Source organism: Strix aluco, chromosome 3, assembly GCF_031877795.1.
Source record: "Strix aluco isolate bStrAlu1 chromosome 3, bStrAlu1.hap1, whole genome shotgun sequence".
In the NCBI taxonomy this organism is placed as follows: domain Eukaryota; kingdom Metazoa; phylum Chordata; class Aves; order Strigiformes; family Strigidae; genus Strix; species Strix aluco.
Window position 1 is genome coordinate 110,361,209 of NC_133933.1, and position 134,702 is coordinate 110,495,910.

Genomic DNA, 134,702 nt, shown 5'->3' on the forward strand with positions numbered 1-134,702 from the left:
TTTGTCTTGATTTGGTAAGTTCTTCTTTTAACACCTTGGCATAGACAACAATATTACTACTAATACTGGTGGGACTTTACCCTACAGAAATGTGAAATTCCGATCCCATTAAGTCATTAGGAATATTACCACCAATTCAGCAAATCTTAGATTCAACTGTTAGGTTTTACATGTTACACAGATTCTCCTCAACACCTCCGTCAAAAGCAGTCAATGCTTGCTGTTTGTTAAATCCTTGTTTAAAGCACTTATGACTTCACTCTAAGTGTAACTTCAACTTGTATCAGAAGTTTAAACTCATTTCAGAGGGACTAGAAATTCTAAAAAGTTAACAAAGAGGTATGCCCTATGCTGTTCTAGTGCAAACTATGTATGTGTAACTAAATGCAAATAGCACTTTATAGTACTAAAATGAAAAGCTAAAAATAATGTAAAATAGAATCAACGATTTTATTTGGCAGTCCTAGTTTTTACTTTGTGTGTAACTGAACAATAGCATAATAAATGCATTCTTTAATTTAGGAATATTATGTCAGATCACATAGAGTCTGACTACAGCACTCAGAATTAAATCTCCAATGCATAACATTGTAATTCATGAAACTATTAAACATCATCTCAGTCCATTTTAACCACATACCAGACATCTTGAAAAGCATGCAAAATTATGGGGGGGTGAAACCTTTCAAATATAAATAATAACGTCTGGGTAGCATTGTAAAAAGAGCTACATGCAGTAAAACTAAAACTTGTAATTCTGAAAGAAAGTGTTTTGTGCAAACCATCTGGAAATCACTTGAAGGTGTAATTCCTGTATTGGTGAAAGCACAGAAGTATAGAACTTCTACTCTTCCTATTTTACTTGTTTTCCACATAAAACACAAAGACGGAAATGACACTAATCGCAGATGCGAAAGGCTGATACTTCAAATACATTTCCATTATAAAATAGTACTATACCCTACTCTAGTAGTCCAGTACCACTAATAGGCTCCCCTGACATATCCCAAGCTGCGGTACAAAGCATTCAGCTACTAAGACCCCCAGTTATCTGCACTCAGGTCTGCACCGGGTCACACTGAGGTGACCCTTCCCCCTAGCAGGATGCCTGCTTGCAGCCATCTACTACCTGACTCAAACCCTGCTAGTGCTCCGCTTGTGATGTTACTCCGAAGCACGCAGAAATACACACAAAACACTCCAGCACTGAGAAGAGCACTCGAGTTTCGCAGCCTTGTTCTTGGGCTCACACCACCTTGAGCGCCTGGAGCACTCGATCTCGTTATAAGTGCTTTAATTTGGAAGAGATTCAAACATCACCTGCTCCCAACACACGGTAAACCGGTGTAAGCCCGTGCCGTAAAGAAGCACAAACGGAAACAACCAACAAAAGGTTCGTCGCTGAAGATGAGAAACCGTTGGAAGTTTCAGGGAAGTTGAGGCCGAAGCCTCGGCTGAGGAATACGCATCCCTGGCTGAACGCCAAGCGGCACGGCACCGGCAGCGCTCCGGGAGCTGGGCACCAGCAGGGCAAGAATTAGGTTACGAAAGCGGGGCCGTAGGAGCGAGCCCCTCCGGCACTCTCCGCCGGCTGGAGGACTCCCCCGGCCCCCGCCCCGTCCCCCTCGCACCGCACCGGGCCGGGGGTCCGCCCGCCTCTCACCCGCCCCGAGGTGGCGGCCGCCGGGCGCTTTGCCGGCTCCGCTCCGGGAGGCGACACGGGCCGGAGCGCGCTGGTTCATTATTGTATTTCTCCGGCAGACGGTGTTTCAAACCATCGCGGAGGCGCTCGGCCAAGCCGGCTGACAAACACCACCCTCCCCGCGGGGAGAGACACCGGGGATCACCCCGGCGACCGGGGGCAGCGCAGCAGATGCGTCCGGCCCCCGGCGCCCGCCTCCGCGCTCCAGCTGCGCGCCCGCGGACTTCTTCAACGGCGCCGAGCCCTGCGCGCCCGCGACGGGGCAGATGCGCGGAGCCGGCGCGGTAACGCGCGGGACGCACCCGCCGCCCGCCCCTCCTCGGATGCCGGTCTGCGGCCCCACCGCCCCTCGGGGCCGGGCCGCCCCTCCGCGGGGGCTGTCAGAGGCCGGGCGGGAGCTGCGCGGCCCCTCCGACGTACCCGCGCCACCCGCAGCACGGCGCGGTGGCCGGGCAGGGGAAGGGGGGACGCGGTGCAGGCGGCGGCGCGGCCGCGGCTCCCCCGGCCCCTCTTCGCGGGGCAGCCCCGAGGGTCACGCGCTCCCCAAGCCCGAATCGCCGCTGGTACTGCGGCTCCGCGCGCAGCATCCCCCGCCCCGCCGCTCCCTCCGCCCAAACCGGCCGCACGGAGGGTCCGTCCGCCTCCCGTGTGCCCCCCCCCCCCCTCCCTGCCGCCTCTCCCCGCGCTCCCCGGCCGGTACCAGCCCGCAGCCGCCCCGTGCCGGCACAGGGCGCCCCGCCGCGCAACCGTCCTGCCCGGGCTGCGCCCAGGCGAGACCCCCGCCACGGCGAGACCCCGCCGCGGCCAGCGCGGCGCCGGGACGCGCTGGTGATGGGGGAGGAGACCACGACCGACGGCGCGGCTGACGCGCCCTCGCCCCCGCTGCCCGGGCACCCGTCCCCGACGACGGCGGTACCCGCACGCAGCGGCTGGACAGCGGTACCGACAACCCCGGTCCCTCCGCTGCCCGGGCGGGGGCATCCCGAGCGGAGCGCGGCGCGCCCGCCGCCCCGACGGCGGCCCCCTCCCCTCCCCTTCCCCCCCCTCCCTCCCCCCCTACCTTTTTCAGCGCTGACATTCTAGTGCATTATTTACGCGGCGGGTGCGGGCTGCGCGCGGGGCTGCCGGGTCAGGTGAAGGAGACGCCCGGCCGGGAGCGGGAGCAGCGCCGCGCGCCCAGCATCACCCCGCCGCGACTCCCTCACCCCGGCGCGACTCTCCCCGCCGGGGCGCCGCCGCCGCCCGCTCCCCGCGCGCCGCCGGGGCCGCCCGCCGCGCGCCGCCCGCCCCCCCCCTCCCTCCCTCCCGCCCGCCCTCTCCGCGCGCTCCCCCGCCCTCGCTCCCGCGCGCGCGGCAGCGGCGCCCGCCGGCTCTGTGCAGCCGCGCTCCCCCTGCCGGAGCCCGCGGGCACCGCGCCGGCCGGGCGGGCGGGCGGGTGGGAGGGAGGGAGGGGCGAGCCCCCGCGGCCCCCAGCCGGCGGCGCGGGCACGCCCCTGCCGCCGTCTCCGCCAATGGCGCGCCTCCAGTCCCGTGACGGACGGGCGCGGCGGTGAGCAGGAAGGAGGGCGAGCGCGGGGCTGCCGGCCGCGCGGGGCAGGTCGGGCTCCTCGGAGGGGCCTGCCCGCGCGCCCGGGGCCATGGCCCTGAGCAGGAAGGAAGGTAAGGCCAGGCCAGGCCAGGCCAGGCCGTGCCGGGTGAGGGGGCATCGAGCGCGGGCGTCTCTGCTGCCGTGCCCGCTCCTTGAGGCTGGGGCCAGAGGGAGCCTGGGGGGCGGCGGTCAGCGGCCCCAGCCGCGGCCGCCCTCAGCTGAGCGCGGTCCCGTCCGGGCGGCCGCGCCGCGGGACTCGCGTGTCCCTGCCCTCGGCGCCTTTCCCCCGGGTCAGGGCGGTGGGAAGCCGGGGGTGGGCGAGGAGCAGGGCCTGGCAGCGCGGGAGCGGCGGCCTGGGCCCGCCCTGGGGGCTCCCTCCGCGCGGGAGGGGCCCCGAGCGCGGGGTGAGCGCGGCCGCGGCCGTGCGGCCTCACGGTCGGAGCCCTTCTCGGAGCTCCTGTCCTGTACCTCCGGCTCGGAGGCGCCAGGGAGGGTTCCTGCCGCGGCGTGTTCCTGCCTGGGGGCGGGGAGAGGGGAGTAAATAAAACTACTTCTTTAATCACAAAGTGTTTAAGATTAATGCATTTTTTCCCAGTGTGTATAGGCATGTGCAGTCGTTAGTGACCACAAAGCTTGGCTTGTTTAAAGCGGGTTAGGGCTGAGCTATAAGAGAGCTGAACGCTTGCCTACTGTAGTGACTTTGTGGCTGGCTCCTGAGTTTTCAAACAGTTCTAGCATCCTGAAACTCGAATCCTTCCTGCAATGATAACAACGTGAGAGTGAGACTGAACAGCAGGATGACTGTTTAAATTATTTGCTGGATGACTGCAACTGGTGATAGTTTTAGAGGAAGTATAAAACCAGAGTAGTATTCTCTGTGGTTTAGATACAGCTTCGGTGTGTGAAATGGATAAGGTGGATGGAGTAACTGTTTGGCTTCTTTTGAGGAAAACCAGAGAACTAAAAATTGATGTTGTTTGGGAGAACCTTAGAGAGTTGGGAAGAGTGAGTTCATTCACTTGCAGACGAGCTTCTGACTCTAGAGCTGAGAATGGAGGAAAAAAATTTAGAAGCAGTCATGTTTAAAACCAAAGAACTACTTGTTTCAATAGGGTGGAAGAGAGGTCTAAAACGATCATGCTGAGTGACTGTCTTTACTGTGTAAAGTTAGAAATCATTCATGTTTCCTTCAGCCACTCTAAGGAATGGTGATTTAAGGTTGTGAAGAAAATCCACTGAGGAATACGAGAGTGGCAGATTGCCACTTGATCACCCAGGATGAAATAACAAAATTGGAAGAGTTTACAACTTCATCTGATGAGCCTCTGTGGCCGATAGCATATATGGAAATTGTTGACTTTCTATTGTGTAAAACTATATACGTTTTTAGAAAGACAGGTGTCTCAGAAAAGAGCTTAAAAAGAACGTTTAGATGCTTCTCTCTTTAAGGTTGTTTTTGCTCCTGTCAGAGGAGTAGATGCTGAAGACAGACTTTTGTCTGCATTACAAATGAACACTGAAGCTTTTTATCTTGTACTGAACTGGGCCATAACAGAATAAATGGGGTGGTCAACAGCTTGTAGGTCGTGGATCTAACTGTCAATGAAGAGAATCTAAATAACGGAAAGACAGGAGGCAGCAGTGCAGGTAAGTGAAGTGCACTTCACTTTGCGAGGAAAGGGTTGGGCAGGTGTAGCTGAGAAAGTGCAAGGTTTTTTGAGTTTTGTGGGGCATTTTGTTTTTCAGTTACTCATGTACCAATGATTCGTAACAGGGCTTGAGGTACTAGCAATTGTTGTTATATGTATTGACAGGACGATTATCCTCTCTGGGACAGCTGTATTCATAATTCATAGCTGTTAAACATCACCGATGGCATCTTCAAAGCTGTAGTCATCATTCTTCAAAGTTTGTGCAGCCCCAAGGTAACACTCTAATAAAGGGTTAGAGAGTGGCATAGAGCTGCTGAAGGGTGGAGTTAAGATACTGATGTAGTGTAATATACATTATTGACCTTAACTGCTAATAAGAAGTGATACAAAAGTTAGTATGCTGTACAAAGGGTGATCTAGTGGTACTACAGGAGACTTCCTATTTGAGAGATTAAACTGGAAATCAAATGCAGCCAATTGATAGTTATCGGTAACAACAGTAACAAAAGGTTCTAAACGGTGAGAGTATTGCATCTAGGAGTGCTATTTTCATCTCTTTGTGATGAATCAAATGACTTGGGCTTGAAGCAGGAAGCTTCTACTTGTAATAGGGATTGAAATTAGATTGCAGTTCCTTACTTTTAGGGGTTTATTGGTTTACTGTATGGGGTTTTTTTTAAATGGCTGTATCAGATATTGAATAGCTTAGGTCTTGCAGAAAAGCACACCCTTTTTTTCCTTTTTATGATTAAGAACATCCTTGCTTCTTACAGATCTTGATTTATTTTGGTTTTTTTAAACATTATAATTTTTTGAAAACACTGAGGCTCTTTCTGCAAGGAAAAAAAGGATAAAAACCATTTTTTTTTTTTAGGGTGGATGTCATTTCTTTCATTAAGATATGTTTATCAGTGAGGGAAATATTGTTCAGAAATGGAGTTTGATGCCTGACACTACTTTCTTTTGCTTGGGAGCCGTATCTTGTTTGTCCCCACTCCCAAGCAATTAACAATGCATGTTGCTTTCAGTGACTGAAGATTTATTACAGTTTACCAAGATCTTAATTTTATTTGACTTGTAGTTGAATAAATCACAAATATCTGTTTTTTGTGATTAAAGGTAGAAGTTGTACTACAGCAAGTGTAATTGGCTCTGCCATTAAAACCTTGCGGGGAGGGGGAATCTTGGGCCTTTTTTGTTGCTGACTTCAGCGTTGTGCCTGGATGAGAAATCTAGCCAGGGAGAAAAGCCAACATGCCAATTAAAGAAAAGGCAGAAATGATAGATCCGATGGCTTTGTATTTAGAAAGTCTGTGAGCGTAGCTCGGATATGTAGAGCCTGACATAATGTGGTCTTCGGGGTTCTGTGTTTTTTGTGGGTGGCTTGGTTTTTGGGCCAGTGGAGTGGTGGTTTTAGATTGGCTTCTTTTTAGAAATTATACTTTGGAGCAATTCTCACCTGCTTTGCGGTGAGATAAGATGATCCACAAGAGATAGATGGGACTGATCAAATAGACTAGGGTATTTTTAGGAACAGGTGTATGTACTTGTGTTATTTAGTAAGAGTGGTAAGTGGGAGACAAAGTGATGTGTGCCATTTTGGTGTGTTTGTTTGGGGTTATTTTACCTTTTTAAACATTCAGTGTGTGTTGCTTTTCACTCAGTGCTAGTTTTGAGCTTGTTATCAATAGATTTCTGGAACGTATGTGCTATCTCAGAGCAATACATAAAAGGTTATGGTTCTACCATGGTTTAAGCCCAGCCGGCAACTAAGCACCTGCAGCTGCTCGCTCGCTTGCTCTGTGTGCTGCCCCCCCACCCCACCCCCCAGTGGGATAGGGAATAGAATCAGAAGAGTAAAAGTGAGAAAACTAGTGGGTTGAGATAAAGACAGTTGAAGAAGTAAAGCAAAGCTCTGCACACGGGCAAAGCAAAACAAGGAATTCATTCACTGCTTCCCATCGGCAGGCAGGTGTTCAACCATCTCCAGGACAGCAGGGCTCCATCACACATAATGGTTGGGAAGACAAAACACCATCGCTCCAAATGTCCCCCCCTTTCCTCCTTCTCCCAGCTTTATATGCTGAGCATGACAACATATGGTCTGGGACATCCCTTTGGTCAGCTGGGGTCAGCTGTCCTGGCTGTGTCCCCTCCCAACTCATTGTGCACCCCCAGCCCACTCATTGGTGAAGTGAGAAGCAGAAAAGGCCCAGAGGCTGCCTAAGCACTGCTCAACAATAACAAAAACATCCCTGTATTATCAACAGTTTTCACCACAAATCCAAAACATAGCCCCATATTAGCTACTGTGAAGAAAATTAACTCTATCCCAGCCAAAACCAGCACAGATTGTTATTTTCAGTAGGCAATATGTGGTGTCTTATGTTTTCAGTTGTCTTTAGTTCTAAAGGTTGAAAACTGTTCTCTAGAAGTTTGCATTTCTATTAAGGGTTGCCTAATGGCTTAAATTAAAATTTCCCCTATGACTAGAAAGAAAAATCCTCTCTCATTGAAACTTCCAGTACTTTGTAATGATGGGATATTTTGTATAATACTTATTTCTGTTATATGTATATGTGGGGCTGTCTGCAGAAATTGCTGGATATTATGTTACAATCAAATACTCAAGTCACAGCAAAGTGTGATATATTTACTCCCTGAAGAAGGCTGTGTAGATACTGAATTATATTTATATTTTATATAATATGAACTTATGAAGATTCCTTTTAAATAAAACTTAAATGATGCACAGTCTTGCTGAACTTTTGCCTGTGCTAAGTGATATTACCCCTGCCAGTTTCATGGTTTGTTTTGTAAATACTAGTATATTGAGCTTCATTTTAGTTTCATATGAGCAGAGGGAGCAAGCTGTCTCTGTAAAATTTCCAGATTTCTTTTCAAACTGTTTTCAGCTATTCTTATGGCGGTGCTTTAGGCCATTATAGTACTGTCTGTTTTCCATGTTACCCCCAGCATCTACCATAACATTTAACTTCAGCCCACATGTGTGGTAGGGTTTGATGTTCACTTCGAGGCATATGCTGTTTTCATCCAGATAAGAGTTCTTTAGGTTGAAGTAAGGTTTAAACATCCTGAAATTTAGAAAATTTACACCTGTGCTGGCAGAGGACTGCCAGTTATGTTATAAGCACACAGCCTTTCCCCTTCCCGCCCCCAAATCTGTCTCAGGAGAGAGAGGGAAAAAGAGACTTTTGCTGCTTTTTTTTACAGTTGGCCAAACTTTTGAGTAGCCAGAATTGCTCTTATTAATCATAATATTCAGCAAAGTTGAGCTTTTTTAGTAAGGGTGGGTGAGAGATACCTTCAGATGTTTTGAATAAGGTCAGTTTGATTATGCCAGGTAAGATCAAGATAATGGTGCAGTATGAGAAGTGTATTGTTAAGTATTGTGAAAGATGCTTAGAAAAATGGATAGCGTGCACAGATTGAAATAATGGCGATGATGCTGTTTTCCCAGGATTGTAGTAGGAGTATGCATCTTATAAGTTTTCACTATGAGGCAGACAGGGTTCTTACAAACAGCTGGAACAAAATCTGATGTTCTCATTGTCTTGGTTATGTAGCTTTTTATCATCTGTGTCATGCCAAGTTTATTAGATGTCTAGGAACTTGTGGCTTCAATTAAGGTGGCCTGCTGAGAGATCTCTAAAGCCTTTCTTGAGACAGGATGGCACAATCTATTAGTCAGGATGTTATTGTACTACACAGCCATGCAGAATTTGCTGACAGATTTCCTGATTTGAAACTGCAGTGTGACACAAAGACCATGCTTGGTGAAGCTGAATCAGTTTCGTCTAAGCTGAGAAAACAAATGTCTGATTTTTGTAGTGACTAATTTACTGGTTTGTACCTGCAATTGCTCTGAACTGTGTTGGCCTGGCTGCACACAGGTCAATCTCTGAGTGGTAAATCACTCTCCCGTGTGACTCTCTTCTTAATTTACGTGAATATGTAAATGTGGGGTATGTAGTCACTATATTCTTTTCCTTCCTTTCTTTCTACCCTTCTGATGTGTGCTACATACTTAAATAAGTCGCTTGTGTTCAGAAGTTGTCTCAAAGATTGGAGAATGGTATATTACTGAGTTTTAGATAACAAAGTGGTTTTCCATATATTATAAAAATTAGTGCTAGGGGAAAAGGTAAATGGAGCTGTTTTATGAACTACTATATTAGAGCACAAACTGGAAGTTTCTTACACTATGCAGTTCCTGAACTGTAATAAAGAATAAGACAAGAGTAAAATCTGGGCAATTAGCATCTGATTTTAATGTCTAATGGCATGTAGAACACTTAATAGATGCTGTTTCAGTGAAAATAACATCAGAGGTCTTGAGATGAACCTTGATATCATAAAGTTAGTATTACACACTACATTTAAAACAGCAGTATCTGAGCTTCTTGTGCAGCTCCAAGTGACTTTTTGGTTAGCGGCCGTACTGAGATGCAGATGGCTGCTATCTAGTAGTTCAAGCGCAGAATTCATGTGACCTTGAATACAAGTAAGTCCTTCTGTTATTTGATTCCCAAACAGTACATGTGGGTTTTCCTTTTTTCCACTAAATATATAATAATAGCTTTAGCAGTTAAGAGAAAATTGATCTATGTTACATGGAATGTCAGTGAGATCAATTGTAACACTGGGAAAGAGGACCGTTCCCACCTTACGTGAAGACATTCTGTCAAAAACTACACATTTTCCCCTTTAAGCTTTCATTCAAGTTTTATGAGGTTAGTAGAACTAAAAGATCCTGTAAGGAGCTAGTCAAGTTAAAAACAATCTGTTTGTGATATCAGCATTTCACCATGGTGTTCCTACTTGGTCTTAATTCCAGAGTTTTGTAGTTCCAAAAAAACCAAAGCCAAGCAACCCACCCTCCTTGACATATGCTGACCCAGATGGTAATAGCTTGCGGGGGAAATGGGGTGAACAGCCTTTGTTCAAAAAAAGTGCTTTCTTTGCGAAGGCAGATAGTTAAAAGTAAGGTATATGAGGCTGAGAGGCTGTCTTCCAGACCAAAAGACTCTTCAGAGTCCAGGTTTCTAACCTGTAGGGAGATCTTCACAAGAAACAAATTACTATATTAAGGGATCCTATATTACATAGTAAGGAGAGGCAGAAAAAGGACCAAGGCCAAAAATACTCAAGCTTTTCAAATGTAAGTAACAAACATGGTGTGTGAGTTTTATGCCAAAGGTGATTAATCACTGGAAGAAAACTAATGTGAACTATTTAGTTCCATCTCTTCTTGAAGAGCCTCCAGAGTCTTTTGAAATATGTTAAAAGTATTCAGATACAAGTTGTCAGGTTTCCATGTGTAAGATTACTTCTTCCAGTCATTCAGACAAGATAGCCTAGTGCATTTTCTGGCCTTAAGGTGCAAGTGAATTCCACCCTCAAATTTGAAGCTGAAAAATTACTTGGTATCTTCCTCAAGAAAGAATTTCAGGGAATAACAATGCTGTTTGGAAACAAGGACTATAAATTTATAGATAGATGCGGTTAAGTCTGAAGTATGAAAACTGAAAAAGTGGTAGATAATCTGCAGAACGGCATCCTCTTTGATCAAACACAAGATCTTGTAAGATGTTAGCTTCTGTGTTTGTCTACAAGTGCCTCTTTAAAGAGATAGTCAGCTTCAGCCTGAATTTTCTGCAGCAGACCTTTTTTTCAGTCCTTACTTTTATCTTGTTTTGTCCTTTAGCTTGTAAGAGCCTGTTACCATAGCTTCACGTGCAGGATGAGGACTGCTTGCAGACTGTGAACACAAACCAAAATACTGTAAAATTGGAGGCTTCCGGTTCCTATGTACATAAAACTGTACTTTGACCACAGCTAAAATTCTGCATATTTCACACTTTTTTTTCCCCCTTTGGAAAGATTAATTTTGTTATTCCCATGACAGTGCTTTGCTTTGGTTTGCACACACTCTATCTATGGTGGAATGGCAGTATGTCACTCTTAGAAAAGCTGATCTTCCTGGTAGTAGGAAAATCACATTGTCCTTTTCTTCCTCATGACTTGAAGAGGAGCATCTCTTCTTAAATATAAGATACACCCTTATGATGATCTGAACTGTCAGGCTATACAGAATGTAATTGCACATCACTGCATTGTTGTCCTTTTCCTCATATCTCTGTGCAGCTTGAACGTTTTTGGAAATGGGAAGGTCCTATAAAAACAAGGAGTGGGAGAATGATACCCTGTTCAGCTGCCATGGAATGTTTTGTTCTAGTTAATTCCTACCTTTCCTCATTTTGACTTTAATCTGTTGATAGTTGCTGAACTGGTATCCGAAGTCTGGGAATCTTTGCAGCTGAGTGATCTCTACTCAAAGATTTTTTTTTTTTAAGTTTATGTTTAAATAGATAGTCATTGCCCTCCGGGCTAGAACATGTGTGCGCATGTGCACACACACGCTCTCTTGACTTAATCCAAGCCTCTGTCTCTGCCATTTCTAGCAATGGTTATGGGGTCTTTGATCTTTCAGCTGTGTCCCTTTTGTTTTGCTTGTGGGGTTTTGGCTGCAGGGGTTGATGATTGGGGATTTTGTTCTTTGGGAGCACTGCTTATGTGGTTTTTCTTGTATTGTGAAATTCAGGTCAAGATTAATAAATTTAATTATCCTCAGAGATTCTGTGTATTGATTTCCATTGACAGAGGCTTGTACTCGGTGTGGTATCATTTGTACTGAGTACATCTTGGACACCCAGTGGATGGCTGGCAGAATTGGTGTCTTGTATATACTAGGTCTCTGGAGGGGTGTCTAATGTGTAAACAGAGTGTGACACCTTGCATGTGTCTGCCATTAGGCAGCATAAATGCAAACTGAATTTTGCCCCTAGTGTCTGAAATATAAACTAGGTGTCTTTGTCTTTTTGAGACTTACAGAGCCCTGACCCAAGAATCACTGAGTGTTAGGCCAAACAAATACAGAGTCAGGACTTTTGTTCATTGGTTTGGCCAGTTGAGCAACTTCTTCAGAAAGAATCCAGAAGACCTAAAACATGAAACTCCATCCTGTATGGTTAAAGGGCAAATGAGCTTTGTGAGGAACGGTTTAAGGGAATGGATGGTAGCTCCTAGTCAGAAGTTATCATCAGTCCTCCACCTGCTAGCTGATAAGAATGGCAATCTGGCTAACGTTTTCTGTATGTAGCAGTCTGTTAAAATTAAAATGCTTTTACACCCTGTTGCTTTGGGTCCTAATGAAACCCAGATATCTCTCTTTGTCACGGAGTTGCTCAAAATAGATGAGGCAGATACTTGAAATGAAATTTATTCTGATCAAAATTGTTTAGCACTCCAACAAACATTAGTAAACTGAAGGTTTGGATATCTGTAAAACAGAACTAATACTACACAGCCAACTTAAGGTTTTGGGGTGACGACCCGAAATGTGCATATCAATTACCCAACAAGGCGAGGGCTCTCAACCTCGAGGAGTTACCTTGGGTGGCATCCCAATGCAAGAGGAGAGTCCCTGACTGCAGACCTGAGGAGGACTGGCTCAATTTGCCCTCCAGGGCTCCATTTATAGCCTAGTTGAATCTGATCTGTGATCACATAGGATCAGCAGTCTAGAAACTTCTCTTGACTGAGGCATTTCATTGGCTGAGGGCCTTGTCTGTTGACCTTAAGGCCTTGACTTTTCTATCCCTGGACCAAGGTGTGTGCTTGATCACAGTCACCATGACGCAGCTGGGCAGCTTGACCCTCAAACCGTGGCTTCTAGTTTTAACTCTTTTTCCTTCCAGCAGTCAAGAGGTTTTGGTCTTTATCGGGGCAGGTGCATCTGCCATACTCTTTCAAGAGTCACTCTTTTTCAAGGGGTCCCCTTGAGCATCTCCGGCCAAGAGTTGACTATCTAACCATTATTAGGGAAGAGGAGATTATCCAGGCAATGGGATTGTTGTACCCAGCTAGGCAAGGCTTTAAGCAATCTGCTCTAGTTGATTGTACTCTGAGCGTTAGGAGTAGACTAGATGATGTCCGGAGGTTCCTTCCAACTTTAATGGTTCTGTGATTTTTATGACCATGCTGCAAAGTAACTGTCCTGTCATGGCCTTCACAAGAGATGTGATACTTGCATAATAAAAGAGACTTCAAGGATTTAAATCCTTTTGAATATCAGAGAGTAATTCTGCACTGAGATGAACTGAACATTTTAATGAGGCCTTGTCCATATGTTCTGCATGTGGATTATCATTCTGTCCGCCCTTTCCATCCTCTTCTGTTCTGCTGTACTATCTTCTCTCCTGCTTTAGCTGAAATAGCATGTTAACACATCTTACACATGGGAGGTTTCAGAAGAAATTCCTGACTCTTCCGTTTTTGGAAAACTTCTGTTTGTAGGAGCGAGAGACCAAGTAGGGCAACTTGCAAGCTTCACAGAGTTCGAATGTGTTCAGCGCTCTTGATGCCACTTGTTTTATTCTTGCTGCCCAAGTTGCATTTGAGTAGGCAGAAGGCAACCAATTGAGAAACATGGTGGGGGTGCTTACAGTATGTGTGGCAAGTAGCCAAAAGTATGTGGCAAGCATTCTCCACAGAATTATTTTTGAGGACACTTGCCTCCTACACTCAGCTGGACAGGAACACTTCTGATGTTGTTCAGAACTTTATTTGTTTAGTTATTCAGCATGCTTCTGTTACAGTCTGTAGTCTTAACTGAGTTTTAAGTCATGCTGTCAACCCCAGGAGAACCTTTATAAATCCGCAGTGCTATTCCAGCATTGGCATGTTTGTGTTTGTGGGTAGTCTGCTTATGTACATAAGAAACTTAAGTGATTTAATACACAGATGCCAAACAATGCATTTATTTGAAGGAGGCTTTTTACTCTTCTCACAAAATTGTATTAGATCCTGGATGTTCACAATTTGTATCACTAGCCAGCAAGTGTTCTGCACACTATTTCTTGGAATTATACTTTTCTTTGTTTATGTTATGTCAAACTGTAGAGTCCTGGTGCTTTTTCAGTTTTCCAATTTATTTGTACATCGCTATATCCACACATAAGTTGTCAAGAATTAGCCATGGAACTAGTTTGGTACCTATTGCAACTTGTTCTCATTTCTGAAAATACTGGCTCCTTTTTGTCACTGAGGAATTCCTGGAAAGATATGTCGTCTGGTGTTGCTTCAGCTCATGGCACAGTAGGAACATTCGGTGCTTTCCATTACAGGCTGGGTATTTTGATAGTGTTGAATGTTTTCAGCTGGGAAGTGAATTCATTTCACTTTTGAATAGAAACCTTACTTGGAAGACAAGACTAGAGTATGTAAGCTTTTCACATTTGTAAGTCTATTAGAATTGAAGTTTTCTACTGAAAACTTCCAGGCAGTTGGACTTGATGATTGTTGTAGGTCCCTTCCAACTGAAATGTGCTATTCTAACTGCAGAAATATACAAATTGGTCTCTTCATCTTGTGTTTACAGCTTTCTACGTCTTGGAGACAAGACCTCATTGCTTTTTGAAGCTATAGAAGTACACAGAAGCTACGTACTTCACTGTAAAATGGCATAGGCTCTTAATAACGCTGTGAGGAAAGTTCATGTGTTTAAATATAATTGTATTTTAAATGAAAGTGCAGTGGCTCTACAAATTAAGATCTTCCACTTCTGGCTTTTTAAACTGTGTTATTTGCCACCACTATAAGCCAAATTACACTTCCTTTTCTTTAAGTGGAAGACTTGATGTCAGTGGGGTTTCTGTGAGGAGGCTGAGAAAAATCTTATCCTAATGCTCTAAATGAGTCGTGTATATTTAGCTACTGCCCTTAAATGTGTCTGTGCCTTAGGTACTGCTGAACTAGTAAGCAAAGTTTAGGATCTTGGTTACTACATTAAGATGTTACGTGGTTTTTACCCCTTTGAAAAAGCAGTAGCCATGCGGAGGGTGTAACTAGCAACTTCTTCTTTATGAACATCTGTCGTCTATGCCATTAGTGTACCTGATGAAAGGCACCTTATCTCGTATTGTTTGACATGTGATGACTCCCTTTTGCTAGCTTTAACTCCAGAGACCTGGTTTAGACCTCTCTTGGTCTCAATCTATCATACATATAATGAATCCAAAATCTGTTTCGTGTAATAGATCCATCATTACGTTAGGAAAACTTTTCTTTCCCTGGTGACCTTCGTAATGACTAAGATAAATTTTGTCTCCTTTCTTTCAACAAATAAAAGGATTCAGTGTGATCATATACACCTGCTCTCTAGTTTGCATACATGTCAGTAAACAAATGTAAGGCACCCTGGAGTGATCTATGAAGAATATAGTATTAACAGCAGTCTTCCCTGCAGTTGGTTGCAGTCCTTTCTGGTTTCAGTCAGCCCTTCAGTAAGTAGCATTTATAGGAGTTAGACCTCAACATTAGAGACTTCCCTAACTACATTGTTTTATTTTCTCCTGAACTAGAGGAATGTTTCAATACTTCTAGATGCTCATCAGTGCACTGAGATTGGCAATTATCATTCATCATTAGTCTAATATTTTTGTGGCACAATGTAATGAAATCTTATTCTTGAGTTACATAGTACTTCTCACTGCTTGCTTAAAATTCTTTTGGCATTTGTTTGCTTATGCTAAACAGCCCAAGCTCTCCTTGTTCTTCCCTGTCATGTTGGTTATTGTAAAATCTCTTCTCTGTCTGCTCAGGTTTGAGTTCAGCTGGTTTGTACACAGCAGAATTAAGGCTGTACAAAGTGTTCGGTGAGACTTCTCTAGATTCACATATTAATGTAGTTCATTTTCCTGTCTCAGATTTAAAAATACTTGGCCCAGTAGGGTCTTGGATCACATTGTCAGAGTACATGACCTTCATCACAGTAGTGGCTTAGTCTCTCTCGCAATTGATTAAACATACAGGTTTTCATCTGTACTCATTTCCAGCTTAGTAATCTCCATTTAGGAATGTTTGCTTGTCCCTGTAAGTGTGGAGCCCCCCCCAACCCCAGGGGGGGAAAAGGCTGTACAGTTTTATTTCTCTCTTTAATCTTTATAACCTTGTTAGCAGATGCAGTGTCAGTGTAGCCTGGTCTTCCCCTACAGCTAAAGAGCAAAGAATTTCTTTAAACCTTTAGAACTTGGGCCAGGTATTTCTGTTAATATTATTACTGTGCAGTACCTCCTTTTGGCAATATGCCTAGCTCTAACATTGTGAAGTTTCCTTTGTATAATATTGAACTGTGTTCAGTGTATTGCACAAAACTGGTGTGGCACACGCAACTCTTACTGCCCCCCCTCCCCTCCTGCCACGTGTGCACACACAGAGTCTGATGCCTAGTAAATCCAGGTAGATTCAGAACACTAAGTCATCTTCTGTCGATGATTATAAAAAGTCTAATGCTTCATTCACTTTCAGTGTCTTGTTTTCAATGCTATACATTTCACAGCATAAAGAATCTCTCCATTGTAGTGTTAAAGTCCTGCTAGATTCCTGGAGGTGAAAGAGCACACAATATGGAAAGCACTTCACAGTTTTGTTTGTGCTTCTGTATGGACTCTGGAGTCATCACCAATGGAAATAATGTTTCCACATGCTACTCTGGACTAAAATGGCAACTAAAAGTATGGTGGTCCCTTGGCTATGCTCATCTAACCTAGAGGCTTAGAGCTTCCTCCCAGTTGTCCTCTGTGACCAGGTATTCAGAGCTATGTCTTCAGTAATGTATAGCTATGGGGAAATTTTCCTTCATGCTGCAGAAAATATTCCCTGTAGAACTCAGAAAGCATCTTTAGTCTTCAGTAGGTTGGGAGTAATGAGCTATCAATTACACATCAGAGAAATAGAGCCATTGTAAGCTACTGTGGTAGTTTTTAAACACTTACCATGGATTGGATGAAGTCTTCCTTTCATTAATTCTTGCCTGGTCTATGCCCTATAAAACATTTTGGATTACTATCTGCTGTCCCAGATTTTGTAGGGAGGTAGGGACAGCTGAAAGCAATGCAGAGCTAATGATTACAAACATTCTGTGTTGCTTTCAGCTGCATCCACACCACGGCCATTCCTGGCCCGTAAACCTCTTAGCTTGTCTGCTTTCCTCTCTCACTTCCAGTTTCTCATTTGTTAGTCCTGGAGACTGCTTTGTTCTAAGAGGAGAGATGTATTTGCAGTAGTCTGTGCAACAAGGCTTCCCTTTTTTACCTTGTAATTGGCTTCTTATTGCTGTTCACGTTATTTTCCTGTTCAATTACAGGCTCAGTTCCAGAGATAATTCCCCCCAAACTATTCTTTCTTTTCCAGACTGGAACACCAGGTTTTGTAATATGCAAATACAACTTTCAAGACTGTTCTCAAAAACATACCCAGTAGAATATATTAAATTCACCCTTGTACCTTGCGCATTAATGCTGTATGTAAATGTGGCAATTTCCATTGATTCTGACTCCAGATAGTGTATCCCTCACTTTTCTGTGGTCTCCCCTGTCTTTTCTTGAGGTCTTTTTTAAAAGCACATCTCAAGATTGTATATGCTTGTTTACAGACATCAGTCTGCTATGAAAAGTGGAAAAGTGTTCCCAGATTAGTCTATTGAAAGACCACGTGAATCTGTACAGATCCTCTATCAGTTATGTTGACTGGAAAACGACAGCAACAAATAACTGGATGTACTTGGCTATGCTATGGATATGGTGAGAGCAAGCCTTATTCCACATTGGAACTCTGATAGGTTAGATACATCTTTGGTAGTAGATATTTTTCCTTGAATTTTCTTTATTGCTAATCTCCTGTTAAGAGGTAGTTATTTTTAAGGGTTTGAGCAGTTCTTACCAGATAGACTGATCTCTGATGCTGCATAGTGCCAAAGCCATCAGGTTAAGGAGAATTTTGAATAGGGTAGAAAAACTGCTCTGTAGCATCAGACAAGACCAACCTCCTGCGGTTAAGCCAATGCTCATGGATATCACAGGATAACTTTTTTAAGTAATTGCAGCAATAAAACCCTGAGAAAAGAGCATCCTGTCATCTGAAAAATGTTTTGATAGCTCAGCTCAGAGTTCTAACTGCAAAGCAGAGTGCTTCTCTGGAGCATGTAAAGCTGCTGAGTATGGCAGGATAGATATTCCTCAGTGCCTAATTTCCTTGTTCATTGATACGTGGGACAAACTTGTTCAAAAAGTTTTGGGCTGCAGGCAGATTTTATTTTTTTTCTTCAGGCTAGAATATAATTAGGATTCCAAATAGTTCAGACTAAATCAGTCAGTTTTTTCAGCAGCTCTCTAGTGATAACTACCTTCTTCATTCTCTTGAGGAGAGTGTACTGCTGGGAGACACTGCTTCCTGCTGTCTTCAGAAGGCTTGAAATACATCAGGTTCCAGACAGGGACCTTGACATGCCTAGGTGTCACCACTGCTCATTTCCATTCTGTTGTGGTTATTGAGAATTACTAATTGTCTTGAGAGGACTCTGCAGTGCTGAGATGCGCTGACACAGGTGTGAAAGCTTTTCAGGCAACAAGGAACTAACTCCCCCACTCTGCACCCAGCTGCTTCTTCCTGTGTCTGCTGAAAACCCCAGCCTGTAAGATTGGATGGTGCTTTGGTGTTGACAGCTAAACCACATCTTTGCTGAAGTATATCACTGCTGCTGAGCTAGATATTTCTTTCTAAGCAAGAGAGATTTTTGTTAAAGAATACTTTCTTCAGTATTCACACCCTCCCAAGGCAGGCATTGTTCTGGCTTGCTTTCTCAAGTGTAGTATTGGAGATGGGGTGAGCCCCATGTGAATGAGAAGGAATGAATGTATCAAAACTGGTCTCGTATTGCTTTCTGAAGCAATGCTAGTGTGAATATAGTCCCTATATTTTAAAAAGGAAAGGAAGAGTGAAGTCATTTTTTTTGTGGCGGTAACTGAACGGATGACTAGAGAAACCAGATTTCAAGATGGGGAGCATAAAATCCACTGCAGCTATGAGGAGGCTGACTTTCCTCAGCAGATTTGGAGAAAATGTATTTCCATATATAGATTCATCAGTATCTCAATGATCATTTCCTTCGGAAGAATAGTTTCCTCAATGCAAGTTCTTGAATGTTATTTTGTGTACTGCTTTTGGCTGTGCTAGAGTTAATTTTCTTTATAACAGCTCCTGTGGTGCTGTGTTTTTTGGATTTGTGGTGAAAACAATGTTGGTAACACACCAATGTCTTGGTTATTGTTGAGTGGTGCTTACACAGAGTCAAGGTCTTTTCTGCTTCTCACCCCACCAGTGAGTAGGCTGGGGGTGCACAAGAAATTGGGAGGGGACACAGCCAGGACAGCTGACCCCAGCTGACCAAAGGGATGTCTCACACCATATGATGTCATGCTCAGCATATAAAGCTGGGGGAAGGAGGAGGAAGGCGGGACATTTGGAGTGATGGTGTTTTGTCTCCCCAAGTAACCATTATGCATGATGGAGCCCTGCTGTCCTGGAGATGGCTGAACACCTGCCTGCAGATGGGAAGCAGTGAATGAATTCCTTGTTTTGTTTGCTCGCTTTACTTATTAAACTGTCTTCATCTCAACACACAAGTTGTCTCAATTTTACCTTTCCTACTCCATTTCCTATCCCACGCAGTGGGGAGTGAGCGAGCAGCTGTGTGGGACTTAGCTGCCTACTGGGGTTAAACCATGACATTTAGTAACAGCTCTACTGGAGTTCATTAAAATGCTGCAGCATTAGTAGCAGTACTTAGGGAAAGGATCCAGGATAAACTACTTGGATAACTTGCTTTAGAGTCAGAGATCTGCAAAGGGCAGTTAACTTTGTCTTATTACAGTGCCTATTTCTGTCTGCTTTCTCTAGTTGTTTTCTGAGGAGAGTAATTGTGGATTTTGTCTTTCTAGCTGTAGAATATCCTGGCAAAGGAACCTTAAGAAAAGAAAATACACAATCACTTGTTGATATCTGTCATTCTGCAAACGGTAGTCTTAACACATAACTTGCAAAATGGATTGTGCTTGATGGGGACATTGCTAGCAGTTTGTCACAGTTTTTTTCATGTCACTGAATGATAGATAAGCATAGAAAAAGTAAAATTTGGGCTTCGTAAGCAAAGCCTTCTGCAGAAGTTTCTCTTTAGGCTTACATCTTGTTATAGGCCTTTCATAAGGTCACCAATTATTTGAGAGATTGGGCACAAGCAAAGAGTAAGTGATCACATATAAACTAATAGCTCAAAAAAAGTCTGAGACATACTCCCCCATAGTTAGTCATTTACATGACAATTGAAGCATATCACCAAGGTACACGTGGAGGTAAAGTTTGTCTATGGAGAACTAGTGGTTCAAGGATTTCCCAGCTCAGTGAAGGTGATTTTTTTCAGTTATGAAGGAAAGTAACGTATTGAAGAGTTATGTGATGATAGTATGTTGTTCTGTTAAGCTGCAGTAGGAGCTGTTCTTGTAACAATGTAAGTCCTCTCTTAGCAGAATTGTTTAAGAGAGTCTGCACCAGGTTGCTTGTATAGTGTCCATACACTGTGTATTAAATTTGAAATTGGAGTTTAGATAACATGTTTTTCTCCAAATCTCACTCTTCCCTCCTCCCCCCATACCGCAATATCTGCTTGACCACATAGAATTCATGAAACTGGGGATGTTCTTTTGCAATAGAGAAAAACTTCTAGTATTAATTTATATTTTAATATAATATGTAATTTCAAGTGATTGAAATATGCATGCATCCATATAAAGATGATCGTGTTGCTGATGAGTAGATTATTTGCATATATTCCTTTTCTTTAATCAAATGATGCTTGCATTTGAGTAACTAGTAGCAGATTGCCAGTGTCGTCAGAAAGGGGCCCATAAGAGGAAGAGGCGTATAAGAATACTGCTAATTCTGTAGAAATAATTGGGTTACCATGTGTTTCTGCTGCTGTCTACTTCTAGTTTTTCTATGTGATTAAATAGCTGTAGCTTACCGATTTTAATGAGTGATTTGATTGTGATGCCTTTGTGCCAGAAGAGACCTGCATTTTGAGCAGCCTTGTAACACTTGTGTAGGAAGATACTTGTTTTAAAAGAAATTTTAAAAATTAATGTGTGTTTAGTCTGTAAATGTACTGTATTAATTTTTGCCAAAATGTAGTCAAACAGAGACTTTAAATGTAACCTTGCTAGTGAACTCTGGGATTTTAAAGCTGCTTTTCTGACTCAAGTTTAAGACTCTAATATATTAATTTTCAACTTTACCTGTGAGAGGTGAGGGCTACTGAAGACAGACTTGCATGGAATATGAGAGAAACTATCTTGTATCAATTTGTTGGTGGTATTTTAAAATACCTTTAAAGCATTTCTTTCTGTTTAAGAAAGTCTTCTTACCCCACAGTGTTCATAGGGAAAGTACTGAAACGACTCTATGCTGAGACTTCATCATCTTCTCTTGTGCATACTTCGAATAGAGAAGAGGAGGCAGTTCTCAGAAATGCGGGCTCAAAATCCGAAGAAAAGAATTTGGATAATGTTCAGAATTCTTCAGCAGTTGCTAGCACGTCAACTGATTCACCCTGCGAATCATTGCAAGGTGAGACTGCATAGTCCCTTTTCTGATAATATGCTTTTAAATATAGTTACTTTAATTGAGAACAGTATAGTATCTACTTTTTTCATCTATTGATACCAACAGTCAAATCTGAATACAAGTGGTACTTAATACTAGAACACTTGAGGTCAGTGCATAAGTCATGTGGAAGCCAAGAAATGGTCTTGATGTATATGCGTGAATGCAGCATTTAGCAGTGGCTAACATGAAAATTCAGTGTAAGCCATAACTGTCTTTGGTGTAATGTCTGTTGAACAGTGAGAAAATGACTTATACTGGTACAACTCTGCTCAGCTATTGGAGATACACAAAGATTGGTGGGAATACAGGATCCAGCACTTCCTCCTGCCCTTGTGTTGCAACAGAAACCCTGTGGGGAACATAAACCCAACAGAAGGCAGATTCAGGCACTATGTTAGTACCCTGCTAAAGAGCATTATTTTGTGTGTGTTTATGCAATGAAAGTGGTGTATGAATTTTTTGACAGGTAAGTAAAAGTCCTTTTTCAAGTGGGTTATAAAATGTGGATGATATGCCAAAATATGAAGGAGTTGCAATGTGAGGTAGCTGTGCTATTACCTGTAAGTGAAAGGCTCTGTGTGTAACTATAGAAGTGTGAATTGCTTTGTGTTTTAGCTTATCTAAAACCAAATTTTGCCATCACTGAAAGGATGGATAAACTGACTTGAAATAAAAAGCCATGTTTCCTGAGAGTATAAACAGCTTTCTGTAGGGGAGGTGCTCAGCTAGACCTGTTACACTCAAACAGGGAAGAACTGATTGTGGATGTGATCTGGGGCAGGAGACTAAAGTCCTGAAAGAAGTGAGCAAAATGAGTAGTAGGATTAGAACCCTGTGCTACAGAAGAACAGATGTTAGTCCTGTTCAGGGCTCTGCTTGGTAGGAGCAAATGGAATACTGGTCTGAATTCCAAAGGAGCTCTGGAGAGCTGGCAGATCTTCAAGAATAACCTCAAAGCACAAGAATGGCTAATTTTGACATGCAGAAAACTAAGCAAGTGTGGCAGGATACCTGACTGAGCTTGGATGTGTCAGGGAGCAGCAAGGGGAAGGTGAGGTAAGGCTAGGAGGAACAAGCATGTCTGGTAACAGTTACTAGGTTCAGCCCACAGTCCAGTGACACCAGGCAAATCAGCAGTGACAAGGCAGGTCTGAGGTCAAGACAGTATGTGTCTTAACATAAAAAAAAAAGCCTTGAAGAGGGTTGCAGTGATAAACTCATAGGAAAAAGATGAACCAGTTACCCATCTGTGAAACCAACAGATAACCATTCCTAACCATAACTAACCATTCTAAATTTAAGGAGCTTTTGCATGAATAATCATTTACATATTGTGATTTTTATGACATTGGACACTGAAAGTATGTGTTTAGTGATAGGCTGTAAGATTTGGAGCTATAAACTGTGTGGCCTTGGAAGAAGAAAAGCATAAAGGCAACGATTGAAATTTCTGATCATATACTATTTTAAATAACTTCTTTCTTGTAGACCAAATGTTATGGGCATAACTGTAAAACAACTGATCACTTAATTAGCAGTAGTCTAAGATGTACAATGGAAAATGAGAGGGTGTTTTTTGTGTAGATACACAGTCCTTCCTAGTTTGAAAGTAATTATTTCAGTCCTATAAAATCTACTGAAAATTTTAATTTAGTGTCAGTCAATAAGAAACAAGGATTTATTTAAAAAGAAGCTGACTTAAAGTCTAAGTATTTTCTAGCATTAAATAACTTTTACAGTAAAACTCACCACAACGTTCTACTTGCCTTTAACAGTTATTTTCAAATTGTGAAAATGCCATTACTGATATGCATAAACTAGCCCCCCCTAGATTCTTATATTTATTGGAGTGCAGTTTGCAGCATTGCCTTAAATGTCTGCATCTTGAAGTGTAACAGTGAATTATGCCCATAAAATTTAAAGATCACTTTTATATCCTGTAAATATTTGCATTTATACGCCCCTTTTGAGATCAAGTTGAAGTTGAGATGCTTAAGTATATAGAAGATCAGGATCCATGTTAATGAGTGGTTCTCACTTAATTTTGGAAGATTAATAATTTAATATCAAAAGGTTGTCCCATAAGGCTCCCCACATAGTTCTGAAACTAAAGCTTACGATAAGACACAGAATAACTAGAGATTGAAGGAAATTTGAGGGACACTGTCCTTTTTTACTTTAGAGTGATCTTCTGAATGGTATTTGCATTTTCTTTAAGAAGGTGGTAGTTCTGTTAGGGAAGGAGAAAACATGTGGAGGTGCCACGCTTCTTCTGAACCCAGAGAAAGAGAATAGTCACTTATAAAAAAAAAAAAAAAAACACAAAAAAAAAAAAAAAACACAAAAAAAACCACCCTTCTCTTTTCAAGAGATAAGATATTTTTTAAAAAGTGACTTAAACCCAAACACCTGCCTGTACCCAAAATTTCCATTCAAGTACATACTAAGTTGTACCTTCCCTTTGGATTCTAGTTGTCATAAATCAGATTTTTTCACCTATTCAACCAAAATACTCAGTGAGAAAACAAATGTAACCAAAATAGGAGTTCCTACCTACCTCCTGGACAATTAGATTAAGACTTTCTAAGCATTTATCACCTGATTCTTCCATTGCAAGACCTATAGTTCTTAATTTCAGAAGATATAGGAAAACAGTTTTTTCTTGCTTCACCATAAAATTAAGGAGGGTCTAGATAACTTTAATATTAAGGTAATAAAGCTGGTTATGCATACGTGTAATAAACCTGAGCCTTCTTGGCAGGCAAAGTATTAAAGAGCGAATCGAAAACTGAAAGCTCCTACAAATAATTTATTTTTCCCTAAGCTTGTGAATATGCTTCCAAGTACAGTATTATAAATGCTTAAAAACTTGCTGTACCACAAAAAAAAAGTGTCTGGCAAAAGACTGAGCAAACATTTCTAAGTACAAATTACTTGCTTGGATATGGGTTTTGACTAAATTTTGTTCTGAGGATTGGTTTTGTTTGTTTCTGACCCTTGTTAGGGCAGGATCTACTTGCAACAAGGATTAATTTCGTGGAGAATGTTTGTCTTGAGGTCTGCAGTTGTCTGATTTCTTTACTACTTGTTGATACTTTAAAACCTCACTAATTTTTTTAATACCTTTATAGTATATATTCAAAGCAGACCTGCATGCTTCTGACTAGAGACTTGCTAATTGTAGAATTGGCTCTTTTTATGGCCTCCTTAGTCTTGGACCTTTTTCTTGGTCAGAATTACAACCACTTTTTAAAGGATTTAGGATTTACTGATCAATGTTTAGCATCTTCATTATAAAAATTAAAATTTAAGAGATGCTGAAGAAGCATGATTGTGTACAAGTGAAATGTATAGTATTCCATTTTTCTGTTTAAAGCATCCTGTTCTACTTTTGGTTTTTCTGTTTTCCCTAATTCTGTAAAAGGAAATTGAAATGCAGAAAGCCTAGGCAGAGTCTCAGATCTTATGGAGACAACCTATTTGATCTTCGTCTCCTTCATATATTTAAGAAAGAGGTAATGAAGAAAAATACTAAGCTATTGTTACTCATAAATTCTAGATGTTTTAAAAAAGAGAATTCATATTATGCTACATAAATAGACAAAAAGCATTTTACTCCATTAAATAAAAATGTGAATGTCTATCAACTGTGAAGTATCCCAGCATTGTTATCCTATATAAGGAATTCCTGTCAAAATTCAGTACAGCTGTGTGATATTTTTGTGTGTGTGTGTAATTACTTTTTCCATTAAAGCTATTAATGTTGACAGTATACTGCATTTAAGAAGTCATCACTGGGACACATGGACTGTGTCCTTACTTATCCTAATCCTGTCTTCCTGCAGTTGTTCTCTTATAGAAAACTTAAGTTTGTGACGGAAGTGCCTAGAAGACAAAACTTGTCTAAAAAATACACCTGGACAGCCCTGGCTTTTAGATAATCAAATTGATGAAGTGCATATGCTTGAGAAATTAAACTCCAGCAGTACCCAATGCAGTAAACAGCTTTAGAGACTTGTTAAACAATTCAGCTTCGTTTCAGTTAATTAATCTGAAAAGCTGTCTATTGTGAATAAGCTAAAGAGCAATGGAGATTATAATTATTATACAACAAAGTGTTGTCACACACTCTTGTATTCTTCTCTCAAGGGTTTAAAAATTCTCTCATTACATGCTGTTACAGTGGCATTATACTGTGAAAATGGGACAGACGTATCCAGAAGCAAGTAAGAGTATCTGACTGAAGACACCAACCGCTGGTGGCTATGGTAGAAATGGTGCCCAACCAGATTTACAAGCTGGTAGCTATATGCTTGGGGAGAATATAGAGATCTGAGGTTTGGGGGAGGAGCAGGGAGAAAACAAACCAAAACAAAAACCCAACCACAAACAAATCTCTCTATTCAGACTGAGTGGGCTGCATGTATAATATCTGTAACTTCTGTTGTGACAGAAACAGCGTTGTAGCTCAGTCTCCAGTTGCCCTAGCAATACTCTTCTTTTTTTTTTTTTTTGCTGCTGACTAGCAGATTCCTTCCTTTTCCAGTGTTCTTCTGTGTATACATTCACTCATTCTTCTCATGTTGGAAATGAAGATGTAGAAGACATCTTAGCTGTCATAAAGAAATCTGTGGGCCTCTGTGACAACTGAAAGCAATTTAACAAGTAGCTTATCTAACAGTATGTAGCAGTTGCCTAATTGGAGTAGAAAATGCCAGCTTTAGCTGTAAGTGTAAACAAGCTCTAAACCTAAATGTAGCCAGCTGCAGGAAAACTAATTATATGAAGAAAGGAAACAGAAAAATGGCTTGTGTAAGAATTTGATAAAAAAAACTTGTTTCAGCCAGAGAAGCACTGATAGACAGTCCTGAGGCAAATCTAACTGCAGCATAGTAATTGTGTGTATTGGCGTTCTCACTGTCCACCTTGTCTCCCTATTTGACATTACTTTTGATGTATTGATGAGAAAATAGGTTGTGTGAGATGCCTCTTCTGCTCCCATTTACTGGACAGTTTATTACTTAAGTTGCCATTGTCAAAATCATAGTTATCAGGAGTCAAATTTCATGGTTTTTGCTGTTACACATGCTTACTCCCTGTTTGTCTTTCCTACCAATTGTACCCTCTAACCATTATTTGAAAAGTGGAAATGCTTATAGTGTGAACTTGATACTGAAGTAAGTTCAGGACAAATGATTTTCCATAATTTTTTTGTGCTTCTGTGGTTTGCATTATTTTTGTACACAAACAGGAATAGACTCTTACTGATGACTTCCAATTATGGAATAAAAAAATGTATGTTTTGGGGGGAAAAAAAAAAAAGAGTTTAAAACCTTGAACTTTGTTTACTTTTAATCTGATGAGCATGTCTGTCTATTTCCTGGTCAAGCTTCAGGTAAGTCCCAGTAATGACATAGTCACTTAATCAGTGAGCATAATAATTGCAACGTAGGCATGGCCTTTTAGATTCAGTGTTGTTGCATTTATGAGTTGATTGACAGGGATGTATTTGGCTTTTGAAGTGTGTTGAACAAATAAGATCTGCAGCACGAGGATGAACAATTGACCTGAGTACTAACTTAACATTAAGGTAGTTTTATTCTCCTGTTTATACAGCTAGAATTCCTAGACATCTAATCAGATTATTGCCTATAATCATATACCAGGACATGAGACACTGAAGCTTTTAAGTTAATACTTAACTATATCTTTTGTTTCATCATTACTTCATATATTCAACTTAAAGAAAAAAAAAAATAGCTTGTACCACTTTTTACATTAGCTATCTCGTAATTTTAAAACTGCCATCTGCCTGTAGTGTTCTGTTTCTTGGTTTCCTTGATCAAGGCTTTTTTCCTACTTCACTCTCACGTTGTATTATGCTTTATTTTCATTATTTTTTCCAAGTGAATGTAGATGTTTTAATGGTTCGTAGGTAAAAATTCAGTGAGTGAGAACAGAGTGAGTGAGAACACAGTGAGTGAGAACAAGAGGAAGAAGGATTTCTACTTTTTTAATCTGTTTTTTCTGTGACAGAGAATGTCTGCCACTTCTAGTGTAATGAAATGGACACTGAGTTATATTGGAAAGTCCCGACTCCAATAAAATGGTCTATAATACAGCCTTTCTAGGTGTCTAAAAAAAAAAAAGTCTAAGAGTTAGTGTACATGTGGGAGGTGGTGAGGGAAATAAATTTGAGCTCTCTTGTTCCTTGTTTTTTACAAAGTTCCCATCCCAACTTTGGGCCTTATAAAATGAGTATATCTTTATTGACCTCAATTTCCTTCTGAAGTTTTTGGTTTCCATCAAACTGAAGGAAAAGACAAGGGTGAGGAAGTACTTCTGAGATCTTTCTCAAGTTGTTTTCTTCTTTTTAAAGCTCCAGTCCGCCGAGCATCAAACACTGCCCTGCCCCATCCCATCCCTTCCCTTCCCTCCTTCACTGATAACTTTTGCAGTTAGTCCATTGGAAATATTAACAGAAAACAGAACGGTTTAAAACTGTGTTTTAAACCAAACTTAGATAATGTCATTTTTACTAGCCAGAAAAATAATGCTTATATGGAATGAAAAGCAAGACAAAACAGTGCCTTGTTGTTGGGGTTTATGTTGTGCTTTGTATAGAATCATAGAACGGAAAGATCATCTAGTTCCAACCCCCTGCCATGGGCAGGGACACCTTCCCCTAGACCAGGTTACTCAAAGCCCATCCAACCTGGCCTTGAACACTGCCAGGGAGGGGGCATTCACAACTTCTCTGGGGAACCTGTTCCTGTGCCTCACAACCCTCACAGTAAAGTAGTTCTTCCTTATAGCTAATCTAAATCTACACTCTTTCAGTTTAAAACCATTACCTCTCATCCTATCACTACACTCCCTGATAAAGAGTCCCTCCCCATCTTTTCTGTAGCCCCCTTTAAGTGCTGGAAGGCCGCTATAAGGTCTCCCCGGAGCCTTCTCTTCTCCAGGCTGAACAACCCCAACTCTCTCAGCCTGTCATCATAAGGGGAGGGGCTCCAGCCCCCTGATCATCTTCATGACCTCCTCTGGACTCACTCTAACAGGTCCATGTCCTTCTTATGTTGGGGGCCCCAGAGCTGAACACAGTACTGCAGGTGGGGTCTCACCAGAGCGGAGTAGAGGGGGACCATCACCTCCCTCAACCTGCTGACTCCACTTCTCTTGATGCAGACTAGGATATAGTTGACTTTCTGGGCTACACACACATGTATATAGTTATATATAATGACCTATGGCATAGTTTAAAATAGGAAAAAACCTTTGTATTAGTTTCTAGGTCATCTTACACCTGTTTCAGCTCTTAAGAAAGAAATTGTTTTCCTGCTGTTAATACAAATGAGAATATGATAAGGCCTAATATTTAGTGGAAGAGAATGTTAATTCTATACTGAATATATTGCAATCTACACTGAAATAAATACATAGCCTTAAAAAGTCAGTGCAAATGTGTTTGTGGAAATAAACTACTAGTCTTTAGAATGAGAGAAATCTTAAGACACTGTGACAAAATACTATTGGATAGGAAAGACTGCAGAGTAGGTCATGAGATGGTTTTGAGAAATAATTCTGGGCAAGTAATTGCCACAAAACCCCCCCACTCTATTCTAAAGCCCTCAAGAAGGGGACTTTGCCCTTAATTGCAGTTAAACCCTAGCAGCAGTTTTAGGACTTTATGATCTCAGCACTGCTGGGTAACAACACTATAGTTACATGCTTCTCAATTGCATGCTGAATCTGAATAAGGAAGCGTTAAGACAACCTGTAACAGGTGTTTGAACTTTAGTACAGTAGATGTCAATAAATTTGAAAGTTAATTTAAAACACAAAACAATTTAAAATCAGAATAAAATCCAAGTAGATGGCTTTTCCAGAGTGCAGAGGGCTTAATGAAAATGTAACTAAGTTGGCAATATTTGTAAAAGTATTTGAGACATTTAATACAGGGTGAGTGCATGGATCATTCATTTGGATGCTGTCGTTATTCCTCTTTTCTATTCTTCCTACCTTCTAATCATACTTCTGCTTGAACAAGAAGGCTGAAATGTAGCTTGTCAAATATTAAGTAGGCCCTTCTTTCAAGAAATATGACAATGTGCTTAACTGAAAAGTGTTGGGAATCCATCCCACCAAACTCTCGGGTACCACTGACTGATTGTATCTGGTTTCACTGAAAATCTGGTCATTATCTTAGTAGGTTGGAAAGGACAAACTAAGGGTGGCCATCAGCTACCCTTTTCCATTCTCTTCAATTTGCATGCTCTCCACAGGGGAGAGAGCTGGGAGGGGAGCTGCTGTAGGAGTTGGTTCCAGACCCTAAGGCATAGGCAAGTGTTAGCTCCCTAGGGACTTGCCTAGTGAAACCTAGTACTCATCTGCGCTCCTAAAAAGCATGGTGGTCATGAGGACCAGGTGCACGTTGTCATACACTAGTCTTACTTCCTCACATATGGAAAAGGTGGGATGAAAGAGAAATTACTTTGTTCATCCATCTTGTTGGCTTTCCATCAGTGTGATAACTGGCACAAGTCATTACAGGCCAAGGAGCCATGGGCTATGGGTAGAAAAAGGAATTTTCATTCAAAAAATCGATCTTGAAGACCTAGTTATATTTATCTAATCACTGACTCGGTACACTTAAAATCATAAAAAGGCAGTGCTTTGGAAAGACTCTCATAACTGACTTTGTTTATTTTGTAGTCATTTCCATTATGTGAGAAGAGGGAGCAACCTCTGTAATCTAGACTTTCTCTTCTTAATGAAGTGAAGCACTTCTAGTGATGTGAGGTGTCAGGAGGGAGGTTGAAATGAACTGACTTGAGTGACAACATGCTACCAGACACAAATGGTGTACACCCTGAGGATGGGGAGCAGTCTTCTGTAATATGGCTAGGCTTCTACAGAAAAAATCTGGGAATGCAGGGAAAACATGCTATTTCTTGAACATCAAAGGATAGTGGAGTTTCTTCTGCTTAAAGATAACTGAATAAAGTAGAAGAAATTAAGGTCAGTCAGAAAAATTCTGTACTGTTGTCTACACTAGTATGTAGTGACCAGTAGTATTGTCAAAATGAGTATTGGAATAAAATGAGTGTATTGTACTACTTCCCCATGATGTTCTCTAACAGTTTGCTGCTTGAGGATTTTCTGAGCCAGAGGACAACATGTATCTGTTCAATTACCTAATTTTTTTTCTTTCATTAATTTGTTATTTGAAGCTATGTAATTTTTCAATTTGGAATAGAACTATGCACTCTGAAGTTTTACCTGGCAAGCAGGGAAATTTATCATTCAAAACAGAATAACAGACATCTTCAAAATTTTAAAGCTGAAGTGAATGCTGCAGAAGAAAACACTTTTTCAGTATTCTCTTACAGGTATTGATGCCAATAAAGTATGTGACAGTAGCAAATAATGTAGCATAAGTAGATAGCCAAAAGACATTCAATAAACTTTTTTATTTAGAAAGAGTTGAAGAATCTTTGGAAGAAGTATATCTTCTTCGGCCAGAAACTGGCTTGAGTGACTCTCCTTGTTTATTCCAATAAAGTGCAGATACTGAGGGGGAGGGATTGGATGCTAATATTTGTAGATGAGAGAAGTTTTTCAGTTGGTTAAATTAGTAAGATTGGACACTAGAGCTGTGTTGTCCAGCCACCTGGCTGGAAGACAGGTGCCCACGAAAGCCTCTCTATCATCCCTCCTCAGCTGGACAGGGGAGAGAAAATATAACAAAAGGCTCATGAGTTGAGATAAGGACAGTGAGAGATCATTCAGCAATTGCCATCACAGGCAAAGCAGACTCAAATCAGAGTAGAATAAAGAAAAAGAAAAACTAAATCTTAAAAAAACCTTCCCCCTGCCCCTCCTTTCTTCCTGGGCTTCTTCATTCCCAATTTCTCTACTTCCTTCCCTCCAGCAGCACAGTGGGATGGGGAATAGGGGTTGTGGTTAGTTCATCACCTGTTGTTTCTGCCATGCCTTCCTCCTCAGGGAGAGGACTCATCACACTCTTTCCCTGCTCCAGCGTGGGGTGTCTCCTGTGAGAGACAGTCCTCCATGAACTTCTCCAACGTGAATCCTTCCCATGGGCTTCCCACAAACTGCTCCAGCGTGGGTCCCCCATGGGGTCACAAGTCCTGCCAGCAAATCTGCTCCAGTGTGGGCTCCTCTCAAGTGGTCCACAGGTCCTGCCAGGAGTCTGCTCCAGCGCAAGCTTCCCATGCTCCTTTGGGCATCCCCCTGCTCCAGCATGGGATCCTCCCCGGGCTGCAGGTGGAGATCTGCTCCACCGTTAATCTCCATGGGTGCAGGGCACAGCTGCCTCACCATGGTCTGCACCACCGGCTGCAGGGGAATCTCTGCTCTGGTGCCTGGAGCACCTCCTTGCCTTCCTTCTCTCGCATATTCTCACTGCATATTCTCGGCTGCAGTTTCCCTTGAACATATTTTTTTTTCCCCTTTCTTAAATACATTATCACAGAGGTGCTGCCACCATCGCTAATGGACTTGGCCTTGGCCAGCGACAGTTCCCTATTGGAGCCATCTGGCATTGGCTCTGTCGGACATGGGAGAAGCTTCTAGCAGCTTCTCACAGAAGCCAACCCTGTAGGCGCCCTGCTACAAGAATCTTGCCACGCAAACCCAGTACAAGGTATTAAAACAAGCTAAAGGAATTAGACTGTAATAGTAAACTATTAGCTCTTCATAAAGGGAGTTCCATAATTTTGTGAGAGACAAGCTCCTACCTGCAGTAAGTGAATTTGTAGAGAAATAATTCATCAATTCCAGTCACTCAGCAAAGCAGCACACCATTTCCATTATTGTGCAATGGTTATCATTTGAGTAAAACAAATGATCAGCAGTAAGTGACTGTCCGTTCTTTGCTAGGTTTCTTACCGTCATCATCATTTTTTCTCTCTGCCCAATGTGACTGACCTAGTATTGAGGGAGAAAATCCTGCTGAAGACAGCAGCAGGAATTATGCAGCACTCCAAGGGAAAGGATTGTACTTTCCGATTGTACAGAAGACTACTTGAGCTAAAAGGTTCTGCCTTTGTGGAAAGCACTTGTGTGTGTGTGTGTGTTGACTTGAGACAGGAAAACAATCCTGTGAGAGTCAACCTGTGAACAGAGGATGATTGTACACGATACAACACTTCGTGTCCCTGAAGTTACTCTCACATACGTTACCATGACAGACTAAAGTAACTATAGCTTGATGTTCAGGAACTTGGATATCACCTGAGAGTATTTAGGATCACCAGATTTGTTTTATAATTGTTTATGCTGATGAAGAACAATTTGATGTCTTCACATTGATCAACTAGAAAAGTAGCTATTTTTTACTACCACTGTTTAGAAGGACCCTCAAGGTGTGTATGTCCACAGTTAGTCACCAATATCACCTTTGCCACATTTCAGTTTATGAAGGTTTTTTGGAGGAGACAAAACTCTCTTGCTCAGGATTTGCATGTGCACCATCTTTAAAGACGCTGTCTTGCTAGTCAATGAAGGGGAAAGTGATAGTGCATCTATATTGTGTGGAGATAAAGAGGAGTTGTATATGTGCAATGGGGATTGTCAGTTTTCAGGTTGTAGTCTCAATCTCACATGTAATGAAAATGAGGAATAGTTAAAATAGTTTACATGTTAAAATGCACTTTACTACAAACTCTTTAAAGGAGGTAACAGACCTTCTTCAAGCCTTATTTTTGTCAAGATCATATCTACTGTAACACCATCCAGTTAAGTACCCACTATGAATAATGCCTTTTGTAGAAGGTATGACTCTAAACTAATCAGACCTTGGATTTGATCCAGCATTGATCCCTGTCTTCCTGTGCTTTTCTGTAAAGACCTCTTTTTGAAGATGAACTCTTTTCTTCCATTTGGAGAAGTGATAGCTGGGTGTTTCCAAGGGATTTTGTGGAAAAGATCACAGTCTTAGTCCGACTGGGCTAACGTGATGGTTGTTTGCAAGAGGCTGCAAGATATTCCAGATGACCTCTGGACTTGGGTCCTCTGTTTGCTCTCTGAGTCCTGCCCTGTGGGAACACAGCAGTAGGTTACCAAGGCTTTCTGACTTGCAGGGAAGCACTTCGTGGGAAAGACAAAATTTCTGTGTAAGATTGTGAAACTGTACCAGATGTAGGTGCCCAGGCACTGGCAACCTGTGATGAGAGGCCAGAGCTGCCCCGTGCTGGGCACAGCCCGTTCCAGCCAGCTCCAACCCACCCACGGCAGGGCACGGCTGAGCCCCCCAGCCAAGGTAGCAGTGCCTCAGGGAAAACATGTTTGAGAAAGGAGAGAACACTCCTGAGAGAGGAGGGAACTAAAAGGGATGACAAACAACAGTGGGAACACCAGAGTCAGAGGAGGTGCCGTGTGATTGAGCAAATGCTCCTGAAGGACTGCAGCCCATGGAAAACCCCCACTGGCGCAGAGGAAGAGTGAAAAGGAAGGAGCAGCAGAGAGAAACTATCACGTACTGACTGTAAACAGGCACCACCACCACCTCGCACCACTCGTTGCCTCACTGAAGGGACTTAGTGTAACCTGCGGGGATACTAAGCAGGGAGGAAAGAAGTTTGGAGTGAATGTGAGCCAGAGAGGAAAGGCGTTTTCCCTAAGTGTTTTAATGTTTGCTTCATTTTGTTTTGTTTCCTTTTCCCAATACTTGAGTCAGTAAATAAATATTTCAAGTAATTGGCAGTAAATTAATTTTCCCAACCTGAGTCTGTTTTGCCCACAGCAGTAGTTGGTAAGTGATCTCCCTGTCTTTGACCCATGAGCTCTCTCATTCCTGTTCTTCCCATTTTTTTCCCCACCCCACCCACCCTTGTCCCTGCTGAGGGGGGAGTGAGCGAGCATCTAGCGGCAAGTTTGGGTGCTGGCCAGGGTCAATCCAGCACAGAAACTAGAAGCAATTAAGTCTCTGCCCAGGGTTTAATCAGTCTCACCAGTAAGCAAAGGACCAAGATTGTATGAACACGTGTTCTGGCCATGTCTCTATTCAAGGCGTGCCTAAGCGTGCTTTGTGTTCAGGTGATCTGGAAGCCACGCTAGTGGTATGTACCACCATCTGGGCTGCAGGTAGGGGCAAGTTTAAGGATACTGAAAAATAGCCATAAAGCAAAATATACTGTGTCTGGCTGAGATGATGACAGACCGGGCAGTTGGCAATTTTACGTGGCTGGAAGCTTTACCATTAGCTCCTTCTTAAAAGGTCTGATACTTGTTTGTGGTAGGATAGCAAGAGGTACCATAGCTAGCCAAGCTGACATACTTGCAGGTGTAACCTTGGTAACAGGATAGGTTACATGCACTTCCCTACTCTGTGCTCAAGGTTGATTTACATGTAAAGGAACTCTTCCTGTGGGGAATGTTGTGGGGAAGAATGTGAATAGGAGACAACTCATTCCAAATATTTATTCTGTATTCTTAGTTTGCCTTTAAGAGTAATGTTTGTTGTTTTTGTGGTTTTGTGAACATCCTTTAGATGCTTTTCTTTCCATAAAACTTCAGAAATGGGATTTATGACTTACCTCGCAAAAAGGAGAGCATTCTCGAATATCTCCAGTATCTGATTACTTTCATTAGTCAAAAAACCCTTTTTATGTCACATTTTTATAAGTTAGCTATGTGCTTTGCAGCAATGTTTGTGGCTTTATAACCAACCCACCTCTTCTTAGCCCAAGACAACTATGGCCCCAGGCTGGAAAAATCCAGATTTAATGATTTGAGACTGGGAGATTTGTTAATACACTGACATTATGCAGTTATGTTTATACATTTTTTTCTGTACAGTGGTACAGTGTTGTTTAACATACTTGCACAGACTAATACAAAGACTAATGCTTGATTTACGGTTTGTAAACTACTTGAAGGTACATATGGGGTGAATATGTAATTTCAGGACTCCCATTTAAACAGGTCAACTTAAAGAAATTGTTTTGTGTCATCACTCATTTACATAGTAAAAGTTGTTATTGTTCTTTGTAAGATTAGGTGTTACAGATAGTCCCCCAAATTCTAACATGTGTAACTTGTCCTGGGATATTAATATCCCAATATATCCTTTTATGATTAAAGGATTTTAGTTAGGACTGCTGGAAATTGAGTTTAATGATTTCATGGTCACCTTTGTTTTACAAAGCCTAAATAAAGGGAAAAAGGGGGAAACTTGAAATTGTTCAGAAGGGAATAACTCAGTAAACATTTGTACATCCTTGTAATTTAAAACTGTCACCAATTAGCATTTCACCATTAATCAGCCTGGGTAGAGAAAAAAAAAAATCAATGCAAGTACTGCCAGTTCAGTGATTTGGCATCATCTTCATAGAAGGGATCTGTTGAAGAATTATTCCAAATTAATTTTGAGTGGATCTTTTTCCAAATCACATAATTGCTCTTCATCTTTCTGTATTATTTCTTTTCCTTTATTATGCTTTAAAGTAAGCATCATCAATATCAGTTTGAAATTTTCTGGCTTGTTCAAGAAAAAAACAATAACTTTCTAATGTGTTCTCAGAACAAAATTATTACATCCTGATGATGAAAACGACTGTGATGTAGCTTTTGAAAAGTGCCTTGAATGTTCTGAAATGTACTTTATCATAGATATCTAAGATGATCAGTCATGCTGAACTCTTTGAAGTGTGCTATCTGAGAAATGTCAGGATACAGTTAAATTACATATTTGCATACAATGTGTATAGTTAAATTACATATTAGAAACATACATCTCTAACACGAATTATTTGTCAGACATACCTGCATTTTAAATGTTTAGGTATTAGTCCAGCTGTAGCTGCAGCTTGGTAACAGACTGATCATCTGGGATCTTCTAGCGAGTGTGTGGTTTGAGGAGGTTAATTGTGTCCACCTGACAAAGATGTTTTTACTGTGTGTTATTTTAACAGTTCTGTCTATGTGTTTTAAAGGGGCAAATTTCCCCCAAGAAAGGAAGTGTTGTGTCTGTACTAGCTTACAGAGCTGTCTAAGTGTAAAAAAAACCACACTGAACCATCTAAAATTACATTGCAGCATCTAGAGACATAACATCCTGGCCTCTGGAAAGGCTTTTGTCTCCCTGTGGTTGATCTCTACTGTTGTCACTACTGAGCAATAAAATAGTCTGCTGTTTGGACTGGTTTCATGTAACTGGAGCAGAGATGCATCTCTGTCATTCCTACAGAGTTGCTTCTTGTCTGGTGAACAAAGAAAAGTTTATACTGCCACTCTTGCACGTATTTTTAAATACCTTTTAAAGGGGAAAAAAATACAAAAACAGTCTACTGCCATCATCACAAATAGTTGGAAAGCTGGCCTTTGGCACTTTTTTCCACCCAGAAAGAAGAGAAAGGATGAGGAAATGAGCCCTCTTGGGCTGGCACTGCTGAGGCTTAGTCAAGTGTGGCTTTCAAACTCCCTTTTTCTTTGCACCCTTCAGAACAGCATAGGCTATGTTTAAAAGGTCTGCAAATGGACAAACCACAGTTCTGTGATTCTTTTCTATTCCTTCTATCATTTCATAACCAGCTTGTATCTCTTCATCCATTCATCTTTTATGAAACAGTTCTTAAAAAAGTAGCATCTGCTCATGCTGAATGGGGAAAAATGTGTAAAGTGTCTCTTAAAATATCACTGTAAGTGGAAGCCTCTTCTGAAGTTAGAGCACAAGAGTTGTCTGACACAGAAAAAAAAAAAAGTGTTTCTGGTAGAAAGAACTAACCTGTGAAGTATTTATTAATTTGTAGCTGCTATGGAATTTGCTGTAATTTTGTTGGTCATAGAATAATTTCAGTGTTCCACACCTGCCTTTCTCTCACTTCCTTTTCCTCTGTAAGGATTTTTGAGACCATTTATCATTGCTGTAGTTGGAAAAACATTTGAGAAAATCTATATTGGGATCACTAGCCAGACTGTTTTTTCTGTTTTCTAGGTAGTGACAATACAATTCTGTCTCCAAGGAGGATGTACACAGTGAATCTTCCTCCAGAAGGTTACATTGCAGTTACTTCAGATGCTATTAGTATTTCAGTTTCTGAAAACTCGGACAGTAGTACTGACTCAACAGGTAAGTTTGTCACTATGGTGAATTTTTCTCGAGATAAACTTCTTAGCATTATCAAGTAGATCCAAGTTGCAACAATTAAGTATTTAAACTGTTGCTGCCAGTGGGTGTCACTGTTTTGCAGCATAAGCAAAATGAGGATGTACATCTCTATGGTTTTGTTTCCGTTGTTAAGAGTTTGGAGACCAGATTCAACATTTGGTTATAGCCATACAGTGTCACTGATCTTACTGAAGTTACATAAAGTGTAACTGAGGACAAAGTCTTCAGCTCCTCCCACTCAAGTGCTGCATGTATATTCATATTAGGCCTACTTACAGTCATTTTTAAGAGTAAATGTTAGATGAAGCTGTTTTAATAATCTTACTCCTGATGTTCTGAGGAGTTGGGCAAAGACTTAACGACCTTTCAAATTTACCTCTCCCGATTAGAACAGACATTCACCTGATTGGAGTTGGTGGGGGGAAGATACCAGTCCTTTAGCCCTGAGAGGCTTTCTGATGAGAAACTGTGATGAGGTAACTTCAGAACCAATATTTAATGTTGTCAAAGGATACAAGAGAAGAAGCACAGATCTGTAAAGAAGCAGGCTCTAAGTTGTCCTCTGTTAAAATCGTGGTTTTCTGAATGACGTTGCTAGAATTAAATTGATTCTGTTTTAGAAAGAAGTCTTAAGCTTAGATAAGACAAATTCATTTAGTTTTGTAAATTGCTGGAGATACAGAATTTTGGACAAACGTATATCACTGCTAGTGGCAGTCTACAGCCAAGAAAATACCCAGGTGAGCCTGATGAAGTAAAACACTTGATGAGCAGTGTTTATTAAACTACTATACAAACATATTTCAGCCTAAAGACTGCCTAAATATACGGAAAACCTGACATTCGATCTGCAGATACAGAAGGGCAAATGTTCCCTGCCTTTGAAAACAGTACCCACAGGGGTGAATTGTTGGCTTGGAAATTGGGTCTGCATTCTATTCTGAGCTCCGCTCAGAATCTGAGTGCAAGGAAAACTATCAAAGTAGCCCAAGAGACTGAAGCAAAGTACAGCATGACTGGTGGCACAATCAAGAATGTTCGTTCTTGGTGTGAAATGGTTTAAAGATGTTTTTTTGGATTGGGGAAGAAATAAATTTGTCAGAGTAACATAACAATAGATCTCAATACTGTTGGGATTATGGATAGAAAGGTGTTCTAATACACAGCTTCCAGGTTGTGCTTTTCTCTTTATGTTAGATAGGATTCATATACAGAAGTCAGAGTCTGTTTCTAGACTATCTTTAAATTTGTTTAGTTACACAGTTCTCTTTGGACAGTTCATTGGGTTTCTTATTCAGCTGCTTATTCTGATATCAAAGCACCATTTCTCTCCCTCCATGCCATATAATCTCTTGTTCATTCTTTGATGTGATCTCCTTTCAAATATTAGAGGGACACTTCCCTTCTGTGTTTTGTTAATAAGACTAAATGAAGTCTCATAATACTTTGTAGGTAAATAGGCCTATAACATTCACTTTTATACAGAGAATTAAGTGACTTCTAAATAAAACATTAGAATGCAGGCTTCTGAACACTACTGCAACTGAGATATATCATTATTAAGGCATAAACCCAGAATTTTTGTGTCAAATTTACTCAGCTGCTGTTTAAAATCTATTAAGTAAATCAATATATAGTGTATATTAGATGTTGATATATTGCATAGCAGTAAAGTAGAAAAGAATTAGGATTGCATTATATTGTCCCTTTTTAGGGTCATATAAATATTCATCTGGTTTTACCATGGATAGATTATCGAACAACGGCTTTACTTGCTCATTTTCTAAATTTAACCTTTTCCTCTAGTATTTCAAAACAAATGTACTCAACCATGGTAGCAATAGGTAATGTTCTGGTGTTGCTTAGTGACAGTATTGACTGTTGGATGGTGATGTCTTTTAGCTGATCCCAGTCTCAGTGTTCAGGAGGAGTAGGTTTTGGACTTCAGTCACTTTTTTAACAGTTAAAAAATGCATCTGGAATTTTGGGAGACTTATTTTTGGATTGGTTTGTTACTTGACTTTACAGTTTATCACGGAATCAAGAAAAATTAAGTTTGAAGCGATATTTGGAGGTTTTTAATCCATGTTTTCTTTGCAAGGTAGGTTTGACTATAAATGTCATTCTTGCCAGGTATTTGCCTAATTTGTTCCTGAAAACCTCCCCATAGGGAGATTTTTCTTACATGCCCTTTTCCATTTGCTCTAGTGTTTCACTACCCTTTAATGCTAGATCTTTCTTGCAGCAGCTTAAGGGCCCTTGTTATTTGTTCTGTCTAAAGACGGATTGTAGAATTAGATCTGTGCGAATCCGCAAGGTTGCGGGACATGGTTAACTTTACTCATGGTATGTCTTTTATAGTATTTAACTAAGCATATACATAAAATCTGTTGCAGGATGAAGGCTCTGATTTCAGGCAGTGCTCATAAAATACAAAAGAAAGTTTAGAGAATCACCCCATGGATTATTTAGTTTGCTCACTTAGATTTAGTTGTATATCCTTTATTTAGATCTTTTTTTGAAAGGATAAAGGAAAGCTTCAATGAGAGAGCCTTTGACGCTGAAGAAGAAAGAGGAAGCATGCATGTCTGTATGTACGAACATTCTATATATATAAAATAAATCTGTTTTGTTTAGAAGTGCCTCAGGTATTCCCAAAGAACCAGCTCTATAAGGCAGAAATGCAGATCTGGTGTTGCATTGTTTTACTCCTAATACTATCTATATGACATATTTTGAAGGGCAGCAGGCTATCTTCTGCTGTTTCCTAAAAAGTGGAGCATATTGTATATATGCTAGGTAACTAAAGGCTGCCTTGCTAGCCTTTTCTAGCCTTTGGACCTGAAAGTAAGGGAAATAAATTTTGTGGAAATTCAAACAGAAACCTGACTCAGAAAATAATTTCATTGTTTATCGAACCTTCTCATGAAAATTATCTGACCATATCTTGGGATTAAAATTTTTTTAGTTGTAACTTAGTTATACATCAGTGTGATCTGTCACGTCTTTTCAGTAAATTAAGAAAACCAAATCCATGTCTTTCTGAATTAACGTAACAAGATTATCAAGAGGAATAGATATGCCATGGCTGATTTTTCATTGTGTTAAATTAATCTGTGGAAGAATGAAATATTCAATCACTAGAATATGAATTTAGACATCAGCTTTTTTAGAAATTATTTAAAGTTGAAGTTAGTTACAATTATAAATTAAAATAATTTCTTGTCAGCTCTAAAATATGTTTGGGTTTGTCCATTATTATTCTTCTTTAAACTAGTAGTTATATTATGGTTGATGCTGTCAGAATGAAATAAATGTTGTCCAGACTAACTTCTGAACAAGAAAAAAAAAAAAGCAAAGCAGGTCTGTGTGAATCTTTCAGTGTGTCTTTTTCCATCTGTCTCTGCATGTTGTTCTTAGCACTTCAAATAATTTTTCAAATACTTTTGAATACTGTTCTCTGTTGTGTCAAATAAATTGTGACCAGTTATGCCCTTAACATTATGTAGTCACCTTGTGATGCATGTGTAAATGACTAATGGCATTGGGACTTAAAATTTTGTGAAGCATCTTGGCTTTCTTGTTAATTCTCTTTTACGTTTCACAGAAGTGGGAGGGAGTAAAGCTGCTCTTTCAGGTTTGTTTTCTTCGTGTAAACAGGTCATTGATGAGCCTGTAGTAATGAGAAGAAAAATGTAAGAGTGCCTTGTCTTTCAAGAAAATAAAGAAAATTAAATTTATCCAACATTCTTAGCATAATATATTAGACTTAGGTGTCTAATTTTTAAAAACTCCCTTGACTGTTCTGGAGGAATTGAGTCACTATGATGGTGTGATCATGTCAGCCTTCCGTTGACTGAAGAGTAACAGGAATCAGACAGTCAAGGGAGGAAATAATGCAGAGAATTTTTGTTTTTCACATGATTTTCATGTTGACTTTGGTATATGTTAATGCATTGCTAACTTTCTTCTGGCAATAGACTTTATACTTTTGACAAGGGCATTAAAAATGTGTAATGTTTAAGCTACAGATAAGTCATTCATCAAATTCTAGTCATAAACTCAATATCCTCATAGCTTAAAGTTCATAAATCAGAGATCAAAATTAATTTATTTCTATTATCTATAGAGATACCTGAGAGATACACCATCATGTTTAAAAGGGTGTTCTATATGAAAGGAGAATCCAGGGAATTTCAATTATCTGTTTGTTACTAGGAAGCAGTAGCTTAGTTTTGATTGGGTTTGGATTTTAGTTTCATAAGATGAAGTTAAATTGTGTAGTTCTTGCTTCTTATTTTAAGACAGGTGAAACAATAGGAAATACTGTATGTTGCATTAAAATATGAAGGCTAAAAATGTAACCTTATTCCTTCTAAAAGATAAACTGATTTTATTTCTTCATCAATGTTTCTTGGATTCTCTAAGATATAATAATAAAATATAGCATAAAATTATTTTATTTGTGCACAAAAGTGTGCTGGATTATAATTTTTCTCTGAAGTGCTTTAATATTAAATCCGTATTTTTATGTAGAGTCGCAGAGTGGTATTTGGTGTTTCTTAGACTCATGGCAGAGCAAATTCCTGACCCAGACACTGTGGAAAATAAAAAGACTGTGCATGTAGGAGTTCAGGAATATGTAGTATTTGAGAGCACCTGAAAGAATAGATAAAGAGAATTCAAAGAAAAGTGTTCCTAAGGTAATTTTTAATTTCATAACCCATTCTTTTTGTTCTTGTCAAGTCTCACTCATTTTTTCTTTCATGTGTTTGAACCGCAATGCAGAATTCATCTGATAATATCCTCTTGTTACTATCTCGATAACAAGCTACCCAGTTTTGGTGAAACCCTTTATATGGACAAAAGGAGCAAGACCTAACTGTGCTTTATCCTGCCTCCTAATGGGTATGTTATGAGACAGAATTTTAGCTAGGAGGAAGAGTCCAGTCTGGATGCTCCATTCCTATGCCAAGAAGTCAAGTTAGAGAAATTGAAGCAAGCAACCCATTTTTAATACCCTTTGGCAGCTGACAAGTCTGATATAACGTGGAAGGTAGTACTTCTGTGGGACACTTCCTCACCTAAATTTGTTTGTTGGCCTAAGGCAGCGCAATTGTACACGATAGCTGTATACAAGTTAAGTTGTTAATGTAGCTGGTCTTCGGACTTTTGCTTTTTTTATTTGTTTCTGTCAGAAAGGGCAATACTGAAAAGAATTGCTACTACTGCAGCAAGAGGTTCAAGATGAGGGAATGAATTTTGAGATCTCTCTCATTTACATACAAGTAAATCAAGTTATTCAAATGAGATGCATCCCAGGAAATTATTGGTTGTGTCAGTGAAGGATAAGTGACATGGGGGAGGGGTCCTACTACATTTCTTGAGTTTGGTTCTTGGGCTTACTGATCAGTAAAATATAAATTTGCTTAAACACATAATCAGGTACTCTCATCTGTCTGTAGTGTCTTGATTCACTTAACGTTTAAGGCAGCCATTTTAGGAAGACTTAATCATGCTTAAGCTTGTTTTTGTTGTTAAGGAGATGCTAGTGTGAATCATGTGTTGACTACTTACATTCTTGGCAAGTGGTTGGGAATGTGATACATTACAGAACTGATATACTCAGCACACCAAGGGAACAATATGTTTTAAGCAGCTAAGGCTGGCAGCAAGTCTTTTTCACTGGTAGGTAGCACCAGTTGTGAAACTCAAGCATTATGAATCTTCTCGTAGCCTTCAAACCAGAGGGATCATTAGACTGTGTAATTTAATCTTCTGTACCTGTTAGGGAGATCTTACCCCATATTGAGCACAGCAGTCTGTGTTTGTAAAAAATAGAATAAAAATGCACATTTCAAAGAAGTCACAGAGGCTCCACTACTTTATGGTAATTTGTTCTAATAGTTAATTAGCTTCACTCTATTAAAAAAAAAGAAAAGAATTTGAAAAGTGCTTTTTTCTGCTTTCCTCTATTTGAGTAAAGAGCCTTTATTAAGCAGTATTTTCTTCCCACAAAGAAGCACAGTAATCAAGTCACCATCAGTCTTTTTTGATTGGATAAACAGTTTCACTTGTATATTACTCTAAGATATTTACTTCAAACCTCAAGTCACTTTTGTAGCTCTTTTATGTATCTGCCTTTTGACAGCATCCTTTTAAGAATATAAACTCCAGTACTGCATGTAGTATTTGTGGTTTCAACAACTCCATGCGTTGAAATAAAATAGTCTTTATATTTCTACCCACTACTTTGGGTTTTTTGTGTGTCAGAAAATTACTTTAACATTTTCCTGCCACAGCATTCCACCAAGAACTCTGCTTATTTGATACATTGATACCTTGGCCATTGCCAAAAGTCAGTCTCTTGGAAAATGTTTTCTCATAAACAACTGCATTTGACCATGTTTAAAATTTGTGTGGTTTAGGGTCTGTTTTTCTTGGTTGGTTGGTTTTTTTTAGAACTAGGTTACCAAGTAGTGCTTACCAAGTAGTGCTTATATATGACTTCCCTGTTTTCTCTGCTTTTTTTATATTAACAGTAATTTTAGTATTAATCACTGATGAAAAAGCCAAGTAGGTGCAAGCTTCCTGCCAGTCCCTGCAGAACTGGGGTTTTTTAAATTCACAGTTGGTTTTTTTAAGTCATCTCAAACCGTAATCTCAGAATCTCGGTGCCATGAGTTCATAGGCTGTAAGTGTTGCAAGGAAAGGGTATCCAAAGCTGTAAGTGTTTTTATTTTCCCTATATATTTATAACTCATGTCTTACATTTGCCATTCTAGGAGTCATACCATGTAATTTCAGCATGTCCCAGCATCCCAATTTCAACATCCCAGTTAGAACAGATGGCCCAGGATTCTTTACCATTGGAAGAAACTAATACTGTATCAAAGTTTTAAATAGGTTTTCAAACTAATCAGAGGGAGTATCAGTAGAAGAAAGTTAAAAGAAATACTGCATTAAAATATTCTTATGCTTCTAACTCCATGTCAGTTCATTCATGCATACAGTTATCTCAGTGGTGTTACAATATATATTGTCTGTGTAGTATTTCTTAACTAGAAATCAAGGTGTTTGACACTACTCAATGACTACTACTGCCTATTTTAAATAAAAGAGATTTCAGTTCAGGAAAGAACTTGACATGAAATAAACTCAATTTACCTTGAAGACTAAGGAATTTAAGCACACATACAGTTGCTTTTCTGAATCTGGTATCAGAGAGAAAGAGCTATGAAAAAAAAAACCCTGTGAATCAGGTTGTCTTGTAGTATGTTCTGTCAGCTACTCCTAGATTGACTGTCCGGAGTCTTGTGGCAACTTCTTGTGTTATGAATATTCAAAGCTTTTAACAAGATAAATCAAGGGAACTGTGGCCATTTGGTATTAAGGATTCTGCATTTGTAAACAAAAAGTAATAAAATTCTTTCCATCCAGTTTCATTCCATTAAAAAAAAAAAACAAACCAAACAAACAAACAAACAAAAAAACCCCAAAACCACAAACCTATTAAAGGGTGCTTACAGGTAAGAATCATATCTAATTTAGGACTTCATTGAGTATGTCTGAATAATGAAAGATGCTAAATAATCATCTCCAAATAATGAGATGCTAAAGTACAGCTCTTAACTTAGTATAATAGGCAGTTTTGCAACACAGATGCACCAAATCATATTTCAAATGACAGCATTAATAAATGAATGTGATTGATATGCAGATGTCCAGATTTTTCCTACAACTTGCTGAAGAAAAGATAGTCTTCCTGTCCTGCATTCAACTACTTCTAAAACTATTGCTGTAAGGTTTGTTTCTCTTTCCTCCTTTACTCCGACTTGTTAGCATGGGTCTTTCCTCTCCTAGTAAGGATGGTATGGACTTTCAGGTTGAAAACTTATTTGTAAAAGAGTTGTTAATTTAAAAAGAGGTTTTCAATAATTCAACAAGGAAGAAGCAGTGATTGTAGGGTGGTTCTGGCTCTCTTGTATTTCTAATAGTTAGGCTAAGTCTTTCTATTAATGAATTCCCCTAGTTAATTTTTAGTGTTCTGGTTTTAAATCTTTGCAGTTCATATGTCACTGTTTATTATTAAAACAATATCTTTGTGCGTGATAAAATTATAGGTGATAGCATTTTGTAATTTAGATCTGCCCTTGCAAAAATTAATGTATGACTCCCAGTTTATGAATGACAGATCTTCCTGAGCTCCCAACAGCTTCAAGCATTCTCATGTGTACGTCATCCTCGGAAAGCAAGTTGTAGCAACAATGTCATCTCTGTTAAGGCCGTTAATATAAGCCTTTCCATAATGTTGCTGGTGTTTATAGATTAACCAATAAGTTGGAAGGGGGGATGTCTGTGAGGTTAAGCAACTTTGTCCTCTACAGCCAGTTTCTTCTTCAGCTTAAGTGTTCTTGACATTTTGGAACCAGTTACAGTAAAAGATGCTACAAACAAGTAGAGATGTTGCACAGCTATAGCTGAAGAATTCTGTACTTCAGATGTTTTCTCCTTGAATATCCTTTCTGCAGACCTTGTATTTGATAGATGCAGTGACATTTCTAATAGATAAAATCACCGCAGGTTTCTTTCTGAAATTGAATAAGATTAAATAAGCATTTTTATTTTCAGAGTTCTGATAAAATATTTAATCATTTGTTATCTCAGGCTTAATTTATAAAAAAAAAAAATCTTGATCCAGTAGTGCTCATATTTACACTGACACTGTTATCAGTTGACTTAGATCACTGGAATTAAACTGCAAGGTTAAAAAAGACCTAAATCAATTTCTCTCATTTGGAAAATTTTTTAATCCTGTTCTATCCGAACAGGAGAAGGTTTCCTTTTTAAAGTGACACCTGATTTAACAGTTGTCCAGAATTCTAGTCATGTGTTTAACTTGTATTGTATTGACTTCAAAGAATTAAATGTATGCTTAAAAGGAGATGCTTGCTGATGTTCCATGCTGCAAAAGCTAGCTGACTAGTGTGACCACTTCTTTTTGGAAATCTTTCTTTAGTGTACTACATGTGATACAGATTATAAACATTTGAGGTGGGTGCAGCTTGGGCAGTCAGTTATAGAAAACATCTCCAGACTACTGGTATCCTGTAGCAGTATTATAAGCAATTTCAGTGATCTGTCAAGCAGCCAGCTAGAATCAAGTAATCACCTCTGGTGATTTCACAACAAACAAGTCTGAACCCCCTGAAGGTGAGTGTGAAATTCACCAAGAAATTTATTGCTGCCCACTGAGGTTTTTTAAACACAGGATTGGGCTATCAATTTTAGCTGTAAGTATGAATCACTAGTTTAGGTTTATATACAATGTAGAAACCAGTCATTCCTAACTACCACTGTCTGTAACTATTTACATCTTCTAAATGCCAATGTATCCACAAGCATACGGGACTGTTACAGAACTGACTGGTGCATTATGGTACAGATTAGGAGTTGTTTAATGTCATTGAAGTCTTCAGTAGTTCTCACGTGATAGTTTCGAACATGAAGACATTGGTAGACACCCCATTTAAAAAAAAAGAAAACAAAACAAAAACAAATGAAACGAAGAAAAAACATACACAAAAGTCAAAAAACTCTGGAAAATGTCTTTGGAAGTGTAATGACAAAGAATTCTGCCCCAGATTTTTAGTCCAAACTTGCATGTGGTATTAGGAAAGGGTGTAAATGCTGAAAATGTATTAAGGAAAAAATAAAGTTTATAGTAATATAATGCTGGTTTAAAGTTTATAGTAATGTAAAGCACTGGTAATGCTTTACTTTAGCCATGGCTGCATGTTAGTGGTTTATTAAAGATCTTTAATTTATATTTCTACAACTGTAAACAAATACACTTATAGACGCGATAAGTGTTAGTTAACTTTCTGCTTGCTTTTGAGAAAGTCTTGAATACTTGAATAACAAAAACGTACCTTTGAAATGAGATCTCATTCCTGTGTGTTTCTGTAGTGTAGAAAACAGTATACCCTAATCCTGGTTTATGCCTTTTACATTCTAACAAAGTAAAGAGAACGCTCAGTTGGAACCCAGAGGGCAAATGTGTGCTTAAGCAGAGCAAGAACTCACCAACAAGTACGTTTTTAATGAGACATGTTTACTCTGGCTGTTACCTTCATTTTCTGTGATGGTTCTTGTCCTTCACCTTTTCTTTGTTTCTTATTTCTCTGTGATACAATCAGTGTCTCAAACTGAATCTCCTCTTGTCTGAAAGTAATTCAATTAAAGTAGGTTCCACTAGTCAGGTGGCAGTGTGTGAAGCAGGAGGAGAGGGAATTAGGGCCTTTATCTCTGTGGCATCTGTTATCTTGATTTTTGTTTTATTTTAAATTACAGTGATAACAAACATTTTTGGTTGAGCATCCCCTCCTCTAATAGATGAGCTTCAGAGAATGAAGAGGCACTGCAGCCTTCTATTTTCTCTTCTTTCCTGACTTTCCTGACTGCATCGCTTTAGCTTCCTGTATCATTTTTCTGTTCTTGCCCCCCACCCACTGAGTCACTTCTTCCCTCTCAGCTGGAGCGTGCTCCCCCTTTCTCCCTCCTTGCAGCTGTGTTGCAGGCTTCCCGTCGTCATAGTGACAGTAGGCAACTGATGGGAAAGGAAAAGAAATAAGAGAACAGCACCAACCACTACCTCAGATCCCAGCAAAAAGCCAGTGCTGTTATAATTGCTGCCTCACTTGAGCAGGCACCCAACACTTCAGAAATCTGCCACTGCTTGACTGCTTTCATCTATTTCATAACAAAAACATAATCAAGGCCTAAGCTTCTGTACTTAAATCATCATGGAGCAGCAGGGTAGTCAGTAAGGTGCTGGATTAAGGGGAAAGGCATGTCGATAAACTTACAGTTTGGTCTCTGGCTGCTCACATACCTTATCATTCTGTATCTCAGTTCATCACCTGTAAAAGCAGAAGATTCGATTGTTTTGTAGATCTTGGAAAGGTTTCTGATCACTATTAATATATATGATATTTTCATTTTCACTATCAGTTGTATAGTTGGTTGCATGCAAAATGATGACCTCTGCTGCTCTGATAATGCCTATGAACCTGTTAGTATTAAACCAAAGCAACATGTTGCTGTCTTACATGTCAAGACCCAAATATCCACTGACAGATAACACACTTGTGAATACTAAGCATGAGAATGGGACCCCGGCTCATCCTCTCACTGTTAGGGCTCATGTTGCTTTTTCTTTCTAAGGAGACTTGTTTCCATGCAGTTTTCAGTTCTCACATTCAAAAAAAAAAATTAGAGAACAGGGTAAGAGGAAAGCCATTTGAATGCAGAATTTCTGTTGTTATATATTACCCTACTGTTTAAATACTCTGGACACTGTAAAAACAGAGTAGAAAGCTCATTTCTAACATGAAGGAGCTTAAATCAGTGTGGCTGAGTGAACAAGGAAGATGAATACAACAGGAAAAAGAATCTTTTTTTTCTTAAACAGTTTTATGTGTTTTGTAGAACATACAGAAAGTGCTGCTGTCTCACGTTGAAAGTCAAAATCAGGCCTACCCATGATTTCATTTTATTGTTACTCTGTTATAGCAGCTGCTGCAATTTATGGCAGTTTGTAGGCTTACAGCTACACATTGATATAGCTTCCGGTAGACTGTCCATTCAGTCTCCGCTTGGGAAATTTCTTGTTCTCATATCCTTTGCCTTTGGTTACTGTCCTCTGCAAAATTTACAGGTAGCAGTCTTTTAAAGTACTGAACAACCCTCTGTAGAACTGTAACCTGTGCCAAGGAAGCTTCGAAAATCGTCCTCCATCCACCTCCCTTTCCCAGTACTTTTGCTAAATAATTATGTTTGCTAGTTTCATGCTATCTTCTTTCCATTTTATCCCTGCAAGTGGAAATTGGTTCATAATTGGAGTATGCCCTGTTAGTAATTTGAACTCTTATCAGAGCCTTCTGTATAGTAGACTAATAGAGAGGAAGGAAGTCCTTCACTGTAGAATCATGATTGCTTAGTGTTACAGGATTTGCATTGCACAGGCCATGCATCAGCCTCACTCACCCTCTCTCTTCCCAGCGATCTGTGGAGGGCTGAAAAATACGGAAATTATGTTGATACAGCAAAAGACAGAAATACCAACGCACATGAATTTATTGCTGTAATCTAGCCAAAATGCACTACAGGCAATCTAAGTGCATTCCAAGGATCCCCAGCTGCTTTGAACAGCATGTTCTGGCTGACCAAAGCTACTGCAGTTTTCCTCATTGCTACCAAAGTTGTGTATTCTTTTGCTGCATCTATGTACTATTAGTTTAATTTCCTGGCTACTTCGGTGGTATGCAACTGCACAAGTAGGCATTAGGGCAAATATGCAGTCTCTCCTGATAACGAGCAAATCACTTCAACAGCTGCATCTCTGGTTCACAGTACTAGATGATTTGTATCCACCTGATGATGCTCCACCTCACAGGCTCTTCTGCATGAAATCTGAGTGTTCTCAGACTCTCAGCTGGTATAACCAGCACAGCTGTACTGATGTGAATGAATCTGCTAGTTTACAGTAGCTGACCACCTAGCTCTATGATTGTATGGGGACCATGACCTTCACTGACCTGTGGGCAACTGCCAGCTTCTGACACTGTCCTTCTTGATGCAGATATTTTAAACAATAGTCTTGAGCCTTCAGTCTTGGCCTGGCTGGTCTAATGACAGGTGCAGTTTTATGTGAATTCATACCTGTTCTGCCTGCTCCTGGACTTTTCCATAAGAACTGAATTACCTTACTTTCTCAGAGCTATTTATTTCTGGGTGGGCTGATGGTATTTGGCAAGGACTTCCATGTATCTCGCCCTACAAACTCTCTCTCTGAATCTTGCTGCTGAGGGAGTAGGAGAGAACTCAGAACCAGTTTTATGGATCTGGTTTTGCTTCATTAGGCTGATACCAATTTTTCACCGATCTAATTGAATAAGCATGAGTGAAAGGTTTCTTAAGTTGCTTTTTTGCAAGGGATTATTTAAAAGCTGAATTCATAAATGTTAGGAACATTGAGAGAATGCAACATAAGCTTAATTCACTGATAGATCCAACTTTAAGATGTGTAGAACAGAATGAAAAATGCCATGTGACCTAAAGTCCTGACTGCTAGAAACATTCTGCCAATTCAGATTTGTTTAGTATGTTAGTCTCAGTGGGTGATGTGGTGGTAAGATTTTTGGAATCAAGACCAAGGTGTGAGTGTAACACTGAACTGGATATCGGCATACTTGCACAGCTAACCACAAAAATAAATATATTTTATTGTTTTGCTTTTCACTGGCAAAGAGAAATTGCAGTGTCACAGTGCCAGATATAATATTAGGTAAAAACTTTGTTTTGTGAATAATAGACTAACTAGATGCAAAAATGTTAAGTATAATGGAACTGTAATGGCTGCAACACCTTAAAGAGAACCTAATAAACATTTAATAAAAAAGACTCAAGGCACCATGAGCTTAATTCCTTTCATGCTCCTGTCTTAAATCCAATTTAGGTACTTTCTCTTCTGGATGGCTTAGGTTTGCAGTGTGTTCACAGACCATTTCATTCTGTTCACATTTTTCGTATGCACTCAGCTCCATTAGTGTATCAGCATTTCTTGAGTATTTATAAATGGAAACATCTTTTCTCAGTCTGGTCAAATAAATAGCTCTCATTTTTTGGTCATTGTCTGTCTAAAGATGACGAGTTAAAAGCTAATACTCTTTATTGCATGTGTCCTTTTTTTTCTATAGAAAGCATTGTTATCCTGATTGTAAAATGAAGTGTAAGGTATTATTTCCAAAAATGACAAAAACATGCAGCTGGTTTGTTGATAGGAAAATTATTTGCTGTGAAACATTATGAAAAGTGGCTATCATTAAATTTAGGAATTATATCTGAAGTTACTCAGCTAGCATTCTAGAGGAAGCAGCAAATAAACTGAAAATGTCTCGAGTAGTTCTTAGTGCTCAAGTGTAATACCTATTCTTTTCCAGCCTTCATTCAATATGCTAAAAAACCTTAGTTCTTTTATACTTAACTAACAAAATTAGGTTATTTTTCCATTAACTTTTAAGTCTGTTACTTCTCCGTCTCAATCTTAGCTATTGCTTTGTGTCTTTATATCTCTGTCCATCATCTATACTGATCCTGACACAATAAACTCAAACATCTTTGGGTGCTGTTTTAATAAACAAATCTGTTGGGTTTAAAGACAGCTGAATTAAGTATGCACCTTTATTAAGAGTCATTCCCTGGAGAACTTGACTTTACTGAATGCTCAGATCAATGCACTTTTCATTACACAATCTATATAAAATAATAAAGGTTCTGCTGTGGAAGCCCAAACGTATAAAGACATGAGCAAAAATATGCCTATAGGAATGTGGTTGAAATTGTGTTGATAGATTGGCAGAGGGAGGCAGCAACTGATGCAGGCTCCAGGGCTGGTCTGCAGGTCTGTAACACTTCGTACCCTGAACTGCTGCAATAGAACAGATCTGTGAAAGGACTTGATTTTATTCCACCTCTTCACTGGAGCATATGAGACCCTACTAAACTGCTCTTATAATTAGAAGAGTGAGGCATCTGGTGATATTATAACAAGTGATGATAATAAAATCTAGCTAGGATCAGACTTACTGTTTGGAGAAGCCTGTCTCTTTTTATGTGACCACAGAAAGGGGAGTGAATATTATGGTAGTTTATGCATCTCAGTTAAATACCTTAGCTGAACTGTAGCATTTTTACTGAAAAGAACATAGTGTCCATCCTTCCTGTTCTTCTGCCAGCAAAAAGAATTGATTGATTCTTTGTTCAGTACTTCTTTTTTTGGTATATAGGTGAACAGCGTAGAGGAGAGAAACATTAATTTCTGCTTTTTACAGCTCCTTAAGAAATGAAAATACATAGCCTTAGGATAAACAAGAAGACAAAGTATAAAACAGTGATACAGCTTTTCTGCTTTCATCTCAGGATCCAGGTTTAATCTTGTCCCCTTTTGCCAGCTTTCCTCCTGAAAAAAATGCCAGATTTTTTTTGGCTTCTCGTTTGTAGTACTTGCCAGTGAAAATCTCACATTTACCTCCATTACTAACTCACTGTCTCTTGGGCTTTTTGTGTTTATTTTGGACTTTTTTTTCCCCACACATTTTCTGATGCCCCTTTTGGTTTTTCTAGTTGCTAGAGATTCTTTAACTATGTTTGCCTGTGATTGTTTTAAGGCATACAGGTGCCTGGTGAAATAAGAACTCTTGGTCAGTTCTGAAATGCTGCTCAGCTGAACTTTGGTACCATAATCTTGAATACATTGTTGATGGGTAGACCCTTTAATGCTAAGTATTACACAGTTTTGGATGGAGATTATTTCTTTTCCTCTGAAAGGGAAGAAGAATATATCAAGAAAGAATAAAAGATTATCAAATACAATAGGCAGTGTCTCCCTTGCTTCGTATCACATACACACATTACATACATATGTGTGTATCTGTGCTGCTAATTTCAAGCAGATTGTAACATATTTTAGTGATTGCATGGAATTTAGATGTATGTTTAAGTAATCTCAGAAATTACTTTCCCAAGAAGAAAATCCTGTTGCAGTGTTTTCTTCAACATGTATCTAGAAATCGTAATGGTATACAGCATCCACTAATAATCAGAAATGTTTGCATTTGAAAATAAACATCACACTTTGTTTAGTGCAAAACCATATATATATGCATAGAGAACTTCAGCAAAAGCTTTAGAGATGGTGTTATAACTTTTGCACATAGGCAGAAAATTATCTAAGTAAAAATGCAATAGTTAAATTACTTGAATGTGTTCTGTAGTGATCACCTACAGTGCTTTTTCTTTTCACTCTGTAACTGGCATTATTGTTTTATGAAATACATTCTTGGTTAAATATGTGTATTAAAGTGAAATGCCTCTAGCAGTTATATTACAAGCTGTATAAACTTTCATTGTGTGTTATATGTCCGTTAGTTCAAATGTATTTACAAGGTTTTTATACTTCCCTTTTTTATACATTCTCTTTTAATGGCAGTAATTCCATACACTTAAACTTGCTTGCAGTGAAATGCTTGTTTTAAGAGCCAAGTAAATGGAAAGCCCTGAATTATTTTGAGCTGTTTGCAGTCTACTTTCTGGTGAACTTTTGCCAGCTTTTTGTGTCACCGTACTTGTTAGTACAGTGGAAGTTCTCTATACCTGCTACAGTATAAGGTAATGGCAGAAGTGAATCTTGTGTGAAGTCCTGGTTAGTTTGTATCTCCTTCAGAGGATGAGTCTGTAGTAAAATTTATGTGGCAATCTCGCTTGATACTGCTCAGCTAGAGAAGTAGCCAACACCAAAGAGCCCAGCACCTGCTATCTCCATCCAGATGGTCCCCATTCCCAGTCCTGCTTTCACAGAGGTCAGTGCTCTGGCTGTTATCTCCAGAGAACCTAAAGACATTGCTGTGGTTTGTTGGTCATGTCACTTGCTGCAAGATTTTTGTGAACTCTTTAGTATTCCAGAATGAAAAAAGGTCCTGTGAACACAGGAACTTACTACCAAAGTCAAACTGCCAGTTCTTTGAGAACACAGAAACCTGTACTGTGTGGCCTCTTGTCCAGCTTGACTAAAAACAGCTTTTATGAAGGGGGCAGGAGGGGGACTTCACAACCATTGCTTGTGGTGATTTCGAGCTCAGCATTCCAGTGAAACCTTAAGAAACTTGGGTTTGCTAATGAGATGTGCGGGTAGCTTGTAACCTTACTGCAGACTTCTTGGAATTTATTTTTGTTAAAAAAAAAATCATTTTGTTGAGTTTCTGTCCTCCTTTCTCGTTGCTGCTCATCACTGTATAAGAAAAATACCCACTTTCTCGTGGTTCATTTTGCATCTCTTTTAATTGTCATTTGGAACGAATTGAAATGGAGCCAGGCTGTGCATAAAACCCTGTATCTTTAGGACATGTAAAAAACATAGTACATTGGGTTTGGGTTTTTGTTTCAGTTTGGTTGTATTTTGGTTTGTTGGGGGTTTTTTAAAAGAACTTTTCCTAAAGTAAACAGCCATCCAGGAGTCTTTATACAAAAAAATAAAATCTTACTTTCCAAAAAAGCAATTTTGATCTCCTGTATCCCCATAGAAAATATTCATGTTGATACATATGCAATAATTTTTCATGTGCTTCATGAGTAGCTTGTGATACAGCCAAGAGAGTAATGGTAGTAGAGTTTAAAAGCACTTGGACAGTTTGTATAGATAGGAACAGCAATAATCATGTAAGATATGTAATTATTACAGAAGCACACAGATCTTTTTAAATTTATGACACCTACTTACCCAGCCTGCATTGTCTAATCAGCTGTAAAAATTTGTGTCTAATCAGCTGTAAAAATGAAAGGCTTCATTTGGCCTTTGTTCTCAAGGTGAAAAAGGCCAGATGAAGCTGGAGTCTTTGACTCCAGCAAAATACTTGCATTTGCAATGAGATTTTTTTTTCACCAGACTTGGATTTGTTAATTACTTAAAGTTAAGTAAACTGTTACTGCTTAAATTGAAAAACTGTTCCGAGACCTATGTTCCTTGCATCTAAATCCAGCATCCTCACTTTATGCAGTTGGATTAATAACATAGGGGATGATCTTGTAACTGGAGTCTACAAGCAGGCTCCCTTTTGTTCTATACAAGTAAAATGAAGAAACAGTTTTTATATTTTCTTGTTTAAACAAAATTCTGTGTGGGACATGTCATTGGGCTCTGAATATAAAAATAGAATATTCCTTTAGTGTCAGAAAACTGTCTGTGGTGTAGTAGCTATCTTGGGAAAAATCAGATATGACTTGGCTGCCCTAAGTATTGGTGGAAGCAATTTCTGCAGCTTAAGCGTAGGAAGCCTGAATACCCCTTTGACAACAAGCATAAGTCAGATGAGAGAGACCAGAAGCAAAGTCTTTGTGAGGGGAAAAAAGTTATATCATGTAATTAGTTTCCAGCTTTTGAAAAGGTTCAGATTAAAGCATAGCAGAAATCCACTGCAGAGATATACTATATCAAGTAATGTGATTCTGTAACCTTGTCACTACTCCATAAGAGCAGTGTGATTGACTTCAGGCTGAGTATCTTACTCAAGTTGTCCTAAAGGTTTGACGAAGTTCTGAGTATCTCACTATTGGAATGATGTGGAGATACTCCAATTCCAGAAACAGGAAGCAGTATGTTTTTCACTCTAAACTGGAAAGACAAATTACAACCATAAAGGGAAGCAATAATTTTGCATCCCATGTTGAATTACTTCTAGGTGGAACCAGACTAGGAGGACAGAAGGGAGAGTTTTGAGGAGGGTTTTGTTTGTGTTCACTTGTTAAAAGTTTATGTTTCTGATCTATAGTCTGATAATGTAATTGCACTTCTTAAGGAAAAATTTATCAAGTAGATTTTGGTGATGAACTGTAGCAATGTTAGAGGCGTTGCACAAATACTGACAGCATAATAAAAGGAACTTTTATTGACTAGCTGAGAAGGCACCCTCAGAACTGTAATGGCAGGAGGATTTGAAGATGACCAGAACAGTTCTGCTCAATTTTTTTTTTTCCTGTCCCAATCATGTGTAAGACTTTGTGATATGTGTTATTAATTACTACTAAAAGGTCAGGGAGAGCAAAAGAAAGTCCAAAAGGATTGAAGGAAAGGTGAAATACACTCTGCTGTCCAGCTCCATTGGGGTTAAACCTGAGTTACACCTCTGCTTCCTTTTTTCAGATTGGAAGTGGTGAGTTTAAAATTAAGACAGAGGAAGGGTGTTTTTCTTTGAAGCTTTGTCCTCCCTACCTCCAAAAGGTCTTCAAAACTAACTGCTTAGTCAATGGCATGTGTACTGACAGTACAGCTCAAGATTATTACAACAAATTGTAGTCTGTCCCCAAGCTGTATTCAGTGACACAGTAGTACAATAGCCTCTTATGTCAGAGCTCCCAAATTACTTGTGTCCCAATTTCTTTGCCCAAAACTGTTGTCTAGATTGTGGAAGATGTACAAAGGAAACATCATTATGCCTTATAGAGGGACTTACTATATCTGGATTTATTCCTCTCCTCTCCCTCTCTCCTCTCCCTCTCCTCCCCTCTCCTCCCCTCTCCTCCCCTCTCCTCCCCTCTCCTCCCCTCTCCTCCCCTCTCCTCCCCTCTCCTCCCCTCTCCTCCCCTCTCCTCCCCTCTCCTCTCCTCTCCTCTCCTCTCCTCTCCTCTCCTCTCCTCTCCTCTCCTCTCCTCTCCTCTCCTCTCCTCTCCTCTCCTCTCCTCTCCTCTCCTCTCCTCTCCTCTCCTCTCCTCTCCTCTCCTCTCCTCTCCTCTCCTCTCCTCTCCTCTCCTCTCCTCTCCTCTCCTCTCCTCTCCTCTCCTCTCCTCTCCTCTCCTCTCCTCTCCTCTCCTCTCCTCTCCTCCCCTCTCCTCCCCTCTCCTCCCCTCTCCTCCCCTCTCCTCCCCTCTCCTCCCCTCTCCTCCCCTCTCCTCCCCTCTCCTCCCCTCTCCTCCCCTCTCCCCTCTCAGATTTTTTACCTGCTCCTGGGTATTTCGCTTAGGGAGAACATCCTGCCTAAAAGTCAGCATATAGGTTAAAGTTGGATGCTTGTGGCAGGGTAAGTTCTCTTTGAGACAACCCTTTTATTCCTTCCCTGAAGCAATGGCATTTTATGCCAATGAGTGAATTTACCTTCCTCCCAGTGGGATTCATAGTAGTATACATCAGCCAGTTCACAAAAGCATGTGAGGGATTCAGTTAGTAATGAACATCTAAGTACATGTATAGATATATCGAAGGGAAAGAAAAATTATGCATATCCATAGCATATTATGTGTAGTCTGTGACTTACAGCTTATTGATACCTAAAGTTCTATGAAGTGGAAAAGAAAAATTAAACTTTCAGTTTGTAGAGGTGTCAGGCAGTGCACCAAGTAAAGAAAAAAAACCAATAGCATCACCACTAATCTGAATTGAGGGATGATGGAAAAAAACTTCTGCAAGCAGATGACAGATTTTAAAATTTGTATGAAATATGATGTCAAGTATAGACAGATGAACGCATTTCTCTTTATCATAGCAGGGTTATTTCATAGATCATGTCATATAACTGAAGAACAGTAAGAAAGTCTCTCTTATTTTTGAGTGAATATACTATGCTTCAGTGAGATGCAGAGCAGCTCCTAATTTTCAGCAAATTAGATGGGAACTAAAAAGAACTTGACACTTCACTAAACTGAACAGACAAATCATTGTGCTCGCGTTGCCATTGTAAATGCTTTTGTTTTGGGAAGCAGCACAAGAAATCCTGGAAATGATAGACTGAGTGATCCATGTTATCCCAGTAACATTTTGCTGTGCCTAGAATAGGTGATCTAACAGTATAAAAGCAGATGATGTACAGTGGAATCAATCCCTAGGAAAATAGAGTATGATCTCTTGTTGAGAACGTTTGACAGAATCCTTTCAATTGCCTCCCAAACATTTATTTGTGTAGCAGATGGTATCGGTTGGGACTTTTTTTCCAATTTATTATGCATATCACATGTTTATGTCATATGTCATGTTTCATCCTTTGAAAAACTGTAGCTGCCCAAAAGAGAGAGAAGCCCAGAAGAGTAGAAAAGCCAGGATGGAGCCCTTAGGAGATGAGGAGACATTTGCTGAGAGGTAATTAACTTTCTAGAACATAAAGGACAAACAGGTTGTGGAGGAATGATGGTGCCCAAGGAATAAGCCCTATGTATAGCAGAGACCACACGTCTGCTGAGAACAGCAGGAATCCAGGCTTCAGAGGGCCTTTCCCTAGAGACCCAAAGGGGACTCTGCAGACTTTTCGGCAACTCTGGAAGTCACTGATGTGCTGGACTTGAGAGCAAGCCTAAGCAAGGCGGATTGATTGACCAGGATGCAGTAGGAGAGGTGGAGATATGGTCATGTATTGTTTTGTTTTGATTTTCCTCATTTTGACTTTTCTCCCCCCAAAATCACCTGTTCTAGTGTCTGTTCTAATAAAACCTAGCTTTCCTATTTAAAAGCTGTTTTGGAGTGTTCACTGTGGAGAAAAAGGTTTGAGCACTCTGACCTCACAGCTGTGGCCCCATTGCAAGGCAGCATGCAGTCAAGAACAAACCTACATTGCTGGGAAGACTGTGCCACCGGATTCCCATCTATTACAAATGGGCAGCTTACCCATTTACACAACTGTTCAGGGTCTTCCCTGTGGTGTTTCTTATTTTTACAGCATACCTGTCTGCATATTTATATGCATGATGAGCTTCACATAGAGCACTTGGTCATTAAGAAATTACTTGCATTAAGGTTTTCAACTGCTCTTTAAAAAGTAACTAATTTAGAATGTGATTAATAAAAATAAGCTGAACCCAGACCCTAAAACATCCCTGCTTTTACAAAGCTGCTTAGAAACTAGGTAATTGAATTTAATTCAAATCTGAGTTCAGATCCAAAGATAAATGGGTAAAAGAAATAGTTTAATATAAAACACTTGGAAAGTTTGCATTCTTTCAGACTCTCCTTTTCCAAAGTGTTTTGGAATAGGATGTACTGAAAGAACCATGTAATAAATTGTAGTTGTGGCAGCTCTTTCATATGTGGGGTTAAATGTGATTGGTTATTGTGTAAAAAGTTAAGAAATGTTGTGAAACATTTCAAGAATTTATTTGAGGTATTTAAATATTTAATAACTAAAATTGATGAATTTGGGCTGGGTTTTGTTGCTGGTTATCTTCATTTAGCTATGTCAGTGTCTGTGTACTTTTAGATAGCTCTTTTGTACAAAAGATTGTACTTTGAGTTTAGATCTGCTCTTTGATATTGTTTTGTCATAGGGGAAAACTAGATATCAGTTTTCCATTAGATTTCTTATCATTTAATAATCTGTGGTCCTGTAGTCCAAATAAGTTTTTAACACTTTACCCTATCTTAGCTGGTATATTTGGAAAGAACATCTTAAATGCTGAAAAGGATTTTAAGATTGCAGCTTTTCTTATCATTTCTGTTGTTATTCTGAGCAAAGGGAAAGCTTTTGGTTGAAAACCAGCTCTGGGGAAAAAAAAAAAAAAAGACTTTAAAGAAAACTCTGAATATATGTTTGTGTCCTGCAAAGTTAAAAGAAAGAACAAATTTTTTTATAAATATGATATCAAATGTTGAAAATGTTTCCAGTATTTTACAGAAATGTTACAAATCTCCCCCTCCAATTCATAGGGATGCTTTCTGTACAAATACAAAGATGTAATCTTATTAGCCAAAGACTAAGAAGATTTCTGTATTTAGTAGCGATTAGTCTTTGCAGCTGATAAACTGTGGAAACTCCATAGGCAACTTTAGGATCCTTGAGCATTTCTGATTTAATAGCCTTCAGAACAGTTACTGATTGTCATTGAATCTCTGTTCTTCTTTCATGTCTGTGAACATGCTCAGCTCCATGATTTTGTTTTATTTTCCTTACTGATTCAACATAATAATTCTCAGTGTTTTTGAGAAGCACCACTGAGCCCATTAAGGAAGTGCTGCATATGATGCCTCTATACAGTGGTGACTGACTCTGGTTGTTTGCACGTCACCCCCAAAAAAGCCAAAATGAATGAAGACAGTGAGCTTGAAATTTAAAAAATAATAATGAGGAGGATCAAAATATTTGCTTTTGTTTAAAAATTAGGTCATTGAATGGTACAAAATTTGTATCAGTAAAGTTATTTAAGAAAACTTGGGGGCTTCATCAGACATAGGTTTTTGCATAAAATGACAGGAGGCCCAAAACATTATTGTCAAAATTATTCATTCAAATAGTTCCAAATATCTCCTGGATGCCTCAGATCAACGTGTGTGTGGACTGAGTGTACATATCAAAAAGCAAAGCAAGCTTAGAGTCTGTTTCATCACATACCCAGCTGGGATTGTGAATACTCATTGCTGTATGCTGAAAGATCTGAGAAGCAGTAGAGAGAGTAGTAATGGGATCTTCAGTTTCTCCCTGTTCAGATGATGCTACTGTTGCATCGGATGTTGTGAAAAGTCTCAGTTTTTAGATACAGTCAATAACCAAGACATCTGTTGGTGGGACTGTGATTTGTCCTGGGTGGAGTTTCGTTCACAAGAGGCACATTGCAACAGCAACCAGGTTCAACATCCTACTGAAACCACAACAACAAAAAAAACCCCACAGCACAGCAGTTGTGATCCACTTCAAGAAGGGACACTACACAAAAATAAAGATACTTACTAAAAAAAAGAGGATCATCAAAGAGAAGGAAGTTGTACAAGGTGGTGTGGAAGCTACTTAAGGACACCATATGCGATACTAAAGGCCAGCACCCACCACCTGTCATGAAAGGCTTGAGAAACAGCGAAAGGAAGACTGCAGAGCTAGACGACAGAGTAAAGGAAGTTGTTGGAAAGAAGTAGGTGTCCTTTAAAAAGCTGAATTCACACCCAAATGATGTTTTAAAAATATTTAAATGTAAAAACATGGTAAGACAGGCTAAGGAATATTTGAGCAAATGGTACAAAGAATTAAAACTGGTAATAGGTCTTACTTCTGATGCATCAGGAGCAATGTGCCTGCCAGTCTTTTGAGCCAATTATCATGGTGTAGATGGAATACTTAGAGATGCCTGTTTCAGAGAAGTTAAATAAATTCTTTGCATCTGCGGAAAAAACTATGGAGAATCCCATGCTGTATTGGGCTTTCTCAAAGGATATGTGAAATTGAAGTGACTTAACGGTCATGCAACAAAATTAATGATAAAATAAAATCACCAGTACCAGATTTTATTCACCTAAAATTTCTGAAAGAATTCAAGGAAAAAAATTGCCCACATTATCAACAGTGATGCATAACCACTTGCTTTTCAATTTTCCTTGTTATCAGAGACTTTGAGGCTGGATAGTGTGATGCCAGTTTTTTAAAACAGTTCTTAAATTATCCAGGGAACTGCAAGCCTGTAAACCTGGTGTTTGCCTTAGGTGGTTCAGCAGAAATTATAATGCAAAATAAGATTTGTGGATGCTTGAAAACCTGTGATCTGCATGGGAAAGATCAGCATGAGGTTTGCAAAGAGGAAATCTACTTGGAATTCTTTGAAGAGACGGGAAATATGTGGATAAGGGTGCTACAGCTGATGTGGTTTCCTTGAATTTCCACAAAGTTTTTGATAAAGCCCCTCACCAAAGGGGGCACACAGACATAGCATGAAAGGCAAAGTCCCGGAATAGGTAAGTAGATGGAGAAAATGCAGCAGTTCTCAAAACATGGGAGGCCACAACTGGAGATTTATGTTTGATAGATGGTCAAGTAAAAAGAGTGAACAGTGAAGTCAGAAGGTTTCCTGATGGCTATGCAGATACTGACTGCACTAAAGGCAGGAGTTGGGTGCAACATAATCTCAGATTGAGTGATTTGTCAAAAATGGCAGATGAAACACATTTTAGATAGTTGTCAAGTGATGAAAATAATAACCAGTGAAAATTGGTGGACTCAGAGCTGGCTGTTACCAAGCAGGAGTAAGATTTTTCAGTATGATAAATAACTCTGTGAAAATAATATTTCAGCACTCAGCAGCAGTCAAAAAGCAAATAAAATGATGGCAATTATTAGGCTAAAAAGTACAAAAGGAGGAACATCATTATACCACTGTATAAATCCAAAGTTCACCTTATCTTGAATGCGGTGTATGGCTGCTATTTGATACAGGTTATAGTCCTAGGTGGATGTTGTGACCAAGTACAGTTCCTCTTATGGCAGGAGTTTGACATAGCTTATGAGTAAGAGAAATTCATCTGTATATGGAGTCAGATAAACATGTAGGATTGAAGACTGTTGCACACTGTGATATCTGCCTTTAGTTATTTTTCTCATTACTGTTAATTGGATTTGCTTTAAATCCAAGAGGTAGTGCTCTGTTGTGGTAGGCAGCTTTGTATATGCAACTTTGCCAGTTTTATATGAATTCTTCATTTGTAAGTATACAAACAAAATGAACAAACAAAAGACAGTCCCTATCCTAAACAGCTTCTGGTCTTTTGCAATTTTCTCCAACATCAAAAGTGTTTAGTTTATAAAACCTTTGAAGTGTTTTTTTCTTCTAATTTCAAATGATGGTTTGAAACAATTTCCTAAAAAAAGAATATACAAATATTAACATCATCTTGTGCTCCTGTGAGATCTTTTCAGTATTGCTTTTATTCTAATGAACCATTATATTTTATTGCATTCGTTAGCCACAGCTTTTCACTGTTGGCCAGATTGTAGCTGCTGATGTCTTAATTGGCACTAAAATAACATTTTTTTTCCCTTGCAAGATCCTAAACCAAAATTTAATTCCTCTGCATTGACTGCTTGGTACACCATGGAAAATCCGTCCAGTGTATATGGGAGAATAAAAGAGTTTAAACTGGATGAAAAGTCAGGAGAGGCACATGTACTGTTTCTTTTGAACAAAAGAACAAAATTACCATGAACAACATCCAGAAAGCCTACTGTGGGACTTGGTCCTTGAGCAGAAGAGCCAGCTGCCATACTTCAGCCATGATGAGTACATTATAGAGGAGACTTCTAAAGCTCAGAGGATATTCTTTGACTATCTTTTCCTCAGCCCACTTTATCCCCCCCCTTTTTTTTTTAACTAAATGTGCTGTCCTAAAGGTTTGTTCTAATAATATTTGGGGACCTGATTTTTAAAAATCCTTAGTATCATCAGCTTATTCTCAGATACTCAAAACCAAACTTGAGTTTGACATGCTGTGGAACTTGTATACCTCAGACTTGCAGATACATAAGTAAATAGCCTTCCATTTTTCATTGTCTTCTATGACACTTCCCCTGAATGTTTCCATCTGCCATTGTCTGAATGAACTGAAATAATGCAGATAAACTTGAGGAAGCTCATCTTTTCAATCACAGAGTTGCCAGCAATGTGTTCATGCTGGTGGTTAGTCTGGATGGAAGGAACTGCTGTTAGCTTATATTAAGCTTTGTATTTAATCTATTTGTGTCTCCAGCTGCTGTGATGATGAATACAAAATAACTTGCTAATATAATAGAAGTTAATAAATAAAAGTCAGCTTATTCAGAGTCTTGATGTAAATCATTATTTTTATTATTTTCTATTTTTCCTTGAAGATATAAACTGGATGCTGACTTTTCATTATCAAAATTCAATAAGCAGTATCTATAAACTGAGTCCTCTATTTAATTTTGTCTGGTTTTTGATGTATTTCTGCCTCCGTTTTGTTAAGGAGACCTGCAGTTTGCGTAAAGAAAACTTCTTAGTGTTTCAGACCAGATGAGATAGGCTGTTAGAAGATGAGTTTTTCTTTTGGTGCTGACTTTCCTTTTTGGGCTACTCATTCCCTCTTCCATAGCATTCTGTCAGTCAGGCTAGTGTGACTGTGCAGCTGCATGGTAAACTGCATCAGCAAAGTAATCTAGACTAAAAATAATCCAGGAAAAAAAAACCAAAACCCACAGTTATTTTTAACTGTGAACAGTTCCTGAGGAGGATGTTCTTATTAAGGCCGAAAGAAATGCTTATGAAACTATGTACCGTGGCTGGAAAATGTATATGGGCATTCTGTCTGGAAGCCACTTTACTCAATCTGAGAGGGCACCAAGTCCAGACTAAACAAGTTAAAGACAATTGGTTCTGGATAATTGGATTATGTGGTAAATTAAGCCACTTGTGGAGCAGAGATGGGTTTTAGGAGGGAGAGAGGTGACAGGCCATTGTGGAACAGAAGAAGAGTCAGCAGCTCTTGTGGAATTAGAACAAGCTGTAGCTGCAGTTGTGACTATAGTTAATGTGATCCAAAAGCTGATGTTTTTATCAACATTGCTTAAGTATGTATTCAATACCCTACTAAGATTGCTTGTGTAGCATATATTCCCTGCATTTGTTATAATTATGCTGCTTTTACATAACAAACCTCTTCAGTCAGTGGGAAAAAATACTGGAACCAAGTTCATATCTATTGCAATTTTGTCAGGCCTGCCTACTGCTTTGAAATATAGAGAATCAGTCAAAAGTGGTTTTTTTCATAAAACAGTGAATTTTGTTGATTAGTAAAGATCAGTCTGATGAGCAGACTCATGTTAAGAAGCACCTTCCTCCATGCTGTTAATTTTTGTAAAAGAGACTAATTCTTCTCAGTTGTTGCAAACATCTAGTCCAAATTCATTGTCTACATTTCCTTTGTAGTTAATGGAAGGGGAGAGAGAGAGAGAACACCTTCAGGGTGCATTTCCATACCAGCTGGTTTAGGATGAGGTAAATTGCTTTCTGAAGATGCTAGATTCTCTTGGTTTTTCAGAGGGAACATAGGTCTAAGCATGCACTATTTTCTTTACAGACAGCTAAAGCTGTGGAAGGTGAATCCCACTGAACATTTCATTTGTTGAGATTATGGTGTGGGATGTGACCTAAACATTATGGTTGTGGCAGGTTTCTATTTCTTGTACAACTCTTATTTATATTTTAGCATAGCTGTTATAAGCAGGTGGCCTTGCTGACTATATAAGCAACCAGTTCTTGAATCCCATTAAGCTCTTGGCTCCTGTGCTTATGTGAATTCGATAAGCTATCATTTATAAAGTATTTATTTTCTTCTATTTGCTTGTGAAACTGCTCAGATTAATTAGATGTCACCTTGTTCTTGCCCATTTTATTACTCTTTCATTCAAGTCAAATCATACAAATCTTTTGGGGGTTTCTTTCTCTTGTAACTTCTGTAAGAGACCTCCACTTGTCTGCCAAAGTCTTACTGTGCTGGGATTATGCTAAGAAACAGTGTTAAAGGCTTGAAGGGCACAAAATTTGTATAATACCTTAGGAATATTTTTCCTGTTGTTTTCCATCCTCTGTCTTGTGTATGCAAACAAGCTGTTTGCTGTTTTGATCACTGATACCCACTGAGCAAATGTTTTCATTGAGTTTTCCATACTGATGCACAGGTCTAGGTTTTGTTTTGTTTTTTCTGAGCTGATAACAGTTCACTCTAACCCTGGCAGTGAGTTGTTCAAATTAATCCCTTTTCTGTGCATTGCTTTGCATTTGTCAACATTTAATTTCATCTGTTCCTGATGTTGAATCACTAGTAGCTCCCACACATGAAGCAGTATATACTAAAGAGATATTAAAATATGGGACAAAGAATGACAAAAACCGCAGAGGACTGCCAGTATTACTCCTCAAGAGAACTGGGTAAAGTTTTGTGCTTGATTTGTTTTCTGTGTTGGAGGAAACTCAGCACAGTTCTGATTTCCTTTCAATCAGGTATTTATCTTAATAACATACACGTGAGATGACTACATTCATTCTGTCTTTTCACAACTTTACCCTGGTCTCTTCAGACCTTCTGCTGTCCTGAGCTATGAAGGATAAGCAAACTTTTGGATTTGACTCAAAATATCAATTATCTTAAGCCCTGTTCTGCCTTCTGCACCATTTTTTTCAGGTGACTTCAAACCAATTGAGGGTGCTTGGCTGCACAACATGCTGTAGTTTTGCTGAGATTTAGTGATTCTTGGATGCTTAAAGAGCACGTTGGGCCACTTTGCTGAGAGCATAAGATTAGAGTAGCTTTATTAGCAAACAGTGTGGTTCAGGTTAACAGGGGCTGACAAATTTTATGGAACAATGTATCTGTGTTTACAGTGAAATTCACCTATTATAACACAAATACTCCCATGAAAATCCAAATTAGATCTTAAGATGAAACATTGATGTTTTGTTTATAGCATCTTTCACCATTCATATCTGCCTTCAGTTTGATATTTTATTCCTACAGAACGACACAGACGTTATTTTTCCCACACCCCATATGTCCAAATCATGTATAAAGATATTTAGCTCAAATACCATGCGTGCGAAACATTCCACACTGTGGATACGAGGTGACGTTTGGTGTGTCTTTAACATGCTGTGGTGTTCAATTACAATACAGCAAATTTATTTTTATGCAGCCTTCTTCATGGAAAGTATGGAAAATTGCTTTGCAGTGAGTCATCTGTCAGCTAAAGAACTAAAAGTAGTGATATTTAAAGAGAGAAAGTGGCTCAGAGCTGACAGAGTTCAAGACAGAAAAAGAAACTGAAATGAAATAGAGGGCCTCCAACCATGGGGAACATAGAGGCAAAGACTGGGAGAGGACAGTAGGGAAAGGAGTGGTGAGAAAGCCAAACAAGCTGAGAATGTCAGTGCCAGTTCAGGAGACTATGCAGATCATTCGGAAACAAGCATTGGGCTTCAGGTGTCTCTCCTGCATTACACAAATATGTGCCAAGCAAAGATTCTTTGACTCTAATAGAATGGTGTAAAAGCAGGTAAATAACAGAATGGTGTAAAACCAGATAAAGAGCACTGGGCTCAGTGCACTGTGAGGAATTTAGAAACATGCAGGTAGAGGTTGAGGGAAGGATAAATGGCTTAACTTTCTAGAGCAAGACGTTAGAAGAACACTGGCATTCTGCACTCTGTGATGTTTAAATGTGTGAGGATTTTATTGGAATGTGAAAGAGGGAATTTCAATTAATTAGACAGGAATTATAGGCATGAATATGTTCTTTGGCAGCAGTGCAGTCAAAGAGAAGATGGATTCTGGCAGTCTTCCCTTGCTAGTGTCAGGAGTGTCAGAAGTGAGTGTGTGGGAGAGGCAGTCAGTTCAGGGTCAGAGATGACTTTAGAACTCTGTGTATAGGGATAAAATCTGAGTAAAGAAGCATGAAAGCTGTCTTGGAGAGCAAGAGGGACTTCTTTCCCTTGACGTTTGAGCCTTTTGAAGAATTAGTAAGGAAATTAAACTGTAGCAAGGGAATGAGAGAACCAGGACTGCCTGTTAAAGAGATCAGAGATTACTTGCCAAGGTCACTGATGCCTTGCATGCTTTCCCTATAAAGTTGATGTCCAAAGCTGAGCTAGCAGTAAGATATCCCAAAGGAGGAGGATCTTTAAGGAGGAGAAAGTAGAAGAATCAGAAACAGATGCCTGGTGTTTTTAAGGCACAGCACTATTGTGGAGGGATATCATTGATATAGGCACTGTCATCTTTTATTGTGAATTACATGCATTCTTGTGTTCTTGGTCAAGTCAACCCAGCTGTGGTGTGGGGCTCTTGGGGGATCTCTCTCTCTACCAGCCTGTCCATACTGGTTTTTGCCTTGGCGATTCTTTTGACCTCACTCTCTGTATAGAACCATATTACATGCCTTAAGAAAGTAGATGTCATATAAAGTATGTAGCACAAAGGAGAGTACCGTCTATTAAAAGCAAAAGGGAAAAGAACTTGTCTTCTTAGTCAATGCATTCAGAAGAGTTGGCTTTGACATTGTAGTACTGAAAGGCGTTCTAAGCATAAAAGTAAGGCTGGAGCCACTCAGACATCCCAGAATTTGAAGGGAGTAATATTTCATTGTATGCAGTTCCAAAATGCTTATTACAGATCTTCTTATTTACAACTATCATGTCTCTTTTGAATCTGCAGAGAAGGAATATCAAGGACAAACCAAGAGAAAGCGCATTCGAAGGAAGAAACAAAAGAGCAGTTTGCAAAACTCTAATAATTTACATGGAGAACAAACAGAATCTGGAATGCAAGAGACTCTTGTTCAAGATAATTTACAGCTGCAGCAGATAGGCAGTCCCAAAATAAGCAAAAACAAAAAGAGGAAAATGAAAAAGAAGCGACAGAAAGAAAAAATGAGAGCAGCTGGATTGGTAACAAAAACTACCGGTGTGGATTTTACATATCAGCCTGACAAAAACAACAGAGAAGAAGCAGAAGGCTTAAAAGATATAGATGAAAAGGCAGGTAGCATTCTGGACTTCCTGCAGGCAACACAACAAATTTATTTTGCTGATAGTATGTACCATTCTTTCTCCTTTATTTTCATGAGTATTACCATGTAGGGACAAATAAATGTGCCTTATTATTGCTGTAGGATGGGCCAGATCTACTAGAGAAGTGTCTCTTTTGAACTCAGTAAGACATGCGAGTACTTATTATTTGTCCCATTTTCTGGTGTGTACATGAATATGTAAGAATCCACATCAATATAAAAACTGTGGTCCTAATCTCTTTGTTTCTCTGTCTTTGAAAATATACATAATATTCCTTGCTCTTTTTAAAAACATTCTAATGCACTTGGGATAAATATAGTGGTTAAAATGGACCAAATTCTTCTTTCCTCTGCAAACAAACATCCAGGAGCATTACTTGCTTTCAGAGAGCTTCAAATGAGGGCAATAATAGCTATCCTAACTACTTTCATGCTTACTATCTCTGAACCAACTTACTTTTCAGAAAGTTCTCCTTCCCAGGAGGAGATTTATTTGTAATATATGTGGAAATCTAGACAGACAGCATCCAAGAGGAAAGGGGAACACACTGTTGGCACTGGGAAAGTGTGTTGGCATAAAGCACTTGTGAACAAGATGAATGTGAACTGATGCTCAATGAACGTTCCATAGCACTTTAAACAGCATTGCGTGGATGTTGTCCCTAATGGCCTATTGAATGTTCATCTGGCCACTAAAATCAGAGAAATTCCTACTATATGTTTCTTCTGTTGCCTTCCTAAAAAGCTGCTTGTATGGTGCTTATGTCATAAATGTCTTTCAGAGATAATGAGATAACATACACCAGATTATGTTGGTATCATCTAGAATTAAATATGTTTTCTTAAGGGCAAACTGGTGTATTCTTCATTCCTCAGTTCAGAACATAGCTTTGAAATGATAACTGTTTTGTAAAACTGGAAAAATGCAGTGAAAAATTTTTCAAAGCGCGTGGCCTTGACTGTTGGTTGAGGTGAATAAAGAATATTAAACATCTTACCTACTTGCATGAGTCCATCTTAAGTCAGAGCTGTCAGCTCCTAGTCCCATAAAATTCATCTTTAGGCTACAGAATTACTTTAAAAACCCTGTTAAGATGACATCAGGGATTTCATGTTAATTTTTTTCTCAAGATTTATACATAGAATTTTCTTTGCTTACTGTTAAAATTTTTCTGCTGTGTCAGGTCTTCATACTAAGCCTAGCATTGGAAATCCATCCTACTTTCTGGCTAATGTATTTCCATCACCAAGAATAAGAATTTTACTACTTCAGTGTATGGCTAAGTAAATGTAAGCTGAACTACATGTGTTTGCTGTAGTGGAACTCCAGAGTAACTGAGCAAGATTGCAAACTCGGTTAACAGTTCTGCTGTTAATACATGACCCAGAACAGAAACCTGGTCAATTGTCCACAGCTGTGTTGCATGTTGAATTTTAAGAAAAAGTGTGGATTTCCAGCTTCCTGGGAGTCAAGTTCAGGTTTTAGCAGTGGTTGACTGACTGGCCCTGATGTCAAACCTGCAGATCCAAGGGTTGAGCCAGTGAGGACCTTGGAATCCACAGAGAGAAATTCTCAGGTAAAAGAAAGTTCATCTGCAGATAAGATGTCACATCCATAAATCAGAGGATGACTAACTTTCTTGTTAGGCAAATCCCAGTTATATATAGATCTGACATTATGCTGTTTGCCTTTTCTAGTTGAGTGACTTTAACACTCCTATTTTTTTAGATAAAATTGGAAGCCCTTGCTTTCAGCAGCATTTTCAAGTGGTCACATTGGATTATACTTCTTGTACTTTATGTCAGAAAGCTGAATCGGGATAAATCTGTTCTTCTCAGTTGGCTTGCTGGTAAAAAACAGAAGGATTAAAGGGAGTCTGTTTAAAGGGATGGACTATACATTGTTACTGGAATGGAAGAGTGAACTTATGCTTTAGTACCATAGAAACAATGTATGTCCTCCTCTGCTGTCATGCATGCCCTAATACCTGCTTTTTAAATAAAAACATAAAGGTACAATAACAAGATAAATGGATGCCTCCAGAAGTGCTTTGCAGTAGTTCCACAGAGTTGTTCCCTGTCTTCATGTGTGTGCATTTTTATAATATATAGTGTGTAAGAAGCAAAAACACAGTGCTTTGGGCACAGTACAGTTTCTTCATCACACCTTCTTCCTGTGCTAATCTTGAAAATTTAGATTCCACTTGCATTCCTGTCACTATGAATCCTATTGTCCTTTTTACCTTTTGAATTTGATACTTTCCCCTCTTACCATTGTTTTAATATTTAACGAAAAAAGGGAGGAGCAAGCTGCTCTTTAGTACCTGATATTTGATTGTAAGTTGTACTAAAAAGGAAGATGCTGTCTTTGAAAAGGAAGTTTAATTAGGAAACTTTTCTGTGCTCACTGAATATTTTGAATGTGTTTTTCCATTTGTTTTCCCAGATAAATCAGAATGCATGGATTCTGCAGTAAGTTCAGCAACTGCCCAAGAGCTTTTACAAAATCTTGAATCTCGCACCATCTCTTCCTCAGATGTGACTCTTCTACATCAGTTGAAATCCCTTGTATTGCTACAGGATATTGAGAGATTGAAGGATGCTTTGAAACAATTCCAAGAACAATCCATGATGCCTCCTGGTAGGTACCATTCACTCATGTTCATTCACTCATGTTCTTTTTTGTGTGGATTAAAATTCAGATTTGTCACAGGTTTTTTTATTAGGAAGCTGTAAATAATTATGTAGTGGTAAATATATGCTTATACAAGATTTGAAAGCATAATTCCCACCAAAAATATAGTGATTTCCCCTGTTTCTTGTTTGGTTGCAATCAATACAGAAACTTTTCACTTTGCAGCAACCATAGAGTACAAGATGATTCAGGTTCTTAAACCAATATTTTTAAAACCTTAACTATTTTAAGATTTAATCATATTTAAAGCATATTTTTAATTCATTTTCTTTGTAGACTTTTGAAATCACAGAAATTAACTTGTTTATTTGGGAGATTTCACTCATCCAGTTAAGGATTAATTTTACTTGCATATGAATCAATAAAGCCCATTATTTCATTTCTTCTTGGTCACCTATGTGGCTTCTTTAACACATAAATCTTGCATGCCAAAGTTTGATTTACAGCTTCGGTTTTGTTTAAATACAGTTGTCTGGTTTAAGTTTCTAAAAAATACTGTTGATTATGTAAAAACATAAAGTCACTCTTTACAATAAATGATATTATGAAGTCATTCATAAAAAGAAAAATTATTTTGTTACTAAATCTTTTCATCCCTGAGGCACAAGTCGGATTTCATTCATGCTCCTTTTGTTCTCTATTACCCCTATAATTTCAGTAGAATTTCTTCTTGGACAGTTAATAGTTCCTCAACTGAATGTGGGATCAGCATATAGTCCATAGAAGGTATAATAATTCATTTTCCAAGTAGTCTTCATTTAAACACATTGTTACTTGTCATTAGTACTTTTGTTGCGCATCAGGATGTGCTGAATTTTCTTGCCTCCCAAAGAATTGAATCAGAGTTGAGAGTACTTGTTATGACATGAGAGATTCTCAACCATTTTAGTATTTTGAAGGACTAAGTCTTTTGAAGAGTAATGACTGAGCTGGTAGTAGTGTGGTAACAGAGTAAATAAGATCATAGCCATCAGAGGCTTAGCAGTAACATTCAAAGAAGAGACTACTGCTTGTGACATCACTAAATGATTTACAGCATGGTAGTGGTTAAAGATCCCGGTCAAGACTGGAGCCTACTGCATGCTGTGCATTGTAAAAACACATAAAAGAGAGAATTTAAGTGGATCCAGAGGAAGGCCACGAAGATAGTCAGGTGGCTGGAGCACCTTCCTTATGAGCACAAGCTGAGAGAGTTGGGCTTGTTCAGCCTGGGGAAGAGAAGGCTCTGAGGAGACCTTATAGTGACCTTCCAGTACTTAAAGAGGGCTACAGGAAAGATGGGGAGGGACTCTTTGTCAGAGAGTAACACTTTATCAGGGTAATGGCTTTACACTGAAAGAGGGTAGGGCAGATTAGATTAGATTAGATTAGATTAGATTAGATTAGATTAGATTAGATTAGATTAGATTGATTAGCTGTAAGGAAGAAATTCTTTACTGTGAGGGTGGTGAGACACTGGCACAGGTTTCCCAGAGAAGCTGTGGCTGCCCCCTCCCTGGCAGTGTTCAAGGCCAGGCTGGACGGGGCTTTGGGCAACCTGGTCTAGTGGAAGGTGTCCCTGCCCATGGCAGGGGGGTTGGAACTAGGTGATCTTTAAGGTCCCTTCCAACCCAGTTCCTGCTGTACAGTTCATAGCTGATGCATTTTGAAAAGGACACTCTTACAGAAGTACATATGTATTTGTTAACATGTAGATATGGAGTATGACAACCCTTAAGGTTCTGACAGATCTAAAGTATCCCCATGTACGTGGGCCAAAATCCTTCTGTGCATTCAATAATTAATTTCAAGCGTAGATTCTGTGATCTTAATTATAATCAGATAGTCTCATTGGATGTAATACACATTTGCAAACTAAGTAGGACTCAGCAGGGATAGTGGTAATGGTATTGGCCCTTTATTAAATGACCTAATTCAGCTTCTGTTGATTAAATCAAAATGGAACTGTTGAAGTGACCACATTCAGGATATTCCTTTCAGGCCTTATCCAAATTATACTCAATCCAGTAGGAATTGTGTTGGGTTTTGCAGCCTTGAGGCAAGCTCTCTGTTTATTTTTATATAGCAGAAATGTCAGACTGAAGCGAGAAAAGAAAACAGAAGCAAATTAGAAACAAATCCATGCAAGTACCCTAATTTTCTGATGTATTTGTCACTTGAAAAAGCAGAAGACAGTTTCGTGAGTGATTTTTAAAATTTATTTATGTTTCTGCTGATACAGCCTGAAATTGTTTACTCTTCCAGTTGATTTTTTTCCCCAGTAACTGTTGTCACTCTGGGCTCAATTCTAATCTCATTCCAAGTTCACGGTGGTGTAACCGTAATAGCTGATTTGATATTCATGAGGTACAACAACATAAGAAAGAGGAAAATACATTGTTATAAATTATTAAAGGATAATTAAACACCTGCTAGATATTAATTTGCCTCAGCAGAGTTTAATAATACATTATATTTGTAATTCAGGAATTTCAGTGAAAGAATATAGTGCTCTGAAATTTTATCTTTAATTAGGCTTTTAATTATACTTTTTTTTCCCAATTTTAGCTCAAAAATAGATCATTTTGCCCATTTTTTTTAAACTTTAGATTTCATTCCCAATGAACAGTGATAAAAGTTAAGAGTTATTATGAAACTTGTTGTCTTAGCAAATTCAACTTCTTGTTATAGAAATACAGGCTAAGGCTGTTTATTAAGCTAAAAATGTACAGTATATCATAGTAATCTTTTTTTTACAAGTTTGATTATCTTGCCTTTTTTCTCTTTTGTTTATTTTTACTGAGGCATGATGTACTAGAAGAAAAGGTAGTTCCTTATTAACATGATGAAAAGAAAACAGTTTTGTCTTAATTCTAGCAAGGTGTATTATTTTTACAAAATGAACATATTTTATTCCCTGTAGTTCAAGAAGCAGTATGTAAACCCTTTTTCCCATGGTTATGACTCTACTGAAGATGCCAGCATCAAAGGATTGATAATGTGTGCTATGTTTTGTTCAGTTTTATCTTTAATTCAAGGAAGTAAAGAGTAGGGAAAAAATGAGAAGTAATCTGTCTCTTTCATATAAGTGCACATTCTCCATTAGTAAACTTTACAAAGTAAATGTACTATTACATATCTTTTACTTCATCATATATATATGTGTTTGTGTTATGGTTTAATACTTGGCAAGTTTATGCCTACTGATGATAAATTTGCTTTTCTCGGTAACTTTTTACAGACCCTTTAGAGTAAAGCTATGGACTGCCCAAGGTCTGCAGACCACGAATTGAAAACTGGTTCAAGACCATGTTTTGGTATTTCCTTCACACACACATGTTATTCGGAGTGAGAATCATGGTTCCCCCAAAAGAAAAAAGAAACAATGAAGAAAAAACTTTGTTTTATCCTAAACTCTTAGATTCAAATATTTGCAGTCATATGAAATTAAGGTCTAACAAGGTTGGTGGAAGGGTCTGAAAAGTTTTGCCGGAAAAGGAAATTACAGAGGAGATTGAAACAGAAAAGTTATCATCATTAAGGTATTACCTTTAACCCTTCATATAAATGAGAAAACATACTTGAACAAGAAAATCTCGGTGGTTAAGAGATACTGGTTGTTCTGTTCAGTTGTCATCCTCCACCAACTTAACTTGTGCTTTGTGCTGCAAGTTACTCCATCAAGTTACCTTTGACCTTGTACTTCAGCAATTATACAAAGTTGAGGTTGGTCAAGAGTTTTTGTTTGAACATGGCTATTTAAAGTGTCATTGTTCTCAGACTGTACAAAAGAACAAAATGTCCTACTGCTATTTCCATTTATTTGGTGGTCTTTAGCAAAAAGTACTTACCTCTACCTAAAGTCTTCTATAAAAGCAGAGAAGAGAATGTTTAGAAATCAAAGGGACACACATTTCTCATGATGGAAGCTTGTCTGATCCCTATCAGAAAGTCAGTGGCCATTTGCAAAAGGAAGCCAGACACTTTCATGGTCCTGCACAGTGCAGTGGGCAAAGGAGAAGAGCTGTGACTGGAAGTAATGCTCCATTTGATGGTTGGAAACAGTAGCTTTTTAAATGGGAGCTACTTAATTCCCACTTCACATCAATTATTAAAGCATAGGTGATTGCCTAATTAAAAAAAAAAAGTCATTATCTCCTAATTTATGAACTCATTCAACTTCTACTCATCAACTTCATTCCATTATCTATTAACATTTTCCCTTTGTTGGTTAGGATCAGGTCTCAAATATACTCTTCCCTTGTTGCCTAGGAAATTATCACTCACAGAAGAGCTAGAAGCTTATTTTAACTGTGGGTTTTTTTCTGAGAGTTGTCCTTTATATATGTCTCCATTGTGGGGGGTGGGAGGGGTACGTTTTGCAGACCAGAAGTAATACAATTACTGTGTGCCAATAATGCATAGGCTGGATACGCAGAGGCCCTAAAATGATTAAATTTAAAGGTGGGGGTTTTTTTTGAATGAACATTCAAAGAAAAGGAAATGAAATGTGAAAGCTATATTAGCATAACATTATAGAATCATCTTAAATGTGATGTTAAGCGATAAGTGCTGTAGAAAGTCCTGTCATTAAAAATAAAGTCACATAGATAATCTCTGAATTAAGGGAGAAGCAATGGCATTTTGAGACTTTAATGCAGCTGTCTGTACAAGACGACTCATTCTCAACTGAGGCTTCTAGGTGCTACTGTAAGTTAAATAATAATGTGTGAAATTACTCTCCAGACAGAAAGAAGTAGGGAAGATTTTTTAGCCTTATCCATATGATCATGTCATTTCGATCTTTTTTTCTGAATTATTGAATCATAACAAATAGGACATTCCAAAATATAGAACCAAAATTGTTTCTCATAAAAATAACTGACCTCCTAAAAGAAAATGTACCTGTTTATCTAGAAATTCATCTGTGTTAGTCCTCAAGCTTCAATACCTGCATTGGTTTTACTGAAATGGTAATTCTGAATGGAACAGATGTTCGCACAAGTCTTTTTCTTTAATGTTCAGAAATGTCATAGAGGTATTTCAGGAAGAATGTGTTTTCTTTGTTTCAGATCATACCAAGATAGTCACATCTCTGTTTCACTACTGGATTACAGATATCCTTCCTGTGAAGAACAGGAAATAAAGCCTTGCCTGTGTCCATATACACAGGGTTAAAATTTAATATACAAACTCTTAACCAAGTAGTAATTGTTCAGGAAGAGCAGTCTCAGTACACATTCTACACCTTCAGGTAAATGAATTAATTTTCTTTGTTACAAACTCTGGAAGACAATAAACAGGGTATATCTACCATGTGATTTTTGTGTTTGGTTGGTCAAGTATATGTATATGCTATGTGGCCTAAGTCTTCAGCTGCATTAGTGTGTACAGTTCACTTTAGGATAAGGGAGTTATCTGGAATGAAAAGTCTGTATCAAGTATTTTGTTTAAGAAGTATAGTTTGTTTCGGGTTTTTTTATAAATTGATTGTTCCTTTCTGAAAGTTTTATTTCTTGACTTTTCTTGTTTATCTGATATATATGTTTACCTGAAAAACAGAAATATATTTTTATATTTAAATCTAAGCAGCAGTATGTATGAGGAATGTATTTTTGCTGAATAAACTACTATATTATGGAAATAGATAAATTTCTACATGTGGGTCATGTAGGTACTGTTCGGAGTTCTGCAGAAACTTGGCTGGCATTTTCAGAACTGTTCCACGAGCCAGCCTGTTGCAATCCAATGGTCTTCACTGACTGCAGAATTATGGGAGTGGGTTCTCACCGATCACTGTGTAGTCTTTTTGAAACTGAATTTATCCATGTGTAGATGATACAATAAATAATATCAATGGCTGTAAAATGCTTTGGAATTCTGCAGAAAAAAAGGCTTCATAAGTGAGATGCTCTTCTGTCAACTGAGTCGTTCGCCTGATAAGCAATACAGAGCAAACCATTTCTCACATCTTACTGTGTTAGCTTCCTCATCAGTAGGACAGGGGCAACATATTTACCTCCTCCGACATGTGCTTGGAGATATATTACTGACGAGACTATAAACACTGCATGGGTTTTTTGCTTTGTTTATTATATTGCCTGATATATCCTATTGCAAGGCATTGTTTTTCGTGATGCTCAAAAATGTGTAATAAAAATCCTCTTTCTCATTAATTGAAGAAGTTAAAAGGGGTTCCATAACATGCCAAAGGATTGCAGGTGCAGTAAAAATGGTCCTATCGCTAAGGCTGCTGTGTGCAGCTCTGGAGAATTTGAGTTAGATCTGTATCTGCCAGCAATGATATTTAAACCAGACTGCAGAGGGTAAACTAATAGTGTGTTTGCTGTTTTAATGCTCCTGACTTGCTCCTGACACGTAGGCACTGAACGGTACCTGTGACTTTTCACTGAGATGTTCTGTGCCTCAGTCCCATACCTGGAGAATGAAGAAAATATCACTTGAACATGAAACACCTAGACACTTTTATTGACACAGGAAATTAATCACTTCATCCTCCGATTAAGGTTTGAATGTTGTGTAGTAAATGAGGCCTAGGAACCACACAGAAAGGATATTCAGCAACTCGTTAGGTCATCATCATCTGTGCTATACACTGAATATGAAAAAATAAATGAGATCATATAGTTAAGGACAGTAATTTGAAACACAAATACAAACCAGGTCAGATTAGGACTGTACAAACAACTGTAGTGCCTGCCTTTTCTGATACTGGAATCAACTGTGGATGTTATAAGGCTGCTGCCTTGAGTGGACCCCAAGGACGTGGAGATTTCTACTCCTTGTCATCTAGATCCCAGGCTGGTGCATCTGGAGACGTGGAGGACTCTCCATCCTACGCAGGTGGAGGCGACTGCAGTTTTCATGTTTTAGATTCGGCCGATAGCGAGGCTAAGCACATATCTCAGGGACACACTCACAAAGCTGACTACGCAGGTTGCCACAGACAGGTCACTGCCTTTAAAAACACCCATGAGTAACCCTGCCACATAAAACACAAGTACAGTCATGTCCTCTGACTGATTGGAATTGAATTTCACTAGTAAAAACACACATGCCTTCACTTCCTAGATTCACAGGTATACCCCCTTCACAGAACCCTCGAGTACCAGCACAAGGCCCCAGCCTCTCTCATACACCTGCCTGGATCCTGGGCCCTCTTACCTGCTCTGCTGGTCTCCTACTCACCAGCTAGCCCAGCCTGACACACACTATCCCATGTTCACACACTCATCTCACAGGCACTCACACACTCATCTCACAGCTTTGTTTATTGTTTTGTCTTCTTTATTATTTCTGTTTCAGTGCTTGGCCATTTCTCATAATATTAAAGTGATTTTTAAAATTACACTGAATTTTAAATAGCCACATACAGAGGAGTAGATTTGGGTATCTTTGCCAAACAGAAATATTTTGTACTATCACTGCTCTAATCCCAGAATGTGAGTAAAAATTCTCAGGTAAAAATGTACTTTGCTTGAATTGGGTAGTAATGGGGGAAAAGATTGCTTTCAGTCTCACTTTTTCCCTTTCACTTTAACTACTGTAAGAGCCTTATATTCTGTGGAGAAATCAGCCGGTCTTAACAGAGCAAGCCTGGAACAGTTCAAGAATGTAGCTAGTTAGAGTCAGTGATATCTGATGTCTTTGTATATGACCTGCAATACAAGCTGAATCTTACACTTGTCAGACCTGCCACTATTACACTAACAGGGATTATAAAGAGTAGACGATAAAGTAAAATCTGAGATGTTGGAGAGTTTAGAAAATTGGACCAAATTCAAGCAGGTAAATTGTAGATTGTCATTGTAGATCACATAAGAATGTATTTATTTCTGAAACAAATGTGCCAAACGACGGTGTGCTGAACTGTAACGTGTAAGGACACTTAAGAGCAATACATGAAAGAATACAGCACAAAGATCTAGTTTAAAAGCAAAAGAAATGGGCATTACTCATCCTACGATAATATCAATTAGGCAATGTACCAAAAATGGCAGGGGAGAAGGATTATTCGGTTCCATGTTTAACATCCTGTTTGCAGTCAGAAAGATTTCATGGACCAGCATTTCAGTATCTGGTCACTTTCTGTGCTTATTCTCTAGAAGAAATGGTGCTGAATCTCCATACACCTTCTATGGTTTATTTGAGCAGCAGTATAACCAACACGGATCACATATGAAAACTGAAAAATTTAAATTAATATCCATCAGTGAACACAGTGTGTTTTTTACATTTCACTGTACATGTCTCCTTCAACATAGCAATGAAACGTTTTCACGCTAAACTCATAAATAGCAAAGGACATGGCCTTTTTGTTTCTTCCACATCATTCAATCGAAAGAATGAGCAGTATCATGTAGTATTTCTGAGGCATGGAAGTTTTTTTAGTGGACTTTGCATCAGAGAACTTCACACTGACCAGTACACACTATTATCAGCATATTTCAAACTTCTGGGAATATAGAGCTTCAAAATTTTGTTTTTAAAACCTGCATGAACTCTAACAGTAGGAATAATTTAAGGATCAACTAGAAGGTAGCCTGCATGTGGTTTCAAGAGTTAACTTTTCAGTTTGCGTAGTTAAACATTACACAGTAGGGAAGGAACAGCAGCACAGAGGGAGAGAAACTGGGCTCTGAGTATGTGGTGGTCCCTTCCTTAGGCTCCATGTACAAGCGAGACCACAGAGGCTGAAGTAGTTTTGGGCATCTGTAGTAGTGAATAGCTGGTCACTATGCTTGTATGCAAGGGTATGAGTTCAAAGCCATTATCTCTGTATATAGGTACATCTTTTATTCTCAAAATTGCCTGTGAGACCTTAATTCTTCTCTTTTGTGGATATGTAATGTGGGAATCAGTTTCTATTGTTACAGATTTTTACTGCTTCGTAAGTGGTGCAATATTTTATATAGTACTTTACAATCATGTAGAGTTATAAATTCTTTAATGTGTTTTCTATGACAGCTGGCTTTTCTCCCCTGCACCAGTGCAGGGGGGTATTACTCAGTAGGCCGAAGGGCTTAAAAAAAAAATACAAGGAAGGAAAAAATTGGTGAGTGGCAGCATGAAGGCAGAAAATTGTTAAGATGTCTTTGACCGAAGAAAACATATTTCACCCAGGATTATCTGGTGTATCATAAAACCAGTCCATAGAAGTAGAGCGGAAAGCGGTGTGTGTTATGGTTGCACAGTACACATTAAGTATAATAACAAAGAGTGGTAGTGGGAAAAAAAAAACAGCAAACTGAAAGATTGGAAAAATGCATTATATTTAATATTTAGGCCAACCTCAGGTTATAGCTATGTAGATTTTGTGATTAATTGCTTCAGCCCTAGATCGCACCTAAGGAGGGCTGCATTGCACATGTTTATGCAGCTAATTTAGCTGCATCGTTAACTACTTTATCCTCTGCATTGCATCTAAGTAAATTTTGTTGAATAGGATAATTATAATGTCTGAGTATTTCACAATTTTTAATATATGTTTTTCTTAGATGAAAAAATTTGTATTTTTAAACTGCTAGATATATGCTGAACTAAGCCATGGGGGAAAAGCACTACATGAGTATAAAGAAAAAGCAGAAATTTACAAATGCTGTGTGTTTCCTACATCTAAAGAACTGGGAAAAAACTATATTATTTAAAAACAGTGTCTACGCACCACAGTCACTCAAGGTCAAATATATAGCTTTAATAAGGACATTCTCCAAGTTGAGTGCTTAACTTTGTAGAATTAATAGTCTGTAGTCATTTTAATGAACTGTATAATTTGTAAAATGTATAAGCAAGCTGTAGTTCTCTTATAATTATTACTGCAATGCTACATCCTGTTTTAGGATACATAATGCAAAAAAAAAAAGCATTATCTAAGATTGAAGAGGACTACACAAAAATAGAGAAGGAATGAATCTGTGGTTCAATACCTTCTTTTCTGTTGCATCAACTCTAGGCTGTTATAGGTTGCATCAACTAGAGGCTGCTTTTCTTCACTTTCAAGATCTTTGCCATTCTTCTCAGTCCCCCATCCCACAGATGATTCCTCCATCCTCTTAGCCTCTGGTACTAGCTTCCATCACCCATGTGCTACATTTTCAGATTAACACATTTGTGCTTTTTCTCACAATGCCTTCCACAGCTCTCTGCAGAGGAGTGTTTCTATCATCTTCCTTTCCTGTTTAAAACTCTCCTTTGACCTGAGGCTGCCCAAAAGCTTGGCAACAGCTAGGTCAGTAGTGTGCTAAGACAACTGCCTACTGTGCTGACTAATGTTGCCTTATTGTATCTGTGTACTCCCACATCAATCTGCCTATTTTCTCATCTGTTTTCTCCTTTCTTAAACTAGTAGCAATTTGATGCAGGGTTTGGCCTGCTGCACAGCACCCAGCACAGCAAATTTCTATTACAACTGAGGTGCCCGTGTGCTAGGGGAATGTAATAGACTTAACTACAATCAAGAATGTGCTAGAACACGTAAGCAAGGCTGCTGATAGTTGAAAATGGAATAATAATTCTACATTACACACATGATCAGTCTAGTAAAATAGGGACCTGTTTTTCCCTAGTAGACACGTTAGAGGCAGCATTCATCTGCAGCTTGCTAAGGAGAGGTTGGAGGTATGCAAGATGGGATTCATTTCTCCTAGCTCCAGATGTCTAGAGTGTAGATGTTTCCCTCTGAGCTGCCTATCCTAAAAAAACTTTATAATTACTGGGATCAAATAGCTACTTGTACAGCCCAGTATAACTGATTGCTTCTAGACATCTATTTTAGGATAAGGACAATGGTAGAAATAGGAGAACTTAATGTCTTTGCGTTGACTGTTACAGGAGCATAAACAGGAAGGTCAGATGGAAACATCTGCATTGCAGGCATCTGGATCTTGTAAAAAAAAAACATCATTTACTGTATCTGAGAAAGGGACAGGAATGTACGTGTTGCATGATGAAATCATTGCCTACTCCTGGTGCTGCTCTGGCAGTGGCAAGCTCCTCAAACTTGGACAGGGCTATGACCCCTGCCTCCTTGCTTCTTTCGTATCTTCTCTTGGGAAGCCATTGCCTGGGAGTAGTAAAAGGGAGAAGAGGAGTAAGGAGCTGTTGTACATCTGTGCTCGGAACTCACCCAACACAAGCTGAGGAGGTGCTTCTCCTGCTCTTCTTCTTGTTCCCTTCATGCGATCATGCACAAAGTGGCCTCCACCACTTCTCAGATAGGCTCATTGAGATTGCTGTGTGATTTATTCCTCCTCCCAGTAACAATGATGAAGTGGAAGTGAATATAAATGCACAGAGAAGGAGTAACCATTGTGAGGAATATCAAACTGCTTGCCCACTACCTGTGTTCTAGAGAGTGAATCAATAGCAAATATATTTTTTTCAGGATCACAGGAGTAATCACCAAACTCTGTAGACATACTGATAGCTGTTTGATCTCTGTCTGGCATGTTAGAGCTTTAAAATTAAGGTCATGTTTAAATCTGATTGGAATTCAGGGAAAGCATCTTAGCTTATTACCATTACTATAGTGCTGGATTCTGTTTACATTGGTAAACAGTTTAAAATACTTGGCATGTTACTCAGTTAAATCTGTGATTGCTAACTGACAGACCAAAGTGCATTGATTTTTCCAACCACATTAAGCTAAGTACATGGCACAGTGTTTCAGTAGCCTGTCTGCTTAACCCTTTCACAATAATTCAATTACCCAGTATAAAATTAATGTGTAAAATATTAAATAACTCTAAATTTCTAAATTAGAAGGCATTGCAAGAATATCTTCATCTCGATAGTTTCTGACATATATTTATTACTGGATGATTTACAACCTGCTACAGTTCACATTGTTATCCAGATGGCAAAAGTCACTCAGAAAGTTTTTTCTCTGTAGTCACTCAGTAAATTGATAGATTCATAGAGAGTAAGACTAAAAAGGACATGAGATTATCTTCTCTGACCTCATCTACATCCCTGGTCATAAATTTTCCTTTTACTTCAGGGTGAAGACCAGTAACTTGAGTCTGACAAAAGCACAAATTGTCGTTTTTGCTAAAGCAAGTTTTCTGCAGAGACAAGCAAGCTTGATTTAAAGACATCAAGAAATGAAGACTTAGCCCCTTCTCTGGTCATCTATTCCAGTGCTCAATCACTCTCACAGTTAGAAACATTTGAATTTGTCTAGATTTCACTTTCAGCCATTAGTTCTTGGTATACTTTTCTTCACTAATTAAGTAGTCCCTCACTAGCCACTATTTTCTGTCTGTGAAAGTTTTTAACACTGTAATCAAGCTACAATGCAACCTCCTTTTTGCTACCTTAAACATGATCTCTTTAAATTATTTGATTTAGGGCACTTTCTACAGCCTTCAAATTGCTTTGTATCTCTCTTGTACATTTTCTCCTTTTTTTTTCCTACCATTTAGAGAACAACTGTGCTGGAACTGCACATAGAACTTCATCTTTAAAATCTCAGCAGTGCCAGCTTTCGTACTCATTACTCCATTGTTTGTGGGTCCTCTTTTTGCCATAGCATTGTATAGGGAGTCAGTGTTCATAGAACTGTAGAATCATAGAATGGTTTGGGGTGGTCCCCTTAAAGATCATCTAGTTCCCACCCCCCTGCCATGGGCAGGGACACCTTCCACTAGATCAGGTTGCTCAAAGCCCCGTCCAACCTGGCCTTGAACACTTCCAGGGAGGGGGCAGCCACAACCTCTCTGGGCAACCTGTTCCAGTGTTTCACCACCTTCAGTGTGAAGAACTTTACAGCTAATCTCAATCTACCCTCTTCCAGTTTAAAGCCATTACTTCTTGTTCTATCACTACGTGTCCTTGTCAGAAGTCCCTCTCCAGTTTTCTTTTAGGCCCCCCCTTAGGTACTAGAAGGCTCTTGAATTATTTGTCATAGTAGACAAATACTCCTGAAATTTATTGCTTTCCAAGATTTAGTCCCTGGTTCCATACTTTTTTTCTTAAATGTCTGACTTTCTGTTTGGCCACATTAACGTTAACTTTCTTCAATTATGTCTAGATTAGTAAATGATGGATTGTTTTGTGTGCCTGTACTGCTTTCATTAGTATCAACTATCTGCTAATCTTGGTGTCATCTGCAAATTCTACCAGCAATGATTCTATGTTTACTTACAAATCATTAATAAAAATTCTGAATGGTGTTGAGTACTAGTACTAATCTTTATGGGATCTAAAGAGAAGTAACATCATTCAGTCATGATTCCCTATTTATACCTTCTTTTTTAAAACAGAAAACTGAGATCATCTAGCAGATTTGTAATGTATTTAACATGTACTTTATTGTCCTATATGCTTTTTTTGTTTTGATCAGAAAGTCATGTGGCAGTAGGTAGCTTCACAGGAGTCTAAACAGCACAAGGTGTAAAGGTCATCTGCTACTGTCAACAAGTATTTCTTCGGTTTTCTACAAGAACAAGCTTTATTTTTTTTAGGTAAGGATAAGAGTCCAAACTAAAGACACTGTACAAAAAACTATAGAATTGTGGTTTAGAGTATGCTTGAGGGAAAGTAGAATATTTGAAAAGTATTCGAAGTAAATAGCCTCTCAGATTTTTCTTACATGTTTTCAATTTGTTGCTCTGTGGGGAATGATTTGCATTAGTTAAAAATGATGGTTGTGAAAGATTCCTTATTTTTAAACATCAAAGGAAAATTCATATTTATTTCTTTTTCTGTGAGATGTGATCCATAACTTCAGTTTTGAAGGTGTCGTGAGTGTGTGCATTATCTGTTGTGTTGCATTTCTTCCAGCTGGTAATTGAAGAAAGATCCTTGCCATATGTTCATTAACTACTGATGAAAAAAACATGTCTTAGACTTCGAAGTTTTCTTAGGAAGTTGCATTCACAGTTTTATAGTGGGATATGCAAATTTTCAGTTTTTTACAGAAGCAGTTCTCTGAGCATATCTCCAGGCCACAGCACAGATATGTTAACTGTCAGCATCAGCATTAACTATCTGAACCCTAAGCTATTGTTGGAGACCGGTGTAAGGATTCATCAGAGATACTAGTCGAACTTCAGCTTAAGTCTCCGAACCTCTGCTGCTCGTAGAGTGCCAAGTTGCAATTGGTATCATGAATCAAAACGTAGGCAGCCTTAACATTTTCTGTTGGAGCTAGAAATGGCAGAGAGAAGTCCCAGTTACTCTCTGCCCAGAGCTGTCCCAGTCTGGAGAGAAACAGGAGCAGATTCTCAAGTAGATCCTGTGAGACAGAACCACCATTGGGATTCCCACTTCATTGCAGTCATTCAGCACCCTCATGGTTCCCATTAGTCAAGGCTGTGTCACAGGCTGGCCCCAAAGCTACACAATGGAAAAACAGAGGAGTAACAACAGCAGAGCAGCACAGTAACCAGCAAAGTCACAGTAGGGCCAGTTAGTACAGGAGCTAAACATGAAAGGAAAAGGATTTTAAAACAACTTGCAACTGGAAGTATCACTCCTGCACGAGCTGCAGGACCCTATGGTTCAAAGGCAGAAGGGAAAACTGAAGTGTTTTGTACCAGAAATTGCAAAAGAAAAAGAGCCAAAAATAAGAGATACTCAGAACCATATATTGATTTGTTTTCTCAGTGTGTATAAAGCTGGTGAATGCAGTTCTGCTGCTCTGTTTGAGGAAATTTGACCTGTGCTGTGTAAAACCATCACATATAAACAGCATAGAGCCTCCAGCTCCCAGGTTCTGGCTCTGTGCTAACACAGAACGTGCCATGCAGGATTCTAAAAGGTTTCTTAACTCTACATTACACTGGAAGCCTAGGGGGAAAAAAGCAGCATTTCTGTCAGAATGCCCTGGCAGCATCTTTTCTTTCAAGCTGATTCCCTTATGCATAAGCAAAAAGCATCAAAGTTCAGTATCAAGCCAAAAACATTTCAGGTGTCCTTGTCAGGGTACCTGAGACACAAAGACTTAGCTGACTGTTGTATTTCTAGAAGTCCCGTGCCCGTCTACTTTCTCCACAATTTGCAAGGCCTTGCCCTGTTTCACAGCGTGAAAAGTGGTCTCAAACTATCTTGCAGGCATCATAGGATGAGCATCTGAACATGGGCAGATCCTGGGAAGCAACTGGCAACAGTCACCGAGGTGATACGAACAGGAGGGAAGGAGAGATGGGGCTACGTGAGCATAGCTTTTCCCTTGTAGCTTGCGATGGTGATTTGCAGACCCTTTCTGCTCTGTGTTCAACAATGTTCTCATGGATAACCTGAGACTTGCACTTTCAAATGAGAGTGGTGGGAAACTTGGGAGGTAAAAGTCACAAAGATGAGACGACATTGAGCAAGTATCTCTAAGAGGATAATTAGTCTTTTGAATAGTAACTAAGGGTCCTCTCTGTCAACCTTCGTGCAGCTCCAGTTGTCCAAGGCTGATCCAAATCATAGCAATTACTGGTATCCAAAAATCATAGATGCTTTGTACAGCAGTCTCTTGCATGGTGTTTTGCTTGAAACCAACCAAAGAAATCTGATAAAAACCCTATAATACTACAAAAAACATAAAATTATCTGTTAGAAATCCAACCTAGGCCAGTCTTTGGGACCCGTTTTGGTTTTTTTCCTGAGTCTCTAAATTGTTGTTGTTATTCTTTGTGAATATCCAGGATAAGCAAGTCATCTGAAAAACCTACCCAATAAAAGCATTCTACCCACAGTTGCTGTTCTTTCTCTTCCCTGCATTCAAATCTGAGTCCATGGGCCTGAATATTATCTCAGTGCATGGAATAGTTGTGCTCGCATTGCCATTATGCCCTGCAGGGATAGTCATTCCCTTTCCCAATCTGGCAGCCTGTGCTTGTGAGCAAGAGTCATTACAACTGAGCATGCTGTTCTATGGTGTGCCCTAAGGCGGCGGAAATGACTGCAGTCCAACTCTCAGCTCCAGAGTATTGTGCACCAGGATATTAACTGGCAATATTGCTTTGGTGCAGAGGCTTCCTCCAGGCACCCACAAGACAGATGGCTTTATCAGTACACAGCCATTCACCTCTGTATTGCAGTTGGGAAGAAATACAAACAAATTTTCAACTATCTTTGCTAAGCAATTTTACAGCTGTCTATCTGAAATTAAAGTACCTTCCCTTGGTTGTGCTTTGCATTTTTATAGTGACTGGCAATCTTTTTTCCACAATTCTACACTTAGCCTTCCACAGCATTTTTAATGCTCACAGAAATACATGACACTAAGTTAACGAAGGCGAGTGCATCAGACTGTAGGGAACCAAGCAAAGGAGGATTCTGCATAATCTGTGTAGTTGGACACTACCTGTAGACCAGCGTAAAAACCAAAACATCTCTGGCAGAGAAAGACTTTTGTATAGAAGTTCATAGGAATGAATTGATATGCACCTCATGGAAAGTCTTTGTAGAGCCTATACAAAAGGCAGCTGCCAGCCGTCAGTCCTGTTCCTCCTGGATGGAACTGTGCACCAGTCTTTGAAATGGTATGAGTCAAGGATTGAGGCAGTGCGTTTCTCAGTAACTGAGTAATTGTCTTTGGCTGAAGTGAGTGGGAATCCATGAACATGTCTCTTGAGTTGGAGTGAGTTTTCCATCAGAGTCAAAAGCTGGTCAGAGCTAAATTGTAAGGCATTTGCACCCCTTGGCTATTGCAGTACCTGTGCTCCAGTTTCCAAATAAAGTTGGCACAAACTTCCCATAAGTGACAGGTAAGACTGAACCATGCTTAACTAGCAGCACGACCTTGCCATCAGGGAAAAGCATCTGGGTGAGATTTCTGTAAGCTGTGAAATGGGAGGAGTTTACAGTCAGCTCTGAAAGTAACTTCAAGGTGGGACAATCTGTCACAGCAGTTCCTAATTCACAGAGAAGCTGTGCACTGAAAGCAGTCTCTCTGCCTCCAAACTGGAGAAGTCAATGTCTGATAATCAGTAAAAATCTTGTTGATGAGGAAGGCTATGGTGCAGGAAGGAGGTAAAAAACTCAAAGGAGTTTTTTTCCTTTGTATATTGTGGCAGAGGGGCAGTGAATCCTTTAGATTCACAGAATCACAGAATGGTTTGGGTTGGAAGGGACCTTAAAGATCATCTAGTTCCAACCCCCCCTGCCATGGGCAGGGACACCTTCCACTAGATCAGGTTGCTCAAAGCCCCATCCAACCTGGCCTTGAACACTTCCAGGGAGGGGGCAGCCACAACTTCTCTGGGCAACCTGTTGCAGTGTCTCACCACCCTCACAGTAAAGAATTTCTTCCTTATAGCTAATCTAAATCTACCCTCTTTCAGTTTAAAACTTTTACCCCTCGTCCTATCACTACCCTCCCTGATAAAGAGTCCCTCCCCATCTTTTCTGTAGCCCCCTTTAAGTACTGGAAGGCTGCTATAAGGTCTCCCCAGAGCCTTCTCCAGGCTGAACAACCCCATCTCTTTCAGTCGGTCCTCATCAGGGAGGTGCTTCAGCCCTCTGATCATCTTTGTGGCCTCCTCTGGACCCACTCGAGCAGGTCCATGTCCTTGTTATATTGAGGGCCCCAGAGCTGGACACAGCACTGCAGGTGGGATCTCACGCAAACTGAGTAGAGGGGGAGAATCCCCTCCCTCGACCTGCTGGCCACACTTCTCTTGATGCGGCCCTGGAGAAGGTGTATGGGACGATCAGAGGAAGCCTTCCCTCTAACTCTGAGTGAGGAAAGAAAATCCCAACAGCTTGATTTCAAACTCTCCATTTATCTGCAGGTCTGAGAATACTATGGAAGTGTTGGTAAAAACACAGTAACATGAGAGGCAGAGGAAGATGTATAGAGGAGGTAAGGAAGCAGGGTGGAAGAGTAAAAGGACATACCCAACTTGAAGAGTCCTGTTTGCTCATTCTTCATAAAGAAACTTTTCCTACTTTTCTTAATACCCTTTTTGGCTTTTCCTGTATCTTTTCTGAGTCTGCTTCATCCTTTCAGAGATGGAAGGACCAAAACTGCCCATGTTATTAAAAATGCAGGTTCACCATGCATTTTTTGAAGTGTGCTTTGATTTGTTCTCTAGTCCTTTCCAAATCAGTTGCTTTTTTGACCCCTAACTGGGTACTGAGCTGACATCTTCATAGAACTGTTATTTCATTCCTGAACGGTCCTTATCAGTTTAAGTAATTTTTGCAATATTTGCAATACCCTACATGGAATTTCATCTGCCATTTTATCACAAGTTGTTCATGATCGTAGTGCAGCTCTGCACAGTCAGCTTTCAATTTTAGTCCCTGTGATAACTGTAGTGGAATCAGCAGTCTCTGTTCCCCCATTATTCATCACCTTTTCCAGGTCATTTAGGACCTTGCTGAGCAGCACAGATCCTGGCACAAAGTCCCAGAGGATTACATTGGCAATTTCCTTCCAGTGGGAAAATTCTGCATTCCTACTTTTTCTTTCATATCTTTTAATTACTTATTCATTCAAATGGGGATCTTCTTAGCCTATGAGACTTCCTTTTTAAGAGCTTTTTTTTTTTCCCAATGAATTTTAAAAATGCACTTTAGTACACCCTGTCTTCTTACTTGTTGATTCCTCAAAAAAAAAATGCCAGTAGGCTTCCCTTTGCAGAAGCTTAAAAGAGTGCTTCCCAGTGTATTTTTCCAAGTGTCTGATCATTCTGTTCCTTGCAATGGTTCCTACTGATTTTCTGAACAAGGACATCAGGTTCACTGATGTGTAGTTCCTCAGATCACCCCTGGAATTCTTTGTAAAAATTAGCCATTTCACCACCTTCCTGTCCCCTGACACTGAGACAATTCCCTGTGAGAGGTTACACACCAGGGCTCACAGTTGTGTTATTTCATCCTTCGGTTGGTTTAGAGCTCTTAGGTGAATACCATCTGGTCCTAGTGAGCTGCTAGTGTTGTGCCGTGGGAAGTACAGTGTCTGAAGAAAAAACTCCATGTTAAGTCCAGTGCATCGTGTTAAGTGCAAATGTTCACTGCTCTGCCCCTCTAGTTTTGTTTTCTGCTCCTAGGTAATTTGAATTCTGTTTTAATCATTTCTGCTTGGCCTCACAGTCAGACAACCACAACACTTAATCAGAATAAATACTACCTAATGCAAAAATAAATGTTATAGAAATGATGCTCATTTGATTAATGTATTTTTCATGCTTTATTTCCTGAATAGATTGTTTTACCCTTTTCATAAATTAATGAAAGAATCTTCCAGTGTTTAGCTAGAGAGTTCACAACATAGGGCATGTACCTTTATGCAGGATTATGCCTAAAAATAGATTACCAGTCATGTTAAATAGTCACAACTGTGCTGGCACAATGCCATGCCAGAAATAATAGATGTCTCTTTAAGGGATTAAAACATTTAAATAGGAATACAGATAGTAGGGAATGGGAACCATGTGTAATCAGCAATGTGGAAGCAATTACAAGGGAAGAAAGCAAGGGGACATGTCAGAAACTGTGCGAGAACAGAAATTCAACTAGCAAGGTTCCTACTAAAGCTATGTAATTTAATTTAAAGCTTTTAAGCATTTTGTATCATACTTGGAAAGCTCCGGTAATTTATGCCTTCTTATATTGCGGTTTAAAGTCTTACAAGAGAATTTACAGACCTTTTGTGTTTTGGGTGGACTAATTCATTAGCCTGTTGCATCGGAAACAGGGAACATAACAGCAATATATATTCAGGCCTTTATATCTGCAAGGATGGATCAAAGCATTTACAGTTTCTAAATTTGGAATCATTTTTGGATGTTACAGATCTAGATATCCATTACTGCTAAATGTAAGAAACTTTCCTAGTAGACCGCTAAGGAAGACTTCAGAACATCTCAATGTTTCGACACGTTTGCTTATTGCAGGAAAGGTAAATGTCAATAAAATTGTACATTTTGATAATAGCTCCAGATTCATTTCAACCGTGATCACATGTAGAACAAGTTTCAGCCCTTTCAAAAAGCAGATTCTGCAAGTTTGTTTAGAAGGTGGATTAGGTGCCTTCGTAGGATTCATGACTCAGAATTTATAAAGCCATGTGGAATACAGTAACCCACACATTTTGACTATCTGAAAATTTTGTTTGGAAAAAACAGAGAAGTACCAGTGAAATGACTGACTGAAGTGCACTTCTGTTGTAAATCAGAGCTTTAGAATTAGAACCAAAATTGTGGTCATACTTTGAATGTGTCTATATTATCTTAGAATGAATCCTTTTCCATTCCAGAGTCCTGATACCCCGAACATCCCTACTGCAGCTATTTTTTCACAATGTGACTGTGCTCTGAAACAAATTAACTATGTCCTTGGCTACAGAAAAGCGCAGGATACTGTATGTCACGGTCTTTCTTGTATATAAAATATGGCAGTTCTTTGCAAGCCTTCCAGTCATTCGCAGGCATGGCAGGAGATCTCATGGCCTTCTGTCCTCGGCTGCCATACCCAAATACCTGCAGTTCTGGAATTACATTTCAGAAAGCTGCTTCTTAAGCCCTCTCATTTGTGTGATTCATGGTGAAGATTTGGTATGTGTGTAACAGGGTTGCAATGTGGTATGTAGTGGAGGAGGAAGAGCCCTGCTCAAGAGTTAGTTGTATATGCACCTGCTTTTGTGCATAGTTTTACTGATGAGAAAATTTCCTATCAGCAATACAGAACTGGGAATGATCTGTCCAACTTTTTACAAACAAGTGGTTCAAATTCAAAAGGCTCTGGGCTGTATGTATACATGCACTGGACAGGTTGCAACCCTACACAGGTCAGTATAGCTATACACTGTATATCGAGCTGCAGAAGATATCTGGGATGCTGTGATGGAGCCTCGCACTATCTGGGAACCTCTGCAGGTGGAGTGAGGGATGCCCATGTGGACATGGAGTCTCACAGTCCAGCTTTTTGTCTCATCAGACACAGAAGCAGCAAAGGACACAACGTGAAGAGTTCTCATCACAGATTGTAATATAATTTCTCATATCAACTCTCACAGTGAAAAACGCCCACTGAGGACTGGCTAGCCAGGAACACATGTTCAACCTGGCACAAGAGCCAATATCTGGTGGGTGTCTTGATGTAGATACTTATTTTAGTGGACTTTGGGGAGCAGAGCAGAGTGAGAGAGGACATGCCTTGCTCCTTAACAAGCTCACCCATCTTTGCTCCATCTCTTCTAAATGGAAAGGAAATTGCAGGCTGTTCAGAGGAAAGACCCTAATGCCTTGTTTCTTTGCAAAATAGCAGCCCTTGTATGTCACTCCTTTAGAGCAACAAGTAACACTCTGTCTTGGATTAGTAACAGCTAATTGTCATACACTATCACAGGAGTGGATGTGCTCTTGAGTAATGATGTGTCTAGCAAGCCTTACATATCCAGATATATCCATAGGTGTTCCACAGGCTTCCCTAGTCAGATCAGCAGTGCCTTGGTAGCTTAAAAATGGCATCATGTTAAATGATGATACTCACCTTCTTCACAAACTGTCAGGATTGCATTGTGCATCCTTCCAGTGAAGTGGTTGGTATGTGCTTTGAATATTGGGATCATTGCGAGACAGTGTATTACAACTGTTTCTAGGGTTAACTGGGACTCTGGACCTCTACTGGAAGTCTGTCCGCTGCCTACTAGATATGAACCTTCCCAGAATAATGGCTATAGATAAATCTCTCCACCAGTATGCACCCAGATAATTATCAGACCAATGAGCCCAGCCCATAGTGTGTAGTGCTGGTTAATTTCTGAAGCAGCAAGTCATAAAGTTGTTGCTCAAAAAAGACGGCTATTATTCTGCTATGCATTTTAAACACTCAACCCACTTTCCAGAAGTGGGTATTAAGCAAAAGACACACCAGGAAAGTGCTTGTGATGCAGTGTCACTTGCACAGCAGAGGCGGACAAGCTTCTCCCTGTCCATATCTGCTAGGCCAGTTTTCTCTTGCAGTCCAGCCTACAGATTCTGCAAAGTTGTACAAATCATTAAGGTGGACCCAAACATCAGAGCTGCCAGTGGTTGGTGTGAGTGTAGCAGCACCTTTTTGAAAGGTGCTAGCTTCCATTAGGTCTTCAGACCTGCAAGACCGCAAGTCTCTCTATTAATGCCCATTGTTTGTATTTTTGGTTTGGGGTTGGTTTTTTTCATTTTGGTGAGGTCTTTTTGGATCAGTAGCAGTCAGGACTGGCAATGTTCTGTACATTAATAACTCTCTGCTGGGACATTGGAGATGGTTCCCCCAAAGATGCTGTACTTGCACATCAGGTCAGGTAGTGCCTGTTTATGCAGAGCCTTAAATGCAGTCCTTCCCATGTGTAGTGGGCCACTCAAGTTTTACCAGTGTTGTTTTCCCTCTATGAAGACCTCCCCTGAGTGAGGGGAGATGAAGCTAGGCTGTTGACCACATCCAGTAGTTGGGGAATGAGGCAAAAATCAGTGTTCAAGGACATCATCAGGGCTCATCAGTATCTAAGAGGAGAGGAAGTGTTTGGTGATCCTCCTTTTGTGAGGTTAAACATAGCTTCTTGTAATACATACTTTTCATTTGCTTTGGTCATCTTAGTAGCCGTTCTTTATACCAGCCTCGCTTTGAATTCTCCTGCTCTAATCAGCGGGGTGCAGTTCACGTGACTCTGTATTTACACTGTTGATGTCTGTGTCTGCGCTAGTACTCGCTGTACTATCAAACATCACTTTTTTTCCCTGATCTTAACATAAACATCTAAAATAGGTAAATTACAATGGAAGTTTAGAGCAGCTGGTTTGGAGGCAGGCATCTGCTCTAGCCACCTCTGGAGTTAGGAGAGAGGGATCCAGCCCTGCTTGACCAGAACTGGGTTCCAGATGAGTTGTGCCAGTGCCTCTGCACTACACCTATGCTGCTGCCAGTGACAGTAGCACTTACCTATCTTTGCTTTGGAAATACTTAAAAAAAAATTTCAGGATTATTTTTTTCCCCTGTAATTTCTAACAGATACAAACTGCAGCAATTTCTAACAAAATTTTCTTTCATGGCAGAAGTTCTCCATTCTTCATAGTAGAAATTAACTTGTTTTTCTGCTATTCTTTTGCTGTTAAATTTTTGTCAGTTTCTATTATTTTGCCCCTCAATGGCATCAAAGCACTATGGGTAGGCAGGCTGCAAATACAGGAGTAACCACTTGGCAGTGGAGCTGTGGGAAGTGAATGAGTCAATTCTCAGCAGGAAATAAATGAGTAGTTTAAGCTACTTCAGTGGTAACTCCATGAGTCTCAGCAACACAAGCTCTTGCTGCTGTCTGTCTGTAACCTTAGATGACTTCAAGGATTGAACTATCTGCAATTGTCTGTGCCTCAGCTCATCTACACAGTACTGCAGTCTTATTGACAGCATTTCCTACTTCTGTCATCAACATATTCCAATACATCTCCCTAATTTCTTGCTCTGCACAGATATTACTGTGTAATGCAACAATATGACTAACATTGTTCCTGTTCCTTGCCTGCCTTATCATCTTAAAATTCATTAACCACCTTCACATTCCTCCTTAACACTGTGCTTTGCTGCAACGCCTACAAAAATTTGGAAACAATCTGACTGGGAGCGAGCTGAGAACATTGCCTCACATGCCAGGCAATATATTCTCTTTGTTTCCCTGGGCTCCTCCATCTGGTGGCATCCTGCTTGTAGGCTCTTTGGGGCAGGACCATCTCTTTCTTCTACCTGACAGTGCCCAATCCTACTACCCCTGCAGAGCTGGTGTTTTAGTTACCTTTGATTTAGACAAAAATCCTTTTAGCTTAGCTTTAATTTTTAAGTAATGCACAGAATGATTTGCGAGGACATACTCTCAGATCTAGTAACTGTTGAAGTCAGAAAGCTCAGGATTAGTCATATGATTGTGTGCAGAGGAAGATTTGCTGGTTTGGTTTCTTTATGTGGTTTGTTTTACTTATTTACCTAGAGTGACAGCACTTTGTGTTTACTCCTGTCCTGCACAAAGAGCTGCAGTGGAAGCCATGGGTAGGTTCAGAATCCTGACCGTATTCCTCCACCCTGGCCTCTTTAAGGATGATGAATTCTGGAAAGTACTTCTTTAGTTAAATATCTGAATTATTTTCAAAATTATTACTTCAAAATAATACGTTTTGCTATTGTTGTCCAGGTATAGAATGAAAATTGTGTATGCTTTACAGGAAATCCTCTTTTAAAATGCTGCCCCTCTATCAATGTGGAAGGCCTAGAGTAAATCAGACTTAACGACCCTTGAAGCCAGTGGAGAGTTTTGCTTTAAACCAGTTTATTGTTCAGAAATGCGACCGCACATAGGCAGTGTCCTGCAGTGTTCTGCCTGCAATCTCTATATCCATCAGGTAGGAGCAACAACTGTTGGGAGACATCACCTCCAACCACTTCAGCATATAATGGGTCACAAGTAACTGATATCTGTAAGCATGCACGCTTGCCACCACATTGCCTTAGGTGCCTTAGCCTTCGTGTGGCCGAGAGCCTCCTGTCCACAGGTGTGCAGCCTGCTTTCCCCTGGCAGTGGGGGGTGCCTATCACTCCGGCCGCCCGTGGGGCAGGATTTTCCCCTCCTTCATCTCACATCTTTGCTCATGCGCTGTCGTTTTCGTGGCCTTGCCCCAGCAAAGCGAATACTGTGGCTGTGGTGTGTTCTCATAGGAAGCGACTGCAGCAGCAGGAGAATCGCCTGTCTTTCCTCCGTTTCTCCCACCCTTGCTTGGGGCTCAAATAATACACATGCACAGAGTGTAGCAGTCGGTCAGCAGACACCAGCCCCAGCCAGCATGCACCAGTCGGCGATAACCACATCACAAGCAGGAACCACCGACAGCAGTTTGGGCAGGTCCCACTGACGTTTGTGTAGTTTCTGCAAGGGACTTTCTGGAACAACCCTGCTGCACTGGAGGGAAGCCCTGGGGAGGCTGCTCACCTGGGCACCCACATTAACTCTCTTCCCACTGGCCACTGAGTTTCCCTTTTTTCCCTTTTTTATTTTGTCTCTCTCACTTCCCTTCACCTCTCCCTTCCTCTGTCATTTCTATTTTTCACCAAAAGCAACTCCATGCATGCCATCATATGCAGACCCTGCTGGTGGATCCCTGTGCATGTGAACCTGTCTGGGCATCCTTTGTGTAACAGCCACGTGTTGGCTGCAGCTCCCTACTCTGGGCTTCCATGCAGGTGTAAGAGAAACTGCTCTCCCCAGCTGCCATTGCCTGTGGTTTAACTCACACACCCTACCAGGTTGTCTCACTCCTCCCTCCCTCAGCTTCAGGATGGCTAAAAATGGTGAGAAATAGGATTTTTTAAAAAATAAGAAAGCAGAGAGGGGAAAAAGCATGGGTAAATGCAAGCAGTGGACTGCTGTGTGGATGAGAGTCAGGGCCCACTAGCATCCAGAGTCTCTCGAGTGCCATAGACCATTGCTATTTCAGCTCCCGCAAAGGTCTACCGTGGCAATAACTGACCAGCAGAAGAAAGCAGTATGAGTCCCTCTTCTGAAGAGAAGTTTCTGATGCTAAAGCTGAAGTGTCAGTGTAGAGGGAGATGTCAACATAGCTGCCCTTTCATCGGGATAAAAGTAAATATACTGGAAAGTAGCTGGGAAAATGAGCTGGAAAATTGGAATCACTGTACAGACCAGAGGTAGCAAGGAGAAACAGAAAGTTGAGCCTGATTTTGGAAGATAATATATTTAAGGATGTGAAAGTAAATTCAGGATGAGAAGCAGCTGTCTGTGAAAGAGAAGCTAACAAAGTCTGGGGCACACAAAGAAAGCAACAAGTCCAGGAAGGATTACAGCATAGTTTCAGCCTAAATATTTGAGGCATCTCTCTTGGAGTGGTCAAGTGCACGGGCTCAGGGTGAGCTAACAGAGCAGGGGCTCGAGCCCCATGCTGCCATGCTTGCCCTGCTGCTTGCCACTGAGCTGTGGTGGGTAATGTCATGTCCCTGCATGTCCCTGCATCGCGCTCCGGAGGGACAGGGATGTGCTCGCAGGCAGCACGGGCAGCACAAAGAAATTTTCAAGGAGTGCCAGTCAAGGAGGGACTTCTAATGGTGTGAAAATAAGTCATTTCTGTTGGTTGATTCCTGCAGCATTTGGGGCAGCAGCCCTTCCAAGAGGCACAGGATTACAGCAAAGAAACTTGTAATTATTGATTTCTCCTCATAATGGAAATATAGCACAAGGTGTGTTCAAAGTGTCCCTTGCCTTTAATTTTGGGGTGGGGAGGATGTCAGCGTATCATATGCATTCTTATCTGCTTGATGCCTATAAGAAAACAATGCCTCCATCAAGCAGTGAAGGCATTAGTAGATGAATGAGGTAAGTAGTCTGCACTGGCGTGGTATCCCCGTGTGTTTGCCAAGCTTGTGTTTTTCCTCCTCTGTTAGCAGGTCCCCTGCCCAAGAGGGGCACGTTCATCTCTGTGTCATGGCAGTTGGGACTCACTTGTCAGGGGCTTGAACTTCAAAAGGAACAGAGGCAGCCCCTTCTTTGTTAAAAGTCCTGAAACAGCCTGGGAGGGTTATTCTTTCAGAGTCCTCGGGAAAGTAATACAGAGTTTGGTAACACCTGCCATTACAGAAAATGTTCTACAGTTCAGCTGTGTTGAGCATGGCCATGAAATCATTTTTAAAGACAGCTGTGGCATTCAAGGCATACTCTTTCCCTTCCTTTTTATTTTCTGCACAACGAAACTTGGTTGGAAAGCTCTCCCTTTCTGAATACCGTGCCACAGGAATTTCACTGCCATTCTCTGAATGGGAAGAATTACACACAAAATGACAGAAATTGTTAGTAATGCATTTTTCTGCGGCTCCTGAAACTCTTGATACTGCAGTAGGTAGCTTTTGCTTTGAATGCAGGCAAGGCTGGAAATTTAAAGGAAAAACTCAGTATTCTGCGTGTTTCCAGAACACGGACTCTGCAGCGTTAGCCTTGTCCTGCTCTGGGCAGCAAGCCCAGGTGCTCTCCTGTTTGTGCAGAAAAGTTAGCATAGGCATACAGTGAGAATCAAGAACAAGAAAAAAGCCTTTGCCTTTTTATAGTATAGATTTTCATCCCAAATGCATTTTGGCAGGTATGGTGACTTATATTTACTGATACGGTTCCCATTAACTTCAGTCAGCTCCCAATTTTATGTTGTTTCCCATTAATGCAATATTTCCTATAGCTAAGGTATACTGCACTTGCAGTCACTGTGGTGCCTGTCACTGTGCAAGTTTCATATTTAAAAAAAAAAAACCAACAGATTGGGAGGTTCCCAGTCTCTTGCTGTTAGTATTTAGATTGACACTATAGGACTAGTTCAACCCAAGCTACCTTTTTGTGAATGAGACATAGCTCCACTGGTGCCGATGGGGTTCACGTGGTATAAACATGGTGTGGTGAGAGGAAAATGAGATCTGCCCACTGCGTGCTATGTAAGCCAGAGCCTCAGAAGAAAACGGCATCGTTCCCTTATATAACATTAAGCATCTGCTGAAAAGTAAATGAATTATGGGAATTCTTGATGAGTGGTGTCACTGTGGAATACCTAATGTAGAGTATTTCTCCAAGTAGAAACATTTCATGTTTCTGCTTGTTTACAGCAAGAATATTTCTCAAGAGAGCTTTAGGCTGCCAGAGCAGAGACCAAAGGGGTGTAAATCAGTGCTGTTCTGTGGAGCACTTGTGATTAAAACCGATGTGGGCTCACTGTGCGCACTGGTGCTATACTGACTTATACCACCTGAAGACTTTCACCCTGCGTGTTTAGAAGTATGACTGCAACTGAAGCCAAATTATGCCTTGCTATCCTTATTCAAGGTTGCATGTATTGATGATGGGAAAAAGGAGCTTTCTCAGCACAGTCTATCCATGGACACTTCTAAAACAAAGATAAATTAATTTTGTAGATTAGATTGTACCACCATTTCTCACACTGTGAACTGTATGACCCCAGGAGCAGAACTGAATTCAAGCTCACTACAGTGAAATCACTGTTAATAGAAGATAGTAGTAACAATAAGTATTAGATTAAGTACTTTCCAATGGTAAAACTTTAGCAGCAGAAAAAGGGGCAAGAACACGCATAATGGTGAGTAAAAGAGAACGCTATCAGAAAAGAAATAACTTACTTTTAAATGTACCTTCAAATAACCCTATTATATTAGCACATCCTTTCAACTTGGGTCATGACTGCATTAAGCTTCCTACCCAGTCAGGTCATCCTGTGGGTATAAATATATGCTCTGAGTTACATAAAAGCCATCCAATCCTATTTGCATTGTCACTTTATGATACAAAATGCTATAATGACCCTTTTTTTATGTCCATTGCTATCTATAAAGCAGGCTTAGGCCCTTGGGTTCTTAAGGAGGTCAGCTGTCGCGTTGCTCTCTTAATAACCTTCAGGCATTCCCAGAGAGTTTTCCAATATTGCAAGACATACCTGGCCCCAGGCGGGACAGTTTGGCCTCTGCCAACACCTAAGTGATGCAGACAGATCCCATGTGACAGGTTACGCAACTGAGCTGGGCTTTATATACCCGGAAGACCTTAAGCATGTAAAAGGCTGTAGGGAAAAGAGCATCAGGTGAGGAAAAACTGTTTGCATACCGTGCTTCTTGGAGTGCTTTTGGCATTGTACCAAACCATATTAGAATAAAGCTTCTGTTTCATTAGGGGGTCAACTTGTAAAAATTCCCGGGGATTTAGTAATGTATTGTGTGTTCTAAAATTGTAGGGTTTGCAATTCTATGAAGACTCAGAAATCATGGTTATTCCTCTCTGGAGAATGACACCTGGGTATATAAGGTTGTTGCAGGTATGAAAATTCTGTCTTTTTTTCTGCTTTTAATTAGATCTTTGAAATACCAGTATTTCTCTTGCTCAGACTGATTTTATTTCAAATTATTGCATGACCAACCCAGGGGAGCACTGGCTTCTGGTGGGTTAACTTGCATAACAACTCAAGTCTTAATTAAGCCTCTGCTGAAAAGTAAATGAATTATGATAATTCCTGATAATTGGTATCATGCTGGAATACCAAATGCAGAATACTTGGAAGGAGTTTATGTTTCTGCAGTGCTTAAACAGAAACTACTTCTCCATCATTTTCTGTTGCAATGGCTTTGTGTGTTTGGGGCAGTGGGAAAATGTTAATGGGAAGGAGGATGCCAGGTTCCTCAGCAACTCAGATGAGCTGTCAGTGAAACACTTCAGCCAGCTTCTGTGGTTATGATAAAGACACCTGGATCAGTATTGACATCTGGAACATTGGGGGACCAGAGTACCAATCATTATATGAAGAAAAAAATAAAAACATACATAGAAAATCTTTTCAGTCAGTTAAATAATTGAGAATAAAACAGCCCAAAAATATATATGCAAAGTATACTTGGCATTGTTAGGTTTATGGTTGGACTCGATGATCTTAAAGGTCTTTTCCAACCTGAATGATTCTATGATTCTATAAAGTAGAGCATCTTCTTTATTGTACTCCATAGTTTGATATTTACAGGGTATATATCCTTTTGTTGGAAAATCTTACAGCTTTTAGTGGTGTGATCTGCATCCAAAGTCATAGACTACAGTAGCTGAGAGGTGATAGTTGAGTGGTTGAGAGACTGAGCCTAAGGATACTGCATTTCAGTCCTAGCAGTGAATTTCTTTCACGCGTCCCTGCATATCTTTTAATATCACCTTACATAGTAATTTTATTTGGAATTTCTTTTGTCTTTATTTATTCTGCTGCTGAAGCAGCCACACTGTCAGCCACATTTATCAAGGTCAGAGCACTCAGCTCTGATTATTTAAGCTCGCAAAAAACTAGAATCTGGAAATGAAAATCAGGGTCCTTGGAATCTGTCACTACTGTCAGTGGTGCCGTGCTTTCCGTCCATGGACTGCAAGGGAAAGCATTAAAAAGAATCATTATTTGAGGCCTAGTCATCACTTCATATAAGAAATTCTACACCTAGAAAGACACATTATATGTTTTAACTCACAGCGCCAATATGCATAGGGATTTGTGTTTTGTTCTCTAGGGAGTCCATGCAACTGTGTTTCTGCTTCTTGGTCAGTGTATTATACATACTAGGCAAGCAACAGTAACTTAATTTCTTTTCTGATTGTTATTCAGATAATCAGTAATTAATTTTTAATCTTTACTTTGGCATTTCCTGCTTCTTTGTTGGACTTGACAAAGTGACTGTGATAAAGCTTGTCTGCTTGGTCTAGTGCTACCTGTGGAGCTACTAAAAGATGTTACTGATCCCTTTTAGCCTTGCTTTCCTGAATTAATAACTAACATTCAAGGGAGCATCATATGTAGGAAGGAAGAGATCTTTGTACTCCACTGGAAGTCCCTTCTCCTTTATGCCTAAGCCTCCACACTTGATTCAGCTCTCCCTCTCAGCCAAGAAGCCAGAGGGAACCCCATTAAAGTCACTGAAATCAATGAGTTACAAATGAAAGAAAAGTCATATCAGAAATGTGTCCTTTCTTTTACAAAGTGCTAAAAAGGAGGGCCTTCCAAAATGTGCAGTAATTTGTGCCGAATACTCTTCAGCAGAAAGCAGAGTCATACTATATTAAATGCCATGGAGAATAAAAAAGTGCTTTGTAGGTTCCAAAGACCTGCTTTTGTGTTGCACTCAGCTGAATCGGTGTGTAACTTGCCCCATTTCTCCCATAGACTCAAGCTGCAGGAAAAGTCGTTATCAAATCATCAGACACAGTGCTGCAATGGTCAGCGTTGCTGCTGGGTATGTTTGGGATCAGTATATCCAGCTACAGCACACACCAGCTAACTCAAAAGAAGAGGCTTCCCTTGACCCTTTAAGCTGCGTTGGGATGTGACCCAAGAAGTAAAGGCTTATGTCAGTAGTGCTGATGAGCGGCTTTTCTGCCTCCGTTACTGGTTTGGAGGTAATGAGTCACTTTGCAACTGTGATTTCTACATGTAAAGTTAAAAAACGGAAGAATTACAGAATTCTTCAAGAAAGAAAAAAAGAATAATGACTAGCAGAGGCATCAGATTTCCAAATAAGATGAACTGTTTGTAAATACAATGGACTTTTTTTGTTAACTAGTGTATAGACAGAGATTTAAAGATACAAAATAAAGTTAAAATCAGAGTAGGTGTAAACAGATTGATGGGGGTGCCATGCTTCGTTAGTGTCACCTTGTTGCAGCTTTTGCAAATTGACTTCTGTGTTAAGACTGGTTTTGAAAAGCAAAAGTTAGAAGCAATATATTCCTCATGACAAGTTACACCAAATAAAAATAACCTCTCATAGACTCTTTGTACTGTTTTGTGTTTATTACAGAATTTGTGCACTCTAACCTTTTGCTATTGAATCTTAAACATTTCTTGATGCCTTTTGTGTAGAAACGTTTGTGCATTGTAACACAAGCTGGTAAACTTCTGCAACAGCAGAGATGACCTCAGGCTACACCATCCATATGGTGTTGGGAAGGAACCATGGCACCAGACCAGATAACTTCATAATTCTCTACTCTAGAAACTCTCTACTCTAGAAAGTATCAGTAAAAATGTTGGTTGGATTTTGTTGCAGAGTTCAATATCTGATCATATTCCTCTGCAAAGCCCACTTGTCCTATAATATATACTCTGAATAAAATAAAAATAGAGATTAACCTTTTTTCCCTTCTTTTCCCTTGTTTTCTTGCTCTTCTCACTCAATGCAATAGCTTATTCAGGAATGTTCTCTTCCTATTGGTTTGCATTTTTCCAACTGTTTCTGTTATTTTATGTAAATATGGCTTTGTAGGGTCTTCTGTGCATATGGTAGCATTTAAAATCCTTTGTTCTCAGTTACTAAATACAAATATTATTTTGGGGTTTTTTTCCATGTTTAAAATTGTTTCTTCTGTCAACAGTGTTTATATTCAACCACTAAGGGGCATCCTACACAGCTGAATATTTTGAAGTCTTCAGATTGCTCAGTGCAACATTACAAATCACAAATTGAATCAGGTTGAAATTTTTACCTTTTTTTTATTTTTTTTTTGCCTCTGGTTCCCTTTCTCACCCCCTCCAAGAAATGTCTCTCCTCTCCCCACAACTCTTGTTAAATTGAAGAAGATGAGAAAATTAGTCTTTACAAGGTCATTTTTTACAACGTACCAGGTCACATATTACCTCCATCATGTATAGCCTTCTGTTTATATTTAAGATAAAAAATTGTATAATGGAATATTCCATCTTCTGCCTTCACCTACAAGAAATGAAACAAAATACTTGATCCCTTTGACAAAAGTAAGAATGATATCTCTGGAAAGCATTTAATCACATTGATTGAAGATATACAATCTGACCCCCACCAACACCCTCAGTATACCATATTTATAGCTTTTTAATCAATGCGTATGATTTTGGGCAGCTGCATTTCTGTTAACTGATTTCCTGCCTCCATGCAACATGAATGTAAGATCATCAGATGTTTTCAGTGCCATTACTACGCTAATATGAACTCTCTGTTAGATAAAAGCTAAGTGTAAAACAATAGAATTTTAAGAAGATATACTAAAATAAAATAAATGATAACTTGACCACTGAGATGTTCCTGTTTTACTGTATCATGGAAAAGATGCTCATGAGGAATATGTATTTTTTTCATTATAATTGCTTTGAGTAGTTCTGTTAAATTTAGCTGGTACCATGGAAAATGACAGGAGGACAACACAAGCAATAGGCATATTGAGTGTGGAGAGACTCAGTAAAGGTACAGGCCTTAGGAGCCTCAGGAACATACACTGAAGCACCAGGAAGGTGTAGTTGAAATTAATTACAAAATGGATACATTTAATCTTGCTGATGATGATTTGGGCCTGGGCTGAAAATCACCTTTATATGAAAAGTTGGGACTGCATCCAGCAGCAGATGTAGTCATCTGTAGGTAACCTAACTGCTCCTGTAAAAATCTAAATCCAGAATTTCAGTTTTCTAAAGTACAGCTGCCACCTCATGCTGGGCGTGACAGACAGCCACGTGCCCGTCCCTCTCGCTGCTCCAGCTCCCTGGAAGATCTGCTTTCAGGTTTCCCCTCAGCTGGGTGAGGCTGGGGTGTGTTGAGCACCAAGACATCAAAACCTTGTAGGGTGTGCAACAACATGCCCATCAGCTCATCCTCCCTGGGGCTGGAAGCACAGAGGTGGACTGGGGGCTGCCCGAACTATGACTGAAAGCTAATAGCCCCTAGCTCCGTTCATCCTGCTGTTTGTTAGAGCAAACGCTCTTTGGCAGAGGAAGGAAAGGCACCTGCACAGCAACTCACAAAGGAGTCCATGGTGCTGTACCTTCCCTCTGCATGTTCTTTGGAAGGACTGGCATGGTCCCATGGGGTCCTGACTCCTAAAGGAGGCCGGCCATAAGGAACCCGTCCCAGCTCTGTGTCCACTACCGCAAGGGCCCAAATTCACAATTAGGACAAGCTAAAGACTTTTTCCTCCTAATTGCCTGTTAGCTAAGTTTGCCCTGCTCCCTGCTCTCAGTGTGCCATGTGCCTGGACCCTACCTAAGTTTGCCATGTTTATAGACAACTGACTCCAGCCTACAGGCTCAGTACGTGGCTGGGCTCCCAAAATCTGGGCAGCTTACTGCTCTGTGCTGCAATTCCCAACCCTGCCTGTGAATTCAGTCTTCAAAGCTCTGAACATGCCAAACTTCAAGCATATGTTTATGTCCTATTGAAGTCAAAGGGGGGTTTAAGGAACATCCTTATATCCTTTGCCAGACTGAGGTATTTAATCGCTTCCTTGATCTCCCCCAAAAAGCATTTACATTTTAAACATATTTGTACTTTTGTTTATACGGCTTTTACTTCAAAAATGTTGGCAATTCATCAACAATTTAATGCTGATGAAAGTTGGGAGCTTGGGGAGGTTGATGCTGCTTTACTTCGTTTAGCAAAGCTTTTAAGAAACACCAGCAATGGATTTCATTTGGCACATAAATTGTTATGTTTGAGGAATTATGCTCCAGGAATTACTTTTTACCTTCCCTAGCTTGTAAAAATATTTAAATAGAATTACTGTTTAATCTAGTAAATATTAGACCTTCTTTACAAATACACTTTAAAAGTCATTTCATAAAATTTATCAGATTGGTTTTACCTCTAATATCAGGCAAATATAGGATGCCAAACAATTTTAACTAAACTAATCCACATCTAACAGCAGTAACTTATCTAGTTTGAATTACATCTTAATACATGAAGTTAATTATTTTATTATTTGAGAAGGAATCCCAAGAGATTTTGCAGCTGTTTGGTTTGTATGTCTGAGTCCACCTCCTAAAGGCAAGTGAAATGAAAGTATTAAATAATCAGAAAATCAAACATGGTTGGTATTCTCTTCAAACAGATGTAGCGTAGACTGGAGGGTTGTTTGAGATAAATGGCATTGGTGGTGAATATCAGACAGCATTCAAGCTTGATCTCTTGTGCGAAATAAAGTTGATTAAATTCACTTGAATGTTTTATCAGAAACTTTCACATATATATACTCAGTTGTCTAAAGCAGAATTTCTGTCTTCTTCCATCAGGACAGACAGACAGCCTAGAACAATTACTCAAGGTAACACACATTTACTAATAAAGGAAGCATAAAATGAAGGCAATGTCTCTGACATCTTTTCAGGCATCTTCTGGAAATTATGTTTTGTCATCAGAATTACTGCTCTAGAGTATTATTTATCACTAAAGCTGGAGGTTATAGAATTGTCGATTGTGCATCTCCAAATATGCCATAGACCAAGAAGACAAACTTGAGTAGTTACCAATCAGTGGACAGGCACTTACTAGGCGGTGGTAACATCATTGTGATGCTGAGCCTTTAATTTGTATATCAAACTAAGAACAGAACACAAACAAGAAATTTAATTTTCTACCCCTAAATTACGTGCTTGTCTTTTTATACAGCAGATGTGCTGCAGGCTGAAGAATCAGATCACTTGAGTGGGCTCTCTTCTGTCCTTCAGCTGCCCTGAGGTTTCATGTTGTGCAGAGCTGCTATCTAGTTTATATCTGCCACAGCCCTCAATGAAGGTACTGCAACGGCTTGGGGGTTGTTCTGGCAGTGTAACCCTCATGCCACCAACGCCTTGCTGAGAAGCCCTTCATTTTAGACCATGCGTTTTTACTAGTGCCAGATGCATGAAAGTCTGGCCTCAGCTGAGGTTTCAGGTGCTGGTGTAATGGTAATTAATACCACCAATAAAACTGGGGCACTGACACTGCATGGGATCTTTCTTCTTGTCTCTGCATTGCCTTTTCAATCACAAGTTGTGGAGTGGGTTTATTAGTGACAGAGCTGTGTGTTAGTGGTAATTTACCTCCCTGGCTTCAGTTGAATGTGGCCACAGAGATTTAACTGAGAAATGGTTTTACCTGTGCAGTGCAATGGCACTTTCCTATGAATATATTAGTGATAAAACAAAAAAAAATATATTAATGCTTGTCACGATTTTTCCTACCTTAGATAAAACACTTTTTCCTTCTTAGTTGTGAGTAGTCAATGACAACAAAAAATAACCCCCTAAATCAGTCTTGTCTTTCATATGACTTTCTTGTTACTCTTTTACAACTATTGCAATGTAATAAGGTAGCTGAAAGGTAGTTTAATCAAACGGTAGATTAATACAGTTCCTGGGGCTACGTTCACTTCAGTTTTTAACTAAGCGTGTAATCATGAGCCACGGTGTGTTCCTGACTTTTAATCAGTGCCCCTGTCTCTGTAGCGAGTGTGTTTGTAAGCATAAAAACAGCCCAAAAGGGCCCAGAAAGAGATGTTTCTTCACCTCCTTAGCAACATTTTTACAACTGACCTTTTCTAAGAGCACAAAGTGCTTTAACAATCAATAATCCACACCTTTTCGGAAGGTTTTAGGAACTTCATGTAATCCACAGCACCCCACTGACAAAGTCCATCCTGCAAGGGAGACATCAGCACAGGGTGGTCAAAAGAGGTGTCTGAGGCCAAGCAGAGTGAGGGTTTGAATTAACTCTCAGTGGGTGCTTCCATGTGTTTCCATTCAGAAATGACAGGTGAGATTCAGCTTGGCTGACACAAGCAAGCGATGGGAAGGTTGACCAAGTCTGCCTGTGCCCTTAACTCCCTCTATAGACAGCAGAGGTCCTGTGCAGGCCACCTCCAACCTCCCATCTGGCAATGGCCTGAAGGTGCTTTAGATGAGCTGAAGGAATATGGATGGTTTCCTTACATGAGAAAGCACTTAATGTTTGGGATTTCTTTTATTTTTCTGTAATTTTTCTGACTGGGTGAAGGGGCTGTATCATGTTTCTGTTATTTAAACCACAGTAAGGAAGAAATACCAAGGCAGAGTGACCCTGTTGCTGGTAAAGGTTTTTAATCTTTAAAAAAAAAAAAGCAAATAACAAATTGGTTTGTCCTTCACTTTGTGTTCTTCAGCAATGAATTATAGGAACTTGAAACTCAACCCAACGGGGATGGTGTCACGTAAAGCCAAAATGCAGGAAAACTTGAACAGAATCATCACTGCCCAGGAATAACTCAACCACCATGTGCCTTCCCTGTCACAGCTGAGCCATATTTCCTTTTAAAAAGCAAGCTTTGCCCTAAGGGAAAAGAAAGCACATAGGACTGTGCTTTGCTCCCCCAGGTGCTCTTCAGCTGCACCGTGGTAAATCCTCACTGTAGGTGAGGAGAGGAAGGGTGGAGGAATGGCACCAAAACCTTGGCTTTGGCTCTGACAGCACAAGAGTCCCTCGGCTGCTGCTTCAGGCAGGCAACCAGTGTATCGCTCAGCCTTCGGTGAGGCTCCACATCTCTGTCCCGACTGCTGTCTCCTGCTCCCAGAGCTGCTTTCTGGCTCCTCTGAAGCATGTGGAGCTGTGACTGAGCCTCTGTGTGTGTGTGTGTGTCTGTCTGTGCTCTGAGGGCGAGAGCAGCCTCTGCCCCTCAGGCTGCAGAAGGTGGTGAATACCCAAGAGGCGTGAGGAGGGATGCCATTGCAGCATCAATAATTTGTGCAAATCCCTGGCTCTTCTCTGAGTAATGTGCAATCTCCTGCTGGGTCTTAGCTTTCATCTGCAGCACAGCTCTGGCAAGAGCTTTTTCATCCGGTAACTCCAAGTCCCCTTTTCACTCATTTGCTACTTACATCCTGTTCATTAGCTCTGAAGCTCACCTAAGGAATTATTTGTGATGTTTCATCCCCAACTGAATTTAGCTGTTAATTTGATCGCATTGTAACAGAGGAGAACCTAAAGAAACACTGGGAGTGTTTGACATGAAAAGATACCTGCAATGTTTTTTGACACTTTCCTCCTTATTGTCAATTTTTCAGTAACAATTCTGCTCTTATATGCGTGTCCCTGCATCTCCCTGCCTTTTCTTTGCCAAGCAGAAAAGTCCTGAGGCCTCAGCTGACCCTATCTTGCAGAACGGCGTGTGATGGGAAGAGAGGCATCACTCCGCAAAGAACAAGAGAAGCAGAACAAGCATCCCACCCACCGGGTGAGAGGAGCTGAAAATCTCAACTGCCAGGCATGCAGTGAGACCGTGGTGACACTGAGCCCAGGGTGGCTTTAATGAGCTAATGCTCCTGCAACCGTTTAGCAAAGCTGGGGACTCACTCAATCTCTGGGTAGTTTTAGCTGTGGTTTAACTATGCAACTGTCTCAATACAAGTTTGTGCCAAAGTGACACAAGGAGAATGAATGTAAAGCAACCAGTCACCAACAGACTTTTTGGTTTTTTTAAAAAAATCATACAGTCTGAATTCCACTTAATAATTGCTCTCCCACATTAAAGCAAAATTAGTTCTCATCAGGTGGCACATTAAAAATCCCAGAGTTTGCTCAAGGATATCGACACTGGAGTATGATGCTACACCTTTATCTCACTAAGCCTATCCACTGTACATTAAATATTCAGCCTGAGCTATTCCCATAGGTTCTCTCCATAATCACTGAAAAAAATGAGCACCCTCAGAGAGCAATTCGTCCCCTTCAGGAGGTGTCTAGAAGAGTTGGGCCAACTCCTCCCCTGAATGTGTGCTTCTCTCCTTATTGACTACGGGCTGGACACCTCACTTCTAGAAAGCTCAAAGTAGTGAACACAAATCATCCCTATTTCTACAAAAACATCATATTCCAATAAGAGAAATTTCCCATTGAAGACAGACACTGAAATAATCAGTTAGCAAATTCAAAAGCATGATTGCCAGGTTCTGAGCAGCTTTCAGAGGGAGCCACTGAGCTGCAGGATGCTCTCTCTGGGTCCAAGAAAGTGGAATCTGGGCACTGACCAGCATACTCATCCCCACTGCAACTCACCTCCTGGATGGAGGCTTCTGGAAGCCTCAGAAAGCTGAAGCAGTGCTGAGTAAGAGCATGTTGCACTGGAGGGGTGAATGCAGCAGTGCATATTATAGCAACAAGACTGACTAGTATTAAGAAAGGCTGCAATGAAGATGCACAGGTCTGGGCATCCGCATGGGAAGTAAAAGCTCACAAAGGACATTCCCTATTTCCTTGGGAGCTGAAGCCCTTGCCACCATGTGTGCGCTGTCGTTGTGCTACAACAGGAGCTGCTAGATGGATGGTTGGCACATGTCTGCTGACCATCCTCCCTGAAAGCGGCAGGATGCCCTCTGCAGAAGGAACAGCTTCCAGGCACCTGGAAAACCACAACAGTGCTGAAGGATCCACCACAAAGCACATTCACAACCCCACCAGCTACTGCCCTCCATCTCCCCACCATGGGAACAGTGACCCCCAGTCTGGTCACTCTCATCCCTTCCAGTACCACCTCTCTTGGTGGTCCTTCCAGGGAAACAACTCTTATCAACAATGAGGTTGTGACAGCCAGCTCACCTCCCGCCTCCCCTGAAGCAGATGCATGGCCACTGCCTGCAGGCTGAAGGCTGGAGGCCAGAGGTGGACTGAGGGCTGGAGGTGGACTGAGGGCCAGGGTGAAGCCCAGTGGCCACCAGAGCCTTCTGCTGGCCCCTGGGCATGAAGCATGGCCCAAGCAGGAGATGCCCGTGTGCTCCAACAGCCCCACAGAGGCCACTTAATTGATTAATTTCAATTGGCATACAAATACAATTTAACAAGTTGCCCAATCTTTTATGTAAGCTATGAAGGAACAGCAGAAAATTAATCATTTCTGGGTGAAAAATATAATCTGCAAACAAAAAACAAAAAGGAGAAAGTGCAGCTCAAAACTCTGCAGATCTATTAAAATATGCTTTAAATACTGTCTTGAATCTTACATAGCTCATCATTCTTTTGCTATCTGAGCAACCTGTATATAAACACCCAGATTCAACTGACATAAAATATCTGAGGTATTTAAACTAGGAATGCAATTATTTTAGGTTCTTCCCACTGTCACCAGAGCGCAATAAATGCTTCTCTGTTCTTGGGTGAGCCAGTCCACCCCACAGAGGCACCTTTTTCTTTCCACTGATTATGGAGGGAGCCTACTGTGTTTGTGCTTCTAACTTAGGCATCTCATTTAGGTTCCCATAGCTAGCTAGGATGAACCCAAACCAAAATCAATCCACTTAAGTATTAAATCTCCCACTGCCAAAGGCCAAGCTGAACTTGCTGTTACAGCAAACAAATATATGTCTCTTCACACTTGGTTTTCCCAAGCAACAAAGCCACAGAACAGTTTGGGTGGGAAGGAACCTTCAGAGATCATCCAGTCCAACGCCCCTGCCATGGGCAGGGACACCTTCTACTAGATCAGGTTGCTCAAAGCCCCGTCCAGCCTGGCCTTGAACGCTTCCAATGATAAGGCATCCTGTTCCAGTGTCTCACCACCCTCATAATGAAAAATTTCTTCCTTATATCCAATCTAAATCTACCCTCTTTCAGTTTAAAACCGTGGCCCCTTCCCCTGTCACTACAGGCCTTGGTAAAAAGTTTCTCTCAATTTTATTTATAAGCCCCCTTTATATATTGAAAGGCCACAATAAGGTCTCCCCGAAGCCTTCTGTTTTCCAGACTGAACCCCAACTCTTTCAGCCACTTTTCACAGGAGAGGTGCTCCATCTTCCTGATCATCTTCGTGGCCTCCTCTGGACCAACTCTAGCAGATCCATGGGGGCTCCAGAGCTGGCTGCAGTATTCCATGTAGGGTCTCATGAGAGTGGAGTAGAGGGAGAGAATTGCTTTTCTTGGCCTGCTGGCCACACTGCTTTTAATGCACCCCTGGATACGGTTGGCTTCCGCACATTGCTGGCTCATATCTAATTTTTTGCCCACCAGTACCCCCAAGTCCTTCTCCACAATCCATTCATCCCCCAGTCTGTGCTGACATTGGGGATTGCCCCAACACATGTGCAGGACCTTGCACTTGGCCTTGTTGAACTTCATGAGGTTCACATGGGCCCACTCCTCAAGACTGTCAAGGTCCCTCTGGATGACATCCCTTCCCTCTGCACCAGCTTGGTGTCATCCACAATCCTTTTCAGACAGAAATAATGTTAGTTAGAGATACCCTGCACCCCAGCACCATGCAATGCCTGTTGAAAGGGGCCTGAAGCAGCACAGCAAATGATCTTGCATGTGTCAGCACTGAACTCCCTCCAGCCCTGGGCCATATCATGTTGCTCACGAGCTGCACTGTCATCCCTGAGATTTGATTAAAAAGAGAGTTGTGCTCTACCTCAATTTTCATGGTTCCTTTAAAGCTGGACTTCATGTACTCGTTGTAGTCTAACAGCCCTTTAAATGAAATATTCTTTTGTCAATACCTATACTATAGTATTCTTTCTGTTAACACAACGTTTTGTGTAAAACGTTACCGGTTATTATATTCTTTAATCCCAGAGACTGCTAAGAAGTTCTCAATAAATAATAATTTTCATTTATTTTCAACACAGGCATCTATAAGTAATAGTGTAATATCACTGAGGATGAATTATCTGCAGGTCTTGCTGCACTGTAAATAAAGTGCTTTGTGTGCTTTGTGCTATGTGAGCTGAGGTGGTGCCAGGAACCTGAAATCATCTGCTTTGCTGAGAGAGAGCGAGAAAAAGAGACGGTATGTGGAGAACACAGCTCAAATTTTACATTTTGGGCTGATTAGGGACTCCTGTAGATGTTTCAGTTCCTCCCCTGCAACAGGCAGGTAGTAATATTTCCTTTTTCTCATGCTTCTGCTCTACTCATGGTAGTGGGAGCGAAGCACTCCGGGCTGCATGGGTTACCCTGGTTGACCGCAGTCCCCCCTTAGTTGCTTGATACCATCAGGTGCTTGAGCTGAAGAGCCTCGGTACTTGCATGGAAGAATATGAGCTGCTGCCATAGGTAAGGATACAACAATAAAAAAACTATCCTGTGGCTTAAAAAAAATCTCTTGAATAGAAATTATGGCCTCCTGAGCGCATAAGATCCTCTCCTCCTGAGGAAGAATCAAAACCTGCCAAGATCTTAAGTCATCTGTCTCCATATCTACCTGCAACTGACTCAGTGATCTTCCCTTCCTCCAGCTGCATAAGTAACATGTTAAGTGTCCTAAAGCCAGTGATGATATCAGTCCTTAATGAATGAACACCTACTACTCCTATTGTAGATGCTCTGTGAGGTCCCCAGGATGTCCCTGCTGCACTAGGCACGTGCCAACACTAAACTCAATTTCCTGCCCCTTTTCACTTTCCATGCAAATGAGCAGGATATAAAGTTTGACAGGTCACTCTGGTTACCTCTTAGTGTTTCTGAAAAGTCAAAGGTGAGCAATAGATTTTTTTTTCTGGTGGCTCCTAGTAAAAGGTATGGGGAAAATATCAATATGCTTGCACGGTGAGACCACAGAAACAACTGAATCATTCAGACCATCAACCTCACCAAAAACATCTGTGCTGTATTAGATGATAGTGTTGAAAGGAAGTTATGCCAATGCTTCAGATGCTTTGTACATACCAAGTCTGAAACAGTGATATCTAATAGTGGTGATATCTAATTAATATAATCAGTATATGGTTATTTTAAGTAATATTTTAGTATCATAATCCATTTGCTTCCATTACCTGAGAATTGCTGCAGCCAGAGAGCAAGCATTCACCTAATAACTATGCTATTATCAGGTGGACCTGAGGAAATTCACTTTGGAGTACTTTGGGATCTGGCTGAAGGAGTCTCAGAGCCATTAGTGATTATAGCTGAGGTTCATGAAGGATGGGAGAGGTCCCAGAAGACTGAAAAAAGGGTAAATATCTTTCAGATCGAAAAGCCTAGGATCACCTTGCCACTCAACGGTGCTCAACAAACACTCAACAGTACTCAACATATAATCAGAGCTATCTGCAAACCCACAGAAAAATAAGAGAATAAGAAGCAGCTAAGGTGTTTACCAGGAATAAATTGTGTGCAGCCAACCCAGTTTCCTTCTTAGACAACATTACAAGTCAGAGATCAAGCATTGTAATGCATGACTTCAATAAGATGCTCGCAAATGACATTCTCATGCACAAGCTGGGGGAAAGCACTCTTAAATGAACCATGGTAATTAGATTACAGGTCTTGCCCAAAAACCTACAAAGAATGAGCAGTATTCTTTGAGTGTCTGGAAAAAAAGTACCGAATGGGCTGCTACACGCTGTTGTGTATGGGGGCTGCCTGATATTTTTACTAATGACTCATGTTATGAGAGTGGGTATGCATAAAACATCAACCTCGGAAGGTCTGCAGGCACTGAAAGACGGGAGCAGAATTCACAATGATCTAAAATCTGCAAAGTGCTCTCAGATCGGCAGTGGGATTCAAGAAGGACAAGCATAAAAAGCTTGAAGCCTTGACAAAAGCATCAGCTGTGCGAACACAGGGTGAGGAGCCACGCAAGATCAGTGGAGTGAATCACAGCACCAGGCAGCAGCGTCAAATTCTTGTGGGGGCGGGAAGCAATCTCATGGGGATGTCGAGAGTGGGGTGCAGGCTGGAAGGCATATGGAGGGGTCCTCCTGCTTTGCCTGGTGCTGGTGAAGGCCCGGCAAGGCCTCTGTGTCTCGTTTTGGGCACCACACTTCAAGGAAGATGTGAACCAGTTAAAGAGAGCTCAGAGGAAAGCGACAAAATTAAGAAGTGCAGAAAATGTGACCTGGACAGAAAAACTGAACAAACTGGTAGCCTGGAGAGGGGAAGGCTGATAAATGCCTTCGACCACCGTAAATGGACTCGACCATCTTCTCACCAGCTCTGACTGTGGACACCGTGCCCACAACGTTCACCTCTGCTGACTCACAAAAAGCAAGTGTTTTTTGTCACTGACTTACCACACTCTCTGTGTTACAGCACTCTTGCAAAGGTAAGGCCACCCTGCTTGGCAATGCTTTATTGGCTATGTAATACACACGACTGCGCCACGAAGTTAATGCTGGGTAAATCTGGTTTGGATAGGAGGCTCAGGTGTGGTTGGTTATCCTGGAACCAGCCAACACACCAACCTACACTCGATACTGCAGAATCACCAGAGGGAAGATGCCATCTAACATGCAAGCAGGGATGAGCCAGCCCAGACATTCTCCGACCTGCAGGTTGGCATCCAGGGACATTGATGTGCGTAGCTGCATTGCCAAGTGCTACCAAGGGTTGTCCGGTACAAGGGCAGTGCTGGAAATGGGCGTTTTGTTTTCAGTTTTATTTAATAAAAGAAGTTACAGCGAAGTCTATCTCTTGCTGTTCTGTCCACTCTGCCTGGGAAAGGGTCCATAATATTGGGAGGCGCAAAAAAAAAAAAAAAAAAAAACCAACAAACTTGGCTTAGATTTGTAAAGGCAGTGAAGCCAAAATCATGACTTTCTACTTCAGGTGCCTTTCTTTAGGTACCACAAAGCTCAAGCTCACCAAAACGAGCTGTACCATGCCAGGAGGGTGCCAGGACTCCCCGCCGGGGCGGAGGAAAGAAGAGAGGTGTTAGGTATTGGAAGCATGACGAAGGCAAAACAGCAAAACAGTGAGAAATCTGCAAAGCACACATTTTCCTTGACACAGAGTGCCCAGAATAAACACAGGACGGGATGAAGGTCCAGTGATTTGTGTTTGATGTGGCGCCAAGGAGGATTGAGAAGCGGGGTGCAGGCCGTGCGGTCCCATTCTTTCACCTCAAGGACAGATTTATCTCCTGTTCTACTCGTTTCCCTCAAAATATGATTTTTTGTAGCAACCGTCCAACTCTGTGCCTCCTCCTCCCTTCTTTCCCACACAACCCAGCTGCACCCATCATACCAAGTCGACCTTGCTTCCCGTCCTCCCTCTTTTTCCCCACAAAAACCAACTGTATCCCTTGGCACCAGGAAATTAATTATGTCATTACTGACAGAATAATGATTTGACTACAGTCCCACCCACTCACCATACCTACTAAGATAAATAGTACCCCAAGTTTGTACCTAACTTGGAGGGACAATAATCTGACACCAAAACAGAGGGACAGATCGACAGGTTTGTACTCTCGCCCCCCCCCAGAAGGGACGCCTTTTGGTAAGGCTTCCTCGGCTACACTGAGTGATTACCCAGGAACTGTGTGTATGTGATTGCAATCAGGTTTCTTTTTGTGTGTAGTGCTATATAGCCAACCTGCAGTTTGTGCATTTATCGTAGGCAATCTTAAAGAATCTGTAGATGTTGCATGAAAATAAATGGTACTATTCGTGAATCTGACTGCTTCTCTTGAATGCAACCAGACTTACAGTATATGGGCTGTTTGGGCTGGGTCAGACCTATAGTGACGGCCACTAATCCGCACTATTCGTGAATCTGACGGCTTCTTTTGAACGCAACCGGACCTACAGCATACAGGCTGTTCGGGCACCCGGGTCAGACCTATAGTTCCGGCTCCAATTGGCATACCTATTAAGGGATAATTCCAGCCACACCTATCCCCTCTAATCTCTGAGGACCAGCTAGAATGCAAGGGGATTTATCTCTTACCAAATTTATTCTCACCCTAAATGCAACAAGAGGCTGCAGAGCAGCCCAGCGGGTCTGCAGGATGCTAGCCCCTCCTGGGGCAGCTACTCCAAAATATCTGAGCCTTCATCAGTGCTTGGATATTCCTGGTCACTCAGTACCCACAAGCCAGTGGAAACCTCTTCCCAACACATGTATCCATGAACAGCTTATGCCTCTGGACATGCAGCTGGAGAGGAGCAGACAGTGTCACTTGCTCTTCCCCAAAAGCCCAGAAGTCAAAGGACCTGTCTCAGGATGACAAAGGCTGGAGGTGACACCAGATTCATCACCAGGAGCACTGTGTCCCCGGCCCTGGCCACCATCCAGCCCCATGAGGTGCCCCAGGAGCAGGCCTGGTGAGGAGGCAGGTCACCACTGCAGGAGAGCTGGGCATGGGGACACGGAGGGAGCAGGAGCAGGAGCATGGCTGTAGGCAAACAGCTAGAGTGGGAAAGGAGGCCAAAAGCTTGAAACCATAGATCTCCTAGCACCTGCCCTGCTCTTCCCATGGCTCCCCAAACAAATGTAATCAAACACTGAGAACAGACTGACTGAACTTCAGCATAAGTAATCTATTAAATTTTATTAATTCTCCTTTCTGTTATAAATTCTGAGACAGAGCCGTGACCTTGTCTGTGCTCTGTAGAAGATTGTTTGCAAGTGGTAAACAACCATAATTATCTCCAGTGCAATACCCAGTTGAATACCCAAACAAGCTACACATGACAAGACTGCACAGTTTGGCAAGTCTGCCATCGCACACATAGGTGAATAGAAGCAACTGCCTCATGTCTACACTTTCCTCCCCTTCCCCAATGATGTGGGGTTGTTGGACCCACTGCAAGCCTTCAGCGTTGGACATCTGGTCTCACCGGTCACAGCTGCACACCCACAGGGCAAGCCCCCTCCTGAGGCAGGTAGATCTCCTCTGTATGAGCCCCCACTTTGCCACACTGACCAGAAGGTGAGGTTGGTGTCCAGCTTTGGTGCAGGAGCCCCGTTTCAGGTGTTTAGGATATACATGATAATACGCAAACTTCTAACATATTTAACACACTGACTGGGAGCAGGAAAGCTATCTGTCACTTGTAACATAAGTGTTGTGCTATGAAATGTCACTAACTGTGCACCCAGATGTCTTTTTTTAGGTAACAGTGTAGTAATTTTATAACTTTAATTATATAAATATAAATTTTAAGTAAATAATAATTTTGTGCAAATATCTGCTCTTTTCAGTACTGCTTTTCTTCCCATCCTGGAGTTTTCACTCTTTCCACATGTCCATCTAATGTTTGACTTCAAATACATGTGATTTCTTTTGTTATTCTCATTGTTGCACATGGTCCAATCCACTGGTCTGATATTATTTTTAAACAACTATTCAATATATGTAAACCAAATAATAGTTTATATGCCTAAGGTAAAGTAAAGTTAACATGATAGCAGAAATCCCTAGCTTATTTGTAGGAACAGAGCTTTTATTTCATATGATATTGATCATCAAGAGACAAAACATTATTGCAGATTTCCTCTGAATTATTCCTACAGCACCAGCATGGGGGAAGTATGAAGATCAAAAGAGCAGAGAAATTATATTTCCTTCAAAAATTTAGATGCAAGTAGAACTGGTCAAAAAAAAAAAAAAAAAAAAGGATAAAAATATTTAGTGAAAAGTTCCATCTATCTGTTAATCTCCTGTTGAAATCTAGTTCTTCTGACCAGCTCTAGGACAACTCAAAGGACTTGGGCAAACACCAGACCAAAACTATTTTTGACAGTGTTCTGAAAATATTGGTTGCCTTTTGCAGTCAGACATGCAGATGGGTTTAATTTTAAACATTCGCTGTCAAAACTGGCATCATTTTATCATAGTTGCAAAAGCCAGTCAACGCCCTTGCCCTGGTGGAGGTGATTACCTCCGTGCAAGCCTTCACCAAAATGTCAAGTCAGTGTAAATGAGCTCACTGAGCGAGCGCGGTTGTACCGCAGCCGCCAGCATGCTGGGAAAGAAAGTGGGTCTGGCGCTCGGCATGCCCTCAGGATCTGTTTTGATTCGCTGTACATCATTTTTCCATGTTGCCTGCTGAGACTTTTCTATCAAAATGATGTACATGTTTCATTTTAAGTAATCTCTGGTGCCTCGTAGCCTTGCTCTTTGAAACAACCAAATTAGAATATCCATTACTGCAAGGTATTTGAGGGCAGATTTCCAGACAAGATTCTTAAACCATCCCTGTAACACGCACATGTTCACAAATCCACCTGTGCAAATTACTGCATTTGCAAAAATTATTTTTTTTAAATGTATAATTATTTTTGCCAAATCAGGAAACTTTCACAGGGCAGGAACAAGTAAGGATTTGGTCAACCCCTTGTATCTGTGCTTAAAAGATCAATAAAGAAGTGGAAGAGAAGAGAGTTGTGAATAAGAGAATAAATCAACTCCTAGCCCCAGCTGCTTATTATTTTAAGTGCCATGAAAATTGTAATGTTAGCGAACGCAACGTTTCCTCCTTTCTATGAGCAATGAGGTATTTTCTTCTTTGGGAGTCTGTCTGGGTGCGACTGCCATTTACCAGCTGAACATACAATGAGGTTGAGTGGTTTAGACAAATGAATCATCTTCCTCATCCCTGCCAAAAAACTGCCTCACCCATGGAACACCTTACGGGGAATAAGGTAATCTCTGTCACTTTGAAACAACTCTAAATATCTTTAAAGAAGGCAGAGCTTATAAACTTGATGTAAAAGCTTCTGGTGTGCTGTGGTGTCTCACTCTGATTTCACACATAATACATCCTTCTGCCTGCTAATGTGCTTGTGGAGAGTATGCAGTGAAATACACGGAGTTATTACTGCCATAGGAAATGCTGGGGGATGGATGCGAGGGCCAGGCTTTTTGTAGTGGACCGGTTTGCTCCTTTTGCAACATATGGAAACATAAAGTACATCAAGGCTAGAGGTGTGGTAAATCCCATCCAAATGCAAGTGCCATAGAGCAAAGCCTACTCCATATAACAGGCATGAGAGGGGATTTCTGGGGTGGATTTGCACTTGAAGTACTTCTGTGTATGAAGACGGGGGGGTGGTTTTTTTCCTTCACTCTGGGCTCTCATTCCAATTTCAGACATTTAAATTTAGTATATCTACCTCAGTCCTGACTTAAGTGCATATGCTTATGCCACCAAGTTATGTTTCTTTAACTGCTTTAAATATTCCTTACAGTTCAAATACTTCCCTCTGTAACATCCCTCATGGAAGCACAAGTCTCATGAAATTCCTCTGTGTTGAAACGACCCACAAACTAGGAAGAGATGAGTTGGGATAACATAAAAAGTCTCAGATCCTGCAGTGGTGCACCGTCTCTCCATTCAAGTTTTCCCCAAGACAAAGCGTTACAAACAATTGCTCCTTTTGTCAGAAACACCCTATACCCCGTCCATAGGAATGACAGTTCCCGGTAAGACTCACTGGCACCTGCGTGTGCCAAACTCATGTTAACAAAACACCACATGAGAGATGTTATTTGCCATTTTACAGCTGGGACTGCCTAAAGATGCCACGTATACCCTCCCCGTGTGCCCTGTGTGCTGCAGCCCCACCACAGGGTCAGCCTGTGCCGTTCCTGCCACCAGATTTCATTTCATGAACACTCTACAAAATCATTGGGAGGTTTCAGTGTATGTTCAGGGAGAAGAGCTGGCATCACACCCACCACCACCACACAGCTGTAACAACAATGCCCCTTCACTGAGATGGTCCCAGAGCAGCCCTGCGAGCCAAGCTCCCCCCTATGTAATAAATATACCATCGTGAGGTCAAACCTACTCACAAAACACAGATGGGTCGTTATTGTAGGAAAGATTCAAGGTAACAAAACTTAAACCCATTAAGAAGTTTTTCTGTATATTTAGTGGTATACCAAGTATATAACTATATATGTAACCCATTAAGAAGGGCTTTTTTACACTTAGGGGCATACCACAAGGGGCAGGGCAGGGGAATACTCTAATCAATGTATGAGCAGTTGAAAACCTGCTCTTTAGTAGCGGTATGTCAGGGAGAAATACTGAAGTGTGACTCCATGAGACATTGTAATTTGGGGGGGGGCTGTTAATAAAAAAAAGTCCCTTCAAAGGAATAAGTGCCTGACATCACAGAATATAAAGCAGGAGGCCATTCACCTTTTGGGATGAACACTACAAGGTATCTCAAAACACCTCAATCCTAAATAGCTCCAGCATTGCTCTATCACTTCGGAAAAATTCAAATTTTATTCACGTTGATTCAACCCCGCTGAATTTGGTAGCCCTCTGCAGTGTTACCAGAGGGAATGATTTGACAAGGCAGTACTTCAGCATCAAAAATGATTTAATTTTTTTCCTCGCTTGCACCTCATTTATATCCCATGCTGTCTGCTCAGTCTTGGCTTTGCAAGTTTCTGTTGCTCTCTAACTTCATTTATTGGTAAGATTCCTTCTGTCTGCTAGGTCCTGTGGATGTACTTATATGTGCTGAGAGAGCAAGTGCTCACCACAGCAACACTCCATGAACAGCAGAGAAGGTCTGCTGACCATGATCATCCTGGTGTTGATTTCATTGGGTTTGGATTAGGATCTAAATTCACGCAAATCTGCCATCAAATCAACACCACAAACCCCATAATTTTGTGTGTAACTCTTGGATTCTCCAGACTATATTTTTCTTATGTTGTAGAGTTGTTTCTGAATATCAAGAAAGAAAAAATAAGAGATGTTATTTGTTATTTAGCAACCCATATTTACACACTATTATTGCCTTACCCTTGAAAGAGTATGAACTTTCAAAATATTTTCTCAAAAATAATAAAAAAAAGACTCCTGCCAATTTAAATGAAGAAACCGGAAGTTCTGTCATAAAATTCAGCTGAAGGCAGTTCTGTGGAAAAGCACAGAGGAAAACATTTAAAAAAAAAAAAAAAAAAAAAAAAAAAGACTGGTGTGATCAGATAAGTGTCAGTTGGAGACTGGGAAATCAATCACTGCTCTTGGCTGTCTCTACACATTTCTTCCCATGCCTCGTTGCTCAAAACTATTTTTCAAAATTCCCATCTGAAGTCTTGGCCACCACTACACTGCCCCTCACTCTCTTTTTCTAGAGAATTCTGAATATTTTGGTCCTGTAAGAAGCAAACGCAATGGTAGGTATTATCTCGAAAGTATGAAACAGCACATTCTGTTCAAGAAATACTTTCCGAGTACTTCTTTCTGAGCACTTCAGATAATCAGTTCTTCAGATGTTTGTACCAAAGCAGCTTCATGGCTCTGAAGAGCACGTGTGTCGTCTTTAACCCAGGACATAAATCTCATCACTCCCAGGGAAATCTCCTATCAGCTAACGCTCTCAGGGAAGGAGCCATCTTCAGAAATCTTTACTCAGTATTTAATTTTTGTCTGAGCTATTTCCTGGGAATTAAACACAATCCATAAAAAGAAAATAATAATCATCTGGGCAAATGTGTCAGGGCAGGGATGTCCTGCAGTGGTGGAGTAACATTACAAGAGCTGCTACATAGCCCTCTTACCGCCACCAATATATTTATCTTGAAAATGCTAAAACATTAGTGGAAAAACAGTATTAAAATGAAGAGAAGCAAGAGCTGGACATGACAGTATTATTTTTTGTTTAGAAATTTTATAAGAAGGCATGTTAAGGCACCTCTGCTCTCCTCATGTGTCCTCTTAAGGAGCCACTCTGCGCTCTTTCCAGTTGGTAACAAAATCACCATTCACTGCAAAGGCACAAGCCAAACCTGACAGATCCACTCACAAATATCAGCTAAGGTTTTTATGTATACATATATCTTTATGTATAATAATATTATTACTAATAATAATAGCACCTATTATAATATGTACATATAATACATATACTGTGTATTATATGCATACATAATTATGATTATAATGTAGAAATATAAAATATAATAATATAAATATATTCTATTGCATATATATGATTTGAACATGATGTATGTATATACGTCACATATATTATCCAGACACATATATATCATATAGAGTATATATTATATACTATAGCATATCTACATGTATGGATATATCATATATCTATTATTGTATAAACATATTATTTACATAATATATACATATATTTATTATTATAGGCTTTATATAATAAATATATATAAATTTATGTGTGTATTTATTATATGATTGTATAAGTTTTATATTCTTAATTAATCTATTTTTATAATGCATAGGTGTATAATTATTTAACTATATTATTATCATCATCATCATTGTGTGTTTCTGTGTTCCCACTAAGGCACGCCCGATTGCATTTCCTTCAGGTAGGGGGGTGGCAGGAGGAAGGCGCATGCCAGCTCCCCATCACCATCCCCCTGGGCCTCATCTGATCCCGCACCTCCACAGCAGTGGCAGCAGCTGTGCTTCTGCACGTCCCCCTCCCCCTCAGCCAGACCGAGCCCCCTGCCCTCCGGCCATCAGCCAGCTGGGGCTGTATTCCCCCACCAGCACCACCCGACGTCAGTTTTTCACTTCTTCAGCAACTACAGTGGAACACAAGCCAACGACTCACAGCCGATCACAAACACTGGGATGACAGCCGCAGCCTGCGTGAGTTTGACCTACAGCCCCTGATGTCAAAGAGGGTGTAGGAATGGGCTCAAGACCCCCTGTTCCTCTTGCTCCATCCCACCGTGGGGAGTGCATGGAGACCTGCTGCCACCTCGCTGCCTTCTTCAGTGATCTCTCATCCTGCTTATCCACTCAGCAAAGCAACCCCCATTTTGATGCCCACACCTATGCTGCTGTGTTCAGGCAGGAGACAGTCACCTAGACCAGACCAAGACCCAGGCACAAGCAGTCTGTCACGACATGACACACACAGAACCTCCCCACCTGCCTGCACTGCACGAGAGCACTGGGGATGAGCGAAGCCTCCTCAGCCACCTGGGTCCCGGGGCCTCTCTAGAGGCCACTCACCACAACACTGTCTTTGGTCTGTGATGGACAGAGCTAGAGGCAGCCTGGATACAGGGCCAAATTTTGAGGCAAAAAGCACACCTCTTTATTTTTATGTATTATTGTGTAATAAAAAAATACTTTTTCAATGATTTGCAACAGATTTTGTCAAAGTGTTCTACTTCAACATCATGGTCTTCAAGCTCCCATCATGCTGGAGGAATCAGGTTCACCTACATTTAAAACTTTGGAAATAATCTTTCACTAGTGATACTCATTATGTTTCACACTATTCACCTCAGGTTAACTTTTGCTTTCGGACATTTAATACCTACTACAAAAATCAGCAATGCAGTTGGTGTAACTCAATGTAATGAAACCAGTCATTAATTTTTTCTTCTGACCAACATTAGATAAAAATCCTTTCAAGTGTAACTTCCTCATCTGTTACTTCACCTTATAGCAGTTCTGTATAGCTTCTTATAAATGTAATATATAATTACAGAACTTAGAGCTTCTCATAGCACCAGTTACTTCACCTTATAGAGCTGCTTCTTCACTTCACGGCGCTTCTGTAAAAAGCAGCTGAAGAGCAGATAGCAACTTGCAATTTAATTTTACACAGAACTTCACAAATATTACATCCTTTCTCAGAGCACACCAAGGAAGGAGCCACCAAACTGAGCCAGAAAGGTTAAATGACAGTGAATACAAGTGCTCAAAGGTCACGGGGTTTTTGGATCCCCCTCCTGTGTACCATCCATGCGCTATTTATCCAGAACCTCAGGACATCAACAATAGCTCTGATACACAGCTCCTAGAAGACGTGTACACATGCACACACATCCCTATATGAACATCTGACTTTTTTTTTTATATCTTTGTATGAAAACACAAAATGGAAGCCTATTTTCTTGCTAATGCTGTAATCAGAAATGCAAGTGAACTGCCACGTGATGGAGATTTGGAGCTATCAGTAAAGACAGAAATCCCCTGCCCCCGACATCCTGACATGCTAAAGCTGCAGCTCTCTTGTGTTTAAAGTAGTGTGAGACACAGCAAAGGCGTTTTACGGGCTGGTGGGACAGAAACCAGAGCACCCTCATCATGAGCCCACAATGCCAAGGCACAGGCAGGGCAGGCGCAGGTGGAAGGAGCCTGTGAGCTGCTGCTTTCTGAAGGGAAACAGGAAAAAAACACCAGCACACAGAGCCTAGAGAAACCAAAGTCAAAACAGGAACTAGAGTATGACTCAAGACGAGGAAATAAAAGCAATTTTTCAGGCACGCTCTGGCAGGGAAGGAAGCTGGGAACCCCCAGAACAGACATTGCTATATGCTCTGTAATTCCTGTCCTCATCAGGAAAACAGTTGCATCATAAAGCCGCCTGGGTTCATCAGCAATTTCTTCATCTACCTAGTAAAGAAGTCTTTCAAGGTATGGCTTTTCTTAAATTAACTAGTTCAGGGAAGAGAGCATAACCTCCTCACTTGACACAGCTGCAAAGGTTTTCTAAATATATAAACAAATGCAAACTTAATTATTCTGATTACTTAACATAAGATTATTAGTTGTTTATTTCCTTTGTTTCACTCTGATGGGAATCCTAATTTAATTTAATTATTGAATAACCTATTCCTATTATTTCCTCATGCTGTTGAGCTTGATGCTGCTCTCAGGAGTATGGACCTGTAGGCATGGTGTCCTCTGAATTTACTATGTGTTAGCTACGGCAGCAACTGTTAATCTGTAAAATTTTACTCCATGGAAAATACAAGATTGTCTAACTCTCAGCAGAAAGCTAGCAACCTATCTGGAGCTACCCTGTATTTCCTGTTGGTAAGAGAAATGTATTTGGGCAATTACTGTTAAGCAGTTGAATGAAAGTAGTTTGTTAATCCCTGATGTGTCGATGTCCTCAGTTACATTGGTGTGGATGAGGACTAGTTCCCTTGAGGATGACAAGTGAAATCCATCTTTCAGTAGTGCAGTCTGATCTGCAGGGAAGCACTTCTATCTCAGTGCCTTAAACAATATTGTTGTGATTGCCTTGGGCTGAAGTATTCAGCCAGGCCTTGCTGTTGCTGTGATGTGAATTTGGAACATCTTTGGTGATGTCCTTCTTGTTTCCAGCAAGCAGACACAAGAGGGGGGATGTATGCTATGTACATGAGGTGTCCCTTTCCTTGACTTTTGCAGAGAAGGAAAAAGCGACAGCGCAGGAGTGTAATTTGGTAGCTAAATTAGGTGCTGTGACCATTACAAATTCTTATTTTTCTGATTACAGTAGGACTAAACATCTCCTCTCTTCCTTGTGCTACCCTCTGATGTCATACTGTCCATGCTCTCCCAGCCTCCTTGAATGTTTTTTGCTTCTGGCACATCGACATGAACAGCTGTGCTACAATTAAATACCCGAGCTCCTGCATTTGGGATTAGATCCAAATACTGTTCTACCTAAATTAATTCCTGCTTAAGCCTTCCTATGTGGCCCAGTGTTTTGGCCTGCACTCTGTTATTTTAGTTGTGGCACTCCATAAAGGAGTATCACGCTGGAAGGTAATTTGCTAAAATACCTGCAACTATAGACCTGTATAAACCCCAAGAAAATTCCAAGATCAGAACATAACACAGGATATTTGACATGTGAAACCTCCCCAAGTCAAATTGGTGTTAAATGGACAAGGCTGAAAATCTCTTCCAGTCGGAGATATTTCCAGCCATAGTTCCAACCTTGCAACAGGTCTCTTTCTGCGGAAGATTTCTGTAGGTGCTCTCCCCTGAGCCAACACTGGGCTGTCTACTGGAAGACCATCAGATCTGGATGGTCTGGATGATCTGGATGGACCCTAACCCTTCTTGTGCAGCACAGTTCCTTTAGAGTGCAGGAGTGATGCACAGGTTAGATCAGACACCTATAAGAGCTGTGTTAACCAGTGCCACCTCCTCTAACAAAGAGCTATGAAGATCAGATTGGCTACATCTCCCTGATTGCACATATGCCTTTGGGGAGAAAGAAGGTCAGTGAAAAGACGTAGTCTTCAGCTACTGGTCCGACATGATGGGAAAACTGCTTTAAGACAGCCTGTGCTGGGACTGCTTTTTGAACAAAAGGCTCAACACTGTAAAGTGCCCTTGAATAAGCTCTGGATACTTCCTTCTATCAATGCAATAGGTATACTGAACCGGTGAAATATTGGTTTGAGGATGGAGTGCTTAAAACACTCAAATTGTCTGTCAGTGGGCCTGTCATCACTGTTGACTTGTGGTGATGGGAAAGCAGACTATATCTATATTTTTGTCTGTAATGCAATGGCCTTTTGAACCAGTATCAGGAGACTATGATAAATAGGCATTGCCTTCCTTGACTGCAGGGTAGACTGAAGATGTTTTTATTTGAATACATATAAATTCCTCCTATTGTAGAATTCTGTATAGCAGCCTGGACTGCCTTGCAATCTAATGTGACGTGTGACAAATTAAACTTGTTGCTCAGGGCTCAAGAACTTGGAATAGATGATCATATCCTTCTGAGACCCATTTCTTACAGCTGGAAATGATTGAGGAGTGTTTACTTATTCCAGAATTTCTGATTGTGGTATGAACTGGTAAGGGCAGAGAAAAGTCTAATGACTTGCATGGAATTGATAAAATGCACATGTTCTTTTTGAGTGTTTAATTGACAACACAGCACAGCATATGTAGGTGCAGCCTGGCCAACTTGTGTGTGCTCACTTGCCTGGAAGCCCTGCAGTTTATCCAACAGGCTTGGTTTGATTCCTACAGATGCTGGCTGAAGAGAGGTCACCTCTGGGCTAGAAAATCAAGTTTCCGTGGGTGGATTCCACCCACAACCAACTCATAGTGGGGCCAGCTCACAGAAGGAGTGTAGCGTATAATTTGGGGCAAGATCTACCTTTAACCTGCAAATTAGGTGAAAGTAGGATTGTCTTCCCTGTGGCACACAGCACGCTCTGAAGATCCAGTGTGTTGTGTAGAGACACAAAAATACCGAGTTTGCCATGAGCTGCAGATAGGGGGGGAAAAAAAGTCATTTAGATTAAAAACTACAAAAAATACCCAGGTTTTTCTGAATCCCATCTTTCTTGGGGTAAATGGAAAAAGAATTCCCATTTTTAATTGCAGAAGCGAAATGTCAGGTAGTGAAGTGTCGTCTTCCTTATATTGTGGGTGTATCGCCCTTACAGCTCCCAGGTCGTACTGGGGGGAGTAGGAAATCTCTTCTAGACTCCTATTTGATACAGTAATATTCTTTATATTGTTTGATGCTTTGATATTTTTTTCCTCAAGTGAAAATATTGGGGGTTTTGTGACTAACTTTACACATTCTCTTTTTCTTTCTTTTTTTTTTTTTTTGAGCAATCATTTCCACTCACTTGAGTGGTTGATATTGCTGGGTACTGTATTCAACAATTAGTAACTGTGGGACATGTTCCTCGGATATAGCCTCATACAATTTTTGATCAGTAAGATTGTTTTCACTTGCAGAAATACTACTCATCTGAAGCTTCTATTACTGCTTTTTTCTTTCCTGACACCAGGAACACAGACATATGTTAACACTGGGATCTTCTTTATAGATTTTACCTCTTCCATTGCCACAGTTCATTTACATTTTGTTGTCAGCAGGGTGTTATGAATGCAAGGAATCTGTGAAGCTGATTAGGGGGTCTGGGTTTTAGCAAAGCAATAAACATGTGAAAGCAACTTGTAAACTTTTGTAGCTTCACTGCTGAGATTTCCCCTTTACTATTTGTATTAATTACAATGTGTGTAAATCAAACAAATATAAATGTCAGTGACAACAGTAGTTAGCAGAAATGTAAGTGTGCGTCTATTTCCTTCTCTGCTCTATTTTCTCCTTCTGATTTCACAACGAAGGAGCTGTAAAATGAAGGACCACAGGATTTCCTTCCCCTTTGTTGAAAAGAAATGTGCAAAGAAGAAGAAAGTTTTAAGCAGGAATGACAGTGATAGAGATGAAATAGAATAGGAATTGGGAAAAAGAAGGGAGGAAAATTAGAAAAATATAGTTTGATTTGGGAATATGAAAGAGAAGAGGAAAGCCTCTGTATGGTAATACTTGTTCCAGGGATTACTTTAGGATTTACTGCTGATTTATTTCATTAAAACACATCCTCTGTGTTCATTAGATTTCAGCAAAACCAATTCAGCCATCATTACTACTTAATGTTAATATCTTACATTAAAAATAATCCGTGGTCACTTGCTCCAGAAAACACTCAGGCACCTGTACCATTCTGAAACTGAGGAACGGTAGCTACCAGCAGCTATTTAACCCACTAAAACCTGTTTATTACTTGATACATTTAGAACTAGTAATTAATCTCAGGCTAGTCCTGCAGGAAAGAAATCATTGCAAGGAGAGCTGTCATTTTATGAAATCAAGATGGCTTTGGATGATAGAGGCAAGGACACTTGAAGTCTTTGCTAATGAGCATCCTTTGCATACAAGGATAGCAAAATATAGTAACCTGTTAGTGGTTTGGTATCTCACATTGATGATTAACACATCTACTCCTGGATAAAACAAGCCACAGACTGGGTGTCATTCCTCTTGGTGAGGAGATGGGATCTTGATGGATGATTCTTCACTTGTCCTTGGGGGGCGGGGGGGGGTCCTGCCTCTTATAGCCAGTTAAAGTCCTCTGCTACCTACCCTTTAATTCCCATTAGCTTCTATATGCACACAGTTCATGTGCTACAGGTGCTGGCAGGATATCTGGTAAGACAGTGAAATTACCCTATTTTCAGTTTACGTCTTCCCAGTTTCATACAAAACCTTTTTGTACGAACTATGGTTTCATTTCAACAAGCAAGAAATACAGCTAAAAGTGCCACGTAGCAGCAAAAGATTCTTCACCACTGCAGCTCTCAGCAAAACAAGAGTTTGATTTTCTGCTGGACACAGCTGAGTGATTAGTAAGTCTCTGCCTTGGCCTGGGCTGCAGTGAGGGCTCTGTCAGTGCTGTCAGGCTTCAGCAGGACTATAGACAGCTTCAGCAAAGCTCATAGCCGGGATATCAAAGTTTTCAGATTTGAAGTTAATGGGCTATGTTGAAATACCAAAGTAGAGTCCTCAAATGCAACAGATCAGATATCATACTTTCATTCTTTTGATCGCAAGCATTTGCCCTGTGTGCAGCAACTTATGCACCCTTCTCAACAGAGAAAATGATGACAGGCAGCTATTTCTTGGATACGATTATGTTTATTGGCAAATAACATTCTCATAAGCACGAAGATCATACATAGCCAATTTCCCTTTTCACATTTCCAAACCTGGCCTTCGAATAACATTCTGCCCAGAAAGTGGTCTTCTGGTTTTCTTTCTGACTTACAAACGTGACTTTTCCTGCCTGCATGGCTTTCTGCTGAAATTCTGCTTGTTCTATAGGCACATACACATATAAGCCCTGAACTAATTAATTCCCAGTGTTAGTGTTTACGTTCAGTCTAGTCCTTGGCAACCACTACCATTGTTTTAGGTCTGACTGAGCAGTGGGATATTTAATTGTTTGCTCATTTAGTCTGAAGAGAGAGCAGCCAGCATAACCACAAAACCCAGTGAGAATTGTATGTGACCAGCTTGAAAAACAAAGATATATTGCTGGATTTCACCCAACCTCCTGCGAAACAATGCTTCAGCAGTGCATTCAGAGAAGGGCTGCCGTCTTCGTGTGCTAATGGGAAGACTCAATGAGTCTCTCATGCAGAGAGAACAGATCCTCTGCACCACCTCTGCACCAGCTGGGGGACTTAGACTGTTCCCAGCCCCTTTGCTGCTGCTGCTGCTTGCTCCTGCCACCATGTATTCCCACTGAGGGAACTGTGTAATTAAAAAAAAAAAAAAGTTATTTAATACACTTTAAAAAAAGTTTGGGTTGATCTCCTGTGTGGAAGTGGTCCTATGAGCAATTGTCCAGACACATCTGAGGAGCACAGCAAGACTGGGGACAATGGATAGCTTAGGCTGGGATGATGAGGATGGGAATGCATTAAGCCAAGCACTGCCACCAGCAGTGAAACTGGTACGTGAAACCTGAGAGGAGGAAAACACTGTGTCTTACTTCCCTTGCCAGTTCTGCGCCACAGATTGCCCATCCCTATATTTCTGAGGACCACCTTAAGATGTTATTTAACATTAGGAAAAGCTCTGAGGTTCCTGGAAGACATTTATAACAGCCATTTATAACAGAATTTGCTTACTTCTCATGCTTACAGGTTATACATCAACAGGACCATCTTTGCCACCACAGTCACTCTGTAAAGATAGTGTATAAGCATTTCTACTAAATAAATAATTGGATTAAGGAATATAATTTGCATAATTATTTCATATCTATAATTAATACATTTTGAACATCCATTAACTCATAATTCACAACAGCAATTTATTCCTCGGTACTCATTCTGTATTTATCTCTCTGCTACAAATAGCAGTGGCCTATTTTTGGCCAGCTCTGGTAGAGAAATTAATAGACTGACTGTATGGTTGTTTATTACCCATTGGCCTTCTAGCAATAACTGTGAGAGTCCCGACAGCCTGACATCTGTCTTTTGACAGGCGTAGCATCTTACCTTTTTGTTCTTGAGTGTAGATTTAGGGAAAGTTCACCCTTCCCATTGTTGCTGTATGCTACAATTTTATTACAGACCTAAATTTCTGGAGAGCTGTTAACACCACACGTTGTAAGGGTGCTTGCTTGAGAGCTAGGTGATCTTCCTTTATAGGCAATAGAAAGTCTCTTCTAGAGAGCACTTCAGAGCACCTCAGCTCGACGGCTGCTCTGATTTGTCCTATGGAGAAAGAGTAGCTGCCAAAGTACCTTAAGCTGACAGCACCAATGCCTTTTCTTCCATGCTTTCTGACACCCGTCTTTACATTTTATTACTAGAAAATTATTAAATTGATAGTGGTCCTTACTGGAATATATACAACAAACAACTGGTTGACTCCTTCAGTCCAGCAGTGTTTCTGTTCCAGTTGGCATCTCACTGTGGCGCTGCATGGGGCAAACATGGAAAACAAAAGCTACAAAGGGCCCCCCGGGCAGCATCCTTCAGGCACAAGGGCACAGAGCCAACTCTGTCCACTTTGCACTGCCTGGAGACTGTTGTAGAAATTCAGCAAATCATTCCTAAGCATGCGGACAAGAGCTGTGCAGTGTGGTTTAAACTGGTTGTATCCTTGCTGCCTTGCTGGTTGCCAACGCCTACCTGCTGCCTGAGTTTCCCCACCTGACAAGCCTTCTGGCTCACACCAGCGTGTTTGAACAATCAAGTAATTTTGGTTTAAATGAGATCTTGAGACCCAAGTACACATCTTGAGATTACCTCTTGAGTACCAGAGTCTACCACCTGTTGTCAGTACCTATAAAACCCAATCTGAATAACAATGGCAAAGAAATAAACTGATGTATTATTTCAGCATCCTAAATGGCATTTCTCTTCCTTGTCATCTTTTAATTGCCCATGAATCATCTTTAGTTAAGTTTAAGGCAATGAGTAACTCAATGACGCAACAGAATCCCCAGAAATAAAGTGTTATACCTTTGATTGATCTATTGTCAAAATAACTGCAGTATAGAGCAGTATTTTATTTTAAAGGGTTTTCATTCTATTTCCCAGGACTTCAGCAAAAGGATTTTTCTTCACCTGATTGAGGAAAACATAGGTGGTAGAACACTCAGTGCTCACCTCCACGTGGAAATACACTGGAAGAGGCATTCCTGAATAACTGTTTCTGATGCAGAAATGCGAGCTGTAATTATTATTCCAGAATAATTATTTTTGAATAGCTATTTTGGTTTAAGTCTCTGTAGAGCCATGCTGTTTCTGAATTATCTCTGAGTATGGATTACAGTCAGTCCAAAAAAGCACTCCTATTCTGAAATAGGAGCATCCAGAGAGGATGCATGCCCAAATAATGTTCTGGAATAACTATTTCAGAGACTTTCCAAGCACTGAGGAGCCCTGAGAGCAGGCAATCTGAGGTCTTCCAGCAGCATCAGGGTGGCCAAGATTTGAATCGCCAAAATGCAAAGTGCTGTCAAATCTAGGGTGGAGCAGGGAAAGCTGCTGCTACCAGTGCTTCGTGGAGCTCCTGGAGGGGTTTGGCGGGGGGTGTTTCTTGCAGAGAAACAGATCCTGTCCTTGAACACACATCTCCCAGCTCGCATATCTGAGTATGCATGATGCTGAAGGGGCCTATGTCCATTAGTTCTGCCAGGATATTTTAGCCTGACCTCCTCTCTCTCATGTTTTTGGCAGACCTGAAGTTATTTTTGTAGAGGAAGCCCAAATACATACTGAATACATACTTAATATAGTGAAAATATACATTTTAATTTCTGCTTCTCATTTGCCCTATAATACCTTACATATAAATAACTCTTCTGTATCCCTTTTTGTAAGGGAAAAATTCAGTCTGGGATCTTCTCCTCACTATTCACTTGAAAACTGTCTTAATGTTTTAGACATTCTTTTTTTTTTTTTTTTTTTTTGAAAGAACACCAAGGGCAGGGGTGACCCAATCAGATCTGTGAGTCTGGAAAAAGAGGTAAGTTCTAAGAGAAAAATTGCTTTTCTTTCCCCATTCCTATTATCTTTCCTCACCTGCCACAGAGATCTGAAGAAAAATTGAAATAAAACTTTCATGTGAAACATTTTTTCTCTGACTGAACAGTGAGATAATTATTTGAGTTTTTTTACAGTATAATGAATGTATAAATGAAAGTATAAAACATTTGCATATTTATTTTCCTACCTTCCTCTATAGAAATACAATTTTTCCCCGTATTGCATTGCAACCTATTTACATATACAATTATAGCTTTCCTTTTTGCTAGTGAGTCAACAGCCATACCTTATTTTTAGTGTTTCTATTATTTTCCTATTATTGCAGACATATGTTAACAAGTACAGAATATATGTAAGTAACTTTACATTCCTCATAGCTATTAATGCAATACAAAGTGTATTTGTCATAACCCAAAATAAAAATATACTTATTTCTTAAAGATGTATAGAAGGGGTTTTTTGACCTACACAATATCTAATTTCATTATGTAGCTACTTCAGATATTTCTAATTTTCCCATATTTCCATTGTTCTGGAAGATATTTCTGGGAATTTTTGTTTTTCTACATGTTCTTCTATAAATTGTACCTCTCTTGCCTCAGTAGGAGTCCAATAGCACCCTTGCAACCCTGAGTGCAAGCAGGCAGAACCAACCCACTAAATGGCTGATGTCACACGGTGGTGCTGGGGTGTCATTTGGGCAGGTGAGCCGACACCGGCCCCATGCAAGGGGGTGGGTGGCTTCAGTCCAGCCCTGCTCTCTGAGCAGCCCTGTAGCATGTGCTCCCAGCAAGGCCTGACTGATTCCCAGTCAAACAAGAAGCATCTCAGGAGCTCCTGAGCAAATCTGACCAAAATCTAGCTAAACATTTGGAGCTCGAAGTGAAGAAGATAGGATTGTTTGTTGACAGTAGGTAAGGCTGATATCAGTGAAAGGCAGCTGCTAAGCTGCGGGTCCCAGATGCAATAATTCTGAGGGCACCACCAGTGTCTGTAGGTACATGCCATAAGCCAGACTAGGGCACTAATTAAGGAAACAGTGTATTAATACAGGTTGTTCTGCTGTTTTTCTTTAGGTAGGTGAGTTCCTTGATGAATTTCTCAGCACAGACATGCAAAAGGTTAAGCAGTAAAAGGAGATAAAATGGAGCCCCAGGAGTCATTGTGGATAATGGTAACGAAATACCAGGCAGAAACACAAAATTGGGGTTTGCTAGGAAACAGCTAGAGAACAAACCAGAAAATATTATGCTGTTACAGAAATTCATAGTGTAGCTGCATCTTGAATACCACATGCTCTTTTCTTTTCCCACCTTACATAGTGAAACATAACCTGTTACTGGAGATGATGTGTGTCTCTGATGACAGCACCTGACCACGGTCATGATGATGCCATAGAAAGCAAGAATGGAAGGCAAAGCATATGAAGGGACTATGGCTTGTTACCTTGAAAGAGGCAAGAGTGATGCCAGGTTTGAAGGGAAGTCTTTAAAACCATGAATAGCATGGATAGAGGAATTAGGGAGCATCCACTGAAATCACCGGGCAAAGTTTTGAAATAAAAAAGAAGAAAACACTTTTTTGGAAAGCTGAAATGTAACCGTGTATTGCTGCAGTGGCCCATATGAAGGGCCACGTTTTGTCAAGGGTTAATAGTTTCACTAAGTAGGAGATTGCTGGAAGCTAAAAAGAAGGTGTGCTTGGAGAAACACCACTCTATATTGTAATACTTTTTCCCTGAGGAACAGCTACTGGCTGTTGCCAGCCAGTAGAAAGATAGAACTTCAGTCTGACTCACTGCAGCCGCTGTTATCTTTGTGATGAAAAACTGCTTTTCATCAGTCGCTGCATGACTCTTTCCTGCAGAAAAGTTTCTTTAGATGTTGTCATATTCTGTAATGTAGGATCACTAAAAGGAAAATAGATGCTTCAGAATAATTTTAAAATA

At 40.3% G+C, this 134,702-nt stretch overlaps 1 protein-coding gene across 9 annotated transcripts; it reads left to right on the top strand.

Annotated features, from left to right (window-relative positions):
* The first annotated feature begins 3,242 nt into the window (after positions 1-3,242).
* Positions 3,243-102,004, top strand: ERICH1 (glutamate rich 1). 9 transcript variants are annotated; one of them, XR_012622672.1, is made up of 8 exons: positions 3,243-3,361; positions 21,290-21,484; positions 37,488-37,622; positions 68,173-68,550; positions 70,974-71,168; positions 76,274-76,455; positions 99,917-99,997; positions 101,870-102,004. XR_012622672.1 is itself a non-coding variant. In XM_074819948.1 (7 exons), the coding sequence occupies exons 1-6, from the start codon at positions 3,340-3,342 to the stop codon at positions 71,943-71,945; spliced, it is 990 nt and encodes a 329-aa protein (XP_074676049.1). In that variant the 5' UTR covers positions 3,243-3,339; the 3' UTR covers positions 71,946-71,948; positions 76,274-77,067. The 9 variants fall into 9 exon arrangements, 6 of the variants coding, with proteins under 6 accessions (XP_074676049.1, XP_074676050.1, XP_074676051.1 ...); XR_012622673.1 differs by lacking the exons at positions 99,917-99,997; positions 101,870-102,004 and adding an exon at positions 81,361-81,549; XR_012622674.1 differs by lacking the exons at positions 99,917-99,997; positions 101,870-102,004 and adding an exon at positions 73,288-73,401 and having other exon boundaries at positions 76,274-76,346.
* Positions 102,005-134,702: the final 32,698 nt, after the last annotated feature.

Excerpts from the sequence above, each read along its gene's own strand:
- ERICH1 (XM_074819947.1), top strand. The coding sequence starts at position 3,340 with ATGGCCCTGAGCAGGAAGGAAG. Across the intron at positions 37,623-68,172 it reads CAGTAGTACTGACTCAACAG|AGAAGGAATATCAAGGACAA; the intron begins GTAAGTTTGTCA and ends TTGAATCTGCAG. Across the intron at positions 71,169-76,273 it reads ACAATCCATGATGCCTCCTG|ATCATACCAAGATAGTCACA; the intron begins GTAGGTACCATT and ends TCTTTGTTTCAG.